The following is a 144,179-nucleotide window of genomic DNA, read 5'->3' on the forward strand; positions in this document are numbered from 1 at the left end:
GCAGAGTAATCCCACTGAAATTAATGGACCTAAGTTGCTCATGAATTTCAATGTGTCTGCTCTGAGTAGGGCTAGCATTGGATACACCTAGCATTTTTTGAAATTGATAAAATTCTTGTAAACCAAACCACTGCTTTTAAATGACAATTCCCTGCAGCACACTTTCCCATGTTCACTTTCCTAGAAATTTTATGCTTTATGTTCAAACACAGTATATTTACAATGGCATCAAGCTCTCCCACTGACACTTCGAGAGCCAGCCATGTTTTACTGAGGATCGGCTGTAACCAAAAGCCTATGAAGAACTCTTTTTAATATTGTGGCTCCAAGATACATTGTTAATCGCAGCTCAGCGCAATAAATCATTTCTTGTAAAACCATCAGGCATCAGGTGGAAAACCAAGCACTGTTCTGCTGCTTAATAAAATAATATTTTTAAAAAAATACTTCTAGGTTTTCTGTTAATACCTCCTTGTTTCCACACATTTTAATTACCTGCAGCGAGACCTAAACCAGCCTTTTCTCAATCAGTCAATTCTTCTCACTGTGCAATGAATCTGTCTCACACAGCACCAAAAAAAAAAGGGAGTCTGGTTGTAATTCCTGTCTGCAGTGGCCAATATGAAACAGATGAGGGTATTGCATTTCTTTCCTTTGATTAATTTAGCTGTGCCAGTTAGTTTAATTCCCTGCCCCCCCAGCATAATTTGCCCCAGAGTGCTCCACACTACTGAATAAATCTGTTGTTTGGTTTAGAGTTTTCATTTAGTATGTCCTCCTAACAATTTAGACAAACCAAAATAACCCAGCTACGTGATAGGAGTATGCTTTAACCTTATGTGTACTGAAATACACATAATCTAGGGCATGACCTCAATTTTAAGCCTTGGCAAATATCTAAACTGGTCATAGAGATCTCTATACGCTGACATGAAAGGTCTCTAAAACAGAGGTAGCTAACAGGTTTTGGCTGCATTCATTCCTGGGCCAAAGCTCTACGGACCACCTGCCATGGCTGGTTTGGCCAAAAGTGGGTGAGACCATCCTTTACTCTCACAAGCAGCTCTCCTCATGTGATCCATGGAGGGAGATTATTGATTTATCCCTGATGGCTGAGGAAGGAGCAGTTTACATCCAGGCAGTTTACATTCTCGGTTCTGGCGCCCACCCTGTGGAATGTCCTCCCATCAGATGTCAAGGAGATAAACAACTACCTGACTTTTAGAAGACACCTGAAGGCAGCCCTGTTTAGGGAAGTTTTTAATGACGGATGTTTTGATGTATTTTTAATCTTTTGTTGGAAGCCGCCCAGAGTGGGTGGGATAGATAGATAGATAGATGATAGATAGATAAAGGTAAAGGGACCCCTGATCATTAGGTCCAGTCGTGGCTGACTCTGGGGTTGCGGCACTCATCTTGCTTTATTGGCCAAGGGAGCCGGCGTACAGCTTCCGGGTCATGTGGCCAACATGGCTAAGCTGCTTCTGGCGAACCAGAGCAGCACACAGAAACAGTTTACCTTCCCGCCGGAGTGGTACCTATTTATCTACTTGCACTTTGACGTGCTTTCGAACTGCTAGGTTGGCAGGAGCAGGGATCAAGCAACGAGAGCTCACCCCGTTGCGGGGATTCGAACCGCTGACCTTCTGATTGGCAAGTCCTAGGCTCTGTGGTTTAATAAATAATTATCCCCGTCAGCATGTTGAGCCAGGCAGAGGTGTCTGCCATTCCTGCTGGGGGGGGGGCAGCGGCAAGAGTACCAAAATCAGTGAGTTTTGGGGGTTCGCCAGAAAAAAAGCTTGGGGGAATGGGGTTCAGATCAAACATAAGTATATAAGGAAAGCTCTCCTGGATAAATCCATAGGCCTGTCTACTAAAGGACTCCGTTTTCCACAGTGACTAACCAGATACCTTTGGGAAGCCTAGTTCACAAGCTAGACTAGAGGCAATCCTCTCCTGTTGTCTCCAGCAGCCATTATTCAGAAACATGCTGTCTCTCATTCTGGAGGTGGCAGAGAGCCATTAAGACTAGCAGCCATCAATACTTAAGCAGAAAGCAAGGACATGCTAGCAGACAGGTAAGTGAAATACAAAATACAGAGATTATGGCTATGGCAAAATCTGTCCTTCAGTTTTCTTGCCCTGCAAACAAATCTTCTGTTTTTCTCCCTCATTTGCAGGTTACTTTAGAATTCCTTTAGCCTTTTCCTGGATGCAGCGTGGAGTTTTCCTTATTACTGTGAGGTGGCAGGTTTTGTGTCTGTTTTAACTTCAACGTTTTCCCAGCATTCTGCAGTCCCTTGGCCTTTAATTGAAGTTCAGAAGGCAGTGAAGTTGGCTACCAAGTGTCTGGGATTGATGTACTTGCTAATTTGATTTAAGGGAAGTCCCTCCTCTTGATTTTCACTTGAAAACATTTCTTTATAAGTAAAAAAAGACTTAAGAAAGTTATGGGGAAATGCACTGGAAAGTGTGGTATAACAACTGTTTGACACAACATTGCTTAAGAGGAATCTAATTTCCAGTAAGGTTAGTCATATTGGTCCCTTTTTTAGTAGCCCGAGGACCATAAAAAATGGAGAAAATTAAAAGCCCCCCTTCACAGGGATAAGTAGCCTTCTTGTGCAGATCTTGCTGCTTACTCTCTTCTTAAAAAAAAAAAAAGTCTAGAGGCTCACCTTCTGAGTAATTTAGAATTCTCATCATCATATAACTAATAATCAACAAGAGTTGCTGACAACTGGCCATTAATTTTAATTTTCCATTGTCACAGAAGGAAAAAAAAAAAGTAGAATTTCAAACCCAATGGGATAATCAGGTTGAGAGGATTGAAAACAATTTGCAGGGCCTTTTTCTGTCTTCACTATAAAGACCATTTGTTCTGCCTGGCTCTTGGAATATAGCTGGCAACATACCAAATATGTCTGCTTTACAGAAAAGGAGACTTTATTCACTAAGTTGAAGCAGCGTCCAACACAGGTCTGCTAGAATTTTTGCACCTCTCACTCATTCATACACAGCCTGGGTTTTATGTCACAGCTCTTAGAGTGGTTCTGTGGTAGAATTTAAAGTGAAACGGCTTATCTTTGAATCTAGGTATAACTACACAGAGAGAACCAGCTGTGAGATGTTATTAAAAACAGGGTTTGTCCCAGAACTGATCTGTATACACCACGAACCCTCAGCAACTGTCTGATGGAGGTGAGGGAAGGGAGTCTCCTATCTGAGCAGTGTATCTCTTTCCATGTATTCTCTCCATCGTTTCACATCTTCCATGGGATGGGGATATGTCCCCATTGGTGTTTCAGTTTCTCATTAGTCCAGCTTTATGTTCAGCTATCCACATTTCCACAGCAGCCTTGAGGGTGGTTTTTTTTTTGGGGGGGGGGTTCTTTTATAGCCCTTGTGAAAATGCACCAACATTTCAATGCAATTTCTACCTAATATACATATTTTTGGAAAACAATTTCCCCCAAATAATGCATTTTTGAACATTATTTTCACTAATGAATTCGTTTTTATTCACACTTTACCTCATGTCTATTTATTTTTTTGTACACATTCCTTGCTTGGAGAGCTGCAAAAATTCAGAGAAGTGCAAGTTTCGAAGTATGGCAGTGTTCTGAAAAGAGCAAAGCAGGTAAGTTCACATTTAAAGGTGACTCTAAATGAATTCCACATTCTAATGTGACCAAAAGACAGAGTTTCAAGCACATGCCGCTCATCTATTATTGCTTTCTCTTCTCTCTCAACTATGAGGTGACAAGATGAGAGCCGAGACCTGAACTCCAGCCTTCCAAATCTGAGAGTGAAAGCATTGCCAGCATTATCCTTCTCCCCTTTCTGACTCTGCCCCTTCTGCATAGTATATTCCTTTCAGGAAAAACTTTTTTAAAAACATCTGAGTTGCTTAAAGGCCAAGATAAAAAAGTGACGAAGACACGTCTCAAAAGGCTTCCATTTCTTTACATTTTATTTTTTCGAATACTTTATATTTAAGCATTTAGAAACATTTTTTCCATGTCTTGTCAGTTAATGTTAGGGGAAGTATTAGATATTTTAAGCTCCACAACTTAAAAGAACATGACTATTTCTTTATTATTCACACTATACACATATAAACTACCTGCGCTGAGGTGATGGGCATAATTCCCCATGTGCTATTTCACCTGCAGTCCCCATTAAAAGAAAAAGGGGGATGGATTGTATGGGGGGGGGTCAGGGTTTGGTAAATTCTGTCCCCATCAAACCGACTGCCCAGACTGTCCAATCAGAACTATGTGATTCGCCTGAAGACATCCTGCCAAACTTATGCAATGGATTACTTCTTTTAGCACTGTGGTCAATGGTGGAGCAACATGCTGCAGCCCCCGGAGCGAAGAACAGGCGAGGGTGTGGCCGGCGTGCGTCCCAGGGACATGACGCATCACCCGCGGGGGCGGGGCGAGCAACGTGGGGCGAGCAACGGGGGCGGGGCGAGCGACGCATCTGGGGTTGCACAGTGTGTGGTGCGTGTCCCGGGAGGCTGCAGCGTGCATCTGGGGGGGGGGGCAGCCGTGATGGCAACCTTTTCCCAAATGGTGCCCGGGGTGGTGTGCTCCCCTGCCCCCCTTCATATGCCAGTGACTGTGGTAGCATCCTTTGCAACACATGTGCAATGGGATTACATGCAAATCTGATCATACTTGATGCAGCTGACTTCACAGACTGCTATGTGGCAGAATGCTACAAAACCATGGACGCCATCTTTACAATCCATTCTGAGGCATTATAGGAAGTCCAGCCTGCTTTTGATGAGGCTATTGCTCCTTTGACCCATGTACCGCATGGTCCATCTCTCTGCAGCAGAGATGGGGAATCTGCAGCCTTCCAAATACTGTTTGACTACAATTCCCATCAGCCCAAACCAACCCTGTCAATGGTCAAAAATGATGATGGGACTAAGAATCAAACAACAACTGGAAGGTCACAGGTTTTCGGTGCATATATATGTGTGTTGAAGAGAAGAAGAGTAGAAGAAGAGTTTGGATTTGATATCCCGCTTTATCACTACCCGAAGAAGTCTCAAAGCGGCTAACATTCTCCTTTTCCCTTCCTCCCCCACAACAAACACTCTGTGAGGTGAGTGGGGCTGAGAGACTTCAGAGAAGTGTGACTGGCCCAAAGTCACCCAGCAGCTGCATGTGGATGAGTGGAGACGCGAACCCGGTTCACCAGATTACGAGTCTACCCCTCTTAACCACCACACCACACTGGCTCTACTGGCTGAATACCCAAATACCATCCCTATAGATGTCTGCATTGGAGCTGTATTGACACTTCAATAGGCTTCTTAAAAATAATAATAATTTTTTTTTTAAGTGTTAAGAGTCCTGCATTGATTTTAAAGTAATTATTTTTATACCAGGTGAAATCATATATAAAATTGTGGGGATTTTTCCTTCTTTTACCAGTTACCATTGGCCAAACAAGCTGTGCATTTTATTTTTGCTTCAGATTTTAAGTACTCACATTGGAGGGGCAGGGTAAATAAATGAATATATTCACTGGTGCATTTACATTTACAGCCACAGGTAGGTGTCAGAGGTAAGCACTACTGAAATCAGTGCACCCCAAGCAAGTTCAGAGGCACACACAGCAATGGCTCTTGAGCAGGTATTTGTGTTCCACAAGCCATTGTGTCTTATTTACACATTACTTGGAGTGTCAACTGGAGATACTACAATGGAACACATTTCTCAGTCATAACTGGTGGTGATTTGCCAGCATAGTTGCATCAACGGATTGCAGTTTTTATTTTCAACCTAGAAACTCACTTTGCATATATAACAGGCCGAATGGAGTTCTCCTGTGCTGTCAAAAAACGTCCAAAACTAAATTTACTGAAGAAGCTTATGCTTTGTACATACCTAGTTTCCATAAATTCTTTAACCAGCCACACTGATTATATGTCTGAAAGCAAAATACAAGCATCTAATATGTGCTATGTCTCAAATCAGAAGAATTAATTGAAATTATTTTCCAGTTCTTCACCTCAAGTAACTTCTGCTCCCACTGTATCCTGACAGGTGATCACAGTACATCGGCGATTGTTGCTGGACTAGTCAACCAAACCAAATATTTACAGAACTAGTAACGACAAAATTGTTTCTATAGCTTCTGAGGGCTCCCTTGGTTATCTGTTATAAATGGGCTTAATCTGAGTTAAAGTTTCAGCTTCATAAAGACATGCAACTAATATTGGCCTTGCTGCTAAGCCCAAGCAAATGAATGATTAGGAACTAGATAGACTTTACATATTCCAATGTACTCTTATCACAAGAGTCAATGCACATCTTGTTGGATGTGCCTTGGATAATGTTCATGATCACATGCTGTTTTCTTAACATCATACAGTTTAAGCTGATGAGAGTCTCATCATAAACATTAGGCAGAATAAGATTCAGAAGGACCTGAAGGTCTCCATATCTATAATAGGATCCAGTAGCTGAGACCAAATAGTAAGTGAGTTGACATAATGCCCAGGTTCATTATTATTTCTAAGTCACCAAAGCATATGAGCAAGTGTGTTTATGCCAACATTTGAGCTCATCCTCCAGTTTCAATGAAAATAAATAGAGGGAGTGGAGTTAAAAGAGAGTCAAGAAACTGTTGAGCACAAACCAGTTACTCATCACTCCTTCCTGTCTCTTGGCTGTCGCAATAGAACTGCTCCACGTGGCAGATTTTTATAGGTATGAAACTGGGTAAAAAACTAATTGGGATGAGAAAAAGAATATACGGGACAGACTAACAACCAACACAAACTATTTATCCTTCCCCATAAAGCCCACTGAAAGCTAAGCATAAGACAAACACATTTTGTTTTAAGAACAGCTATAGCTAGAATTATTTGAATGCAAGTAGCAATATACATCTGTTCCAATCACCCTGTACAAGCCATTATTACACCAATATCTTGACGAACATGAAGACAAACAGTTTACTATAGTAATCTTAACAGTACTTGACTTGTAAACACAAGTTAATAAGCAGATCCCTTGCATCTGAGAAGTCGGTCATTACAACAAAGAGGAGAAAGTTATTGTGAACGTCAGGGTTATATACGTTTTGCCACATAGTTCCATTCTTTAAAGCCACTAATTTGGCTGGAGTTAGTGTGGTGGTTTCGATCTATAAATATAACACTTTCATAACAAGAAAGGTAGTGAGCCCCGACAGCAAAATTAAGAATTCTGCATGTTTCTAGAGACCCTTGATTAGTTATTGTAACATGCAGGCAATCAGTAATTGAACATTATGGGCATTGGTTTCCAGAACGTTAGTTTTATCTCTCTAGAAAGAACTAGAACATTCCATTCTCTAGATTTCACCCCGATGTGTTTGCAACCCTGTCATCATTTCCCAGGATAACATGATTGTAAATAGCCATAGTAGTCCAAAGCCACTATGAAGTGGCTTTCTTCACTTGTCCCCCCCTTCCCTGTGTTTTTATCCCATTAATTCAAATCTGGATGGCATCAGAAAATGAAAACTTTGGTTTGAGAAACTTCATGCCGACTAAGGATGCTTGTTTTTGCTACAAGTTGTACATAGCAGGTTGGCTGCATCCAGGATGAATGGTTGGCCTGTCAGCAAGGTCTCGCACTCCAGGCAGGTAAAGTGTTGCTTGTGCCAGGTGAGGCCTTCGACTCGCTGGTAGTCCTCAGAAAATATTATCTGTGGAAGTAAACAACTCCATTTATCATGTCACTTTCTTCCTAGAGCCAGCCAAGTCCTAGAACTGCTTCATTATGGAAGCAACACACAAACAAAGCAGTTGACAAGCCAAAACACATATAAAACAAAGCCGTGTTTGCATCATTACTATTTAGCAACACACCAAAAGAGGATATCTCTCAACATATACTACGGAAGTAGTTTGGCTTAGCTAATTCAAAGCTGTAGGGCATATTTATATTCCACTTTTTATAGAACCTCTGCTTATTAAAATAAAACTGAAACAAAAAAAAGAGCACCTTAAAATGCTTCTGGTTTCCGTGATTTAAATATACTTCAAACAGCTCATGGTTAGCGAGGAGAGAGGTTAACTATCAGCCCAGTTTCAGATAACAAGCTAAGGCAAACACAAATCCAAAAGTCCCTGGAGCAAAAAGGATGAGGGAGGAGTAGAGTGGCTGAGAGATCATCTCCAAGAGCTTGCATGTTGACATGGTCCTGGTAAGTCATAGTTTAGTTCACCATGTTAGGCAGATCAGACCACTGAGTTGAATTTAACGTGGTGCTTAGTAGTCCTTTGTGCAAGCAGAACGACCTGCTGTGCAATGGGACTTTCCCCTTCTCCTCTTCCCTCACCTGACCCCTACATCTATTCTAGGGTTTCCTCCAACCCTCTGGGGACAGTGTGGGACAGGAAAGCTCACTTGTGCAAGCAGAAGTCATTTTACTCACACTTTTTTCAAAGCTGCACACCACTCCCTAGATTTCTGTACCTGGTACTAAGCAGGTTCCTCCTTGAGTAGTTATGGTTCCACCCCCATTCACCTGTTCCATTTTCTATTCCTCAAATCCACCAAAATCCCCACCCCCACCCAAAAAGCACTCATATACTAGAGGCAAGTATTCATTTTGCAGAGGCATTCGGCCAAACGCAATCTCTCAGAGCTGATAGTTTCTTATAGGCAGAGAAATTCAGAGCTATGCAGGAGAAGAGACTTCCATTTCCCCAGCTGTCATACCTCGTCACAGGCCGCACAGCGTGGCCTTACGCTCTCACAGTAATGACGCCCACACCAGATGGCCCCATTGTTCCAGAAGTAGATCAGGTCCACAAGCGGTTCAGAACACTTGCAGCACACAAAGCATGCGGGATGCCACTGACGATCATAGCCTCCTCTGCTGGCATATACCACAGGGGATTCTGAGGGCAGCACCTGCTTGCAGAGGTCGCAGAACTGAAGAAGAAAGTAAGGCCGTAATGAATATTCATCCACCCTTTTGCAAGGAATATAAGAAGAGTTTGGATTTAATATCCCGCTTTATCACTACCCGAAGGAGTCTCAAAGCGGCTAACATTCTCCTTTCCCTTCCTCCCCCACAACAAACACTCTGTGAGGTGAGTGGGGCTGAGAGACTTCAGAGAAGAGTGACTAGCCCAAGGTCACCCAGCAGCTGCATGTGGAGGAGCGGAGACGCGAACTCGGTTCCCTAGATTACGAGTCCACTGCTCTTAACCACTACACCACACTGGCTCTTCTAAAGCACTGCTCAACTAATTCACACTGGCTCTTCTAAAGCTCTGCTCAACTAATTCACAGCCAAAGGTACAATTTCATGCTTCGTGTCAACCAGCTCCCATTCACCTTAACCTCAGGGCCAGCTTTTAGGATCTCATGCCTTAGGCCCTCCAAGTGGAAGCATTTAGATCAGCCACAGTGTGCAAGTTTATTGCATGCTGTAACTCAACACATCAATTGGCACCACTGCATGGAGACTCTTCATGGTTCTGCCGCCAGCATTGGCAAGAGAACGGGACAACGTTGGTCTGTGGCTACAGAGGGAGGGCAAAGCGTGTCGACGTGCCCTAAGGGTATTTCAGCAAGTATTCTAATTGTAACTCAATTGCAAAACAAAAAAACCGAACTGAGCAAAATGTAGACTACAATGAAGTCTCTCTCTCTTCTGGGTCATGTTAAGGCATCATAGAAATACATTTTAAAATAATAAAATACTAATTGTTCTTTACGGCAAGAACAATCTTCAGAAATTAGATTCATATATGTAATATTTATTTGTTTTATTAATTCAATTGTGATCTCCCATGATGGATTACAACACAGATGGCAAGCTATATAGCAGACAGTCTGCTTTAAAAAATAGTAGGGATATGAATCAAAACAGTATTCTGTAGAGTTGGAAAAGGTTCTGAAAAGCGGGTGATAAACAGGATGGAGCCGCTCTGAGGGAAGTTTACAACATTTGGGGCTTCTTAGCTTAGAGAAAACATGATACAAGTGTATAAAATCAGCCAGAGAAAGGGGATAGAGGAAAGCTTTTCTTTCTCTCATAACACCAGAACTCAGGGATATCCAATGAATGTTAGAAGTTCCAGGACAAACAAAAGAAAGTATTTCTTCACGTATCATAACTTATTTACCTATTAACTTCTACTTGTTAATAGCTGCAAGAATGTTATTGGATTGAAAATGGAAAGTTACATATACCCTCCCTGGAAACAGTGGCTTAATAAAGTTTGAGATTTGGCTAAAGCAGCGAAAATAACACCTCATTTATGAGTGCAAATAGCAAATGAATATAGAAACAAATTCTAGAAAAATAGTTGCACTTTATACAACATGGCAAAGAAAATGGTTACTTCCTGCGAAACTAAAATTCAAGGGGTTTTTTTGTTTTTAAGTAACATTTTAATTTCATGTTAATATTATGCTCCCCACAGGCACGTGGCTGCCACTGTGAGAAGAGGATGCTTGACTAGATACAGTGGCGTAGCGTGGGTTGTCAGCACCAGGGGCAAGGCAAGTAATTTGCGCCCCCTAACCCGTGGATTTGCGCCCCCTAACCCGTGGATTTGCGCCCCCTAACCTGTGGATTTGCCCTAACCCCAGATGTTGCGCCCGGTGCGGCCGCCCCCCCTGCACCCCCCACGCTACGCCACTGACTAGATAGCTCTTCTCGTGTTCTTATTTTAATAAAATGTTACTGGGATTTTTAATCCTGTTTCCTAGCAAATATTGCCAAGTAATTTTTAGCAGCATTTGTGAAGTCTTGTATGGCTGTTGTTCAACAGGGCTTGTGTGATCATGGGGACCTCCCAAGATAACTGTGGCCTAAGACATCCCCCGCCCTTCTCTTTAGCTTCACATAATTATTTAATGACAGGTTGAAGGGGAAAGATTCAGCAAGCTATAACGTTGACATTCAAATATAGATCCTACTGATCACCTTAAATTATTGAATTATGACATTACAGTGGTACCTCGGGTTAAGAACTTAATTCTTTCTGGAGGTCCGTTCTTAAACTGAAACTGTTCTTAACCTGAAGCACCACTTTAGCTATTGGGGCCTCCTGCTGCCGCTGCGCCGCCAGAGCATGATTTCTGTTCTCATCCTGAAGCAAAGTTCTTAACCCAAGGTACTATTTCTGGGTTAGCGGAATCTGTAACCTGAAGCATATGTAACCTGAAGTGTATGTAACCCAAGGTACCACTGTATTTGTTTCAGCCTTTTATAGTCTTGGGCTGTAATCTTAATTCCTGGCCTGGCTAGCCATGGCAGCAAAAAACCATTTTCGGTTTTCTATTGGCTACTGAATGGGGGGAGAGGAACGGACGGACACTGGTGGTGGCAGCTTTTGCCTGCTCACTCCAGACTCATTGGGGTACCCCTCACCAATGGAGCTTCCCTGCTGGTGGAACTGGACAGCTTCTACTCCACTGAAGCCCCCTCTAGCATAGCAGATTCAGGGTCTGGTTTGCCCTGCCCATTATGAACTTCCCCCCATCCTGTCATGCAAATAAAATAATAATAATAATAATAATAATAATTTATTATTTACCCCCGCCCATCCGGCTGGGTTTTCCCAGCCACTCAAAGAACAATACAATTAAACATAATATGGTTAAGAGTTGAGGGTGCTCTAGTTTGATCTTAGAAGGCATGCAGAAGAAAAAAATTGCCTCTTTTTGATATAAGGCTAGTTTGTTTGCTTTTAAGTCTGCTATTGCAACCATAAGGAAAGGCTGCTGTTGGCCCCCTGAGTATCCACGGTGAGAACTTATTTTCAATATGTGGCTTATCACATTGCATGCCAATGAATATTTCCTTAGTTAATACTGACAGCTTTTTATTTCCATTTCCACTGAAATGAAATAAAACAAAAACAGCTTCCCCGAAGAATCCCTCCCTTAAGCACACAAACCACTCTTTTCCTGTGAAGGGAAGCTTTGGCATCGGTGGAATATTTGTGTTCCAGCCCCAAGCTGAATCTCAAGAAAAGGACTCGGAAAGCCAAGACTTGTACATGGATTTCCCTAAACTCTTTGAAGACTGCAGTCTTTAGCCTCTTCCTTCATTACGAGCTTGCTATGCAAGTTGACCACATCACTGAAGGCCTACGGAGAGATGTTTTGCACTGGTGGGGAGAGCTTTGCTGAATGTGGGAGGTTTAAAATGAGACTCCAAGAGGTAGTTACTGTGTGTCTAAAGGGAAGTCTTCTTTCTGCACATAACTGTTAGTCTCTTTCTGCACAAAACTGCCCCATTTTGGGGAAGCCTTGCTCCTCTTTTCTCTTGCTTTCTGAGAAAGTCTTGCTCGTAGGTTTTCCCTGCTTTTGCACACACTGTACGAACCTGCTCTTCACGCCTAGCTGACCACATCCACAGAACTTGATTGTTACATTGTCTTATGCTATGATCAATCATTAGTAACAGACATCCCAAGCTCATGGAAAACAAACTGTACCTGCTCTCCATGCCTAGCTGACCGCATCTATAGAACTTGATTGTTATATTGTTTGTGCCAATTAATCCCTAGTTACAATTCAATTAGGAGGCTTCATGCCTGTCTAGTTCTAGCTCCGATTCCTAGCCTTCTCTCCATCAATGATAAATGATCACATGTAATCCCCACCTTTCACATGTAATTCCCGCCTTAGTACTTATGTTAACCAATTACAAGTTTCTGTGTGTATGTATCAACCAATCAGCCACAGGCCCACCTGTGGCAATGCTTGCAATATTCAATAAAATAGGCTCTCAGGGTCCGCCCTGACAGACGCCTAGCTACACCTGCCTCTCTCGTCTCCCATGATTTTTTCACTTCTACATCTGGTGACCCCGACGTGCCAGATCCCTTGCGCAGCCGAGCAGTCAGCCAGCCTCATACTTCACTCGACTGGAGAAGTCTTAGCCGGCTACACCGTGAGTATGGGGGGGGGGGGGAGCTTACAAAGTCCCAGAAAGTGCATGCTACTGAACTGCTTCATTTAGTCAGACAGAGAGGTGCAGGTGCTCATGTTTCTTTAAAGGAAATTGAACGTTTGCTATGTGAGATTGCATTTCAATGTCCCTGGTACCCTGAGGCAGGCTCCTTGGGGGTAGAGGCTTGGCAAAAGATTGGAAAAACCTTTTTTGCAGAACCCAGGGCTCCTATCCACTGTCTGCTAACTTGGCAGAAGTGTGCAGATGCCGTGGCAAAATTTGGACCTCAGGCGACCCAGGCGTCTCCCTCGGCCCCTGCATCTCTGTCTGTTGGAGACAACCTCCCTCCTTATCCTAAGCTTCTGCCTCCCTCACAACCCTGCCTGTCCCCCCCCTTTTGCCCGTGTCTGCATCTCCAGGACCTATGCCTCAGCCCACCCCCATCCCCCCTTCCCTCCCTCCTGTGTTTCCTTTGCATGCACCTGCTTCTTCAGAAGCTGTGTCTCAGCCCACATCCACTTCCCCCCCTCTTTCTTCCCCCCCACTTTCTTCCCTCCCTCCTTCCACCCCTCCCTTGCCTGCCTCAGCTCCTGCCTGTTTCATGGGAGTTGTTCGTGTTGCACTTTCTCAAGCTAGGCAGAAAGGTCTCCTTTCCTTAGAGGAAGAATCTGAGTGGGCTGGTGAAATGCCATCAGCTTTCCCTGTCTCCAGCTCAACCCCATCAGCTTTCCCTGTCTCCAGCTCAACCCCATCAGCTTTCCCTGTCTCCAGCTCAACCCCATCAGCTTTCCCCATTTCCTACACAAACCCAGGCACAGCGCAACAACAGGTGCTGTATGAAACCCTTCCTTACTCTGTAATGCGAGAATTGAGAAGGGCCATTGTTGATTCTGGTCTCAAATCTTCTTATGTGACAGGAATGCTGGATGGAATAGCAACTGCTTCAACTGCAATCGCCCAGGTCATTTTGCAAAAGAATGCAGAGCACCTGGCGGTGGGGCGCACAGGAATGGTGATGCCAATAAGGCTAAACCTTCCAAGAAATGCCCAAAGTGCGGTAAAGGCTATCATTGGGCAAATCAGTGCAGGAGTTCAGGAAACTCCTTAGGGGCCCCACTCCCGGGCCAGGACAAATAGGGAGCCCCCCCCCCCCGCCGTTAGTCTCCACTATTAAAACCATCTCAAAGGATACACGCTCTGATTTTACCATCGACTTAATTAATCAAAAAACCAAAGACACTGTTTTACCTGATGAAATTGTGCTTATGACCACCCAATTACCTCCTAAAGTCGCAGGCTTAATCTTACCCAAATTTTCTGCGGCAAAAGAAGGAATCCAGGTTATTCCTGGCGTTCTGGATCCTGACTATGTAGGCACAATAATGGTTCAGTTTTGGAGCCATATGCCCATGCAATTAAAAAAGGGTGAGTCTTGGGCGCATTTGGTGGTGCTCCCTTCTCATCCTACTGCTTCCATTATTGATAGTAATTTGCACGAGCTCTCTCCTCTTTCTCCACAGCTATTAGCTGTTATCCAGCGGATTGGTCATCAGAAACTTCTTCGTAAGTATAAAATCAATGGAAAAGTTCTGGAAGGCTTGATTGACACGGGCGCAGACATTTCTGTAATTTCCAGTGATTGCTGGGACCCCACGTGGCCCCTTGAGTCTGCTTCTGCAGTCTGGGGCGTGGGTGGCCCCCAAAATTCTTCTAAAAGCGTACAGTGGCTGCCTGTTTCTCTGCCTGATAGTTCTGAAACCATTGCATACATCCAGCCCTGTATGCTGAAAATCCGCCTTAACCTGTGGGGAAGAGATTTATTCCAACAATTACAAGCTACCATTCAATTTAATGAGCAAGCTTGCACTTCCCCTCAACTGGAACTCTTCTGGTTGTGTCCTGGCTATACGTTTAATTACATTCCAGCAAACATCAGCCATGGCACACCTTGCTGTTTAAGCCATTTGTCCATCATTTTACCCAAGAAACATCATTTATCCCGCTCTCGAAATCGCCGCTCTGAAAAATTGACTAACAATTGTGATGCTTTTGTTTCTCTTCTCAGTAGGTCTGAATATATCTCTTCAGCTTTTTCTCTCCTAGGAGCCCCTGGATTGGCTGTACGCAACAGTAGAAACATTAATTCTTCAGCTTGTTCTGCAGCAAAAGCCCTGAATTTGACTTCTCAAGTTCTTCATCTTCTGAATAAAGAACAGAGTGGACTATATAATGGACTTTTACAAAAATCGTGCTATCGATTATTTGTTCATGTTTCATCATTATGGCTGTGAACAAGTGGCCGACGTGTTGTTTTAACATCACAGATAATTCTAAAGCCATTCAAAGCCAGATTTCTCATTTGCAAAATCTTACACACCACATTAAACAAGACGTTCGGATTTTCTGGCCTCTGGGGTTCTTTCACCCAGTGGCTTACTGCTTGGCTACCTAATCTTACTTGGCTTCGTAATCTCTTTCAATATGCCCTTGTCATTATATGCATCTTAATTTTGTTATGTTGCTTCCTTCAATGCGTTCCTGGCCTCATAAGCCTTTTCTCTCGGCTTCTCTCTCCCCCTCAACCACCTAATAAACTTCTCGCCGCCTACTTTGCGAAATGGCAACACCAACAGTAAACCTAAGGTGAGATGTGGACGGGCTTATTTTGGGCATGCGTTGGCAAACCACGTATCCCGAAGTATTCTTGTCCCATCGACCCTGGCGAACTTATTTTGGGCATTTGTTGGCACACCACTAATCCTGAAATATTTTTGCCTTATTTACCCAGAATGCCTCACAAACAAGAAAAGAAAGGGGGAGATAAAGGGAAGTCTTCTTTCTGCACATAACTGTTAGTCTCTTTCTGCACAAAACTGCCCCATTTTGGGGAAGCCTTGCTCCTCTTTTCTCTTGCTTTCTGAGAAAGTCTTGCTCGTAGGTTTTCCCTGCTTTTGCACACACTGTACGAACCTGCTCTTCACGCCTAGCTGACCACATCCACAGAACTTGATTGTTACATTGTCTTATGCTATGATCAATCATTAGTAACAGACATCCCAAGCTCATGGAAAACAAACTGTACCTGCTCTCCATGCCTAGCTGACCGCATCTATAGAACTTGATTGTTATATTGTTTGTGCCAATTAATCCCTAGTTACAATTCAATTAGGAGGCTTCATGCCTGTCTAGTTCTAGCTCCGATTCCTAGCCTTCTCTCCATCAATGATAAATGATCACATGTAATCCCCACCTTTCACATGTAATTCCCGCCTTAGTACTTATGTTAACCAATTACAAGTTTCTGTGTGTATGTATCAACCAATCAGCCACAGGCCCACCTGTGGCAATGCTTGCAATATTCAATAAAATAGGCTCTCAGGGTCCGCCCTGACAGACGCCTAGCTACACCTGCCTCTCTCGTCTCCCATGATTTTTCACTTCTACATGTGTCCAGTCTTAAGACACTTACACCGAGTTGTGAGAGGTTTGGACTGAGAAGAGGCCTCTACTTGCTTCTGGCAGCTTAGCCAGTTTCCTGCCAGTCAAGTAACACAAGCAGCACTTCGCCAGTGGAAGGCCTGCTTGCAGTATCCCTGCTAGTGGGGTTGGGTGGAAAGCCCTGACACAGGGCATTCTGAAGAAGGGGATGAGCTGAGGAAGGGGCTGAGCATCCATTGGCTGCTCAGGCTGCTGTCACAGCTGGCATTGGAAACGATCACAGTGCCAGTATGGAGTTGGTGCAGAGATCAGGACACAATCAATCTCCTCCTCCTCCTGGTGCTGCTGCTGCTGCAAGTAACTAGGTTTGCCACATTTCAAAAAGTGAAATATGCCGACATGGGCTGCTACACGCCTGGATTTCCCCGGACGTTTTGCTGATTTCTGCTGGACTCTGCTTCCGACTGCAGAATTCCAGGTACAGTGGTACCTCTGGTTGCAAACAGGATCCGTTCTGGAGCCCCGTTCACAACATGAGCAGAATGCAACCCGCGTCTGCACATGCATGGGTCGTGATTGGCTGCTTCTGTGCATGCACGTGATGTCATTTTGAGCATCAGCGCATGCGGCAAAACCCAGAAGTAACCCTTTTCGGTACTTCCAGGTCACCGCAGGATGCAACTTGAAAAGATTTAACCTGAAGCAAACGTAACAAGAGGTATGACTGTATGTCCGGGAAATTCTGTACGTATGGCAACCCTACAAGGGACCGGACTGGGGATGTTGCTCTGCAATTGCAGCGGCAGAAATTTTGGATTGCTTTGGCCCTAGATTTAATTGTATAGACAGCTGTCCTTTGTCAACAACAAATTGCCACTGTTTTTTGTGTTGAATATATGCTATATGGTAATATATGGACCTAATAGGTATCTAAAGCCATTTGCACATAACAAAATATGTATTTAATCAAAGTAATTGTTGAACTGAAATACAATTTAAAAGAAGTATATTAATAGTGAAATAATTATTAAGCTCTAACTTGAAATGATTTTTTATTCATAACAAACTTAATAATGCAAACACATTGGCACTTGGCAATAACAAAAGTTCCTTTAGAAACACAATTTACAAAGACTCATAATCTAGTCTCTAGAAACTTGTTTTAACATGAAATAATAATAGGTGTAAATATATGATTTTGTTTTTTATCATATTTGGAAATGTACATCCAGTTTTTTCCTCTTTAAATTTTTTTGGGGCCCCCAAGAGAGTGGGGGCCTAAGCCATAGCTTGTTTAGCTTATACGTAAATCTGGCACTGTGTATAGATGTCCAACAGGAATTCCCCCATGAACTGTGGCAAGTCCCCCCTCCCAAAATCAGTATCAACTGTGCTAGTTCACCATTATCTCAGATTTTAATGCTTGAAGCTTGAGTCACCAAAATTACAGCATAACAGCAAAAAGCTTCAGTGTCCCCCCCCCCCCCCAATCCAAATGGTTTCAATGTTTGGCACTAATACTGGTGTTCTCTAATGTCTTGAAAGCTGAAGTCCTTGTGGTTGAACAAATGTGGGTACGTTTCCAGCGCGTGTTTATTTGACTGCTGTTGGCTTCAAAGAATGCTCTGGAACAGAGGTGAATTCTGATTAGTAGTGGATGGAAAGCTTGGAGGTTTGTATGCGTCTGCCTCCTCTTTGCACAGTTTGTTTTCTTTTAACACAGCCAGGGTAAAATGGGCAAAGGAGAGACTTCTCCACCAGTGCACAGAATGTTCTGTAACCATTCAGGTGAATCTGACTAATTTACTAAGATAGTACAGTATTGACTCAACAGTGCAGTTAACTTGTAACTCAAGCAACATGATTTTTTTAAAAATCCAAACTGTAGTATGTACAGTGGTACCTTGGGTTACATACGCTTCAGGTTACAGACTCCACTAACCCAGAAATAGTGCTTCAGGTTAAGAACTTTGCTTCAGGATGAGAACAGATATCGGGCTCCGGCAGCGCAGCAGCAGTGGGAGGCCCCATTAGCTAAAGTGGTGCTTCACGTTAAGAACAGTTTCAGGTTAAGAACGGACCTCAGAACGAATTAAGTACTTAACCTGAGGTACCACTGTATTCTTAACGATTGCATTCTTAAAATCACAAAAATCCTTATAATTTGCAGAGATGCAAAAATTAGATGCATAGCTATGTTGTCACATTAAAGACTGATAGATATATTTGTGGACTAGAGCTCACTTTGTCAAATGCAGGATTTTGTATTTTTTACAAGCTGGCCGAGTTTGCATTAAGAAACCTGTCCTGTAGTTTTGCAAGGGATGCAAAAAGGTCCTGACCAGGGCCTGATTCAGGTTTGATGAGGCCCTAAGCTACTGAAGGTAATGGGGCCCTTTCTATGTCCAGCTGTCCTTTGTCAACAACAAATTGTCGCTGTTTTTTCATGTTGAATATATGCTATATGGTAATTTATGGACCTAATAGGTATCTAAAGCCATTTGCACATAACAAAATATGTATTTTATCAAAGTAATTGTTGAACTGAAATACAATTAAGGTGGTTCGAATCCCTGTGACAGGGTGAGCTCCCGTTGCTCAGTCCCAGCTCCTGCCAACCTAGCAGTTCGAAAGCACGGCAAAGTGCAAGTAGATAAATAGGTACAGCTCCGGTGGGAAGGTAAACGGTGTTTCCGTGCGCTGCTCTGGTTCGCCAGAAGCGGCTTAGTCATGCTGGCCACCTGCCTGTATGCCGGCTCCCTCGGCCAATAAAGTGAGATGAGCGCCGCAACCCCAGAGTCGGCCACGACTGGACCTAATGGCCAGGGGTCCCTTTACCTTTATATTTAGAGTGAAATAATTATTAAGCTCTAACTTAAAATGATTTTTTATTCATAACAAACTTAATAATGCAAACACATTGGCATTTGGCAATAACAAAGTTCCTTTAGAAACACAATTTACAAAGACTCATAATTTTTTTTGGGGGGGGGGGCAAGAGGGCGGGGCCCTAAGCTATAGCTTGTTTAGCTTATACTTAAATCCGGCCCTGGTCTTGACTCCCTTAGAGTTGGGAGATAAGAGAATTGTCATAACCAGTTGTCACTGCTAGGTTTGAGTTAGGCAGAGGGCTGAAAGTGTTTGGGCTAGGGATGGCTAAAACTGATTTAGTCTTAGGGTACTGCTTCTTTGTTTGAGAACCCAATGCAGAATTAGCAATTTTGCACCTAATTATTTACAAATATGCCAGCAAATGTTATACTGTATAGGATGCTAGAAGACCCTATCCAAACTTGTATCACCGTCCCTGGGTTTCCCCTCATCTCTCAGAGAAGTAGGGAACATGCAAGTGTGAATAGCAAAAAGTTTTTTAACAGGAGGGTCAAAACCTCTGTACGTGCAAAGGGACCACACTCAATGTGTCATAGAAAAGGGTTGTTATTGCACTGAAGGAAAGTAGTCTGTGAACAATGTTTTGTGGCTTTGCAGATTCTCACTTATTGCTTCATAATGGCAGCCTGGCACAGCAAAGTGCTGGCACATCACACACAATTCAATTTTCCCAGAGAATTATAGAGTAGACGTGTAATTGCTAATTTATTTATTTTTTTAAAAAATCAAGATAATCAGATAAAAATTATAGGGATTTCAGCAGTGTCATGGTACGCTTACTGCCAAGTATTGAGATGTATTCTAAACAATTTGAACATGGAAGAAGTTTTTAAAAGTAGATCTTTTTTTGAGAGAACACCAGGAACCTGCAGTTGTAAACCAAAGTGAGAAGCAGTCACTTTGCTTTGTACTTTGTTTTAAATTCTACAAGATTTTATCAACATCCTAACACTTGTTGATTGAATAGCCTGAGGACAATCTATCTAACCACCCACCCACAGCCCTTAGCACGGGTGCCATTTTGCTAATCCAAACAAAAGCTTAAATGTTCCATTTTTTTGGAATGTCAGAACCTTCCATGGAATTTTGCAGAGCAGCCCCATAGTTTAGCAGTCTCACGACATCTGCACAAATGGAGCTTTTGTAATTGCTTTTCAAAGAATTTAGCTTTTCCACTGGTGCCCAAAGGAAAAAAATAAAGCATTAAATTCTTCTGGAGAATAAACACCACAGGTATGTATTTACTTGGAGGGAAGAACTTGCAGTCAAAATAAACCTCCCTTGCCAAAATGGTTTTTACAAATGCCTTTAAGCGGAAGTCTTAGCCTTCAGATAGGAAGGGTGGTGTGTTTCCCCCCCCCCCCTAGAATGGGTAACAAAAATCATTCCCAGACTGAGTCGCTGCAACATGGTCTAGCAATGAACTTGCAAAGGGTTTCCCCCTTTTGATAGCTTGCCCTTTACAATCCCCCACCTACCCTTGCTCTAGCAAAAATTTGAGCAGGGACTGAGACACTATCAGATATGGGGACCTTTCAGAGCCAATATGTACGTTCCACTACTGCTACAGAGCATAGGGCAAGAAAGAAAGAAAAAGAAAGGAGCTCATACCTACAAACCCCACTCCCCAAGCCCACTTTTTGGCAGTCCTCAACCCACTTCTGCCCAACCCATTCCTCAATCTGTCTCTCTCGCCCACCTCTCTCCACTTATTCAACTTACCAGCTCACCCAATTCACACATCCATGGCATTGCCACCAATTTGGAAGAATGGATAATCAAGATGATAGAGCAGGCATAGGCAAACTCGGCCTTCCAGCTGTTTTGGGATTACAACTCCCATCATCCCTGACCACTGGTCCTGTTAGCTAGGGATGATGGGAGTCGTAGTCCCAAAACACCTGGAGGGCCGAGTTTGCCTATGCCTGTGATAGACTATGCCGAAATGGCAAAGCTTACCGTGAGGATCAGGCAACAAGACGAGAAGAAATTTTTACAAGATTGGGTAAAATTTATAGAATATGTTAAAGAACACTGTAAATATGTTAAAACATTAACAGGGTTGTTGTAACATTTACGATGTGTTAAATATGGACAACGTATTTATAATTAAGATTTGAAAATAACAAAGGAAAAATAATTATATGCAAGATGAAGAATGATTGAATTAGGAAGCTATGGCAAGTGGGAGGAAGTCAAACACGATGAATTTGGTGTGTAATTGAATGTAAAAGTGTTGTCATTTTAAAAAATCCTTGGAAAATAAAAATATTTTAAAAAAGACAATGCCACCAGTTTATTACAAAGGTTTTTCAGAAGAAGCTCCGAAATTAGTATATATGTGAGCATGACGGCCTCGTGAACTCAAGGACTAAGATTTCCAAGATTACTGGGGAGTCTATACCGAAAAATACACTTAAGTTGTTTTAAGCACTTCTGGCAGACAGATTGTTTTCTTTCATTAAACCACATTTGGCCAAACACAGAAATATGCTCCATTCCTTCCTATGCAACTCCATGCACTATGTATCCCGATTATATGCCTCCAGGGAAACCTTTGCATACTTACCAATTCCTGCCCTTTAGGCACGTCACCCAGGGTTCCATTGGTAGAAACAACTTCTTTACTTGCAGGAATGCCTTTATCAGGTTGTTTTCCATCATCTTTGGCAGTTCCTCCATGACCTGGCAGTGCAACTTCCCCAACGCCAAGAACGCCATCTTTGTATTTCTTCACAAAGTCCTCCATCAACTTTATTTCACTCTCTGAAAGGCCCCGGCAGTGGGAAGGATCCTGGTCATAAATAGGAAGCTGTCTCATCAACCTCCTGCGACGATAATAAGCACCTTCTGTACCAGCCACTGGCTGCATCTCTTTCGAAATCAGTTCCATGTACTGGGTAGCCTGATTTACGTGGAAGAAAAAGAGAGAGACAAGATAATAATAATACCTATATTGCCAATGTACAACCTGCGTACAATGAAATTAACCGAGCCTCCCTCCCCTCCATACAAACACTCAATCTCATTGCACTCTGTGTGCTTGTCACACAACACACCAAACCCCAAAGTCAGTTGCACTATATTATTTTCCATTCAGCAGCCTAACAGCCCACGGATAGAAACTGTTTTTTAGCTTGTTGGTACGACTGATTATACTTCTATATCTCCTGCCCGAGGGTAGAAGATTAAAGAGGTGCTGGCCGGGGTGTGAATCGTCCCTGAGAATTTTTCTCGCTCTCCTAAGGCAACGATCCCTTGCAATGTCATCTAGCGGGCTCAGGGGTCTGCCCATGATATCGTGTGCTGTGTTCACCACCCTCTGTAAAGACTTTCTGTCTGTGGCTGTTATGCCAATGTACCACACTGTGATACAATATGAGAGGACACTTTCTATTGTGGACCGGTAGAAGGAGGTCAACAATTGTTGTTTAACATTGTTCTTTTGCAAGGCCCTGAGAAAATGGAGCCTCTGTTGGGCCTTCCTAACCACCTGAGTTATATTGTTTTTCCAAGTGAGGTCTTCACTAAGGTAAACTCCCAGAAATTTAAAGGAAGAGACTCTCTCCACACAATGCCCCCTGATATACAACGGGGCTAGTTCCCCTCTCTTCCTCCGAAAGTCCAACACCATCTGCTTTGTCTTGCTAATATTTAGGTGCAAGTTATTCTCTAAGCGGACGTGGGTGGCGCTGTGGGTTAAACCACAGAGCCTAGGACTTGCTGATCAGAAGGTCGGCGGTTCAAATCCCCGCGACGGGGTGAGCTCCCGTTGCTCAGTCCCTGCTCCTGCCAACCTAGCAGTTCGAAAGCACCTCAAAGTGCAAGTAGATAAATAGGTACCGCTCCGGTGGGAAGGTAAACGGCGTTTCCGTGCGCTGCTCTGGTTCGCCAGAAGCGGCTTAGTCATGCTGGCCCCATGACCCGGAAGCTGTACGCCAGCTCCCTCGGCCAATAAAGCGAGATGAGCGCCACAACCCCAGAGTCGGTCACGACTGGACCTAATGGTCAGGGGTCCCTTTACCTTTACCTATTCTCTAAGCACCATGTAGATACTTTTTGAACCTCCCCCCTGTACGCTGATTCATCTCCACCTGTGATTGCATCAAGTGGCATATAGACGCCAGAAGGAAATAAAATGCCAAAGGCTCTGTGACTTTGTCCACCATTTTCCTAGGGAAGCCACTCTCTACGCAACACAGCAGATGACCCAGATCTTTGGGGTTTCTCCCTTGTTTTCAGTAGCAAAGGTGGGGTTGGGAGGCTGCAGAGTCACTGCTGCTTACTAGGAGAATGTGAGGGGCAAGGTCGTGGGGAGGGCAGGGGACGGCAGTGGTGGGCAAATGTGCTGGCAGGAGCATTGCATTGGCTCCCCCACCTTACCACTCCCAAAGCTGAGAGGTCAGGCGAACAATGCCACCAACACCACCTGTGTCATCTGCTACTGCTTGTATCCCATATGGCAGCACTGACAACCAGTAAGGGCTTTCCCAGTGGTTCCACACCACAGCCACCTTATGTGAGTCTTGTGCAGCCAAACTGTATGTCAGGTTTAGTCAAGTCAAGAGCATCCTTTCATGACGCAATACCCATGTACAGAGCATGCAGCAGAGATACTGTATCACAGGGGAGGGAAATGTGGAGCCTCCCAGGTGTTGCTGGCTCACAAGTCTTGTTTTTCCTGAGACTTTGGCAATGCTGGCTGGGGCTGATGGGAGTCTAAGCCCAACAACATCCAGAAGGCCACAGGTTCTCCATCCTTGCTGTATCATGTCAAAGGGTTTTCACATTTTCAAATATTTTTGAAGCATTTCCCCAAGTATTTATATACTGTTCTTCAGCAAAATTGCTGGTTTTATACAATTAAATTGCCAAAAAAACCACACACAAGACGACTGGTGGATAAAAAACAGGTTCTCAAAATTCTGAACACTTGCAAAATATACAACTATGCTGTACATGTCAAAATTCCAGCAGTTTTACTCTGACAAAGGTCTGAAGCTTCTAGACTAACTTCAAAAGGCAGCTCCATGTATAACATATTACAGTGGTCCAACTGAGAGGTCCCTGGGGCACAGTTATGCCTTATCAGGATTTCTAGTCACATGAGGTGACTATGAAGCAAACAGGAATATAATCAGCCTGCAGACATGGGGAAGGTCAGGAACTGAGTGGGCAGAGACATTGGGGTGTGACTCATGCGAACATTTGTATTCAGCTGAATGCCTGAACACAAGTCTTGTCTACATCCTTGGACCACAGAAACTGTAACCCACCCCATAAAATCAGACCAGATGATACTGTTAACATTCTCAGACACTGCTGCAAATGAGGCATCAAGGTATAAGAAAAAATGAGCAACTTTATCTTTTAAGGTGTCTCGTAAAGTCATCACAACAGGCCCCCTGAGGATTTTGGGATGATTACTTGTAAGGAGTATTGGGCCTAGTCTTGAACCACTCAGAATAGATATGCAATATCTATCTATCTATCTATCTATCTATCTATCTATCTATCTATCTATCTATCAGTCAGGGTTTCCTTTTCACTGCTTTTGGCCTGGTGACAACATACCTTGCTCCTGCCAGATAGGGTAGGACACAGATGCCCCATCTCTGCCCCACTCCAGCCTAAGTTTGATTGACATCCCAGAAACACAACAGATTAAGAAAGAGCCCCAGCACACATCAGGTGTCACAAAAACCAAAGGCACAAGTCCAAAACTTCAATCTCCCTTAACCTTTTTGGCATTCCTAGAGTCTAGCAAATATTAAGTATGTGCCTGGAGACATGCTTCCTATTTATGAAAGATTACATTCAAGTGGTTGCCAAAATTTAGCTGGCTAAAAGCCATGGAAAGGCAAGCTTGTTAACAGTTAACCACCAGCTGCAATGCCTTATAAACCCACATGTAGCACACAAACAGCACTTGGGCGAGATGTTAATGATTCTAATTTAGTGCTGGGGGGGCGGGGAGGGAACGACAAAAAGAAAAATTACGCAGGGTTGTATACAGTCTGGAAGGTCTTCCATTTTCCCTTCTGTAAAGCCATTAGTTAACCTAAGTAAGCGAATTTATAAATCAGTATTTCGTTGAGTTTACACCTTTGAACACCACCACCCCTTGCAATCTCTACTGCTTTTTCAAGTGCCAAAGAGGAGAGCTGGTGGCAGGGGTGGCCACCAAGTTCAGCGGTCAGTAGCCAACTCATTTTATTACTCAAGCACACAGTCCAATGCTATTCGGGGGGAAATGAGAAAAGTCTGCACTTTATTTGGAGACCCGTGTTTCAAATCTAACAAAGTAGTTTGTAAGTACTGTAATCAAGTTAGCCATTGGCTTGTAATTCATAGCTGGAGACAAAAGGCTGGTCTCATTCAAGATTAACATTTGCAAAAAGGATGCTGAGAACTTTCAGTGCAGTTAATCTCTTTATGGAGAGAGAGAGAGAGATATTCTCTGACAGGGACCTTTTCCCTCTCGTAGCGTGACTTGTTCATAGGCAGCCAAGTTGGCCATTCACTGGTTGGTTTTTTTAGAGACCAGCTTTCAGGAGAGTTCAATTAATTTCCACCTTGGTCAGCACTTGCCTAATGAACAGCACAACTGTTAGGGTGTATTAAACACCTCAGCAGGCTAAAGTATTGCTTGTTTGAAACATGCAATATAACCCACTAGTGCTTTGCAATAGAAGATCTGTTCCCCAAATGTTTAAACAATATGCCCAATGCAGTTACACAAGCAAAATCTGCCAGACCTCTTGTGACTGATTAAGTACAATGTTCGTATAGCACAGCTATCAACTGGCACACAAAAGAAAGGCAGGCCCATTTCATTGCATAAAACCAGCAGCACAACACAATCTTCTCATAACTGAGGAAAAATTGCAGAAATTTAAACGTAAGCCAAAACAACTTGCTTTTACCATATTGGGCTGGTGGGGAGAAGCTCATGAAAAGAAAATTCTTTTCACTATTTTAGGAGATAGTTCCTTCAGTTATTTTATGAACTAATTTCCTTTTCTCCCCTCAGCATGGCCAGGGATAATGGGTGCTGTAGTCCACAAAAGGGGGGGGGGGCAGAGGAAATTGAAGGTGGAGTCTGCAGCCTGTTTCACAGAGGTTATTTCCCTTTCCCAGCCCTGCAGGACCAGGAGGGCACCAAATTGGCCACCCAGAGTTTAATCCATCGCCTTACATTGAGGAAATGTCCTTATTTTTGGTGTACTCTGGTTGAATCGTATCACTTTCACTTCCAAATCCCTCTTGGCATGCAGAACAGAGTTCTGGGAAACAGCTTAGAAATCAACTTAAGTCAGTTTGAAGGTGAAGAAAAAAGTATTTTTATTTAAAGTGTAGATATCACGGCACGCAGCTAAATCAAATCTCGCTGGCTAAACCTGTTCCAGATATCTTGAATGTATTTTCATGTGTTCTCACAATTGTATCAAGTCAGCCAAGTCTAAATACTGGGCATGGAAAGGAATGCTGGACCTGATTTCGGAACTTGTTAGGCTCCAGTCAGATGCTGCAGAAGATTATGCTATCAAAGCCACCGACGGTTCAATAGTAGTATTTGTTTGCAAACAATATGGTCCCATAAGTTGCAAACAATATGGTCCCATCTGCACAATAGCTTTAAAACAGTATTATACCACTTTAAAGAGACATTCTTTAAAGGGAAGTGTAATTTGTTAAGGGTGCTGAGTGTTTGTGGGGAGACCCTATTCCCTTCACAGAGCTACCATTCTCAGTGATTTGACAATCACTCGTTTCCCCCAGGGAACTGTGGGAACTGTAGTTCTTTAAGGGGAATGGTGAGGGAAGTTTCTTTTAAGAAACAATACTATACAGGATTATTTGGGGGGATCCATGACTGCTTCAAGTGGTGCTATGGTGCTTTAAATGCAGTTGGGGCTAGATCTGGCAGATTCCTTATGAATCTACTTTGGGTTACATAACATCATTCAGAAGTGCTGGATATGAAAGGTTTCATTGCTATGCATGAGGGATAGAGTAGAGCACTTGACTGAATAAATGAGACCCATTCTCTCTGTGTGTCAAAAGTTATTCCCTCCTATGGAAACTAAAAACATCTAAACAGTCAACCAGAACCCAAAACTTTAAGGATCACAGGAAAACGCAACCAAAACACAGATAAAACTCTAAACAAAACATGTAAACTGTAAGCATTAAATAAATGTACTCGAGTTAAAGGGCACTACTTGTTTTCACAATGATAGGATATCAAATTCCTGAGCTTCACGTGCCTATATATAGGAGGAGAATAACAAAGGTATTTATTGTGGTCACAGAAACTTTATTGAGGGCTTAAATAACTTCGTCAACTCAAATAAGTAATTAAAACTTGTTCCTAGTGACATGAAGAAAACTTCAGTGCTGTATTCAACTAAATTGCTGTGCTAGTGGAAGCCTTTGGAAGAATTCCTGCTACCTTAATGGGACTTTCCCAGTCTCCTCCTCTTCCTGTACATGCCCTGCGCCAGCTCCAAATCTGCTCTGGAGGGCTGGGGGAACCCCCATTACACATTTAGGGGGTGCATGGGTGGAGGAGAGGGGGAGAAGGTTCCACTGCACAAGAAAAATCCTTGCAACTGACAGAACTTCTGCCTTAGTACTGTTGAATACAGCCCTAAGGGTGGCAGCCAACTAGGTTTTACTTAAGAGTAAAATTAACGTACCTGTCAACTATGTCCGTTAACTTCAATGGGTCTACTCTGAAGAGAACCAGCATTAGTTCCAATCCTACGTCTTGGCCACTGCCCCCCACTTGAGGAAGGATTGGAGATGCGGGTTCGAAATGACCATGTGCAAACATGCCTAATGACCACCTGAAGCAAATCTATGAAATTTTAAGGGAAGAGAAGTAGTGAAGTAGTGACTCTGTGCCTTTGATCCATCAAATTGTTGAAGAATGCAAGACTTGCTCTTGTTCATTTTTAGAAACATATATAAATCCATACCCATATCTGAGGATGCATGCCAGTGTTGCAGCAATCCATATTACGAACCTTCAAAGTAGAATTCTTATCCCAAACTCTCTCAGTCCATCCAACTGTGCTACAGAGAAATGTAAACTGTTTGTGCATTTGGAAACTGAGGGTTGTGTCAAAACTGAAGGGGTTTCAGAACATAAGAGCAGCCCTGCTAGATCAGGCGAAAGGCTCATCTAGCCAAGCACTCCGTTCTCACAGTGGCCAACCAGGTGCCCATAGGAAGCCTACAGGCAGAACCTGAACAACAGGTTCACATTTGCAGTATTTGGGGAAATAATCTTTTACTTTCCACCTCACAGAACTAGCCACCAATTACCCCAAATAAGATTCTCATAATACGCAATGAGTAAGCAGCTATCGACTACTGCCAGGTGGGGGACATTTGTGATTTATTATTCTAGATTCTTGGGCTACCTACCTCAGCTGTCATTGTCCACTGAACCATCTTACGCATTACACAGTCAGTCCCAGAGCACCGTATTGGTTACCAAGAGGACTGGGCCAATCCCAGACCACTTTGTCCGCGTGTCTTGCCCTCTTTTCAAGAGCAACAGATATATTTTGGGACTGAGGCATGCTGCAGGAGATTGACAGGTTTCCCAAGAATTCTAGTTTCATTCCTTTCCTGTGACAAAGAACTTTTACAAACAGGGAGGTTTGAGGTGAACTGTAACTTTAGAAGGTCACCCAAGGCAACTCCAGGATACTTGCTTACATAAGGCACTTCTTATTGCCCTCTGTCTGTTCTTGAGCATCTCCATCTCTTCGTGCTAGTCAAGGATAGACAACATACTGGGCCATGGTGAAAACGTCTGGCCTTGGAAGTCCAGGCCATTTATATGAATGGTTTAGCGGAGAAAGCAACTAATGTCTTATAAACTTCTAAGTGTAAAGATTGATAAACATCTACTCTGTTATGTATGCAGTGGTTAGATTGTCAGACCAGAACCTAGGAGACCAGGGTTCAAATTCCCACTTGGCCATGAAGCTCATTGGCTGACCTTGGAACTCTCAACCTAGCCTACATGATAGGATTGTTGTGGGGATTAAATGAGGAGTGGGAAGAACAATCTACACCACACTGAGCTCCTTGGAGGAAAGAGTGAGATATAAATGCAATAAATAAATAAATGTTGTGTATCTTACTATATAATAAAACTGTAAAGCTGTCATCAAGCTGCGTTTCATGTGGCCACCTACTGGACAGCAGGTGGGCAGTGCAGTCAGGCAAGTGAGTGATCAGACAGCCCGGCCTGTTCCTCTGTGAGCTGCCTCAGCCGCGGTTTGGCTGAGCTGTAAGCGGAGGAAGGTTTGCCTGAACAAGTGAGCTGCCAAACCTGTGAGAAAGAGGTAAAGTAGAGGTGGACGGAGTTGGGCAGGTGGGCAGGATCGGATCAGTGTGGTGTGGACTTTTCAACCTGTCCTGCGCTTCTCCTGTTGCTGCCTCAACTGGCATAGGGATGGGGAATGAAGGGGAGAAAATATTTCTCCTCTTTATCCACCACCCCATCTCCCACTGCTACTGGAGAAAATAGCCTACAATTTCTGGCTTCCCACAGCAGTGGCAGTGCAGTGGGGCTTAAGGAGGGCAAGAAACGTGGGGTTTGGGTGATCTGCAAGGTGAAGGGCGATCCCTCGCCTCTTCCTCCAAGGTGCTATTTTGTGGGGTCTTCTGACCTTCCAGAGCTAGTGTAGGGCATGTGCAGGAGGAGAGGGGAGAATACCCCATTGTGTCAGCAAGAGCATCGAGTTAGTATTTACTCCCAACCTCTTGAAAACTAGACCACCGAAGGGGAAAACTCCTCCTCTTGTATCATACTCCCTCAAATAGCCGGCTGAACCAAACATCACGTATTAATCACGTGGGCTTTGAAATTTATACAGCACTGAATTCCGTGTTGTTCAGCCGATTTAATTTGGGAGGGAAAATTCAAAGGCCTCACACCATATATAAAGAGGAAAAGCACACCATTCTTCAGATTTTTTTCCCAGAATGCACAACACACATAGCCAATAAAGATCTATTCATTCCTACTAGATTTTTCAGCACTAAACATTTCAAGCGAATGTGCTGCCTCAACATTATTTACTAATCAAGAAACAAGTAGCAGACATATCTTTCTGGTAAAAAAATAACTATTTGGTGCTTTCTCAAGTTTTCCCTCCTTTACAACAGCAGAAATGGTCCCAGGAGGCAAGAAAAATAAATTGCTTAGAGTGAGATATCACTGCAACTCATCCTCTATGCAGGAGATTTTGAAATACCATAGATTGATACTAGATCTGAGCTTCTAGTTCCATGTATTAACCGTGATTAAAAACAGTCCAAGACAAGGATCTTCTGATCTTGATTCAAAATTCATCTGTCTTCAAGTTTCTCAAAGCAGCTGCTTCAAAAGTCTTGGTTATGACCTACAAAACCCTACATGGTTTGGGTCCTATCTGAAGGACCATATCTCCCTATATGAACCTGCCTGGGCTTTGAGATCTTCTAGGGAGGCCTTTCTCTCAGTCCCACCACCTTCACAGGCATATTGGGTGAGAAAACGAGAGAGTACCTTCTAGGTGGCTTCTCCCAGATAAAGGAACTCCCCCAGAAGGCTAGGCTGACCTCCTCTCTTACTTTCCTTTCACTGACAGGCAAATACTTTTTTGTTCTGACAGCCTTTGGGCACTGACTGACTGTTGTGGCAGGGTCTCCTGAGGGTGGGTATTGCACTGTGTGCATGTGTGTGTGTGTTTTTAATGGTTTTAAACATTTTCAGTGCTGTTTTAATAGGGTTACCTGCATGGTGTGTTCTCAGGTGTATCTGTTTTAATGTAGGTTGCAAACCCACCTTGTGTGCTGCACTGAGAGAAAGGCAGGATATAAAATAAGTAAGTTAAGAAGATGTGAGAACATATTGGGACACATAGTGGAGATGCTAGATTCTTTAGCAGCTACTGAAACCCTGTGTGTTTTGGAAAGTTTCAAGTAGTCCTTACATACAATTAGGTGTGTGGTCTTACCAGCTTCTGAGTCAGTCCAGGTGGAGCCCATTCGTATGTAATAGTGTTAAATGTTGGATCTTTCCGAGACACGATGGGATTAGTGATAATCATACGGTTCCTTTTATAGATGCGAACACCATCACCTCCTTTCACCCGGGCAGTTAGCGAAGAGTATTTCGAATCAGAGAGCAAGCGGCCAATTTTCCGATCATCTTCTGCATCGGAGCTCAGACTGTGATCTTCCTGGCTGCATTTACATGACTTGCATATTTTCCTGTGGGAGACAAAATGAGGTCACCCTTTGATATAAGCTGAACCCCAAACAGGCATGTGCTCTTTTGGAGGCTCAGGAATGAACTTTCAAAAACACGGAAGGTTAAAGATTGAAATGGATCATGGCGTAGGACAAAAGACCTTTGTTGGCAAGAACTCAATTTGTAAGCTGCAGACTAATGGAATTTGCCATGGTGTGGAATATAAAACTGTAAAAACCCACACTGCAGAGACCCTGGAGAATAAGCCTCAGGGCACAATGACCAAGTGTTACTTCTAAGCTGCTGTGAATGCAGCTAGTCAGTTACACAATTTTGGAATGAATCACCTGAGAGATGAGGACATGAGTCTCACTGCTTTGTTTATTTAATGTATTTATATCCCTCCTTTTTTCCAAATTGGAAAAGAACACCCGAGTCTTCAATATCCATGTACAAACCCAGTGTTATCATGCAAGGTGCATTATTTTCTAATATTTTATATAAGAACACATTCACCCCCCCCCCCCGTCCTGATTCCAAAGCTAAATATATGATTTCAAGGGATTTGGATTCAAGCAGCAAAGTCGTTTTTGAGTGCATTGCCTTGGCAGCTAGGTTTAAAGGCATCTGATATATGTAAATAGTTTATTGCAGAGTTGCACAGGAAATATGGGTGTAAGATTCTTTGAAGTCAAGACTAAATAAAATAATAATAAAAAGATTGTGGAAATTTCAGTTTATAAGATCATAGAATCATAGAATCATAGAGTTGGAAGAGACCACAAGGGCCATCGAGTCCAACCCCCTGCCAAGCAGGAAACACCATCAGAGCACTCCTGACATATGGTTGTCAAGCCTCTGCTTAAAGACCTCCAAAGAAATAGGGGTGGGGGAAACAGAACATACGAGAGTCTTGGCTGCAAATTGATAAGATTAAGCTGTAAATTACTAATTGAGGAAAATATAATAGTATTGTTACCCTGCTCTTAAATATTTCTCCTCCTTTACTGGAAGACTACAATGGGAGAATGAGGGTAGTTCAGAGCTCTATGGCATGAATGGGTTTGTCATTAGTGTATCACTGCAACACATCCTAGGATGAGGTAAGATCAAAACATACAGACTTGAATGTTTAGTCAGTGTAGGTTATGTCAAACAAAGACCCCCCCCCCCATACATCCTGTTGTGATATCTATAGGCCTCTTGAGTCTCTGTGCTATTTCCCCTTGCCCCAGTTTCTTAAGAATATAAAGCATGGAAATTGTTATATTTGGGAGCAGGGTTATATTTGGGAGTATTCACATGGCAACTGGCCCTATTGGATAGAACTCTTATTTGTTCCCACAGGCCTTTGGGGCACAATAAGAACATCACAGACTTCCCTTGATCTATGTGACTGGGCCTTGTACCATTGGTCCACTGTATGCAGCTTAGACTCTTTGAAAGCATGAAGTGGCTTAGAAATACTTTTAAATAAAAAATTAACTCACTTGCTTTTGTACATGCATTTCTATAATTTAATGCCTGCTGTGCTTTGTACCATGCCTTAACTTTGCTTTAAAGGCTGTATATTTGTTCTTAGCTGCTCTGGGCTCTTGTGGGATGAAGTATTGGGACATAAGAAATAAAAACAGCAACATGTTTGCATTCACAGTACACGGCTGATTCTAAAACAGAGGCAAACCACCATCCCCACAATATAAAACAGTCATCTACAATACGTCTAAGCATACAAATACACATGTCAGGGACTTGAAGCTCTGTCGAGGGTATGCTCTGTGGCATAGTGCTGCATAATCTGGGCAACGAATCACATATTCTAAAATCATGTCACGGGTCTGCCACCAACAGACCTTCTCCATTTTAAGTTAGTTCCCGTCTCTGCGATAGCAGCATTTCTGATCCCTCACAGTGATGTGGTCACATAAATAGGTTTCTCTGCTGCTTATCATTGGCTGACACTGGAAGTGGCGGAGCAATATGCCATAGTCAGTGAGGTCACACAGTGAGGTCACACGGCTAGTAACACTACACATTGTGGAGAAAGGAGAACCTTGATACAGGAATGCAGTTTGGGGCACCAGTTCCACAAGATTCATTGTGTGTGCTTTCTTCTTTACAGTGAGGCAGTTCAGCTAGAATCTCTCAGTTGCCTTGACATAAAAATAAGACAAGAACGCCTGTAGTACAATGACACACATATCTTCTTTCTACACTTCTGGCATTGTATTCAAAGTCTTTGTTTTATTTCCTTCTCTTCTCTAAAACATTCTTATTCTTAATACCCTGGTAAAGCAGTACCAGGAAGCTGCTGTAGGGTTGGGATGTCCAACCCCAGAGACCTATGGGGTCTAAGGGATTCTGAAAGCTCTGGGGGATTTGCCAATAGCCAGTGCTGGCAATTCTGAAGCCCAAGTCTTCCTATGGAATAGAGAAGCATGGTGGGCCATTGACACAATTGCACCCAAGTGCTCCCTTTGTTTCCTGGAAGTTTAAGCAATCCCTTCATTTACTAGGGAGCTCCGGGCAATGGAAGCAGCTGGAATGCAGTAGGAAGGGTGAGTGCACACACATAAACATATATCCAATCAGATACTCGAGATCTTAAAGTAAGGGTGAAAAGAGATTTAAGGGCAACGCAACAGAAATGCTTTCAAATCTATATGTATACAAAATACACACTAACTGAGGGAAATTATTGAACTGCAGGGAGTTGCATGAGATGGGGAGGTGTAAAATCAGCAAATGTCACCTCTTATGCTACTGGACACATTTGTTGTATCAAGGACCGCTCTGCAAGTAGAAAGGCGGTGTTGAATTTTCATCCATTATCTGCAAGATACCCAATGACTTCCTCCTAGCAGGACTGCCCCACCCATGAGGCAAGGTGAGATGACTGCCTCAGACAGAAGGATCAACAGGGGCAACAGATCTTGACATCAGTCTTTATTCTGTACTTGTTCATGATGTAGTTCTTCACTCACCCCTTATTCCCTGGTGGGGGAGGCATCATTTTGGGGGGTTTCCTGAGGCACCAAAAAGTATTGGTCCAGCCCTGCCACCTAGTTTTTGTAAGCATCCATTTCTCCCTTTGGAATTATACAAACCAAGGTCATTCTAGCCTCTAGAGGAACATTTACAGTTGATGTCCACAATTATCCACTAATGAGTTAGATGCAAGTCCATTTGAAGAGATTCTTCAAAGGCTATGCTTTGTGTGGAACCACAATAAAAATATGAACCCAGCTCAGATTTCAAACAAAACAGACAGTGAACGCACAAATAGATTTTCGGCACTGATAAAAGAGTAATTTTCAGAAAACAATTTCAAGAGCCTTTCCAGAGCCAAACAACAAATGACATTGCTGTGCCCAGTAGGAGGAAAGTGAATGGAATATACTTAATAGTTTGCTAAATAGCCCCCATCTTGATAGCAAATAAGGAGAACAGGGTTTATTAAACTGTGTTGAAATAATTAGATCTGGAAGCCAGTCTCTCGCAGATGTAGGGAAAGGTATTACAGTGCATAAATCCACATGCAGCATAAAAGGATGCTGGATGGTAAGTCAAGTATAATTACTTTGGCATCTTGCCCTCTTCCCCCTGTTGTGCACATAAAAACCAGTCATGTGGTTGCTCTTCTCCAATTGGCTGATGCCACAGAAGAATGTCTGTTTTCAACCGGCCTTGCCAAAGTTCAATTCAGAAGGAGTACTAGGATTACAGAGTGAGGGGCAAATGCTTTCTTTTTAGGATCCCTGATCTCTTCTACTCCCCAAGGAGCATTAAGTCAGTGTGATTACATGTCATTTATGAAAAAAAAAGAAAGAAAGAATTTTAAATTATAAAAAGCATGCGGAGGCTTGGGTGAGGGGGAACCACTGCAGAGAACTGAGAAACTATTTCAATGTCTTTCTACAAATTCCAGTCTACAAAAGTCATTCTTTGTCCTAAATAGGTTCTTTAAAAAGGCAAAGAGTCTGAGGCAGGCTGTTTAAAAGCATAGATATCCCTGTCTGCAAGCAGCTCTCCCTGGAAATCGTTGTCTCCAGTTCTGACCTTAGCAGAGCAGTACATGAAAAGAATGAACAGGGCTGGTGGTGCTTTTGCCAAGGTAGGGATATGCAGGGTGAAAGGGTGATAAGCTTAGAGGAGCTCCAGATCTGTGGTGGCATGATGCAGGTGCCGCTGGAGCTTCCATGTCCACATTGCCATCTTACCTTGTCCTATTGTCATCCTGGCAAGGAGCAGGGGAAAGAAGTGCTGATGCTTCGCCACCACCCAACTTACTGAACCTCACTAAAATCAATCTGCTTGAGGAGTTGGGCTCTTCTCTCTCAACAATGTCTCTAGAAATGCACAGACTTAAATATTGAGATGTCATTTAATGCACAGCCTGTTATGCTGGTGGCAATCATTTTGAAGCTTGACTAACGGATTACCGGACCAGATATTACAGAATATAGTACTGCAAATATTATAAGATCTAGGCCAGTGATCTCTAACCTGACTGGCAATGGTCTCAGGCTGGGTTCTTTGCAAGCCTATTGGTTAGAGAGCGCTTTCATGTATTGGTTGTATAGATTGCTAGCTTTGTATATTGATCTGTGTATTTTAATAGATTGCCTTGGAAACGCTTGGGTCAAAGGGTGGAATGGATCACAGGAAATGCCAAGGACTGACCCCTGGGAACCTTGCGCATGTGTTCTCCCCCTCTGCCCTAGTCACAATACTATGATTATCCCCAAGTAGCTAAAGCGTTTGGGAAGAAAAGATGCAACCCAGACAGCAGCAGATTTATAGCATACTTGGCATGGGAACTTGAATCCAAGCTGTCTTAAAATTTTATATTCCTTTGCTTTGCAGATCATAAGCCAGAGACTATATTCTTTCAGATTTTATATATTTGCAGACCATTGCATTAACAGCAGGTAACACCATCATGGTTCTTAAAAAGTGTTTCCTGGCTTCACAGTAGCCTTAATGTAAGGGAAGCACAGCATGTGTTTTTTTGTGGGTAGGATGATATATTGGCACTGTTGCTTGTAGCAAATGGAACCAATATCCCAACAGCTCTAATCCAGATCACTCCTTTTAAAAGCTTTTCTAAAACCACATCTCAAAAGTAGTACACATGGGGAAAAAAAAGATTTTTGATGAAATGAGGTTCATCTTTTTTCAATGATATATCACTTGTAGGTAATGCAAATATTAGGCACTGAATCTTCTATGGTTTCTTGTGCAGAGCAGAATTTGGAGGAAGATATACTCAAGGAAGTCTGAGTAGATGCTAAAGGGAAAAGCCAGAGAAGACTAGCATCTTGAAAACCTCTCTGTACTCTATTATGATGCTCTATCGTACTAAAAGGTAACGCTGAAAGACCCCTGGGTGGTTAAGTACAGTCACAGGTGACTATGGGGTTGCATTGCTCATCTCGCTTTCAGGCCAAGGGAGCCGACGTTTGTCCACATACAGCTTTCTGGGTCATGTGGCCAGCATGACTAAACTACTTCTGGTGCAACAGAACACCGTGACGGAATCAGAGCGCATGGAAACGCCGTTTACCTTCCAGCCACAGCGGTATCTATTTATCTACTTGCACTGGCTGCAGTACAGAATAATCAGATTGCTCCCCACCCAGAAGATTGGAATGTGGTTGACAGTACTTAAATAGGACCAAAATAAATACCATATTTACTCAAGTCTAATGCGCCATCAAATCTAATGCGCACCTCAGTTTTCAGAACCTTGAAATAAAAAAAGGATTTCCTGGCGAATGTAAATGCGCCCTAGAATCTAACGTGCACTTTGATTTTTGCAACATAATTGGGCCAAAAAAGATGAGCATTAGATTTGAGTAAATATGGTAAATAAAAGTCCCTGAATATCTTTGATGTGAGGAGAAGGAATACTCTCCCAGCTCTTTGCCTTAGTGCTGAACTGGAAGTGTGAGTTCAAGACATGAATATCTATGGCACAATAATAATATAAAAAAATAGGGAAGGAGGAGAGAAATCCAGCATTTATTTATTTTTTGCATAAACAAGAGAGAAGTACAATGCACAGATGGAGGAATCATAAAGTGGGTCCAGATTTGAGCAATGCTTTCATTGCCAGCCTGCCGCAAAAAGATGTCCTAATTGTGGGAGAAAGCCCATCTGCGACTGAGTAAGATTAAAAAGCAGGCAGGAAGGACTGCTGCATTTTTATGTGTGTCTTGGATCACTGGTCTGAAAATGTTTTCCCACCAAAACCAAAACAGACCAGATTCACTACATGCCTGATAGCTTATGCGAACGCTGGCCGGGCAGATATATCAAAAAGCCTGATTATTTGCATTCAAACGGGTCACTTGAGTCTTTCCAAACTGTTCCCTTGAGAGTGGAGACTTCAAGGAATGTGGCATTTTTAAAAGATGACATCACCGCTGAAAGAATGGTGTCCTTTGACTGGAATGGAAGGGCCAAGAGAGTCAGGGACACAATTATATAGGCTGACCTTTTGATGGAGAACAAAAGCAGCAAGCTCAAGATTAACCAGTTGAGACTCTGAATCCTACACGTCTGAAAAACTGAAGGAACTTTGGTGTAACTCATTTTAACAGCTGAGCAATATTTGAACAGTCTACTCAGTTGAGTTTTAATTTGGTGCTAGCAATGGCTTACTAAAGGTCAATAAAATTTTTCTTCCCGCAAAAGATGGCTTTCTAAGCAGGCTTGCTTCAAGAAGAAGAAGAGGAGTTTGGATTTGATATCCCACTTTATCACTACCCTAAGGAGTCTCAAAGCGGCTAACAATCTCCATTCCCTTCTTCTCCCACAACAAACACTCTGTGAGGTGAGTGAGGCTGAGAGACTTCAGAGAAGTGTGACTAGCCCAAGGTCACCCAGCAGCTGCATGTGGAGGAGCGACTGCTTTCTAACATCCTAACTCCATCATCTATATAGGAAGAGAACAGTGCTGGACTACTTTTCAACGTTGTTGTAAGAATTACTGAGTGTATGCAAAACTCTCTTGAGTGCTTGTGAAATGAAAGTCAGGCTGCTTTTGAGTACTTGGGGGGAAAGGGCTTTGCATCTTTTTTTGTATCCATGGCAACCTCCATGTTAATTTAATTGTAAAATTACAATGAAAATCAGTAACAAAACCATTATTGATCTTATTGGATGCAGGTCTCTCTATCTACTGCAAAGCACAAAAGGCACAGCTGCACAAAATCAGAAGACAAGTCAGAACCTGAACAACAACCAAGGTGGAAAAGCAGAATCAAGTATTAAAGGCGCTACCTCCAAGAATGTGGCTCAAAGCCACTGCACATCCCTCTGCATCTTAAACATGGCACACCTCTTCCTGATGGTTGCTGGCTGATGGACACCTGAAAAACAAAGAAGATGCTGTTATTTTCATTGCTGATTCCAGGGTGGTGGACAAGTATAACAGTTCAAGCAGCATAAAATCAATCGATAAGAAAATGAGCATGAGGCCAGGCAGTCCCCATTTCTTTGATGGATGATGGTTCCATGAAAAGCAAAGAATGAAGCCAACGTTAAGAAGGTCATATTCTTCCATACTTTCTGAGGCTACAGCAACCAAAATTCATGCCACAAAACCAGAGCAGATGATGTTCTGGGTACATCCTCAGGCTGAACCACCATACTTGTCTTTTCTTGACCTACACCCTTGTGCAAATTAATTGAAACAAACAATGTAGTTTATTGTACAAAACTCACATATACATGTATAAATCTCACATTAGTAACAGATATGACCTCTGCTATTTTTAAGCAGCATTTGAACACGGTTTGGCATGGAGTCTCCTAGTTTTGAACAGTCATTGTTGATTTTCGGATCCCTGTACCACACTTGAATCAGCTTCTCCATATAGCACGGAGACGACTTTTGCATATAACCCACAAATTCTCAATGGGATTTACACCCACGGAATTCCCTGGCCAATCAAGTACCTGTATTTGCTGTTTTGCCATGAATTTCTTCACCACTTTTGATGTGTGACAGGAGATAAAACTTTGTTCCGTTAGGGCCATACATTAACTGCATTGAAATATTTGTTAGAATGCCACTGACTACAAGGCAGATGTTTACATGTCACAAATGGAAAGAGATGGACTATACTCCAGCATAGCATGCCATAGCTCAGCTCTGCATTTGCAAGGTCCCAGGTTCAATCCCTGGCATTTCCAGATAGGAGTGAGAGAAACCCCTGCCTGAAATCACAGAGAAGTGACGTCAGTCAATAATTCTGTGTTAGGTGGACCAATTGTTCTGATTCAGTATAAGGCAGCTTCCTATGCTACTGTTCTATAGACTTTGCCAGACTGAATGTGCAGAAAAGGAAACACAGATATACAGAATGCAGAGGCTTAAAGTGAGTAGCTTGTGTTAAGGTTTTAATTCTGCAGTGCTCATGCCATATGTCTTCACATAGTTATGGGCGCAGAGGCCCAGATTTTCTTGGAAGTCATGCTTTGCGATTTGAACATCTCTTCCAAAATATGTGGGCAAGGGCTAGGAAAGGGAAGGTGCTCTTCATTTGCTATTAATAAAAACAACACAGCTTGTTTCAAGAATTGAAAATAGATCCCAGAGACTAAGCCCTGTATCATATTAAGCTCTGTAACCACATGAATGTGTTAACCTTGGCAAACCAGTGATCACAGCTCCGTAGAACGAGAAGCAGCTAGGATGGGTCAACCAACAAGGAACAACTCAGTTATGATAATAGCAAACAACAGGGATTATTCCAGAAGAGGAATGGCATTAAGAATGCTGATTGGTGCTCTCTAAACAATGGCCAGCACTTTTCCTAGATGTTCTCATACCCATGTTCTCATTTCTGGTTCTAAAATGTAAAGATTAATTGGATAGATCAAGACCGTAAGCTAGCCAAGTGTCCAAAGCGCATTTATACTTAGAAGGGAACTGAGCAGCCATCTTTCACTGTGATAAGATACTTGCTTAAAGTATGCGATGATAAATGACACATTTAAAGCTATATTATTTTGGTAAGAGGTTAAGATAAAGAAACACAGTGCTGTCTTAGTTCTAGTTGTTGAAGAATTTGTTTTGCTGCAAGATAAACAAGGAAACATAAACTGAGCATTCATGAGATTGCAATACACTGGTGACTTGATATCTAAGCTCATTTTTATAGGCGCTCTGTACCCAGAAAGACCTAAGAGTTATTTTGAGAATGTGGTCCTAGTTTCCACATCTTTGCTGCTATACTTTGTAGATGGTTTCCATGGTGAAAAATAAAAAGTGTCCTAGGAGGAAGGAAAGGGGGGGGGGGAGATCGCTGCAATCTTGTTCTGCTGTTCATTCATGAGACGGCAGGCCCATTGAGAAAAGGGCCTATAAAATTAATTCAAATGTAATGTTGGTCTTTTGAAAAGGTGAAGAACAGAGAACACTTCCAAGTTGACATGGCACAAATACTCCGATAATTGTGCTCAAAAACGTAACAAATTCCTGCCTTTAATCTTCAGAAAATGATCCAGTGTGACTCTGTATTTAAAGAAGGGGAAAAATGTACTGGTGGCGCCAAAAATGAAGTTGTCCTAAAAGGAAATATTCTAGAGAAATGGATACCATGGAATGCCGACTTCATAATCGGCCTTGTCATTGTCCCTCTCCCCCACCCCCAAGGAATTTTTCCAGGCTCCAAAATCCATTTCCTCAGACCTGGCAGAAATTCTTCTGCATGTCAAAGATTATACACAGAGGTGCCAGTCTGCCCTTGAAAGCAGTGCAGCCTTTTCTCTCTCCTCCCCCCACCCCTTTAACAGGAAATATATTTGTGTTTGTCTATGGACGTGTAGAGGGAGCAAGCTGGCAGAAGTACAGTGCATTTTGGTACAGACATCGCACAGCCCTTCCGTATTCAAGCAGCTTATTCGCTCGTGTGCTTTACCCTCACATGAAGGAGAGAGCAAGCCTGTATTCACTGCTCTCATTCCTGCTGACCCTCGCACCTTGCTATCAATACAAAACCTGAAAGTGTGGGGGAATGGGACAGGCGATGGGGAGGACCTTCTGTATCAACTCCCCAAGCATTTTTGAACCCTGGTCCTGCAGGGTCCTACATACACATACACAACATGTCCCTTGCTTCAGATCTTTCCAGCACGTGGGTGGTGGGGCCGGGGGGGCGGGCGCTACCCTACTCTGTCCCTCATACGATATCAATTACGCAAAGCTAATCCTCACCAGCGAATGCCAGGCCACCCATTGCATCAGTTTTGCTTTGATGCCACAGCAACAAGTTGCATTTAATGTTCCCTTTTCCTTTGCGAAAGCTCTGAATCTCATCTGCTCCTTTGCAATGCCACTCTCTTTGATGTAGCTCCCTGCTTATGGAAGGCTCTCACCTGGTGCCATCATTACATACCTTTAGGCGCCAGGCAAAAACATCCCTTTGGCTTTTAATTATCTATGGCCTTTTTATGTGGGTGGGGTGTTTTCCTCGAGTTTTTAAAATTAGATTTTTTAAAATGCTGGTTTTAATGCATGTTTGTGCTTTATTTAGTTAAAATAATTGCAGATAGAATAAACAAACAAACAACAAACATAAGAATAGGACAATAAAAGCAGAACAAATATAAACCAGAACGTTTGTGGTATAAAATCCTCAAGAGAACCGGAGGGTGGCAACATGAGAACGGGCCTTCTCTGCAGTGGCTCCCTGTCTGTGGAATGCTCTCCCCAGGAAAGTTCACCTGGCGCCTTCATTATACACCTTTGGCCGCAAGGTAAAATGTTCCTTTTTTACCAGGCCTTGAGTTGATTTGATTGACATCCTACGCCCTTTTAAAATACTGTACAATGGTACCTTGGGTTGCAAACACCTTGGGCTACAGACTCTGCTAACCAGAAAGTAGTACTTCGGGTTAAGAACTTTACCTCAGGATGAAAACAGAAATTGTGCGCCAGTGGTGCAGCGGCAGCAAGAGGCCCCATTAGCCAAAGTGGTACCTCAGGTTAAGAATGGTTTCAGGTTAAGAACGGACCTCCGGAATGAATTAAGATTGTAACCAGGTACCACTTTATGGGATTTTTGGGGGTGGGGTGGGTTTATTTGGTTGTTTTTATTTTGATTATATATTTTGTGGTTTTATATTTTGATTTTGTTCTGTGAACCGTCCTGAGACCTCCAGGTATAGGGCGTTATATAAATTCAACAAACAAACAAACAAGTTAGTTATGGGATTTCAGCAGGTCATTATGGGATATGCACTGATTGGAAAAACAAGCAATATGACTACCCCAAAACTTTTGCAGGAGCCAACAGTACTGAAAGCTGGATTGAGTGTGACTGCCCCAATAGCACCATGAGCACAAATCATCATGAATGCACACAAAAAAGATCTCTGGAGGGGCCTCAATCTTCCTATAAAATAATCACGGCATTTTATGGTTCTCTAGAGCTTAGGGTTGCCAACTAACCAAGAACAACTTTGTCTATGTGCCTTTTCACTGATCAACCATTATCACTTATCTCCTTCAAATGCCTGCACAAAAAAAGGAATAGCTAGAGAGGCTGGCTAAAAAGCTGGCAACAATTGCAAGCCGTAGATTATAGAACATCACTCGTAATGCCCCTGCCAAAAATGATTCTCTGTACGACAAGACTTTCACTGTACTTAGGGTGTGTGTTTTTTAAAGAGCCTTCTATCCAGAAATATGGGTCTCTTTAGTTCGTGTTCCAAAGTCTCATAATAGTTGCTGGCAAGCTTTGGGAAAATGAGGGAGTAACTGAAAAAGACAAATTAGGCACAGGGGAAAGCACATTGCGGGAGATAAATAAGGAAGAAGCCTGGATTGTTATCCTGGTTTGAGTTTCTCCAGCTCCACCCATGTGCAAATGTTTCTTGAAAGAATGATGCAGTGAAATATGAGGTGAAGTTTCATAGGCTGAAAATGAGAGATGACTGTAAAAAGGCATAATCCTGCTAGATAAATTTAGATGTCTGGGTGTCTGGTGGATAAAACAGAAGAAAAATAAGCTCTACTTATCCGGATGAGAGATAACATTTATTTTTAAGATCTTTTCTTAGAAATTCATATTTGAAATGGTGCTTGACAACGTAGCGGTGACTGGCTTCACAAGAGGAGAAGAGGGCCAAGACAATTTGTTCCAAGGAAGACTGGTCTGGGGGTGGCAACCTTAGCTGGCAATCATCACCACAATCCTACAGCAGGACACAGATGGGAGCGGAAAACTGCCTTCTCTCATGGTGTATGTATTCATTCCTTTTGTCCATTTTTGGCTCCGAGCCAAATGGGTTCTGCAGGTTTTTGAAATAATAACAATAATAAAAAGGCAGTCTTCCTTCCTTCGTCTTTGACACTCTAGGCACAAGCTGCTTCCGTAGCACAAAGTAATTTTCACCAGCTGGTATGTTAGGACAGAGATAGCTTGGCCTCATTTGCTCTGGGAACTTCCAAGTTAGACTACTGCAATGTATTATACATAGGAGTGCCTTTGAAGGCTGTTACTAAGGGTTACTGAAGGATACAGAAACTATTAAGATCATAGCCTTTGCCATGCCGATTGCATTGGACCTGCACTGCAGAGGGTTGGACTAGATGGCCCTTGGGGGCCCTTTCCACCTCTACAATTCAGAAGTGCTGCATTTAACCTTTTCAGGTCCTTCACAGCTAAGATTGTAGTACTTGAAAGACCACCTATACCTCCATATGTACAGTCTAGCGGCAGCTAGACTGGTGACTGGGAGCGGCTGCCGAGACCACGTAACACCGGTCCTGAAAGACCTGCATTGGCTCCCAGTACGTTTCCAAGCATAATTCAAAGTGTTGGCACTGATCTTGAAAGCCCTAAATGGCTTCAACCCAGTATACCTGAAGGAGAGTCTCCACCCCCATTGTTCAGCCCAAGTACTGAGGTCCAGCTCTGAGGGTCTTCTGGCAGTTCCCTCACTGTGAGAAGTGAAGCTGCAGAGAACCAGGCAGAGGGCCTTCTTGGTAGTGGCGCCCGCCCTGTGGAACGCCCTCCCATCAGATGTCAAGAAATAAACAACTATCTGACTATTAGAAGACATCTGAAGGCAGCCCTGTTTAGGGAAATTGTTAATGTTTGATGCTTTATCGTGTATTTAATATTTTGTTGGGAGCTGCCCAGAGTAGCTGGGGAAACCCAGCCAGATGGGCGGGGTATAAATAAATCATCATCATCATCATGAAGAACTTCAATGGAGAACATCCTGCAGGTATTCCTGCCATCTGAAGTGGGGCAGTCATCCCAGGGGCCTTCTCAATACTCAATACTCAGTTAGCATGGCTAATGGTCAGGGATGATGGGAGTTTCAATTTGAAACATCTGGAGCACACCAGGTTGGGCAAGACTAGTCTCATCGACGTAGGTTTTCATTTAAGAGACAAATGGATGTCGCTCAGGAGGAGAGAATCGGCTTTGCATGGAGATTCCATGTTCCGTCTTGCTATCTGCAGCTGGGGCTGGGAGAGACCCCTGCCTGAAACCCTGGAGAGAGTCACTGCCAGTCAGTATTGCCAATACTGAGCTAGGTGCACCTGCTTGGTAGAACGTCACTTCCTAGTTACACGTGGGGGATGCGAAAAGAATCAGCTGACTTGGTAAGTCTTGCTTGTCAAAACAGCCTTCGAGTGACTGCATCTAGCCTCAACATGCCTTTTGGCAATGCAGCAACGCTTTTTTATCCCTAGGTACAAGCATCTTGGTCTGCGATGCTGTGTTGTGGTGCAGCTGTTATTACTTTGAATCCATCGTGCTTAGTTGCTAGCACAGCAAATCCAGAATTGGCTGGCACTTTTAGAAGTGGTGTTAAGAACAATTGAGTTAACTTTTGGAGGGGGAGAGGGAAATGGCCAAGCGGATAGAGTTACAGGCAGATCAACCGAGTATTCTGAACTCTGGCACCTCCCACAGCTGAACACATGTACTAACCGGAGCCAAGAAGGACCCCTCCGAGAAAGTTATTCCACCCTTACGGGGAATCAGAATGAACTGAGACATTCTTCCCAATATTAAGCAATTGGCTTGCAATGGATTTGAGGCTAGTTACTAGTCAGGATCTTGTGGTGTGGTATGCATGCATCCAGCAGAGTATTCTGTTGATGAATGGCTCCAAGGCACTGCCAGATACAATCACTGACCCTGTCGACTGCAGAGATCCCAAAGGCGTAAGCCTCATGCAAATGGTGGCTAACAAACACTACAGACTGTGCTCCTTAGCCAATGGTTTATTTCAGTGGTCATGATACAAATGGATGCACTGCCCTTCCCAAACATCCTGAAGACATACTAAGAGGGCCTAGGCATAAAATACAAAGAAGGGCATAGGGAATAATTGAAAGTCAATTCTCCATAGCAGTGGTGGCCCGTGTGGCGAAGTGGAACTGCAAAGCTGTCCTCTTGACCCCAGGGTCACTGCAGCATACCTGGATGGGGCTGGTCAGGGCAGCAGTGAGATCAGGACTGCACAAGTGCCTCTGCAGAGCCAACCTGGAAGCATGCTGAAGCACTTGAAAAAGCCCCAAGTGGGAAGAAGACAGATCTGGATCTACTGGTGTCTGGCAAGGATTCCCAGCCCCTAGATGTTTAACCATGGCAACGACAAAAAAAAACCCCTCTCCTCAATTATCTTGTGAATGAAGAAATGGAAATGAAGAAAGATTGGGAGGAAACAATAATGATTTGGGGGCTCATAATGTCTGGGCTTACATCTTTTGCACCAGCCTCTGGATGGCTGGCCTTCAAGTTATCACTAAAAACAAAACCAAACCAAAAGCAGATCCCGCAAGCCAATCTGTCCACTCAAGTCCCGCCTTCGCCTACGAGGGAAGAGAAACACAGCTTTTGGGAAACGTGCAAGAAATGGACAGTCATATATTGGCAGCAATTTAGAATCCAGGCAGATCTATACTACTGCCCTCTGTTTAATTCTGAGTTTATTCAAGGTGTCCCTTTGGCTTATCAGCTGTACTTTGTTCATTATATCATGAGTTCATTATGTTAATGAGTTTTTATCCTCATGTACACCAGTTTCCAACTAACTGTACTAGGCAGTAGACACATTTATAAAGAATTTTGAGTTGCTTTTTGAAGCAATTCTACGGCATTAGAAAATGAATCCCGTTAGTCACACAGTGACATCCTTCACTTTAATCTTTCTCTTGTCCCTTTAAGTATCATGCTCCTAGCTGCTGGTGCCACTATTACACACACACACACACACACACACACACACACACACACACTTGCTTCTTTCAGGAAGTTATTTAGAAGTGCTCAGTTCATAGAAAGCTGAATGGGTCTCGTCCCTTAGTATAAAAATCTCAACCACATCACAGCAGTCCCATACAAACCAAAAATATTCTGTCTGGCAATCATTAGTGCAATGCAGCTGGAGCTCAGGGTTTCCAAGTGGAGTTAAAGGCAGCCTACACATGAGTCGGTCAAGACGCCAACAGCTGCCAAACTTCCTAGGGAGTGATACTAGTCCCTTGAGAACAAGTGATGTCCAGAAGACATAGTCATTATCGTCGTGCACTCCCCACTCATCCTTAATGGTTTGCAAAGCAAGTTGCTTCCATTGTTTAATACATATACCAATTTGTACTAGAGGTCTAGTGTTGCTTTGCTTCTCACCTAGGACGATGAAGAACTCCAGAGAATTCAAAAGCTTTTGTGCTATTTTGCCACAGTTTGGTTGGCGGAATAAAATAAAAGATACTGTCCTGATGTGGGTTGGGGCATTTCCAAGTTTCAGGTCTATAGGGCTGGGGATTCTAAGAAACATATTATGTTTGTAAGATGTTTTGATAAGACACTGTCCTAAAAAAAAGAAAAAGCTTTAAGTCAGTGACTACAGTTACCAGCAAGCAAAACAAACAGACAAACATGAAAGAAAGGTTGACAACAAAGAAGCTGAGAATAAAGAGGCTTTAGAAGCACAATAATGGCATAGAACAAATAGAACTGCTGGCTATAATCCACCCAAGCCATGTTTATTTCCAATAATCTGGAAAGTCAGGTAAAGCACGTTTTTAAAAGCACGTATATATTTGCAGATATACAACACAGAGAATCTTTTGGCCGTTGAGATGAGCTAAGAAATACAGTGGTACCCCGCAAGACGAATGCCTCGCAAGACGGAAAACCCGCAAGACGAAAGGGTTTTCTGTTTTGGAGGCGCTTCGCAAGACGAATTTCCCTATGGGCTTGCATCGCAAGACGAAAGCCCATAGGGAAATGCTGGCGGTCGGGAGCAAAGACTTTCGCCCACAGCCGGCCTTCAGAAGAGGACCTCTTCTGAAGGCCGGCGGGGGGCAAAAGTCTTTGCTCCCCCCCGCCTGCCTTCCCCCCGCCTGCCGGGGGCGATCTTAAAATGCTGGCGGGCGGGAGCGAAGCGTTCGCTGCCGACCCCCAGCATTTTAAAATCTCCAAGGGACAGCAGAGAAGTCTCTGTCCCGGGGAGGTTTTAAAATGCTGGGGGTCGGGAGCGAAGCGCTGCCGACCCCCAGCATTTTAAAATCTCCCCGTGTCCCGGGAAGGTTTTAAAATGCTGGGGGTCGGGAGCGAAGCGCTGCCGACCCCCAGCATTTTAAAATCTCCCCGTGTCCCGGGGAGGTTTTAAAATGCTGGGGGTCGGGAGCGAAGCGCTGCCGACCCCCTGCATTTTAAAATCTCCCCGTGTCCCGGGAAGGTTTTAAAATGCTGGGGGTCGGGAGCGAAGCGCTGCCGACCCCCAGCATTTTAAAATCTCCCCGTGTCCCGGGGAGGTTTTAAAATGCTGGGGGTCGGCAGCCCGACCCCCAGCATTTTAAAATCTTCCCGGGACACGGGGAGATTTTAAAATGCTGGGGGTCGGCAGCGCTTCGCTCCCGACCCCCAGCATTTTAAAACGCTGTTCCGAAGGGGGGGGGGGTGGGGACACCTGCCCCAGCCGCCCCACTTCGGAAAGCTGTTCCGAAGCGGGGAGGGGGGGCGGGGACACCTGCCCCAGCCGCCCCACTTCGGAAAGCTGTTCCGAAGCGGGGAGGGGGGGCGGGGACACCTGCCCCAGCCGCCCCACTTCGGAAAGCTGTTCCGAAGCGGGGAGGGGGGGCGGGGACACCTGCCCCAGCCGCCCCACTTCGGAAAGCTGTTCCGAAGCGGGGAGGGGGGGCGGGGACACCTGCCCCAGCCGCCCCACTTCGGAAAGCTGTTCCGAAGCGGGGAGGGGGGGCGGGGACACCTGCCCCAGCCGCCCCACTTCGGAAAGCTGTTCCGAAGCGGGGAGGGGGGGCGGGGACACCTGCCCCAGCCGCCCCACTTCGGAAAGCTGTTCCGAAGCGGGGAGGGGGGGCGGGGACACCTGCCCCAGCCGCCCCACTTCGGAAAGCTGTTCCGAAGCGGGGAGGGGGGGCGGGGACACCTGCCCCAGCCGCCCCACTTCGGAAAGCTGTTCCGAAGCGGGGAGGGGGGACGGGGACATCTGCCCCAGCCGCCCCACTTCGGAAAGCTGTTCCGAAGCGGGGAGGGGGGGCGGGGACACCTGCCCCAGCCGCCCCACTTCGGAAAGCTGTTCCGAAGCGGGGAGGGGGGGCGGGGACATCTGCCCCAGCCGCCCCACTTCGGAAAGCTGTTCCGAAGCGGGGAGGGGGGGCGGGGACATCTGCCCCAGCCGCCCCACTTCGGAAAGCTGTTCCGAAGCGGGGAGGGGGGACGGGGACATCTGCCCCAGCCGCCCCACTTCGGAAAGCTGTTCCGAAGCGGGGAGGGGGGACGGGGACATCTGCCCCAGCCGCCCCACTTCGGAAAGCTGTTCCGAAGTGGGGAGGGGGGGCGGGGACATCTGCCCCAGCCGCCCCACTTTGGAAAGCTGTTCCGAAGTGGGGAGGGGGGGCGGGGACACCTGCCCCAGCCGCCCCACTTCGGAAAGCTGTTCCGAAGCGGGGCGGGGGCGGGAACACCTTCTGAAGGCGGGCGGGGGGCGAAAGTCTTTGTCCCCCCTGCCTGCCTTCCCAGGGGCTTTTAAATCGCCTCGGAGAGCGGAGAAGTCCTCCGCTGTCCCGGGGTTTTTTAAAATGCTGGGGGTGGGAAGAAAAGCCCTTGTTCCCCCCCCCCAGCCTTCAGAAGAGGTCCGGGGACAGACTGTCCCCGGACCTGGTCTGAAGGCGGTTTCCCTAGGAACGCATTAATTGATTTTCAATGCATTCCTATGGGAAACCGTGCATCGCAAGACGAAAAAACCGCAAGACGAAGAGACTTGCGGAACGAATTAATTTCGTCTTGCGAGGCACCACTGTATCACTCAGCCAGGAGTCAGGAGCAGTAGCCCAAGAGAAAAGTGACTTCACATTTTTACAGAATTATGTTTTGGGCAAGAGACTACTGCACAGGCAGTGCATGGACTGTATCACCAGCACCCAGTTATTGCTGTTCTTGGAGCTATTTTTCTAGAAAAAGAGGTGCCAGAACTCAACTTGTTTTCTTAGAATGGCAATGACACCTACCAGAGACGTGCCAGAACTGAGTTCCGGCGAGTTCCGGCTGAAAACCACCCCCTTTGTTCCACTTTAAGCTGCAAGTGGAATAGCAGCTCTGATGCCAGATTTCGGGAATCTAAATAACGTTCTGTAGCAGGTGGGCAGTCCACCTAGCCACAAATGGTTTGTCGTGGGAGATAAAGGTAATTTTCATTGGGACTGTGGTGTTTTGAGACCAGGGAGGGGGTTCAATACTTCCTCCCGCCACCTTGCTGTACTCCCAATAATTGTAATTTAAGGGGAAGAAAATAGATGTACAAAGACACAATTGCGATAGAATGTTCATAGAAAGGAACGATGGACCATAAAGAATAAAATGGCTGCCACAGTCTATATAGGCAATGGCCAGCCAGAAAAGCTGTGTGACAAATCATCTACTGCTGGAGAAATTGTGCAGCTGTTCCACTGCATTCAGAAAAAGAAGAAATGATTGTAGAAACCTGGGCTCCCCTGGGAGGAAGGGTGGGACATACATTTAATAAATACAATAAGCAGGTTATTAAGAGGCTTATCCATCATTATATACCAGTTGTAATATCTTAACAAAAGTAGTTTCCAGGATTCTTTCAACATTCACCTTCAGAGTTGCTACATTATGTGGACAAAAGAGTCTTTTGCAGACATCTAAGATAATGAACTCTCTCTCTTTACTACAGAATCACTCTGAGGCATCAAAGATAAACAAAGCCTTGCTTTTTGGCTCAGTTCCACACTGTTGGATAGGGTTGTTACAACTTGGGGAGATGGAGGAAGGAGGGAGAAAAAGGATCTTTCAAGCAGAGAGCTATCAAGTGTTTGTGCATAAATGTAAACAAGGCGGCATCCCTGTGGTAAAAGCCGCTGTGGATTCCATTTGGCAACCATTAGTAGCCTTAATGAATCAGTTTGTTTTCTCTATAGTGGATCAGTTACATTCATACAGAACACTGATGAGTTGGCAGGACTAGGAGGCTTGCCAAGCCCAAATCTATTGGGCGGGGGGCGGGACGCAGGCAAATGAAGTTGCTAGACTTGCCCTTAATCCAATACAAATCAGGACATTCCTGTCAGGGCTGTGTCCGCTGCCTTCTATAAGCAACAGGAGAGCCTTGTCTACAGAGGTTTTTATCCTTGTTTGAACTTCTGCACGTATTCATGAATGCAAAGAGTGTGCTGTACCGAAGTTTACTTTGAGTCTAAGGTGACAAGTATGGCAAAAACAGTCTGGGTAAAATAACCAAGGACTAGGTTCAAGGCTTCACCGACTCCTAGGAACAAAACCAAGGCAAATATTTGAGGTTCAAATTGTTTCAATGCATAATAATCCCATTCACTCCTGCATTTCCTCAGCTGGGCCAAGACTGGGGATAGTGTGAGAAGAGCTAAAAACACTGCAAGGATTCATTTAAGCCACAACCAAAGGATTCGTCTTCAGCATGCAAGCCAACAGGCTCCTGCCCCGAGAACTTTTAGATTGTAAAGTCATAAACACTTCTCTCTCTCCATGCTTCTGGGGTTGTGTGACAGAAGCAGGACTGGTTCTATCATGTGTCAATATGTGGCGTGACTCAAAACACCCTTTTGGAGCTCCCAGGACCTATGGGAAAGCTATCCATGCAGTCCAATCCTACCCATGCTTGCTCAGGTGCAGAGGCACCAAGTTGCCCCCAAGTTTGAGGGGGCCCACAGTGTGTGTGTGTGTGTGGGGACATCACACACATGCAAATCACGTCATCTGAAGGAGGCTAAGTACTCTGGAGCTGATGTCTGCTCAGGTGTAGAGATGGGTAAATTTGTCAATTTCTGTCTCTAATTTTTCCAGTCAGTCCTTCACATCAGTTTGCAATGTTTTCTAAAAAGTCCTCATGAAAATTATTCAGCATTATAGTGTGAATTTTTGGAAAGCTATTTCCCCATACGTATATACTGCATTCCTGTATGTCATTTTCACCAATGCTTGCATTTTCAGCCACACTTTCGCCTCGTACAGTACCTCGGGTTACATATGCTTCAGGTTACATACGCTTCATGTTACAGACTCTGCTAACCCAGAAATAGTACCTTGGGTTAAGAACTTTGATTCAGGATGAAAACAGAAATCAGGTGGCGGCGGCATGGCAGCAGCGGGAGGCCCCTTTGGCTAAAGTGGTGCTTCAGGTTAAGAACAGTTTCAGGTTAAGAACGGACCTCCGGAACGAATTAAGTACGTAACCTGAGGTACCACTGTATATGCATTGCACACAGTATTTGACCACAGAACAGGGCTGCAAAATTTGAAGAAGTGCAAATTTCAAAGGATGTCTGTGTCTCGGTTCACATATTATTTTGGAAAGTGCGAATAAGAGAGATTCACCTTTAAATGTGAACCAAATCAAATGTATTGCCCATTCCTACTCAGAAGTAAACTTAGAAACATCAGCTGCCTGTGAAAAACATCCTAATGGCACAGTAGCTTTATTTCCACATGTCAGCATTGTTTACAATAGAGTTCAACATTTTGCAGCATGTGACAGGAGTGGACGACATCGGCTAGGATCCAACAGATAAGTAAATTCTGTTGCACGTTCATGTTCTACTAACAGCATTCTAGCAAATCCACAGATACAGATTTCAGGACTAGTCACAAAATTCTGTCAAAAGTTTTGAGGTTAAATTTCAGGACATTAATATTCAAAATTTTGAAACTGAAAATTTACTGGGTTGTTGTTTTCTTTTTAAAAAAATAATAATTGTGAAATAGCATTCAAGCACCACAACATTTGTTGCAAGCAGTGTAAAGCATATCTTAGGCAGGCCAAAATTTAGCATGCTATTACTATGTCCAGACACAACCAGGGTCTTGGTGGGCCTTTGCAAATCTCCAAGGTTTTTTGACCTTTGTGGACAGGCCAGTGAATTGCAATGGATTAAAAACTCAGGGTTACTGTTATTACTATTATGGAATGCATTGGCTGCTGTGCAGTTTTATTCTAAGTTACAGCGCATTTACATTCTCTCTCTTTGCAGTTCACTGCTGTAGATAGTCTTCTTGGAAAAAAAACGAGTTGCTAAATGCTCTGCAGTGGGTAGAATTCAAAGCCTGAAGGAATTAGAGCTTGCTTCGTATATATTCCACTAGGCAAACCCCAGAAGAGCCCAACAGTTATGAGTATACAAAATAAACACAGAATGGGCTTTCAGGTTCTCTCCTCATTGCTTCAAAGAGAATATAAATATTCCCACGGTTTCTTGTATATAATATTTCTTTAAAGGGGGGAACAAGGGTGTATCAGTTCTGCATTGTTTATCAGGGCTCTCCTTGTTATGACTAGTGAGCAATTGTCAGGTCATTCAGCATTTCCACACCCAACCATGTGTCCCTACTAGTAACTGATGCTCCTCTTCTTCTAAAACCAGAGATAGGAGCTGCTGGTGAACTATGTAGGGATCAACACCCTCAGACACATGACATCCAGTCTCTTTTCCCCCTCCAAACAAGTCATAAGGTTTGCAGTCATAAGGTTAACAGGCATCAGCTAGAATTAGTGGCCAATCCAGATTAACACTATACCACTCTTAACGTTGCACTGCTCCAATATGGAGCCAGGGGCAGTATTCCACTAAAGGATTAGTGCTAGCACAATGCAGCTTTCACTGCCCTGTCCCCCACAAAAAACAACACCCCCAAATCTGGTCTAAAGGATTGGGGAAACCCCTGGAAGAGATTTAGGAGGTGCATGGGAAGAATGAGAGAGGGAGAATGTTAAGTTGTGGGTGAACATATCAGACGACACAGCGATTCTTCAAACAGCTCTTGTTTATTCAGAGGCCAGAACAGAACTGAACTGAAGGGCTTAGTCAGCCTGCTTATATAGAGCTCCAGTACAACGCTACTGTAGCAACTTTCTAAAACTATCCAATCACTGAACGTCACTTTCGATCCTTCATTTTCATAACTATCTACAGTATCCCCCTGCTGGCCCAGGGTGAGAACTTCAGTACATAACAGAGAACATTCTGTTGCGCAAGAAAATCCTTGTGCCGACGCAAAGTTCTCCCACTTCCAGCCAACATACTATCTTGTTCATGCACCGTTTCTTATTCTTCTCTTATGCAGTAGAGATTTCGATTCCAATTCCCCATGAATTAAAAAAAATGGAAAAATGGAAATATCATTGGGGGGGGGGGGACTGGAAAAGGCATGCAAAGACAGCAAGTTCACAAAATGGTAAGACATTCTTGCTGATTTCTTGTTCAGCCAGAAATAATTGACTGATCATTTATCAGTATCCCCCAGCAAGCACTCTCTCTAAGAGAAACTCAAGAATTAGAGATAGCAGATTTGATTGTGAATTTTAAAAAATACCAAACCTAGAGCAAGGTTCAGTGCCATCAGAATTATTTGGAAGCCCCCAGTTTGACAGTGGTACTAGAAGGTGAAGACAGTTTTGCCAAAGAAACACTTATTTTGGCTATAGGCACACCCACACCAATGTCCAAGAAAACTAATCCAAGTGTATCTGCCAGATTTCAGCATCCCTTCAGTGTGACCAAGATATAACAGTGCAAAAGTCTCTGCAAATATCATGCCCTTCCAAGCACAAACACTTGGCAGGATTCTTTTCACAGGCAACAATGTGTGAATTCATGATAAGCAGGGAGGGAAGAGCAGGCTTTTAAAAATAGAGTAGAAAGATCTCCCACCCAACCCTGTATTAATTGGATTTAAAACTGGTATTTCGAAAAAGAAAAAGAAATGGACCTGGACTCCAAAATGAGAACAAGAGAGGGATAGGTGGCAATTTGCTTGTGGCAAAATTCAAGGATATTCTAAATACAGAAACACACAGAGCCAATGGGTACCTGGAGTCTCTAAACTTAATCTCAAAAGAGGAAAGAGGACACTTAAGGATACTGTTGGACTAGGGAAACCCCCTCTGTGATTTGCTTACTGGGAACTTTAAGAACAAAGATTGTACCAAACTAAATTCTACTCAAGAGTAGACCCACTGAAATAGTTAACCATGTCCACCAGTTTCAACGGGTCTACTTTGAGCAGGTTCAACCTCAAGTCATTTGCCTTTGAAGTGAGCTCGGCGCCTTCACTGAGGCAGGTTTCCAAATGCTCCATGAAGACTTGCTTTGCGAGATCAAGCTTGAGTTCTTGCCTTGAAAACCTTTCCAATGTCTGGAGCCCTCAACTGATTAGAACAAATATTCCCAACTTTCCTCCTCCCCACCCTATGGACCACTGGAAAATTGCCGGTGGTCTTGATGGACCACTTAATGGTTTTTCTGCCTGTTGTAGGAATTGCACCATGCCAAATGCTGGATATTTTTAGCTATAATTTTATTGCTTCTCCCCTCCAGACATACTATATTTTATTGTACTACAGTTTGAAATCCATAAAATTGTAATATCGTATAACTTAACATTAATATGACTATTTAATCTCCCAACCTAACCACAAATCCACAGACACACCGCCGAACTACCTGAATGAAGCTCACAGGCTACTGATTAGAAGGCTAAAGGAAAAATTATGATCTACTGTTGTATTAGCTTCTGGGTGGCCAATTGGGTCAGGAGCAGATCAGGGGTAAGGAAGAGCAGTGCTGTGGCACAAAATCAGTAGACTAAATCAAGAGGATGCACAGGCTGCCAGTTTTCAAGCCCCACTTAGAACTGGCACATGGCAGGTTTCCAACAACAGAATCCATGGCACAGAATCCAGCAGTTTAAATAGCAGGGTGGCGCAGTGGGTTAAACCACAGAGCCTAGGACTTGCCGATCAGAAGGTCGGCGGTTCGAATCCCCGCGACAGGGTGAGCTCCCGTTGCTCGGTCCCTGCTCCTGCCAACCTAGCAGTTCAAAAGCACGTCAAATTGCAAGTAGATAAATAGGTACCACTCCAGCGGGAAGGTAAACGGTGTTTCCGTGTGCTGCTCTGGTTCGCCAGAAGTGGCTTAGTCATGCTGACCACATGACCCAGAAGCTGTACGCCGACTTCCTCGGCCAATAAAGCAAGATGAGTGCCGCAACCCCAGAGTTGGTCACGACTGGACCTAATGGTCAGGGGTCCCTTTACCTTTATTTTTAGCTAGTGGTAAAGCCATGCTTTGTTCTCAAACTAATGGAAATCTGCATTTCTCAGAAATCCTCTGTGTGTACATGCAAATATTTCAGTCAGAATCAAGATGCATAAATAGCATTACAGACGTACCTTGGAAGTCCAACGGAATCTGTTCTGGAAGTCCGTTTGACTTCCAAAACGCTTGACTTCCAAGGCAAAGCTTCCAATTGGCTGCAGGAGTATCCTGCAGCCAATCGGAAGTAGCAGGAGCCATGCCGGACATTGGGTTTCCAAAAATCATTCGAAAACTGGTACAATCACTTCTGGTTTCCAATCGTTCGGGAGCTAAAACGTTCAAGCTTACAGGCGTTCGGCTTCTGGGGTTCCACTGTATATCCTGCAGGTTGTTAAGAGTAAAGTAAATCTATTTTAAGGGTTCTGTATAGGAAGCCCTCAGACAGACACATCCACGAATGCTAGCACCAAGGAGCACGTCTAGCTCTAAGCCAAATAGTGCCCCAGGCAAGTCACACCATTGACACCCCATTTGTTCAATTTTTTTATTTTTCATTGCATTTAGAACCCACTTGTACATGACTAACCTCCCATCATCCAATTTTCCTCTGTGAATCAGATCGCATCCATTCACAATCTCTTCAAATGCACACCATTGAAAAATGGAGTCTAGAGTCTTAACTTTTCCCATGCATCAAAACAAAATGTGAAGAAGGAACTGTTTGTACTATTTGTTTCAGCTGCTGAGTAGAAACCTTGCGACAGGCAGGCCCAAGCTTACCCCCACCCCTGCTTCCCAGGTATTCACCTATGGCTTAATCTAGCCCTGCCTACTTGAAGGTGCAGCCCAGAAACAGGTTTACCATCCTAGTGTGAAATAGGCGTAAGGTTTTTAGGAAGATCTTTCAGCTGGTTTCTTCAAGGTTTCAACATTTAAATTCAGCAACTAGTTTACAATGGTACCTCGGGTTACATACGCTTCAGGTTACATACACTTCAGGTTACAGACTCCGCTAACCCAGAAATAGTACCTTGGGTTAAGAACTTTGCTTCCGGATGAGAACAGAAATCGTGCTCCAGTGGCACGGCAGCAGCAGGAGGCCCCATTAGCTAAAGTGGTACCTCAGGTTAAGAACAGTTTCAGGTTAAGAACGGACCTGCGGAACGAATTAAGTACTTAACCCGAGGTACCACTATACTTGAAGTGTCAGGTGGAGAATGGGGTGAGGAATGCTGTTATCATATTCCATCGCCACAACTGCTGGTTGTCTCCACACCTCCCTTTCAGCCCAGGTTGGCAGCTAGAAAACCAGACAGGACTTCTCCCCGGGGCCAAATTTGGCCCAGGAATCTCCATTGGCTGAACTGTGCTGCAGAAGGCAGCTGTGGAACCAATAGAAGAAGAAGAAGAAGAGTTTGGATTTGATATCCCGCCTTTCACTCCCTTTAAGGAGTCTCAAAGTGGCTAACATTCTCCTTTCCCTTCCTCCCCCACAACAAACACTCTGTGAGGTGAGTGGGGCTGAGAGACTTCAGAGAATTGTGACTAGCCCAAGGTCACCCAGCAGCTGCATGTGGAGGAGCGGAGACGCGAACCCGGTTCCCCAGATTACGAGTCTATCGCTCTTAACCACTACACCATACTGGCTCTCACAGAGCATATCACAGAGCAACCCTAGCCATAGCTACTCAGAGGTTAAGCCCACTTGAATTCAATGGCTCTGACTCCCAAGTAAGTGTGGTTAGGATTGTAGCAGTAGCATTAGCAGAGGTTTTCATATTAGGGAGATCATGGTAAGGGATAAACTCATGCTATATGGGTCAGGAGCCAAGCACACAATTCTCTGTTGTTGTTTTTTTAAAGTCTATGATGTCACTGCAAGCACATTCCATGTTATAGGGGCACAGGAGTGGCTCTATAGTTAAGATGAATAGTAAAGAGAAGCCTCATTATTCTAAGCTTCAAAAATTGATGGCTTATAAAAGTGGAACCTGCTGAGTTTAATACCTTGAAACTTGGCATACATGCTACACCTAATGAGCCAACCATCAAACTAATCTGATACATAATACCACAGGTAGAGCATTAAAAGCACTGAAATTGACACTTCTGACCCTTTTCCCCCCTCCAGCTTGTATGCAGACATACTGCATTGCTCCTTTTTCTTTTGCAGAAACTACCAATGCATTTTATTTAGGCTTGTCAAGGAGCATGCTTGCACTGGATTGGTGAAATTCTATGCAGCCTTTCACACATTACGTTTTCCATGCCCCATTCAAGTCTATGGAATGGCAGGTACTGGCAGACAGTGCTAGGGCTGTTCATCATGGTCCCACCTGTGGCACTGATCTGTGCCCCTCCTCCCAGGGGCCACCCACCCACCCCAATTTGGGAGAAGAGCTATGGGCTTTTTAAACACTCTTTTAACATACAGTTCAATAAGGCTCAAAAATGTGGACAGGAGGAGATCTTGTGCAGTGCTGCTCCTTCACGAATGGCTTCACTGGTCTCAAGGCCTTTGCTTGTGCATCCACTATCCATTCTACTGTAGCCAATAGAACAGGCTGCAGTGTGTGTGTGATGCCCATTGCAGCTTCTCCTCAGGTATACAAATGTTTGCTGGCAGCCCCTGGCCTACACAGAACTAGAGCAGCACTAAAGGAAGAAAAACAGTCAGCTCTCCCCTTTTTGAGAATGACACTAGGAACACATTTCATTCGTGCTAGTTTTCTGTTGAAGGAGTTGTTGTTTCAATTCAGTGGGAGGGGGTTGTATTAGATTACATCTCCATCTTGGCGCCAACTGTTTCCAATAATGTTCAAAAGGTGGAAGCCATCAAGCTCCATTCCAGTTTTGACTTAAGATTCTTCATTTCAGATTTCTCAAGTTAAGCTCTTCCAGCTTTGAAATGGCTGCCCTACCCACTGCCTCTCTTTTTACTAACAGGATGCCGCTTAAGGCATCAACAATAATTAAGCCCCAAAGTGAGTGAACAATCAACATTGAAGGACCCTGAAATGAGCCATAATGGATGCCAGATTCTGTAGTCACAGACTTGTACACACTGGCATTGCTAAGCCAAGCTCCAAACTGACAGCGGTTTGCCTAGTGCCCAGAAAAGGGAGACTTTCCCCCAATTGGAGGGGGGGGGGAGAGAGAGAGAGAGAGAGGGAGAGAGAGAGGGAGAGAGTCATACCGCCATAATGATGCCAGGCCTAGGCACGCCTTGGGCATCATAGTGTTATTCAAGGTCTTTTCTTCATTTTGACTAGGCAACAACATTTCTGTTCCGAAGTGTGGTCTAGCTGCACGACTGTTTTCTTTCTGGTCAGCCAGTGTTGTACTTGGTTCCAGTTCAGGTGTCAGGCAGCTTGGAATGTTACTCCACAGCAGTACAGGCCTCACACGCCATCTATGGTGCTGATATTTCTTGCTCAAGATGGCACCATTTCAAAAGGAAGGGGAGTGCAGATTCCGTACCTGAAGAAAGCTAATACTCAGAAGCTCTAGCCGGACCTCTCATGTTGATGGCTGGGCACCTGATGAGGGTCAAGGAGATCAAAAGGGCCCATTGCTGATCCATCTGAACCACTCTTCGGTGTTTCTGCCCACACCCCGAGCTACGACACAGAACAGTGGCTGTTGCCAGTCACTCACAACTCCTTCCACTCCCCTGGTGGGTGAGCGATGGAAGCAACACTTTTATATGGGGGTTGTCAGTAGGATCCATGGCAACCCCCAGCCACGATGGGTTACCCCAAATGCAATGCTTGACCCAGTGTCAACATCAGGGGAAGCATTTCATTCTGGCAAAACTTGGGCTAGTGCTGAGGAGAGGGCTTAAGCAGGAGTCCTGGTTCGGACAAAATGCTAAGCCAAACCTTGGTGTATAGCTTAGTGCGGTGCAGCCATAAAAAGGACCAAGAAAGAGCAAAATGGTCTCCAACTCCTCTCCCGCAGCCTGTATGTCCATACCAACATTTGGGCAGGGCTGTCTTACTCATAGGCACTAGGGGTGCAGGCACCTGGGCGCTGGGTTCTCAGGGGCACCAGGCTGAGAGTCCGGGGCCCGAGAGCTGAGTCCGGGGGAAAGCCCGCCCATTGGTCAGAGCGCAGCAGCGGGCTCTTCTGCTGCAAGCGGCTCTGCGCCGTGAGTTCAGGGCTGACTGAACCAGCAAGATGCTGAGGCGGCTGGCCAGCTCTGCCCTCCTGCACGCCTGGGACTGGGCAACCTGGGGGGGGGGCGGGGGCGCTGGGTGGATCTTTGCACCCCGGCGCCACATATGCTTAAGACAGCCCTGCATTTGGGTTACTGTGTTGCATGAACCAAACATCCTATTTGCACAGTATTGGGTTTTCCATCACTGAAAAGCCTTTTAATACTTCAAGCTAGCATGAAGCATTTTTGTCCTAGCATTTTTACATTCATTTTACGTGGCATTTTTACACTGTGATTAGAGGTCCTAATACATGCCTAAGCAAGTCATTGGGTGTAGAAAGGGCTCTAGATGCCTCTTGGAAGCCTAAATCCCTTTCGTCCTTTTACCAAAGGCACACAAGCTCCATCTTTTAACTGGACACCATTCTCAAGTTCACCAGCAGCTACGTGTTGTGAGAAGATGCCCCACGATGTTCTGGTTTACTGACGAGGAGCTATGTGCTAGCCATTTAAATGCTTTACCACATGGAAGTTGTAATAAAGGTAGGCTTCTGTTGCATCCAGCAACACAGATAAAGCCAGCTTTAGCATTTTAGCACCTCACTTATCCTTTACCCAACAGCATCACTAGAAGCTAGAGTCATCACCAATGACAGCATTCCCGTATTATTGATGCCGTCAACATTTAAGATGCCACCACATAATTTCTAGTCACCCACAGGTGCAACTTAGGGGAAATTAAATATGAAAGCCGTATTATGTTCTTAGACAAGATGGACAGCAAGAGAAAATGTGAAGGAGGGTTTCTGACACACTTTGCTATTGTAGCAGCATACAGCACTCTTTGTGCTAGATGCACCCATGAAGTTATACTGGCATGGGGACTAGCCACATATTTGGTCCATTCTACATGGTTCCCTGAAAGCAGACCCTGGGTTGAATCCACACTTGTTTCTGTGAGAATGGAGGGGCTCCTTCAGTTGTGCAGGGAACTAGGATTCAGTGGAGGCTCACCACTGAAGGAAAGGAGGAAGGCAACAATTTCACAAGTGCCAGCTTCCATGCTTTCCTCCCATACACTTCCAAAACTGTTTGGGTGTGTGTTCCCAAGGGAGACACAGGAGGCTGAGGACAATCAGCAAAAATTACTACCTGAACCCCTTTCCTCTAGTACGGCAGAGCACGACTGCGTACAAGTCAGGACCCAGCCTATTACCAAAGCAGTGTGGAATGGCAGTCCCACCACCCCTGAAATGAAAGATCAAGTCCTAAGTTAAAGCTGACATGACGAAGACATGAATGTTGCCATGTTCTCAGGAGTGGAGCATAAAGGATTGAAAACCATAAGTAAAGGCAAGAGTGAGTAGTCAGTTATGATAAAGAGATGAATATTTATTTATTGAAATACTTATAATCCAGACTTTTATAAAAGTTTATCAAAGGTGGCATACAACATACAAGATTTTAATAAAATCAGTAAAAGCATCAGTAAAAACCATCAATACATACTGGTTGGTTAGAATGGTGGAAACAAATCACATTGCAAAGGCTGAACCACAGGGGCATGAGGAACCACCAGAAGTGTCCCCTCAGAAGATCTCAATGAGTGACATGGAAAATAAGGGATCCCAGATTTTTGGGCCCAGAATAAAGTGATAGAGGAAGCTAAGGACCAAACTCTGGGGTACACTAACATAAAGGGGGGAGTATTGAAAAGAACTACAGTGGTACCTCGGGTTACATACGCTTCAGGTTACATACGCTCAGGTTACAGACTCCGCTAAGACTCCCCAGAAATAGTGCTTCAGGTTAAGAACTTTGCTTCAGGATGAGAATAGAAATCATGTGGCGCAGCAGCATCAGGAGGCCCCATTAGCTAAAGTGGTGCTTCAGGTTAAGAACAGTTTCAGGTTAAGAACAGACCTCCAGAATGAATTAAGTTCTTAACCCGAGGTACCACTGTAATGAATACAGTATGCATAGATTCAGTCATAGATACACAGAGAGTTTAATCAACTGTGCCAAAGTTACTGAAGAGAAGCAGAATAGAGGTTGCTTGACAGAGCAGCTGGAAGTCAGAAGTGTTTTTCCCCAGAAAGTTCAGAAAAAGCAAACTTTTTAAAAAAAATCAGTTGAAAACTTCATATTCAAGGAAACTGAGAACAGAGGGCAGGAGAGATATTAAATTATCATAAGAGAGACAAGAAGGGTTAAGCAATACTGTAAGCTAGAAAGGGACCCTTTGTTTTGAACAAGTCCGTTCCTGGATTTGTTGGTATGCACACAACAACCACCCCATGCCAATTGTGGAAAAGGTTTTGCAACATAAGCATGTTGAGGCTGAATGGTACAGTGCTGGCTTTTAAAGTCCCTGCACCTAGTTTATTGGGATGACTATTTCCATGCTGCACGGTGCTGTGTTCCAGGTTATTTTAACCCTTTGCAAATACTGTAACACTGCCACTACTCAATTTTCTGACTATTAAACAGTTTTGTATGTAAGCAAGCTTGCACACCTATTATATTACACGCTAGACAAAGTGTCTTACAACATAATCACCGTCTGTTAGGAAATAGATCAAGTCCAGTACCTTGAGTCTCATTTTCTGCACCAACGGCATCTAACTGCCCCCCTCCTGAATATCAAGATATATAAAGCTTTCACCCTCCCAGTCCCAAAGTTATGGCTTCAAAATGCATAAAGCCCATCTGAACAAGGAAGGGATGGGGAAGGAAATCAATATTCTTATAGTTAAGAACAAAGGGCATGCAGTCCTGTTATATGCTATGCCAAGTGAAAGGTCTTCTTTCAGGGCACAGGTTCCCAGAAAGTCTTCTAAACTGCATCCGGGAATTGAAGACATTCTTATTTGTGACCCACCCTTTGATCATTCCACTGAACCAGCACCTACTTCAACATAACCTTCCAATTCCACACAGGTCCAGACACTCAGTGCAAACAAGTCCAGTGATCGACCCACAAATTATTCAATACTTCTTTAGCATTTCCCAATACACAACATGCTGCAGAGATCTTCTCACGAGCCTGACCTTAACCACTCTTACTTGGAAATAAATTCCATTGATTTCAGTAGGATTTACTTCTCAAACAGTATGCTTAGGAATGATATCCTGGTCATTTAACCAGGGAATAACCCCCAGCAAGAATTATGCCTACAAGCAGAAGGTATGATTGGATATTGACCCACAGTTCACAGGTCCATTTGCAGGGAATTCAATTACACCCATGAAATCCTGCCCCCAATGGCATAGTCTTAAACTTTTTTACATGAAGAAAACTGCACAAGGAGTAGCAATAGCTTCATGGCTACTTTTCCATATGCTTTGTGAAAGAAAGTGATCTGTATTCAAGCTGCTGGAGCAACAGAAACGCCTCTCCTTTTTGTTTTGTGTGACCTGTAACATCCAGCACATTATATGCACACACATACAGAGCCCGGGCATCAGGCCAACAGACCAGGTTTGCAGCGGGAGAAGCAAAGGCTACGAACCTTATACTTAGCCTGTGGCTACTGCTTTTCAGCACATGAAGAAGTTTATAGACCAGCTGAATTTCTTTCCTTTCCTACAGTTAGTGAAATTGACTGTGAAAGTGAAAAAGAACGCACACAGTTTCCAGCCACAAATTTCTTAGAATAAAATCCAGAACAGTAGTAGAACAGTCTGTGCAAAACTGGATTCTCCTTATCACATTAGTATTGAGCACACTTTTTAGACTCTTCAAGTCTGGAGTTTGTTCCCCATAAAACACCGACTGGAATCTATCAGCGATAAGATTAAGGCAGCAGCAGCGCGTCCCTTCAACACGCTGAATGCTTCAGTCAAACAATAATTCCCACTTCATGCGATTTAATCCCAGGCTAGGTGTGTACAAAGGTCTATTTAAAGGGAAGCCCCAGTGATTTCAGTGAAGCTTACTCGCAGGTCAAGTCTTTGTTTGCTGCGGTCCGCTGGAAAGCCACAGCTGTTGAGAGAGAAACAAAAACTAACCTCGAATATTCCTCAGCAATAACTACGGAAGCAAGAGGAAGTAAAGCGGAAGAAATATTGCAATTTACCTTTTGGATTCCTGAACTCAGATCCATTCTTCAGCTTGCCTTCCCCGCTTCGCGCTTCCTCCTATTTGAATCTGCCTGAGGCGTGCAGATATTTATTGCTGTAATTCTTTAGCTGGGACAAGAGCTTTGGAGTGAGTAAAAATCGCAAACTGCTGTAGGTACCGAGGAGCCCCGGGAGCTATTAGCAAACCCCACGTTCCAATGCCCAGCGTTTATTCACAAGCTGCCTGCATGGAACCCCGTTAATTGGAGCTCACAACTCCTCTAAACACCCTGCCAGCCAATCAGATGAGGGCTTTAAACTTTTCCAGCCAATGCGAAGTGAGGCTTTAATCCTCAAGGTTCTTCGGCTTGCTTTTTAACCCCCAGAGGGAAAGGATGGAGCGAGCAGAGGCACGCCGTTTTCCAGCTGTGGAGGCAGCGCTCGCCCAGCTGCTTCGTGCGAGGAGACTGCAACGATCCCGCCCCGGGATCTCTCCTCTCCTGCTCTCCCTTTTAAAGGATGAAGGGGAAACCTTGCGCTTAAGCAAGCCAGTTCATTCACAGAAAGAGGAAGTGAGTGTGTGGGTGGGATATTATTAGCCCATTAAATCCAAAAATAATTTCTGATCTAAACTGTGGCCCTCATCGCCGTTGCGCTAATCAGACATTTTATTTAAGCCAAATGCATATTTTTAAGCCATGGCAACGTTTGTTTGTTACTGGTGTCTGCAGCTGAAAAAAAAAAGAGGGCAGTGCCTGCAAAAAGGGTGGTGTAACTCAAATGCCATTTTAAATACTTGCTTTTCCTCTGCCAATGGCCCTTAGGATGGCCCATGTAGTGATGTTGGGAAATTTAGCTCAGTTGGTTAGACCATGGTGCTGATAACACCAAGGTTGCAGGTTCAATGCCTGTATGGACCAGCTGCATATTCCTGCATTGCAGGGGGTTGGACTAGATGATCCCCAGGGTCCCTTCCAACTCTACAGTTCTGTGATTCTGTGATTCTGTGAAAACTTTGGCTCATGTTAAAGAAGAGCCAAATGCTGTAGAATCCTGGGAAAGTGTATCTGTTTCTTTAATTGCAGACTTTCTGTCCTTAAGAGTGTGAATAAGTTATTTTCTCCATCTGTAGGAAAGGGAGTTTCTAGTTGATTTGTGGTTCTTGACACCTGGCTGTCCCGTGGATTCAGTGTGAATGGGTTATCTTGTTAATTTACAACTCAAAGAATCTGGTTGTCTGTGGGAATGCTTTAATCTTCAAGGTCTTGGGATAAACAGGATTCAGCTGCCAATTCTTCTAAAAAGTTTTGAGTTATTGTTCTTCTATCTAACCATTGGCAAATTGCTAATTAATCTAAAGAACTGATTGGCTTTTGAGTTTTGAACTCAGGTGAAATTCGCAGACCATCTTTGCCAAGCAGCGGCCTGCCCTGATGCGGGGGGGGGGGGGGGGATGTATGCACGCATGCACAAAACACTAAAATGAGAGATCCAATCCAAATTGTAAAGAACAAAGCTCTCTGCTTGTTCTGGAGACTCAAAACATACTTTTCCAAAAGTTTTAAAGGAGGGTTTTCAAACTTATTTTCCTATTTTCTAGCCTGGTTGTTAACTACGTCTCTATGAAGTGGCCCTAAACCAAACCTGCCATTTCCCATTTTTAACACACTGTTATGTCTTACTCAAATTTCTTCCACATGTTCATGAGGAAGAAATAGGAAAACAACTTTCCTTTCTTTGTTCAATAATGTAAATGGAAATAGGTTCTTAAGTGAACCAGCCGTCTTGTAACTTGGGCTGCAATTCTGAGCATATTCAAACCAGTAAGGCTGCAATCCTAAATCCACTTCCTATGGAGTAAGCCCAGTTGAACACAGTTGGACACACTTCCAAGTATGCATGCGGAAATTTGTGTTATATGTCACACTGAAGCGAGTGGGATTTACCTTTGATACATGATCTAAGATCTCTAGTCCATGAAAGCTAATGTCACAATAAAATGGGATCATCTTTTAAGATGCCACAAAACTTTTTATTGTTTATACTTGGGCTGCATACACATTACTGTTTCCTCTGACTCCAGCATGCTGACACCACTGGTGTCAGAAGGCGCGTACACATGTATCCTGCAGCTTCATAAGTAATACACCTGCTTGATTCATTTCCCCACAAACCAGCTTCCAACTGATTAGAAAACAGAAGCCGCAATTAAGCAGAAGTGTGTACATTGGAGGCATCCATTGTGCGTAGGCAGATGACAACTTAAGTGAATTGGAGTTTGGCACAGAGGAACAAGTCAGTTAATGTGCATTGGCGTGTACAGCAAGACAAGAAAGTGACTTGAAATGCAGTGGTGAGAGGAAAACACAACCTTGCTGTGTTTCAAGCAAGGTGTTTATGCTGCAGTCCTATACCCACTTACCTACTTTTATGATTTTGCGGTTTTAAGACCTATGCCACCTGAAAGCTAAGTGATACAGGGAAACAGAATTTTGAATTGTAAACAAAATTGCATGTGGGCTGTAAGGGTGACACCTTGTGTCAGAGTAACCATCTAAGTCCATCTGCCATGAATTAACATTATTATTTTTATTATTTTTAAATTACATTGCATTTCTCCCTTCATTCATAGATCCCAGAGTGCTTCACAGCCGATGTGTTGACAACTTCAAAGACTCAAACATGTTGCATCCAGAGCTTCTGTGGCAGGTGTGGAGAACTTTGGGGCCTTCACATGTTGCTGAACTACAACTCCCATCAGCCCCAGCAAGCATGGCCTATGGAGTATGGGAGTTGTAGTTAGAGCAACATAAGGCGGGCCAGGGACGCGGGTGGCGCTGTGGTCTAAACCACTGAGCCTCTTGGGCTCGCCAATCAGAAGGTCAGTGGTTCAAATCCCTGCTACGGGGTGAGCTCTCGTTGTTCGGTCCCTGCTCCTGCCAACCTAGCAGTTCAAAAGCACCCCAAAAAGTATAAGTAGATAAATAGCTCCAGCAGGAAGGTAAATGGTGTTTCTGTGCACTGCTCTGGTTTCACCAGAAGCGGCTTAGTCATGCTGGCCACATGACCCAGAAAAACTGTCTGCGGACAAACACCGGCTTCCTCGGCCTGGACTTAACTGTCAAGGGTCGTGACTGGACTTAACTGTCAAGGGTCCTTTGCCTTTACTATTTTAAGGCGGGCCAAAGGTTCTCCACACAACATGATCTTCAGTTATGCTCATTTATATTACTAATAGATTGAGTTTCAGATCCTTCTTAAATTCTTTTTATCTAATTTTGCATAAGCAGATAGCAGCCACACCTGTACTGAGCTTTGACGAGAACCAAATAGCATACAGAGAGGATTGTTGGAGTCATCTCACACATTGTATCTGCCGCTGAGTGTACACTCAACAGAAAAGAACAACAACACAGTCAGAACCTGTTCTATGATGGTCCGCCTTCATGAAAGAAGTTTGCAATCATCTTTGCTACATTCACACACATTATTAGGTGTTTGCGTAAAACATCTTACATAATAAGATGCACACAATAAAAAAATCTAATATGAAAAGCAGCCCATAGCATCCAGCTCCACATGAATCAATAAAATACTGACCAAGTGATCTTTACAAATACATTTTGAGTTTTGGGTGTGCTTCGAGATAGTTCCTCAAGAGTTATCTGCAGCTGCTTTGTGTTTATCATGGAACACAAATTTAAGTGTCCCAAAGCTTACAAATAAATAAACAAGAATACAGTGGTACCTTGGGTTAAGTACTTAATTCATTCCGGAGGTCCGTTCTTAACCTGAAACTGTTCTTAACCTGAAGACCACTTTAGCTAATGGGGCCTCCTGCTGCTGCCATGCCACTGGAGCATGATTTCTGTTCTCACCCGGAATCAAAGTACTTAACCCAAGGTACTATTTCTGGGTTAGCGGAGTCTGTAACCTGAAGCGTATGTAACCTGAAGCGTATGTAACCAGAGGTACCACTGTACATGAAATGGTCTGGAAGCAGCTGTAAGCAGGTTAGATTAACAGGTAGAATTCTAGTCCCTTAGGGTTTTTCTAGACTTTCCCAGTCCCCATTATTGGCTTGAGAAGATAAATCATTTGATTCATTGAAATTTATCATTGTCTCTGGCCACATTTTAAAACCCCATCAAAAAGAAAAAGAAAAAAAGGTGCTCTGAATGTTAATGAAACATAGGAGACAGCAGTAGCCAGACATGACTACTCAACTTTGAAATGGCATTTGAGCACCAAACAAGCTGAGTAATGAAAGCATTTGGGTTAGAAACATGGGGAAAATAAACAGAAAGTTCTGAAGGACATTGTCATGGAAGATGCTGAGATGCTCAGGCAGTGTGTTGTCTGGGCAGGGTTCCAAAAAATATTTTCTCCGGCTGCCTCTGACTAATACATCTGTCTTATGCCTGTCTGCTTGTTATGAAGAAACTAAATCATTTTCTGACTAAATGTAGATTAAATCTCTGTAACGGTCATACTCTGGGAACTGACGTGACAGGCTGATGAAGGAGGAAATGGTCTTCATTATTGGAAAGTGCGCAGCATGGGAGATCACCTTCTTCCTGTGTATTTCGCAAGTCTGATGCACCCTGAAGCCTATTCATGGGTGAGTAGTCCTTTAAGGCAGCCTACAGTGACAAAAGGAAAAGAATGGTTGCAATTTGGTAAATCAGTAGTAACTTGGAATTAGTGTGATGTCTTAACTAAACAGAATTCCTTTCTTATTCTGACAAGACGTTTAGGAAAGAAAAGCCTAGACTTCATGTCTCCTTTTACCTCCTTTTATAGTTGTTTAAATTAGATTGCTGAAGTAAAAAGATGTGATAGGGTACCTAGCCTCTCACTTTTATATATCCACAATGTTTTTGATCGAGGTGTAAAGGTCATCGATGGATCAATCTCATGTGTTACCTCACACATTACAGATTAAGAAGACATAGACACGTAAAACTGATGTTTGTGTTAGAATGTAACTTGTTATGGTACTTGTAGAGGAAGGAAGGAAGATAAAAAAGGGAATTAAACCAGAGGTGGAGCAACCTGCTCCAGTACCCAGGGGGCGTGGTGTGAGTCCCAGGGGTGTGACGCATGTCCTGGGGGCATGGCATGGCGCCTGCGGGGAGCATGGTCCATGTCCCGGGGGGATGCGCAGCACATGGCGCGAGCCCCGGGAGGTGTCGCCGATCGGGGGTCAGCATTTTGCCCCCCCCCCTTTGGAATAGCACACGGGGCATGCTGCCCCCGCCCCCGCCTTGGAACGCCCCTGAATTAAACAATACCTACATAAATGTGGCATGTGTACCAGTGTTTAATGCTCAGAACCATACTTAAAAGTGCTGGTTTTGACCTTTGAATGGCTGGCCCTCAGTCAGGACAGGGGACTGGTGCTGGTGTTGAAGTATGCCACACAGTTTGCCCTTTGCCCCCTAGATACAGAGGACAGCTTTTTGCCACCAATGTTGAAATAAGATGCAACTGCCAGTCTAGTCAGTTTCAGTATATGGAAGGAAATCGCCATGTTTTCTACCTCAGATAGCATAATGTCTTAAGGTAGACCTGACTTTTAAAGCCCTTGGGACCAGGCCAGGATACCTGAATCATTGCCCACTTCTGCATGTACCTACCTGGACCGTAAGAACTACTTTGGAGACCCTTCAGCAGGTGCCGTCACCACCAGGCAAAGTGCTGAGAAGGCCCACGGACTTGTCATTTTGGTGTGATGCAAAGGCATTTACATTTTTCCAGTCTTTATCCCTTCCATATGAGCTTGGGTACTCATGTCATTGACAGATACTGTCCCTGTAAGCCAATTTTCTGTAGTGTAGCAACCCCGCCTACATCTCTGTGTCTACCTCACATGAGAATGGAATGGGAGTAGAAAGGAAGTCTATTTGCCACTCTGAAGAAGGGTAGGGTTCTTTTAAAGTTATGAAATAAATTAATAATATGGACATGAACCTTGTTTGTGTCTTGGATCCATACAGAGAAATCCACACATGGTATCAATTGTGCATATATTTATTGTTCTAAAATAAAAGAAATTTGCAAAAATGACTACTGCTAAATATATATTTTCACGCTGCTTTTGACTCATCAGGTTTTTGTATTGCTCTTTTCTTGCGCAAAATTCAGGGATTTCTTTTGATAAGACCATGAACCAATCACTAGCGGAGAGGAGTGGGGCCTGGGGGAGATGAACACTTCTACAGAGTTGGCTTTTCCCTTTTTCTTTTTTGGCGATATATTTTTTAATCTCTTCTTTTGAAATGAGGAATAACAATACCAAGAATCATTGACAGAGAGGTCAATATTCTTCACAGATAATCTAATCCTGCAGACTCTAAAATAAATGAAAATGAACTTGAGAAATGACTGGAAGAAGAGAGTGAAATGAAAAAAAGGGGGGAGGCACACAATTAAATCCAGGCATCACCTTTCATATTGATTGCCAGTAAAGCAAAGGAAGACGTTTCTGTATGTCAATTTTAGCTGTGATTATTTGTCCATAATTATATACTTTGGTGGAAAGGCAATATTGCTCTCGTTCTGGTCTGAGAGATATTTTGTGGCAATGAATTTTGGGCTCCTCCCCTCCCCCCACATTGGATGCTACTAAGTAACTCAGCAAATTTGATCTCATACTTTCAGCATAAAGGGGCATGCCATGATTGTGAAGATAAGTCATCTTGCCCATTTCCAAATTTTGTTATGTTACAAATAAGAGAATTGGAATGCTAACCCTACTCGCATGGACAATACAGTGGTACCTTGGGTTACATACGCTTCAGGTTACAGACTCCGCTAACCCAGAAATAGTACCTTGGGTTAAGAACTTTGCTTCAGGATGGGAACAGAAATCGTGCAGCGGTGGTGCTTCAGGTTAAGAACAGTTTCAGGTTAAGAACGGACCTCCGGAACAAATTAAGTACTTAACCCAAGGTACCACTGTACTTGCTCAACAGGATTAATTCAGCAAAGTTACATTGAAGAGACATGCATCTTCTCTGAAGTCATGTACTTTTCACTTGTTCAAATAACAGTATACCAGTGTGCTGTTCTGTAGGCTATTTGATCCTTATGGCCAGACCAACATGATATCTGTGGGTATAAACAGGGCTACCAGTGGATTCACAACATACAAGCAGCATGTGAGAACAAATCCCTTCAAGCATATAGTGTATCATCAGCCACATGTTTTAAGCCTCTTTATTGATGCCACCATCACCAGAGGAATTGGGGTATCTGTATCTATGCAACCCACATGGGAGCACAACATATAAATAGTCACACTGCTGGTCCCAGTCAGGCTGTGAGGTCAGTATTAATCCCATGCATTCCAGAAGCATTTATGTGTTGGCCGTCAAAGTCTGTTTAGGGAAAACAAAAGTACGTCTGCATTTGACCTAGGCAAATTTCCCCCCACCACTCATATCCTTTCTTGAAACAAGCTAGAGTGAATCACCAAAAAAAGTCTCCTTTAGAAGGCCTCAGAAATCCAGACCTCTGACCAGAGAACAAGTCAGAACCCATAAAGTAGGCCAAATCTCTGCCTTACTATCAGTTATAAATGGCAAGAATCATACTTATAACAAGGTGTTGTAAGCTATTTTGCAAGGAGCTGATCATTGCCTTGCCCAGCAAATAATCTTTTTACCGATATTTACCGTACTTATTTTGCCTGAGAAGCTTTTCAGCTTTGGATTTAAAATGCGTCCTATAGCATCCAAACCATTGCTTTTGTAAAAACTTTGCTGTATTGCCTCAGTTATTCATATGTCCCAGTTTCTTCTTGGCTGACAGTAGGTATTCTTTTTTAAATTAACGGTGTATTGCTTAAGTGCCCCCACTTAAACTGCCATTTGCATCAGCAATAAATATTAATCAGCATCTATGAAAAAGAAAAGTGCCATTGTTGGAAATGTAAGCAATTTTGGTGCTTACCTAGAGCTCCCTTACTTCTTCACAGACATGAGAACAAATGGTGTTTACATGCTGTGGTATTTCAGCAGACAAATACTCCAGGGTCTCAGTAAATCTCTCTCGCTTAAGTGCTTGCTTGTAAGATCAAGAAAACAATTATAGGTTTAGAAGAAAGTGGCTTAATCTTCAGAGTTTTGCATCAGTTTACAAAATCATCTTGGTTAAGATGAAAACATGCCTTGCTTCAAATTGAACATGATAGGATGCTGCTCTTTTTCCTCTCGCTTTCAAGTTGGATAAAATGACAAATCTATTTATTTTCTCATTTTCTCAATACAAGATTGAGAGGGGGGGGTGCAATCCAGTTTAAAAGGACATTGGATCAAGACCATCATTTCTAAGTGTCTAATCCGAGCTCCGATTAAAATCACAAATGGCAAGAAAAACAATGTTTGTAACAGGAGCACTGACAGGGCCAGTCAAGTAGGAATAGCACCACTATAATCATGTTTAAACTGATTCATGCTTTCACACAGTTAATTACAATGATCAGCTCAGAACTGTAAAGCTACATTAACTAGCAGAGGTTTGGAGTGTGTGGGAGGGCAGAGCTCTGTACTTGCAGAACATCTTACAATTTATTCCTTTATGGTTCCTTATACGCTATGAGAAAATCATACATTGGGACACCCCACACCCCCACGATGGCTATGAAAAATCATCACAGGTTGACCCCGTAGCTCCCATAGTTGTACAAACAGGAAAGAATTGCTAGTGCTAGTTGGCCCATGGCCAACCAGGAGCACGGCTTAGGTCAATCAGGAGTTGTGTCTTCAGTTTTGTCAACTCAGTGGAACTCACTCCCATTAGAAATTGGGCAGGCAGTTTCACATGCCGAGTTAAAATGGTTTTCTTTCAGGATGCCAATTGAACAGTGAATTTTGCTCTGAAGTTTTATTCTCCAATGCTTTAAAATGCAATGAATTTGGTGTGATGTCTTATTCTCAAAAGCTTTCATTTGTGTTTTAGGTAAAGGTAAAGGGACCCCTGACCATTAGGTCCAGTCGTGACCAACTCTGGGGTTGCGGCACTCATCTCGCTTTATTGGCTGAGGGAGCCGGCGTACAGCTTCTGGGTCATGTGGCCAGCATGACTAAGCCGCTTCTGGTGAACCAGAGCAGCACACGGAAACGCCGTTTACCTTCCCGCTGGAGCGGTACCAATTTATCTACTTGCACTTTGACGTGCTTTCAAACTGCTAGGTTGGCAGGAGCAGGGACTGAGCAACGGGAGCTCACCCCGTCGCGGGTATTCGAACCGCTGACCTTCTGATCGGCAAGTCCTAGGCTCTGTGGTTTAACCCACAGCGCCACCCGCGTCCCTAATTTGTGTTTTAAATGTTGTCTATTGTATGTTTTCTTGTTTGTGAACAGGTTTGAGACCCAGAAAACGTGCAGAAAAGCAAGGTAAATAAATAAAACCCTTTAAGTATGTTTTACTGGTTTGAGTGATTGGGAGAAGAGTATTTGAGACAGCAAGTATTTGTAGTGGTTAGAGCAGGAGTAGGGGAGCCCAAGTTCAAATTTCCACTTAGTCCTGAAGCTCTTACCTTCAGTTGTTACTATGGAACTCAGCTTAGCTGTTGTTCTACCTCCTAGCACCTTGACTCTGAAATCTGTAGGAAAGTATGCAAAGCTCATGCATAAAGAGCAAGAATGTTGCAGTGTGTGCATGATGATCTCTACTTAAACTAAACCAGGGGTCAGCAACCTTTTCCAGCCATGGGCTGGTCCACCGTCCCTCAGACCATATGGTAGGCCGGACTATATTTTGGAAGAAAAATATGAATGAATTCCAATGCCCCACAAATAACCCAGAGATGCATTTTAAATAAAAGGACACATTCTACTCATGTAAAAACACTCTGATTCCCGGACCATCCATGGGCCAGATTGAGAGGGCGATTGGGCCGCGTCCGGCCCCCGGGCCTTAGGTTGCCTACCCCTGAACTAACACAGTAGAAGGGATATTCATCAGTGTTGCAAAATAATGAGAGGAGGGCAGAAAATGCCAATGCCTTCCTTTATGCCTGGCCCCCAACTTAATCAATTCATACAACCTGTATCTTGACAGCTCACTGAGAGGCCTGTGCGAGGATATTCTGTTTCAGAGGTACTACACAATAAACACATCAACACCCATTAAAATCCATCAAGTGGCCACTGAGACCCCTTCTCACACACCTTTGCATGCATTACCTGTAGCCTGAAAACCTAGGTAAGTTCCCCCAATTCCAGTGTGAATTCACGGATCCCTTGAGTAGTTGAGTTGTCCTCTTCTAAACCTCACTGTTCAGTCCCAGTCTATTTAATTCTGATTTGTCTTGGTTGCTAGCTTGAGCCCGCATATCTAGCTAGCTGTTTAGGGAAGTTTTTAGTTTGATGTTTTATTGTGTTTTTAATATTCTGTTGGGAGCCGCCCAGAGTGGCTGGGGAAACCCAGCCAGATGGGTGAAAAATCAATCAATCAATCAATCAATCAATCAATCAATCAATCAATATCACAGATGGGCACTATCCAACATCACACCAATGGACACAAAGGAACTTGCCCTTCCTATCCTTTCCACTGCATCTCACCGTGACCCCCTCATCTGTATCAGACATTTTCCAGACCCTCCACAGCAGGCTTTTTGGCCACATAGGGGTGCTGCAGGGGTGAGGAGAGGAAGGGGAACTTTCATTTCATAGAGTCATAGAATTGCAGAGTTGGAAGGGATCCCGAGTGTCATCTGTAATGCAGTTCTGCCGACAGCCATCCCTGGATGGGCTTGAACCACCAACCTGGTTAACAGCCAGATACACTGACCCAATGCGCCACCTCAGGGATTTGCCTGAGTGGAAGCCCTTTGCACAATCAGGCCGACACCATTGAATGTTTTACAATTGTATTTCATTGTTGTTTAATTTTTGTAAGTTTCTTAAAAAGCTGGTGCTTGAAAACAGGTCAGACTCCCAAGAAAGAAACTATGCCACTGTTGTAATGTGCTAGATTGGCCTCAGATTAATTTACTCTGATGTGAATGTTTTTAAATAACATATTGCACTTAGCTTGTATATCTTTACAGCCTATTATCATTGGTTTACATGTTAGCACCCAGGTAAAAGGTACCTAATATCCATTGGTCTGTATTCCAAAGCATGGAACAAATTAGTTCATACTTTTCTACACAAGCAACCATAATATGAATGCATTGAATTTGGTCTTTGAAAACAAGAGCTTTCTTATTAATTTTAATGCAGGGCAGGATCCGTTGTTAATGATGCGATCATAGAAATGATCATAGATATGTCATATTGTGCAATGACAAACCTAAACAGCATCTTAAAAAGCAGAGTCATCACCTTGCGAACAAAGGTCCCTATAGTTAAAGCTATAGTTTTCCCAGTAGTGATATATGGAAGTGAGAGCTGGACCATAAAGAAGGCTGATCGCCGAAGAATTGATGCTTTTGAATTATGGTGCTGGAGGAGACTCTTGAGAGTCCCATGGACTGCAAAAATATCAAACCTCTCCATTCTTAAGGAAATCAGCCCTGAGTGCTCACTGGAAGGACAGATCCTGAAGCTGAGGCTCCAGTACTTTGGCCACCTCATGAGAAGAGAAGACTCCCTGGAAAAGACCCTGATGTTCGGAAAGATGGAGGGCACAAGGAGAAGGGGACGACAGAGGACGAGATGGTTGGACAGTGTTCTCGAAGGTACTAACTTGAGTTTGACCAAACTGCGGGAGGCAGTGGAAGACAGGAGTGCCTGGCGTGCTCTGGTCCATGGGGTCATGAAGAGTCGGACACGACTAAACGACTAAACAACAACATGTATCTTGTGCCAAGATTTCCTCCTGACGTCTGCTTGAAAAATCCCTGTGGAAATTTTGCAGGAGAAATCCTAGCTCCAGTGGTATTAGTGACAGACTTTAACAGGCCCTGTATACAGACTTTAACAGGCCCTGTATTTCACCTTGTGGATTTATCTCTGTTCATCCATTTAGCTTAATGCTGAACTTGTTCATTACCTTGTTGTTGCTCTTTTTTCCCTTAAAAAAAAAAATCCCAGCAGCCTATTAATCTTACCGAGGCTCCCACTCAGAGCCTGTCTGCTAATTTGATTTAGGACACCATAACTCTTTAGTCCTGTCACTAGAAAATATATCCTCTCTTTGTTCAACCATGCTTAGAGAAGCACTCAGTCTGAACTGGCATCAGGATGGAGGGATTATTACGACACATCCTTTTGGCTGGAAGACATCTGAGGATAACACTACACTTGCCGGCCTAAAAGTTGAGCTTCTACAAATACAATCAGATAGGGATATCAGACTGAAGAGTCAACCAGTTGAAAGGGACATCTACTAATCAATAGGACCCACTTATTATGGTGTGTTAATCTTAGGCATGTTCTGGGGAGAGGGAAGTCCCTGGGATGAGTGTGTTATAAACTGCTGTGCTCCCAGACGGTAGCTACGGGCAGGAATTCTGTGAAGTTTTTTAACAGCAGAAAAACAGTTTTACTGGGCCAAAGCAGCAGCCAATGTATCCTATTATCCTTTCTGCAAACGAATCCTAGATGCTATAATGAGCTTCTCTGATTTCCTAAGAAGGGTTTCCTAAGAAGGGTTTCCTAAGAAGGGTTTCAGAGAGAGCCAGAACACGTTATAGTTGCCATGAAAATGTCAACAAAACGAGTGATTCCTGCCTCAGCTGTGTGACATCATTCCTTATATTATTGAACTCTGGAGGCCTGCTATGTATCACTCTGGCGACAAAACGAACTACGGTGGGTGGCGTAGGGTGGCTGTGTTTCCCCCCTGCAGCATACCAAGAGGGGGAGGGGCACCACAGTGGCAAGGTTGGCATGGTGCAAATGCACAAGTGGAACCAATCCAGGGCTCCTGCTGGCCCGTTTGCACCATGCCAACTCTGCCACTGTGCCTCTCCCCTTCTCCATCCCGGTATGCAGTAGTGACTCAGCACAACCCCACCATGCCATCCACTGCTGAAAACGGGGCAACCAAAAAACAAGAGGGCACTTTATTTGTAAAATGTATAATTCACTTAATATACAAAAGAAACCTCTGTGCTGTGCTGAGCTGAGACTTGGGCCTGTTCAGATGTGACCTCCTTGCCCTCTGCCCTTAGTTCCGTCAGGATGGCTCTCCTCACCTGCAATTTACTTTTAATTCACACAATTGCCAGGAGCAGTCAGCATGACAAGGTGCTGCTTAGGAACAGACCTCCTGGTAGCAGCTTCACTACCACTTACTGGGACTGCTGATTGCAAGAGTGACGTCACTTCTAGTCTTGCCTGTAGGATATACTGGCTGCAGGCATTAGGATTGGGCAAATCATGAGTCTTTCCCTCCCTGCAAATATAGGTAGGTACATAAGGTAAACAAAAGGGGGAGGCACGTTTTCCCCTTTCCCCTTCTTTTATAATTCTCCTAACCCTCCAGAACAAATTTTAGGGAGGGGGCACTGCAGACTGCAAAGGAGAGGTAGAAGTGAGAGAAATTTCCTCCTTTCCTCTTCTGTTAGCAGATGCCTCCACTGCAGGAATAGCGCAAGGAGGTATTATCCACCATTTATATTTATTTGTTTAAGGGATTCACACCCCGCACTTTAACAATTTAACAGGGCAGCTGCGTGTGGGAATGTTCAGGGTGGCAGAAGAGGATATATTGTTTATTAATATCCTTCCTAACTTGCACTAGCAAGTTCCTTTACATTCCCCTTCTCACACACAGCAGGGTCGTTAGGACCTCTTACTATTACGCAATTCAGTCTCCCTCAGATTGATTTGTATGTTCCTGGTAAGATCCCCTTTTAAATTCCTCCTAAAAAAATAAAGACACCACAGTCTTATTCATAAGCAATAAAAAGAAAGTTTGCTCGTGATCAGGCAGAACACAGTGTGATTCCTGAAGGCAGGCTTTAGGCTTAAAGTTACAAACTTATACTAACAGGTTTATCCCATAATGGAGATGACCTGGGGGACTGCCTAGCTGGCAGCCAGCAGTTCATTCCAGGAAGTTTGCAGGACGAAAAGAAGATGGAAAAGAGAGAGAGTGGCAGCATGCCTTGTCCTTTTACCAGGTCTGGAAAGGTCACACCTACCCACTTGTCACATGCAAGGAAGGATGCTCCAGGCCAGGAGGAACAGGAAGTTTCAACTGGCTGGACCAAACATTCCCTTGCATGTCCACCCTAGCAAAACAAGGAATGTTGTACTTGACTGCTCCCAGTGGATTACATCCCACACTGCTTACTGTGGTTGGATCGACACTGACCTGTTCAACATTATTAGAATGATATTAGATATATAATGCAGAATATAAAAACAGCAACTAAGCTATCACAAAGGCAAGCAGTACATTGCACATAAAAGCACAGGTATGAAATGCAGGGTATAAATCAGCAGGTAAAACTTAACAAAACGGAAATAAACATCAAGCAATAATAATAAAAAAAAGCTTAGTAACTGGCATATTAAGTCAAACTCTGTTGTACCATCAGGAGTTGCCATACAGGGCTGTTATTGGTAATTGCAATGTAACAGATACAGTATACAGTGGCGGAGCTTCATGCTCTGGCACCGGGCGGTGGAGAGCAGGTGGGGGTGGAGCTGGCGTGCGTCCCGGGGGCGTGGCGTGCATTCTTGGGACGTGGTGTGTTGCCCGTAGGGGCGAGGAGCCCTGCACGGGCAGGGGACAGCTGTGATGGCACGGCGCTCCCCCGCATGCCTCTTCCTCCGCCAGTGACAGTATATGAAGGGTTATCCTCAAATCAAAGTTGGTACCAAAGAGAATTAACCAACAGGATAGATGCTGCTGGATGGGATGGATTTAATTGAACACAGTGAGGACTTAAGCAACCTGTGCACAGGATTGCAGCCAATATTAGTGGTTCCTGTTTTATGGGTAGACAACTGTTTGAGTGAAACAAAAGTATACTCTGCACTAAGTTAGAGCTGCCTGGGGATTGTAGTCTGCAGTTTTATGTGCCCATTTCCTTCAAGCAGTCCATAAAAATAGCAATTTCTATAGAAACTGCCTCTTCGTCACTTACACAGCGAGACATAATGCATTGTTTACAGATACTATTGCCAATTAGACACCATATTTACCAGGAATCCCTTGGTGAGGATCTATTAAATCATAGAATCAGAACTGTAGAGTTGGAAGGAATCCTGAGGGTCATCAAATCCAACCACCTGCAATGCAAGAATCTCAGCTAAAGCATCCATGACAGATGGCCATCCGACCTTTGCTTAAAAGTCTCCAAAGAGGGAATCTGTTCTACTGTCAAACAGCTCTTACTGTCAGAAAGTTCTTCCTCATGTTAATTGGAATCTTATTTCTTGTAATTCAAAGTCATTGGTTTGGTAACTCAAAGTCTCCTACCCTCTAGAGTAGGAGAAAACAAGCTTGCTCCATCTTCAATGTGACAGCCCTTGAGATATTTGAAGATGACTATCATGTCTCCTCTTTTTCCAGGCTAAACATCCTCAACTCCCTCAACTGTTCCTCACAAGGCTTTGTTTCCAAATCCTTGATCATCTTGGTCACCCTCCTCTGCACATTCCCAGCTTGTCAATATCCTTCTTAAATGTTGGGTGCAGAATTGGACACAGTATTCCAAGGGTGGTCTCACCAAGGCAGAATAGAGTGGTACTATTACTTCCCTTGATCTGGACCCTATACTTCTGTTGATGCAGCCTAGAATAAAGGTAAAGGTACCCCTGCCCATACGGGCCAGTCTTGCCAGACTCTAGGGTTGTGCGCTCATCTCACTCTATAGGCCGGGAGCCAGCGCTGTCCGCAGACACTTCCGGGTCACGTGGCCAGCATGAGAAGCTGCATCTGGTGAGCCAGCGCAGCACACGGAAACGCCGTTTACCTTCCCGCTAGTAAGCGGTACCTATTTATCTACTTGCACTTAAGGGTGCTTTTGAACTGCTAGGTTGACAGGCGCTGGGACCGAATGACGGGAGCTCACCCCGCCGCGGGGATTCGAACCACCGACCAAGCGATCGGCAAGTCCTAGGCTCTGTGGTTTAACCCACAGCGCCACCCGCGTCCCTGCAGCCTAGAGTAGAATTAGCTTTTTTGCTGCTGCATCACACTGTGGACTCATGTTAAGCTCATGGTCTGCTAGGACTGCCTAGGTCCTTTTCACATCTAGGGCTGAAGCTTGGGATTTATTCAAATGAGATAACTTGATGCTGAAGAGCAACGTCTCTCTCTCTCTCTCTCCCCCTCCTTCCCCCCTCAATTTAACAAATCAATACTCCCTGATCCTGATCCAACAAAGAATGCTGCTTACCCTTCAGATGGAGTATTGGATAGCCTGTGTCAACTGAACATTTTTCTGTATGTCTGCATAACTCATTATAGTAAAAGCAAGTAATCAGAATAATATATTAAAATGCCACCATCTCTATTATATGGTGCATTATGAATGTTTGGAAAAGCTATTTTTAGAATTAATAGTACTGTGTAAACCTACATCAGGCCACTTTTCAACTGAATAATATTCATTTTAAAAATACGATGTGAAGTTTAGGAACATACCAGTTTAGTGATTCAGTGCTTTAGTGCATACCCTGGATAAGCTGTCATGCTGAGAATCTAGTACTCTCACCCGCTAAATCACTGTGGTACGTTGCATTATGACGTTCACTCTCTTGCAAGTGTGTGTGTGTGTGTGTGTGTGTGTGTGTGTGTGTGTAACTCTTTGTTTTCTCTTTTGCTGGAATAGGTGGTTCAGTATTAAAAATGTACCTTCTAAATTAAGCACTTACCCCCATGCCCAGGCAACTCCTGAATGCACAAAATATCCAGCCAACCAGAAGCATGGCTATATGGAGGTGTTATTTCCATACAGGTATCAAGCGCTGGTCAGAACTACAGTGGTACCTCAGGTTAAGAACTTAATTCATTCTGGAGGTCCGTTCTTAACCTGAAATTGTTCTTAACCTGAAGCACCACTTTAGCTAACGGGGCCTCCTGCTGACGCTGTGCCACCGCCGCGCGATTTCTGTTCTCATCCTGAAGCAGAGTTCTTAACCCGAGGTACTATTTCTGAGTTAGCGGAGTCTGTAACCTGAAGCATCTGTAACCTCAAGTATCTGTAACCCGAGGTACCACAGTATAGGTTGTATTCTTTTTCTCCCATATTACTGGATGCCTTGCATGGACTTCTGAATCGGTTGCAGTTGAGATGGGGGAGTAATTACTACTGCTTCTAAGGTAGTATTTCTGCACAGTTTAAATCAGGCTCTCTCAAACTCGGCCCTCCAGATGTTTTTGGTCTACAACTCCCATGATCCCTAGCTAGAAGGACCAGTGGTCAGGGAATGATGGGAATTGTAGTCTCGAAACATCTGGAGGGCCGAGGTTGAGGAAGCCTGGTTTAAATGTTTGATCAAGCAAGGGTTGATAGTGGAATTATATTGCTTTCCCCCTCCTTTTCCATGTCTACTTAAACAGCTTAAGACACCTTATCTCTCTCCGCCCCTCCCCCCAGCATGTTTATTAAGATTCTTGTCTTTTTTGGTAGTGACACTCTGATATTGGAATACCAGACTCCTTAGGTCCTTTTGATAGCTCATCAATGCCATCTTATTGCATGCCAAGGCCCCGTGAACCCGTTGCTCCCATAGCAAGGACAACAATTGGGATCAAATACGTCACAACTTTATTGATTATAGATGTGCATGGTTTGGCTTAGGCATTGGGTATAACCATTTTTCACTCTGGCCCACCTGCTGGGAGTGTATCTAAGGGTGGAGCAAATATGATGGGGGGCCCCTATGACCTACATCAAATAGGGGTACCATGAGGGGCCCCTGCTTGAGGAGTGCTATGGCCCCCCAGGGACGTTCTGTGCCTGAGCCTGCCTGCAATTGGTCAATCTGCAGGCAGGCTGCCATCCCCACCAGTCAACAACCTCAGATCGCAGACACAACCATGGCCAGGCTGCAATGCTGCCTGACTCCTAAGGTAAGCAGACTTCTCCAAAACCTTTTAGCTGCAGCTGACTCCTTCATTCTTACCACAGTCTTATTATTATTATATGTTGACTGCATCCTTAGACTGAGCCAACTGACATCATGTACTTAGATTTTCAGAAAGCTTTTTGACAAAGCTACATCAGCGCTTGATGTTTTTCATGAGCTGTCAACATTGAAAAGGCTTTTGTGTTTGAGGTGTGCTTGCCATTCTGCACATTTATTTATTTCATCAAATATATATATATATATATATATATATAGCGTTTGCTTGTTAAATAAACCTCAAAGCCGTTTACCAAAAGAATAAAAGAATAAAATTATTGGTAAAAACCATTTAAACAACTATTTAAAACATTCAAAAAAATAAATAATACCAGCAGTAAACTAAAAAAACACACATTAGCATTCTAGGTAACTAGGTAGGATTGTTTAAGCAAGTTTTAGCAGGCACTGAAAAGAGTAGAGTGAAGGAGCCCATTCGATATCATATTGATTTCCAACATATTGATTTCTTACAAATGTGGAATGGGCATTATGTGGCACCCAGAACAATGCCATTCTTCAGATTGAAGCGGCTGAGTGGGCAAATGAACATTTAGTGTAGCGGTCATCAAGTGACAAACATGCATGTGTGAACTCACCAAGAGGACCAGTAGCAGACATCACAAATGCTGCCTGACACCAACATCCTTCCACTCAAGATCCCCGAGCTGACATAAGACGGATGCTCACATTGCTGTCCCAACTGCATTCTGCCACCTCAGTTTTGTGTGGGGAAGAATGTCAGGATGTCTTCCCATGGTGTCATTTCTCACAACAGCAAAACGGTGTGCCTTGCCACCACAAATCGAAGCCTTTCAGTTATCGAGAGAAACAGAATGGTCTTCATTCAGGAACACTGCTAATTTAAGTGTTGAAAATAAACTTTTGAGTACTTCATTGCTCCTAAGTTAGTTTACACAGTGTGATGGTTACACTCAAATTGATTTCTTGTGCTGCCAGAAGGAAGGAATAAAAAATACTCAGTGCTGCTTAACAAAGCCTGTAACATAAATATGCCTGAGAGAAACTATCAAAATTATTAATGGTGTTTTTCTAACCTGTGTAATGAGGAGATACTCACTTCAGACAAAACTGGTATCCCTGGGTATGTGAGATTTTGGTCTGTTTCCTCCTCTAGGTGATTTAATTGAGCTAGTTATAAATAGTGTATCAGTAAACAAGACCTATTGGGCCTGTGAATCATGCCTAAAATATTTGGGAGCCCTCCACAATTTGTCTGCTGGTAAAGACTGTGCTCATTAGGCCAGTCCAGATGTATTCAGTGATCCAGTGAGAGTCTAATTCCACCATCCAATAAATCACTGGAGCAGTAATGCTCTTGTTTGCTGACAGCTAGTGCAACAAGACTGAAAGAGCAGCTTGCTGAACTGTGGAATCCGGGATGTCTCTGTTAGAGCTGGGCTGATGCTGGCACTTTCATCAAGCTAGACTTTTCTCAAGGCGTAATTATTATTATTTTCCCGGTGCTTCAAGTTGTGCTTCAATTAGTACTGAGAATTTCAAAGGGCAAGGTGGTCGAGGCAGTCTAATTCTGTGACCCCTCTCCCATCCATTTGGATGCATACAGATATAATATGACTTGGTCAGGAATCAAAGAAGAAAACCCTTTGTCCTCCACAGCCCAGTTGGTACAAAATGGCTGCCATTGCTTCCTGTCAGACATTTTAGACTGTGGCAACAGTTCAGTCTTTTGCAGTCAGGGCGATGTTAACAATGTTTTGCTCCAGAAGGACAGGGTTCAAAATAGCATTGATCTTGTGGTCTTTTGGCTTCTGGTGAAAATGTCAAACTTGGATGCAGATTCCCCAGCCAGCAGTCCTTATCTGACAATACTTCTTTTCTGGGAAGGCTCTTGAGCAAGTGGTTTCCCAAAAGACAATTCAAAGCGTGAGAAATTTCTCTGGAAGCTTCTGAACATTTATTTAGCATTGACGTGCCTTTGTGAACAGACTCGGATGATGACCATTGAGCTGGCTGTCAATCAGGGCAAGATGTAACAGGCCAGTAATGAGATTACAGGAAATGGAGGATGTTCTACTCATGAAACAGCTTCAATGATCAGAATTCTGTGATCTGTGACTGCTGCTTCTCCCTTTTCTGCAGCCTTCCTAAAAAAACCTCCTTGCAGCACCAACTGTAATGTCCTGCCATTCTTTCAGGTAGTTCTGCCACATCCTGATTCTGACACCATGTAATGTTCTGTTGTGGATGTTGTGGAGGTAGGAGCATACACACCCACCGTGATTGCTGAGGATGGTTATCAACTAAGTTTTACATAGAACAGACCCACTGAAGTTAATGAATGTGACTAAGTTAAGTGTTTTTGTATTTTTATCTGTAGTGTCATTGATTCCCTGTCTGGGAAAAGGCAGGATATAAATTAATAATATGAACAGAAATCATGTGCCAGCAGCACGGGGGCAGCGGGAGGCCCCATTAGCTAAAGTGGTACCTCAGGTTAAGAACGGTTTCAGGTTAAGAATGGACCTCCGGAATGAATTAAGTTCGTAACCAGAGGTACCATTGTACTGTATGGGGGAAAGGGTGTTTATAGTGGCACTTTGTAGGTAGAGTTCTCTTTCCAATGAGACTTGCCAGGCACTATTGTTATTAAGTTTTAGACACAGTTCAGTGTTGTGTTGAGGGTTCAGGGAGGAAACAATTCATAAGCCTTCAAACACAACCTAGCTTTATTGCAGCATAATTATACTAAAAGGAAGGTTCCACCAAGCAGCTAGAACTGGAAGAGAACTACAGGAGCCCAATGAGGCAAAACACCCCACTAACTTAAATCATTAGCAACACCCCTCCTGTTAGGTTATGTAGTTCAAAGCTTCAGTTGTTGCAGAAGATGTTTAAGGTGGAACCAAGGTTGTCCTTTCACAGTGCTGTCTGCTGACTTCACTGCCAGTTAGCCATCTGTGGTGCCTGTAGTTCACAGCAGCTGTTGGTAAGGAAGAATCATTGCTCTCGTCACTGTGCTCTTCTGATATGTCCACAGGTAGTGTGGCAGGAAGAGCTTCTACTGGTTGCTCTAAAGGGGATAGTTCTAATGGTTCTGCTGATGTCACTTCACTTTGAGAGGAGCACCTTCTCAACTGATCAATGTTGCAATGCCGTTCTTGACTACCAGCACGCTGGGCCTTGTGAGATGCCTGTCCAGTGACCACGATAATGGAAGGAAGCACCTGGATCTAGACCCCTATTTCCTTGCAAAAATGCTGTTCACAAGAATGAACAAAGAATACATGCTGACAGAGCAGCATCCAAGACTCATTTGTCTTTACGTTGCTATTCTTCAGCTAAGTCAGGATGAAGATGGACAAGGTACGTTTTAAGCAGATGTCCCATGAGTAGCTTGGTGGGACTGACTCCTGTTGCTGGAAGTGGAGTGACCTGTTGAGTAATGAGAAACCTGCCATGTCTGGTTGTCCAGATTCTACCAACAATCTGCTTTAGGGCATCCTTTGGTTTTTTTGCACCTTCTGTTCACTCTGTCAGTTTGCTTAGGGATGACGAGGTGCAACGGTGACAGCTCAGATAAGGTTTCTATTTGTAAATTCCTTAAACTCCACTGATGGTAAATGCTTAGCCATTGTCAGAAACTATTGTATCAGGCAATCCATGTGTCACATATAATTTGTGCAGAGCTGCAATTGCTGCAGTAGAAGTTCATGATGGGACCAAGACCACCTCAAGCCATTTTGAGGAGGAGTCTGCCACAATCAAAAAGTTATTTCCCTGGAAGGGACTTGCAAAGTCAGTATGGATTCTTGACCAAGGAGTGGCGACCTTGTAGTTTGCAAATCAGGCTGTGAAGTTACAGGGGCTTTTAGCTCGGTCCTACTCTAAGATAATTATTATGGCGTGGACTAGAGAATCAGGCCTGATGTTCCCTAGCTACAAGCTTTGTGAGACAGCCAGGATAGACCCTGATTCAGCACTGTACAAAGCACAGACATAATTTCCAGAAATTCTAAGCATTGCAGTACCACAAAGCAAAGTATGCACCTGTTAATGTGTGTCCTGAGTAGATGTGAAGATACATAGCACTGAGTACAAAAGGCCAGAACAATGCCCTGAAGTTGAATACATTATAATAACATCAAAGATCTGGAGCTGGGAGCTGATGGGTCATGTATCATTTAAATCTCCCTGGTGTTCTAGGACACGTGAAGAACAGACAGATAAAAATCAAAGACAGTGCAGTCAAAAGATTTTGCACATCAAATCCTACCAAAGCAGATAATAATCTCAAAGATGACCTGCCTTTGAAGGCAAATTTTACTGTTTAAATGCAAACCAGTAGACTCTGAAAACTGTGCGTGGCTAGGTGGCAATGGATATTTCATACTAATAACCCCAGCAATGAGTGAAACAAATCAATGCAGTGAATGCTTCAAAGTGTTCTTGATCCAGAGGAGCTGCATGTCATGCACAAGAAATCTGAATGTGCATTTTGGATCATCTTTTGGACTGTTTCTTCGCAGGTACCATTCTTTGCTTTTAAACATCTAAGAGTGTAATCCTACTGATGTCTACTCAAAAGTGAGTCCTACTGAATGCAGTGGGCTGTCTTCCTAAACATAGCTAAATGCAGATATTGACTGCGATCCAGCAAAATGAAATCTGATCACGTGATCACACATGCATGGACCACACATGCCTTCCCCATCCCATAATTGTTTCTGCAGGCACCCATCTATCAGGCTTTTCACTTGGACTTTTGAAAAGTCACCTCTGCATTGGAAAGGAATGCAAAACATTTTGAATGGATAGATTACTAGCTGATTTTATTTTATTCTTACAAACATTGAGTAAAAACGTTATGAGTGATTCATCCATTTCTAATCAAAACGTAGCCCTTAACCATCCGTCAAATATTTGAAACTGAGAAAAACACTTCAAACTAATATTTCTGATACTACAAATGCCATATACTATAAAACTGTATTACATCTGGTGTGCTTGAAATTGAAGACGGTAATTTCAGTTTGGGAGGCTTGATCAAGATAAGGATAATGCAGACTTAGGTAATTAGGAGGAATGGTTTTGGAGGTTACCAGCAGTGACAAGTAGGTGTGATCCTGTCATGGAAAGACCCATAGCTCACAGACTTAGCACCGTCCTTGCATGTAAAAGTTGTCAGGTTAAATCTTGACACCTTTAGTTATTTATTATTGATTGTTATTAAAAAGGATTTCAAGCACTGGGCTAGGAATGGCCTCTGCATGACTTAATGGGTTTATGGGTAAATTTGAATCTACTTTGAAGTTCATGCGTGATAGTGGCACCCAGGACTGTCAGTCATTCTTGGTTGAAGATTGCTGGGTACAAGCTGTAATCTTGAGCATGTTGCTTTAGGACCTCAAGAGTGCTCTCCAGACTACAACTTCCACCAGGCTTATCTAGCGTAGCCAATACTTAGGGATTATGGAAGTTGGAGTCCAACAACATCTGGAGAGCCCCATGTTGGATACCTAGAGCTTAGGTACCATAGATTGTCAGTAGGTACAATCCAGTACTATTATTGTAATTCATGTCATGTTCATTTTCTTCAGCTTGCTTCTGGTGTCTAGAGCATGTTAATTAATAGAGGCCACAAGATCATCTTGTTTTGGTTTCATGCCAGTTAGCTGGATCTTATTTTATAGGTTTCAGCAAAAGTGTAACCAGAAACTACTTTTGGGAATAAATGCATCCTATGGAATAATGAATGATATCCAAAAGGCAAAGCCCTTCCCTGACACTCTGATGGGAAGCGTGACTCTTTCAGGGTATCAAAATATTTATGCAATGTGATATTAAGCTGCAGTCCTCCTTTCACGGCTTGCTTCAGTCTGAGTAAAACTGCCAATAATTAAATTGTCACTGCTTTACAAATTGCACCAATTATCCTTCCATTTCATTCCATTGCTGCTGTTAAGACCACCCCATTATTAATGATATCCCAAATGTTCCATTTCTAAATGGAGTAAAGAATATCTTTACAACTGAGGTCATTCCAATCTGTCAGATTTCATTAATTTTAATTAAATGTGCTTTGCTGGCAGGCTATGGTATTCCGAGTTTGGGGAATATGTGTTGTGGCTGGAGATGCAACAGCAGGATAATGAAGTCTAAGAAATTCTGAGATTGTACAGGAGATATCTCCTTTGAGACAATCCTAGTTAAGCAGTGAGTATGCCCATTACTGACGATCCCTCATGCGAATATTTGATTATTTGATTAGATTATTTAATTTCTGTACTGCTTAATATATTAAAAATATCTCTAAGTGTACAAAAAACTGAAGCAACAACAGATAGCTTAAACAAAACTATTACAAAAATACAGTTACATATAAAAATGTTACATTCATACCAAGATAGATAGTTGATAGATAGTTACAGTAGATAGAGATAGATATTCAGTTTCCATCTGACACGTTCATTTCCATTTCCTTCCTCTTAGCCTCCAGGTTCTGTCTTACCACATAATACAAAATTCAAAAATTAAGCTCATTATCCTGTATTTTTCTTTTATCATTTTTACAGCACGGTTTCACTACAAAAACAAACCAGCTAGGATTGGCGATCACAAATGAACATGGAGCAGACAGTGGATGTGGAGCAATTAAGAGACCATCCACCAGTAATCCTCACAAGCTAAGATTACGCTATGCATTTGATCATAAGGAAACACTCAGAAGGTCTGACTTCTTTGTAGTATCAAAGGTGCATAGAGAGCCCTCTGCTTGCCATATGTGAACTACACACTTTGTTTCTAGGTCCTGGAAACCTGTTTGTAAAGAGAGCATAAGAAGAAGAAGAAGAGTTTGGATTTGATATCCCGCTTTATCACTACCCGAAGGAGTTTCAAAGCGGCTAACATTCTCCTTTCCCTTCCTCCCCCACAACAAACACTCTGCGAGGTGAGTGGGGCTGAGAGACTTCAGAGAAGTGTGACTAGCCCAAGGTCACCCAGCAGATGCATGTGGAGGAGCGGAGACGTGAACCCGGTTCCCCAGATTACGAGTCCACTGCTCTTAACCACTACACCAGAACAAAACGTGGACCCCATCCAGTGTTGCCCTGGACCTTTCCCACTTTAAATCTGGTTTTGTTCAGATTTTGATGTCCCAAGGGTGAAAATTCCCCACATTTAAAGGCTGAAAGTTTCCCAACAATGCTGGGATGGGGAGGACGTCATGTGGACACTCCAGCTTTCATGGGGTGACACACCATTGTGAATCCACGTTTTCCTCCAGTGTGGACAAGTCCCAAGAAACCTTGAATGATCAATGTGGTATACATGGCTAGTATACCACATTGATATCAGGCTACAGAACCATAGTTGGAACTGGTTCTGTAGCCAGGAAATTCTTCCTTAACTTCTAGCTAACCCACTGTTAACTCCTTAATGGACAGATTTTTTTAAACCTATAATCTTAATGTATAGATATATGTATAGTGTTATAGTATCTGCTAGGTATGTGCGTTGGCTCTGTGTGGGAGCTGAATAACGAGGTAAATCAGGGTGATAGGGGGAGGCGTCTCCCCACTCCTGAGTCAAAGCATGATGTCAGTAACTTCCCTAAGTCAGATCTGTCCCACCACAAAACTTGGGTTGCCTTGTCATTATGTTTCTTTACTTTTATGAGCATTGTTCTTTGGGTGATAACATATTTTATTTTATTAAAAAGATTTGCAAAATAAACAATGACCCTTTTGTAACATAAAAGCCCCATCTGGAAGCACCCTAAGGGACATTGGCATGAACTGGAACAGAGGCCTTCTGTTGACTCTGAACACATTGGTTTAATGAACTCCTGTAATTGATTCTAATTTAATTCAAATTGTGCTATTGTTTAGACTATGATCTTTATGGGACAGATGAAAACGCATTGTAAGGCCCCTTTTATCTAGGTCCACAAAAATCTAAATGTGGCTCCATGAACGTATGGTAATTGGCCATAACATACTGATGTGAAATTGAGCATTCCGTAATTGATTTTGGATTTGTGAACCAGCACCATCTGTATCATTGGGATTTTGTATCTCAGCCTTACAAACGCACTGCTGTAGGAAGAGTGGGTGAGGAAATGCAGTGTTCGCTTCCTGAAGTTCAGCCAGTAGCCAGGTAGTTCAAGAGCAGGGAAGCAATCTCTTGCATTCCATCCATAATCATCTTATTCTTTCAAATGGAAACCTCTCAAGGGGAAGTGCAGAATGTTTCTTTGGTTGAAATATTGGAATTAAAACATTCTGGCAATGGGTAGCTATATGCTTATGTATATTACAGTGGTACCTCAGGTTAAGAACTTAATTCGTTCTGGAGGTCCGTTCTTAACCTGAAACTGTTCTTATCCTGAGGTACCACTTTAGCTAATGGGGCCTCCCACTGCCGCCGTGCTGCCGGATCACAATTTCTGTTCTCATCTTGAAGCAAAGTTCTTAACCCGAGGTACAATTTCTGGGTTAGCGGAGTCTGTAACCTGAAGCATCTGTAACCTGAGGTACCACTGTACAGAGGAATATACACAGCCATTTGCCTTGGCTGCATACCTATCCTTTAACACAACAGAATTCCTTCTGGATGAGGCCAAAAGTCTGTCAAGTCTTGCCTCTCACAGTGGACAACCAAACGTCTGTGGGAAGTGCTTTTTTCTGGGGGGAATGTGGTCAGAATTGTTCACTCATGAATTCTGGGCTAACACAAGCTATACTGAATAACAAGCAGGTGAAGAACATATGACAAGCCCTGCTGGACCTATCTAGTCGAGTATCGTACAGATACCTCTGGGAAGTTCACAAGCAGGACATGAGGACTGCAGCACTCTCACTCTGTCATTCCTCAGCAAGCCGCATTCAGAAGCATTGTTCCTCTGAGCCCGGAGGTAAGATACTAATAATATGCTATGTGCCTGGAGGTAATATACTAGTAGCATAATATACTACTGGTTTCATGACTAGTAGCCATTCATAGCCTTATCGTCCATGAAGCTGTGTGTCTGAATGGTGGCCCTTACCCATATCCCCCATGATAGCATTGTTATTTTCCAGGTCACAATGGTTCTCTATGAAAGCACTCTTGGGGGATTCAGATTTTAGCTATGACAACCCAGTCTTTCCCCCACGGAACGAAGGGAAAACCCCACCTTATTTTGTGTGTTAGTGGCACAATCATTTCAGAAGATGAATAAAAAGGTTTTGTGATCCAGGCAGAGCTTTATATAAAGAGACCACAGTTTCCTGGCCCCCCTAGAGTTCTGCTTACATCTTTTCCAGTGTAGTAACACGGGCATGCCATGACATTTTGAAGCTCCTCACAGCTATCAGCCAACTGTGATTTTTTAAAAAATAACAATAAACAAACAAACCCTAAGTTGTCACACAGGATTCCCTTAGGAGATGAATGCAATGGCATCTGAAAGCAGCGAAGGAGTTTCAGTGAATACAAGGAGTCTGATTCATTAGGTAGCTGGCTTGCCAGGCAGTGCTGTTAAGTGCAGCTGAAATCTTTTTGTTGTCTGCTGCTCTGAAAAGTGACCTGTGGGACCGATAAAACCTTGCTGAGATTGCAGTTTTGGCTTAGCAGCACCATAGAATCGACACAGCAGTGTCGGGATACAACAAACAGATAAATAAAGAAGCTCCACATAGAAATAATGCAGGACCTGGTGTGTGCAACCTTGTCAGAGTGCTGGAGAAGAGCTTACCAGATCAGGCGTAGGAAGAATCAAAGACTAGCAGTGCACAGCTGCAGTGATGGGATATTTAAATGGCTGCAATGCTTTGAAGCAGGCAGGGCTGGCCCTACTATTAGGCAGAGTGGGACAATGGCCTCAGGAAGCAGATATTGGGTGAGGATGGAGTGGCAGCAGCCTACATTGGTTCTTTGTCTAGAAACCACACCCTCAGTTGTGTGTGTGCCAAACAACCTGCCTGTGTCACCTAAACTAACCACCTGCCCTCAGGTGTGCTAGAAGATGCCATCTGGTTGTCAGCATTGAAGTAAGATTCAATGCCAGTCAGTTGCCAATCAGTTGCCTTCTGTGTGTGGAAGGGGAGGTACCATCTTCCCAAGTGCCTCAGGCTTCAAAATGTCTTGGGCCATCCCCAAGAGCAGAGTGGAGGGTCTTTTTCTGTTGAGGGCCACATGCTGCAGATATTCTATGGGGAGAGTCATGCTGGTGGTTGGTGAGGCCATAGCCCAAAGAACCCCCCTCTTCGTCTCCCCTGTTTTGACACTTGAATGGAATTAGGCTGAGGACTCCGTGTAAAGGTGGTTGATTTTGTACAATGAACATAAGAATTGCTTTGCTAAACCACAGCAAGGTCTAGCTCGTCCCAGAATTTTTGTCTCCAAGAATGCATATTTTAATTTAATGTTACTTATAAGATTTCTTACCTTCTCATCACCCTAAGACTCCAGGGTGGGTTGCTACAAAATAATATGCAATGATAAAACCAAGGGAAAGGGTTTAATGTCACATGAAACCCTGCTGGTTTTTATCACTTCAAGGAATGGACAAAAGAAATTGAGCTGTAACATTATTACAGGATTTTATGATGAGATTTAAGAATGTTTTTGTTTTATGTACCCAATACAAATGAAATTCACATCTCATTTAACCAAACCTGGAGATATCAAAAATGAATCAGAGTTGGAAGCCTTCATATCTAGTAAATGGAGATTACAATAGAATGGTGATTGTTTTTATATCTGAATCAAAAATTTTAAAAGTGACACACTTATCTCTGGATTGGAGGTTGGTGGTGGTAGTATTTGTTGGTATTATTATTATTATTCCCTTAATTATTCTGGGGATTAATATTTGAGGCAGGAAAATGAAATCCTCTCAGGAACCTGAAAGGACTTGCATTGTTTCTGACAAGACCAGCCCTAGAAGTAGGGAAGTAAGAAGACATCATTTTCCATTCTGTTCCTTATTTGTTGCATGCAGCACTGTTTCCGTTCTGCTATAGTTTATCTTCTGCCAAAAACTACATTATTCATCTCACTGTCTGCTGTGGAGAAATTACATAACTTAACAGAACAAGGCACCTGTTTTTGTGTGGCATCTCCCAGTCTCCTCTTCCATTTCAGTCAGGAAACTGCTATTCATATGTGTAACTTTATTTCTTTCCCCCAGTAAACAAAGTGCTCATGTTTCATTCATTCCCAGAGCAACCCTGTGAAGTCAGCCTCTTATATTTTCATTTGGCAGCCAAAGAGCAGAGGCTGAGAGACCATTACTTGCTCAAAGTCTTGGGTTGAGTAAGGTTACTCTCCAGCTCTCTGTTGACTGCACCACAGCCACTCACAATAAATAATTCACTTTTTAAAAAATAAATCTTTTTCTGCTGCATTGCTCAGCTTTTCTTCCATGTTGATTTACATTCCTAGTAGAATGGAACCAGACCATTAGAGCTTACTACTTTGTAGCCTATGGCAAGGTATGTTCCCTCCTCTCAAAACCAGTCAACAGCTTTGCAAACGGTATTCTGAGCCTTAGGTCCTCCAGATGTTGCTGAACTACAACTCCCACCAGCCTCAGCAAGCATGATCAGTGGCTGTGGATTAAGGGAGTTGTAGTGCAGCGACATCTGGAGGGCCACACCTGAACTAAAGTTTCCAAACTGTGTTCGCAGGCAGCTTCATTTTTTAGCACATTACAGTACAGTAATCCAGCTTTGATGTTACCTGAGCATAGATAACTGTATCTAGATGATGGTCACATTTTACCATCATGCAGGCTACCATCTGACTGCCTGAGGCAGCAGGTTCTGGGTTACAATGGAAGAGCAGCAAATTGACAATTGTTTCATTTTTATACTTTTATTGAAACCACCTTGGGGAAGGCTGCATGGATTTTCTGTGCAAGGCACCAAAATGTCTTGGGCTGTTCCTTACACTATGAGACTATGAAAACCATGTCTGTTGCACTCGGGTCTTGTTTATGGGCTTCGCCCAAGCATCTGGTTGGCCACTGTGAGAACAGGATGCTACACTAAATGGGCCTTTCAACCAATCCAGTGGAGTTTTTCTTATGCTCTTATATATCTGTTCTCTTTTTGCCGGCGTACAGCTTCCGGGTCATGTGGCCAGCATGACTAAGCCACTTCTGGCGAACCAGAGCAGTGCACAGAAATACCATTTACCTTCCCGCTGGAGCGGTACCTATTTATCTACTTGCACTTTGACGTGCTTTCAAACTGCTAGGTTGGCAGGAGCAGGGACCAAGCAACGGGAGCTCACCCCGTCACGGGGATTCGAATTGCCGACCTTTTGATCGGCAAGTCCTAGGCTCTGTGGTTTAACCCACAGCGCCACCCGCTTGTATGACCTAGAAGAGCTGGGTTCAAATCACAAGTAAGCCATGAATCCCATTGGTGTCTTTCTCTCAGCTTAATATACCTCACAGGATTGTTGTGAAGACTAACTGGGAATGGGAGGGAGAGCTCTATATGTCACCTTGAGCTGCTTTGAGGAGAGGCAGGACATAAATGTGATAAATAACCCAATGTAATTTATGTAATAAACAACACAAGCCCCATAGGAGAAGAGTACACCAGGTAAATAAATAAATAAATAAATAAATAAATAAATAAATAAATAAATAGAGCAGTCTGCTCAAATTCACTTAGAGGAAGTTTATGGAATATATAACGGATGTAAAGGGCAACATAAACACTAGCAAAATGCTAAATAAAATGGTTCCTGCGCTCCCAGGAGAGCTTGTGTCTGTTTGCAGCATCTTGAGAGGAACAAAGATACCTAAACTATAATGATCTCATAAAATGGGTCACATTGTGAGTGACAGAATAGGGTCAGAACAGGCTCTAATGAGAAGGAAATTGGAATCCCTCAAGCGTAAGTGAGCTATCCCATGTTCTGTAATCAAGGTGATTGTGATTCCTTATCTGGGAGCATGATAAGTGCTTTGTCCGTTATGCCAGAGCTGACATTTTAGATCGGCTGCACAGTGAAAGATACTTCCCTCCTCCTGTGCTCATCCACCCTTTCAATCTGTGTGTCATGCAGTCGCTGGCCACCTTGTAGGCAAACTCAGTCACTGGTCAGTATTTTGTGTGTGTGCTTACAAGATTTAGGACTGATTGCCACTGTTTGGCTGCTTGTGGTGGCGCAGCAGCATTGCCGCTTGACCAGCTTTGAAGCCAGTTTGAGGATTTCCAGTTGGGTTAACCATCTGAGCAGCAGTTGTACGGTCTAGGCAAATGTATAGTCCTCTGATTCATTTGCCGGGAGCAGAGCTTGACATTTTGCCTCCCTCGGTCAACCTAGGCCAACGCGGTGTGAGCGGTGTGTGGCCTTGCCAAAACAGCAGGGTAGATTTGTGGGGGCTGAGTGTAACAATCCATTTGCCAAGGCAGGGGCTTGGTACAGGCTATGAAGAAAGCAGAGACCACAAGCAGCATGTATACACGAGCTGGCCTTAAATTGCCAGAATTTCTCACCACTGAGTATACATGGACAAGACTGAACCTTATGAGTTGTTCTGAACATTCTTCTTTCTGAAGTATTGCTGTCAGCGCACAGGACTGTGCCATGCTGGGAAAGGGCTGTGACTCAGTGGCTTTGCATGCAAAAGGTCCCACATAGAATTGGGAATGTCGACATCCCTGTCCAGCAATCTTGAGAGTCACTGCCAATCAGACCAATGGTTTGATTCAAGACAAGGCAGCTTCCTATTTTTGTGGGATGAAAACTTCCACAATACTAAGCGAAGGGTTAATGCTCTCAAGGATAAAGAACTCTGTAATGTCATACATCTGAGGCAGTTATTTTCAGTTGGTACAGTTATGGCAGTTATTAACAGTCTTAACAGTTAGAGCAGCAGATATGTTCTGTTGCACTACTGTCTGCCTCAGAGTTAGTCTGTAACTGTTAATATCTCAGATATGTAAAAATGTAAATGTAATGTAAAGGACCCCTGGACGGTTAAGTCCAGTCGAAAGCAACTATGGGGTGTGGTGCTCATCTCACTTTTCTTGCTGAGGGAGCCGGCATTTCTCCACAGACAGCTTTCCTGGTCATGTGGCCAGCATGACTAAACTGCTACTGGCACACGGAGGATTGTGACAGAAGCCAGAGGGTACAGAAACGCTGTTTACCTTCCTGCTGCAGTGATACCTATTTATCTACTTGCACTGGTGTGCTTTTGAACTGCTAGGTTGGCAGGAGCTGGGGCAGAGCAAAGGGAGTTCACCCCGTCGCGCAGACTCAAACTGCTGACCTTCCGATTCGCAAGCCCAAGAGGCTCAATATTTCCAAATGCAAGTACACTAAGTAAAAGCTATTTGTTATTTAAACTTTAAAAGAGAGAGCCTTGCGTAGTTTTTATAGGAGGGAAAAGGGAACTAATTAAAGGATCAAACAACCCGGGCTCTCTTCCGCATAACTCTGTAAAGTCTAACTCCCGCAATTTTGAGGTCATTTGCTTGCAAAAACACATCAGCATGTGGAAAGTTCACATCTCAGGAGAAACATACCACATTGCCACAAGCTTATGTTCAAAAGCTGAGGAAGGAGAATGTACCCACCTAAGAACACAAGAAGAGCCTTCTGGATCAAGCCAATGACGCATTTGGTCCAGTATTCTCTTCTCACAGTGGCCAACCAGATACCTGTGGGTCCTTCAAGCGGGACTTGAAAGCAACAGATATGCTTTTTCCACTTGCAGTTCCCAGCAACTGGTATCCAGAGGCATAATGCCTCTGACACGGGATGTAGAACATAGCCATTGTGGCTAGTTGTCATTGATAGCCTTGCCTTCCTTGGATTTCCCTAATTCTCTTTTAAAGCAATACAAAATTGGGCTTTCCAGTGTTCATACAGCTAGGAAAACACACACATATGTGATCAGAAGCACACATAATGCTTCGTCTTGGTCTTCTTTTACCGCTTAAACTTGCAAATGCTCAATTAGGTTGTGTGACTCTACAATAAAGGTGGGGAATTTATGGCCCCCTATATGCTGCTGGACTCTAGTTCCCATCAGCCCCAGCTAACAGGACCAGCATTCAAGGATTATGGAAGTTGTAGTCCAACAACATCTGGAGGACACCAGGTTCCTCACCCCTACTCTACAAGATACAGAAAGCAAACCCTGCCCAGTATGTTACAAATCAGGGGTTCTTCCTAGCAAAGCCGCCTGCAGTTTGAGAAGGAAGAAGAATCGCTGCAATTATTCAGCTCTCTGTTTTACCTGAAAAAAGAGGAGCTTGCAGACACAGTAACTTCCGAAACAGTCCCTCTTTTTAAATATTCCAGAGTGATGTAACCTAGTCTGACAAACTCACTGACAGGTGAAGCACGAAAGGACAAACTGTCAGCTGGGAAATGTTAAAGGGACTCACGGTTGCAGCCGCTGAGCATCTGAAAATGTTAAGTGCTCTTCCAGTGTACAGTAGAACATCTGTTATCAGGTACCCGGTCTGCAAAAAGGGAGAGTATAGGAAAAAAGACAGCATAAGACTGTGTGCACTCTTGCTTACATGGGTGTGTGTACTGTATGTGTGCATATACACCCATCCACACATATAGTACACACATCCCCTTGAGCAAAGTGCACACATCATTTGGTTGTGTGTGTGCATAAATATATTCATTTATTTAGTGACTACATTTATGCCACATCCTTCCTCTGGAGGTGAGGGTGGTAGTTTTCTCCCCCATCTTTATTTTATCCTCACCCCAGCGCTCTGAGGCAGGCCCAAAGTAACCCAGTTAGCTTGATCTGAATGCGGGTCTTACCTGTCTTTCTTCAATACTATAGGTATGATCATCTGTATATTACTGGATGTTATTAGACAACACAGGGGTTGTGTTTCGTATTGATAAGCCGGAGCAACGAGTTTTGCTCCATTTCTCTAGAGAAGCAGCTAAAATAAAAACAAACCCCTCAGCTCTGCAGAAACTCATGCCATGCAGAGACTGCCAATGATAGTTGTCAAAACCTAGCAAGCAATATCTTTCTGCTTGCCACTCTTCCCATCTATATGAGTCATTTTTTTAAAGAACTCTTTTTAATTGGCTACTTCGGGACTTTCCAGATAGTGAACTTCTTAGTGAAATAAATGACGTTGTTATCCATTTTGCTCTTTCCCTCAAGGCTTTGCTTCTCTTCCTGGGGGGTTAACGCTGGGATCCATGTATATTTTGCACCACTGAAATGCAATAAACACCCAGGATGTTGGTGTGAGCAATATATCTGCTCCCCCAATTCCATTTTGATTTTCTTAAAAATCTTGTTTGCAGCTGAATATTATATGAAGGAAAAAAACACTAGAGCTTGTGCGGAGAGGGACCTTCCACACAGATCAATTTCCATGGCCCCGGACAGCATTCTCTGTGGCAGCCCCTAAATTGTAAAGTTCCTGCCTCACAGAGGTGCCCTTGGCGTCGTCACTTTACAGCTTTCAGTGAATGCTGAGGAAGACACAGTTTTAGTTTATCCTGACATTTGACACATGAGATATATGTTTTCCGGGCCCACGTATAATCTGCTTTACCTGTTAAAATTGCTTTAAATTGCTGTACAGTCATACCTCGGGTTGAATATGCTTCTGTTGAGTGCGTTCGAGTTGCGCTCTGTGGCAACCCGGAGGTAACAGAACGCGTTACTTCCGGGTTTTGCCGCTCACGCATGCGCTCAAAATGACGTCACGCGCATGCGCAGATGTGCCATCGCTAGTTATGTTTGCTTCTGTATGTGAACGGGGCTCTGGAACGGATCCCGTTTGTATCCAGAGGTACCACTGTAATTCACTTTGGGACCTGCTGGTGAAGGGTGGGTAATAAAGCTGCCGACAAAGCATAGTGTTTCATGAAGTGGGGTGTGGGGTGGGGTATGATTACCCTAACACTGTCTTTCTCAAGCCTGAAACACTGGAAATGTCAGTGCTGGGACAATTGTATTGGAGATGTCTGAAATGCAAACACCAAGGAAACGTTTTGCGCTCACAAAAGCGTGCAACTGTAACCAGTTGCCAACCCACTCCAGGCTTCTTAATATTTTCAGTCTTGTCTCTGCAAAGTAATTATGATAATTGCTTGCCTCTTATCCACATTTCTTGAGACTGTTTGCTTGGTAATGATTATTTGCTTGCTTTTCTCAGGTCACGAACAAAAGCAGCTAATTAAGCACTTGGGAAACAAAAGCAAACAAGTTTGAGTCCCCACTTTTCTTGCTTTGTGACAAAGCATTAAAAAAAAATAATTCTAGCAAAACAAAGGATTTGAAAATAGCAAGAAATGCTGTCCCTTTTGTGGATATATCCTTGGCACTGTGAACTCTGCGGACTTGCCTGAACATTGCAGCAGGGGAAAGCCCTGGAAAGGGATGAGATGTTTAGGAACCACCAATATGGTGGGACTAAAGGCCATTGGATGAGTTTGGTATATTTGAATGCTTAGTAGTCATATTTCATATAACTCAAACCTTTGTCTCAACTCTGTGATTAATAACACACCAGTCAATGCTGGATCCAAGAGCAAGCTCCCTTTATGTTAATCGGTTTCTATGTGGAGGAAAATCACATCTTAATGTGGTTTCAACAGAAGCCAGCTTACAGGTAACCTCGAAAACATTTTGCCCATTATCTTCAACTTGGCAGATAATTTTCTGCTGAGTCTTGGACATATTTCCTCACTTTTTTCTTTCCCTAGTATTTCACCGATTCCTTCTGGCACTTTTCCCTGTGCCATTTGCATATCATATTTTCCCTCCTGCTGCTCTTAGACATTAGCTGTACTGATAAAAGCAGCACTGTCTCCTCAGACTTCCCAGACATCAAGCCACAAATGTCCCGAGGGACCGTGTTTCTGTTTTCTTCCGAACACCATTAACTCCCCACTCGTCTTTACCCATCTAGAATCACCATGTGTTCTTTGTTAAGCTCTCCACAAGGTGGCAATGTGGTAATATGTTTAATTTTAATCAATCCTTCCTCAGACAAGCCTCTAAGTGGCAGCACTGCATGTACAAATGCCAAACGTAAGCCATCCCGATAGTCCTTAAAAAATGCTTTGCATTTATGGGAAGGATATTGATCTTTAAGGTGATGCTGTCTAATGTAAAAATGATATTTCCATTTAGCATCTTTGCCCAATATGGCAGCATGGAAAAAGCATGTTTTTCTAATTAAGGGATCATCCATGGGACCAGTCCAGGAAACACTGTCATCTCTTATTTTCCATCAGCATGCAATCACACCTGATTGGTTAGGTAGCACTGTGATGTCATCCTATTGGTGTTCCCTGATTAGCTGGGAGCCATGTACATAGGTTGAAGCAGCACTAACTAAGGAGGAAAAATGGCACTGAAGCAACAGCAGACTTATGGAACAGAAGCCGTGAAGCTGCAAACTAGATTGAATGTTCTTAGCAGTAGACTTGTTTTTCAGGAAATATTTTGCATGCCCCCAGAAAATATTACTTTCACCCTGACCACCAGCAACTGACAGCAATTCAACACAGCCCTAGTTTAGGGCAAAATTTTGCTGCAATTTCTTCTGAATAAAATCAGAACATTTTAGTAAATGCCCTTCTTTCAACTAAATAGCAATAATTTGTGCAGCTATAGCAAAGGCTGAGCTGCATAGACACTAATAGTGCAGTGTATGTTATTAGTGCTTTTAATGACATTCAGTCAAACTGATCCTGGTTCAGAAAGCAACCTCTTGAAGTGAACCCCTTAGTAAAAGATCAAATCCAACAGTGGCTCCCTTGTGTATTATCAAAGATACGTCAACAGCAATATATTATACCACTGATGGGAATGTCTTCTTTATGGCTCTACTTAAGATTACTGAGATGCATTCTACTGCCTTTGGAGAAGGTCCAGAAACTTCAGTTAGCACAGAAATCTGACGTCATCTTGTATTCCTTTCTGGAGTGTTTTGACTATCAGAATGCGGTCCTAAGAACAGCATGTTGGGACCTGATGATCTGACTGCTTGTTTATTTATACAAACATTTTGGTATGGAGGGAGGACCAAGAAATTGGGGGCGGGGACAGAGGAGAACATGATTCTTGTCAAATAAATTATATACTCTGTTTTTTAAATTTCCTACACCCTTGTCACCTAACCTGAACCTAGAAGGACAGGACAGGTTAAGAGTTTTTATTATGTTTTTATCACTGATGTTCTGTAATGTGTTTTTCATGTTGTACACATGTTGTATACAAGGGAAGTATGTAAATTGAAATAATAATAATAATAATAATAATAAGAAGAAGAAGAAGAAGAAGAAGAAGAAGAAGAAGAAGAAGTGATGTTAACACATGAATAAGGAGTGCACTGTCTCATCTTGCAACTAACAAACACATCAGGTTGTAAATCAAGTGGACCAATTGTAGAACTAGAAAGACCCCAAAACCCCTAATCACACATGAAGTTTGCTGAGCAGCCTTTGGAAATTCTGCTGCCTTTTCAGCCCAACCTCACTACACTCTTATGAAAATAGTTTTGGAAAGCATCTTATCTTCCTCTTCTTTGGTGATCACTTGTGGCCGAGTAAGATTGTCTTCCAAAACAGGGTTTTAGCAGTGAGTCTGTGACTGTGGAGATCCCTGGACCCCTATGTCCTTCCACAGTGGGGACATAGGTTTCCGGGCAGGAGTTGATCATGGTGTGGATTTGCCAAGCGTGCCTTCCTCTTAGTGCATTTCTCCCTTTTGTCCTGAGTTTGAGCGCCTTCAAAGCCCATGACATCTATAGTAAAGGCTGTTCTCCAATTGGTGCGCTTGCAGGCAAGTGTTTCCCAGTTGTCAATGTTTATACTACATTTTTTAAGATTTGCCTTGAGAGAGTCTTTAAACTTCTTTTGTTGACTACCAGCATTACGTTTTCCATTTTTAAGTTTGGAATAGAGTAGTTGCTTTGGAAGACCAGTCCAATGAAGCTATAGAATACTCTGGAAAGAGCGGACTGCCATGAAGCCTTACAATGAATTGTTTTCAGTAAGTTCTTAGAAGGATTATAGCTCAGATGCACCAAGGATCAGTGCTGCCTGGATGTCACATCTATTCTTCTAAAAGTGCCATATCCTAATCTGAGAAAATGGTTTGATGCTTATGGTTACTCATAAATTGTTCTTTGTACATGCTCAGAGGAGCTCTGCTATTTGGATGTTCCAGGACAAAACCCCAAAAGAATTGCTGCACTTACTGAAATCCCTGGATTCTTAACTGAAATTGGCACATTGCAGGCAACACTGACAGCTGCCTCTTCTGCTGGAGTGAATTTATTTTCTGATGAACGGATCCCTGCCGAAGCTTGAAGAGCAGAGCTGGAATAAGGCAGCGCATCTGACCGCTGCCTGTCTACTTCATGATTTCACCCCTTATTCATTTTTGTTTCAGCTTGACAAGGCTCTGAGAACACTTTGTTCCAGACTAGTGGCCTATATCAGGCTGGGCTGGGGGCAGTGTGGGGCGGGAAGAGACAAGACTTCATCCAAATACGAAATGCACACAGAGAAGTGTGGAAAATTGAAACAGAAAGGTTGGGCTTCTAACTTAGGTGTGGTCATTCCAAGACAGGAGCACTGAAGAAGATCTGCCGACAGAATTTGCAGCTCTGCATTTTCAGATGATGAAGTCTAATTTTCTGAAAGGGAGATTCAAGAAAATCCCAGGAGATCAGTACTTTTGCATCTGCGGTAGTACCTTTTACTCTTTAGTCCCTTGGTAGAGAACACAATGCACTATATCAGGGGTAGGCAACCTAAGGTCCGGGGCCTGGATGTGGCCCAATTGCCTTCTCAATCCAGCCCGTGGATGGTCCGGGAATCAGCGTGTTTTTACATGAGTAGAATGTGTCCTTTTATTTAAAATGCATCTCTGGGTTATTTGTGGGGCATAGGAATTTGTTCATTTATTCCACCCCCCAAATATAGTCCGGCCCACCCCATGGTGTGAGGGACGGTGGACCGGCCCATGGCTGAAAAAGGTTGCTGACCCTGCACTATATGCTATACTGTAAACTGTATGAAACACTGAAGCAAAAATATTTAGAGAAATCTTCAGCAGTGGTTCCTACCCTCCATGGTATGGCTAAAATGAAGGATCTGTTGTCTGGTTCAGACAGGTCTGTAAAGCAGCTAAATTTGCCCTTGAGATCTAAGATCCCGTTTTTCATATATGTTGTATGTATTCTGTAGGTCAAGGTGTTTCTATCTGACCTATGTCCACACCTTTCTGTTTGGCTACAATCTGCATTTGGTTGCCTTATTTTTTTAAAATAAGCATTCGACTTAATAGCGCCCCCTCCAATCCTTACGCTGTTTCCTTGCCCCCCCCTTCTCTCTCTGATTTCTTGTCCCGTCCTTGGAATCAAACTTAGGAAGGTCTGAGATGCAGAGAAGGAAGGAAACAGAGAGGGAGAGAGGCAACCAGGCACTGAGTTTCTGTTTGGTATGTTGGCGCAGGCTCTGCAAGTCAATTCTTCACCTTCAGGCTTCTTGTTCTCTTGGATGACTGTCTGGCAGTAAATCAGATGGTGCCCTGAAACAGAGATTATCTTTGTAAACCAATTCCCATTTATCGCCACATGACGCTTGGGGCTTATTTCGGTGCACTTTGTTTAACAGCAGTTAAGTAGTTTATTACAAAGTGGAGGCAGACTCTTTGCAAAAGATCCTGCATCCTCTAGAATCAGAGGGATGGACTCTGCTTTTTGTGTAGAGCGCAGCAGATCGATACCAAAGAGTCCCTGCTACCCCCAGGCTACTGCTCAGGTCCCTTTCATCCTAGATAAGTTTTCACTTCGAGTCCTGAGTCACTCCGACTTCCAGGAAAGAGCAGAAGTGTGTGGTCAGCAAATAGCCAGAACCAAGACTATCACAAAGAATTAGGTTTCATTCACTCGTGTTTATTCATTGCAGAAGCCCTGGGAGAAAACTGCTGGTTACTATGTGGTTCATGTGGGGTGGCAAATTGCCCACCTGACACCAATGTTGCTGTGGATGACCTCAACAGAGCTGGAACAGGCTGGTAGGGTTGGGAATGCCACCAACAATCCAGTGCTCCCATTGGTGCAATGAAGTGGCCTCTACCTTGACATCACCCTGCTCTGGCCTCATCCTTACCCTAGTACAGGCAACCCCCTATTTACATGTATGTATCACACACATTGCACCTAATGTGGACGTGGCCTGAAAACGTCACAAAAAGGGGTAGATTTGGACAGGGCAGAGACAGAATAGGGTGTTTGCAGGCTTCTTCAATGGTGTTTCAAATATATGTGATTTCACGTGAATACATGGTGCCTTGGAACATAACCCCTATGTAAATTGGCGGTTGCCTGCATACGCATTTTGTACACTTGGCTGGAGAACTGGACTGCAAAATTCAGAGAGGGCTGAATTTCAAAGGATGGCTGTGTTTTGGTTTGTCTGTTGTTTCAGAAACTGCAAATTAGGTACCTTAAAATGTGATCCGAATCACATTTCTCCCTGATCCCTACTCCCTGTGTATGGGCATTAGACAGGCACCCTCACAATATTGCTTTAAGTAAAGGTAAAGGGACCCCTGACTATTAGGTCCAGTCATGACCGACTCTGGGGTTGCAGTGCTCATCTCGCTTTATTGGCCAAGGGAGCCGGCATACAGCTTCCGGGTCATGTGGCCAGCATGACTAAGCTACTTCTGGCGAACCAGAGCAGCGCACGGAAACACTGTTTACCTTCCTGCTGGAGCGGTACCTATTTATCTACTTGCCTTCGTGCTTTTGAACTGCTAGGTTGGCAGGAGCAGAGACCGAGCAACGGGAGCTCACCCCATCACGGGGATTCTAACCACCAACCTTCTGATCGGCAAGTCCTAGGCTCTGTGGTTTAACCCGTGTCCCAATATTGCTTTAGGCACCTGCTAAAACTTATTTAGCAACCTGTGCGGGTTGAACACAGTATATCCTGAATCATGTAGGGCCATGCATGCTACTGCAGTGCCTGATATCCCATCCAAGCTCTTCTGCTCCACCCTCACTTTCCCACATTGGTCAAGAAGGTCTGAAGAGGGATTGTAAGTATATGCATGCACACAAAAGCTCATACCAAGAACTAACTTAGTTGGTCTTTAAGGTGCTACTGGAAGGAATTTTTTTGTTCTGCTTAATTGTTCTTGTGATTTGTATCCCTACATCACTGGGGTTCCTGGGCACAGGGCTTGGAAGTGCAGCTGGCCAAATGTCTTTGCAACCCTCCATCTGACTTTCCTTCCTGCTCTCAGTGCAGGAAGGGCTCTGGCAGTGATGGGGATAGTAGAGTCAGGGATTGCATGCATGATCTTATGATTGTCTTCACACATTCTCAGCAAACACTTTAAGAAGGTTCATAATCCTAGTCAATATGCAAATGCCTATCAGCTCATTAACACCATGGAAAATACTGCTCATATCAGATTGTGGATTGCCAGGTAAGAATATTCATGGAAGCACTCTTGTGAGTGGAGATCTTTAAATTCCCATCATGCTCTGCTCACAGAACCAGAGCTCCTCCATGTTCCATCAACATTCTTGTCTGATGTTATGGTTCATGCAAGTAGATGATGCAAGCCGGGGTTATTTGCAGGGGTTAACTGGCTATCAAAAGATGTGAACCAGTTCTAACTACTGACCATATATAATCAAAAAAGTTTTTGACTTCTTAAAAAAAAAGTCGTTTTCCCCACTGAGACAGAAAGCATTTGAAATGTGCAAGTGTTAAAAGTGAACATGACAAATGTGGCTTTTAGACAGAATGTTTTCTGCATTTCTTGTTTGAAAGTGTTAGAGACCACTGGGGAATTATCTGACAGCAAATGGCACTTTAGGTGGTTTGCCTGTGCTAGCACCATGGCTAAGATAACTCTGAATTCATCTTCCCTCTGCCCTTTTACATACCTGAGATTGTGGCTCTCCAAAGCCCATTAATTCAATATGAGCTTTTTATAGTCTCTCTCCTGTCAATGGTGAAGTTCACCTTTACCTTAGACAATTCCTCGCGTTGTGACAAAGGGAGAATAAAGAAGATGTAGCCACTTAACGCTAGGCTGGAAGACGGAAGATAACGAACAAAATTCTGGGACAGTTCAAGAACCGCAGAGAGGCTGGTAATCGTTACATTTGCACCAAGCAAATTCTGCTTCCTTTCTAGGACGCCGTCGAAACACATATTCCTTTTGTTGTTGTTTAGTCATTTAGTTGTGTCCGACTCTTCGTGACCCCATGGACCAGAGCACGCCAGGCACTCCTGTCTTCCACTGCCTCCCGCAGTTTGGTCAAACTCATGCTGGTAGCTTCAAGAACACTGTCCAACCATCTCGTCCTCTGTCGTCCCCTTCTCCTTGTGCCCTCCATCTTTCCCAACATCAGGGTCTTTTCCAGGGAGTCTTCTCTTCTCGTGAGGTGGCCAAAGTATTAGAGCTTCAGCTTCAGGATCTGTCCTTCCAGTGAGCACTCAGGGCTGATTTCCTTCAGAATGGAGAGGTTTGATCTTCTTGCAGTCCATGGGACTCTCAAGAGTCTCCTCCAACACCATAACTCAAAAGCATCAATTCTTCGCCGATCAGCCTTCTTTATGGTCCAGCTCTCACTTCCATACATCACTACTGGGAAAACCATAGCTTTAACTATACGGACTTTTGTTGGCAAGGTGATGTCTCTGCTTTTTAAGATGCTATCTAGGTTTGTCATTGCTTTTCTCCCAAGAAGCAGGCATCTTTTAATTTCGTAACTGCTGTCAGCATCTGCAGTGATCATGGAGCCCAAGAAAGTAAAATCTTTCACTGCCTCCATTTCTTCCCCTTCTATTTGCCAGGAGGTGATGGGCCCAGTAGCCATGATCTTCCCCCTTCATGGATCACTGCCTTGCTGTGGTGAAGGGGCTTGAGTAACTCAGAGAAGCCATGAGCTATGCCGTGCAGGGCCACCCAAGATGGACAGGTCATAGTGGAGAGTTTTGACCAAACATGATCCACCTGGAGCAGGAACCGGCAAGCCACTCCAGTATCCCTGCCAAGAAAACTCCATGGACAAGGACAACAGGCATATTCCTTACAGAAGGAATATGCATGTCTTCCAAACCGATTGAAAAGTGTGTGTGTTGGGGGGAGTACAGGGATGTGCCGCTTTGTACTGTCCATTCTGTTAAGTTCAATGGGACCTATTTGAAGGAAATGTACATAGTATTGCCTAATGAAGAATAGCAGAGGAGCTAAATGAGAAGTCAGTGTTCTGCTGCAGTGTAATTCTGAATACTGGATGCTGGGGACAAATAATGAAGGAAGGCTGTTGCTGTTGTGCTTTGCTTACTTGAGAATTTTCCAGAATCTTGTGGCTGGCACTGTCTGAGGAAGGACACAGGATACATCAGATCTTGGTCCTGTTCAGTATTGGCTTATGTTCTTATCCATTTAAATGACTTTACAATGGATCAGACAAATTGAGAACATGTAGACACACGAAGAGATCTTGCCAGAAATATACTGGATGCTCTAATCAGTTCCTTGCCACTCTGTTGCTCCTTGATAACAATCCTGTTATAACCTACAAGGTGGCCAAATTTTGTGCAGCAGCAATCAAAATATAATGATTAGCACCCAGGATTAGAATAATATAATATATCAACCGATGGACATTTCTTGATCAGAAGGGTTTCCTTTCTGACAGATAAATGACCACCCAGAACTGCTTTTTTTAAAGTATATGTGATTTTATATCATTTTATCTTGTTTTGAGCTTTTACATTTTGTAATTGGTGTTTTTTTGTCTTGGTACTGGTCATTGACCGTAATAAAACCACTTGAACTTGTACATGAAGAGATATTTTGCATCAGACAAAGACCCACTTAGGCTGACCAGAGGCCCCTGGGAAATCCGCAAGCAGGGTAGGACAGCAATAGCTTTTCTCTACTGTTGTTCCCAAGAAATTGGTGTTCAAGGGCATATTGCCTTTGGCAGTGGAGGCAGAACATAGTCATCATAACAAGTAACCATTGATAGCTTTATCCTCTATGAATAAGCAGGTGATTGGATTGGCAATGTTGACCTGGTTTGTCTACTCTTTGCAAGTAACTAAAATGTATTTCAGCCAATGCATGATCAAGGGGAAAATGTCCTTATCACTGCTTGTAAATTTCTGCTTGGCACTTTCTTTATCCAGGAACAATGGCTTGATGAGGAAGCCATTGCTACGTTTGACAGCCTGTGAATGGAATCTTGACAATGTTACTGCAGGTGGGAGAGACAAACCATTCAGTGTCTACGAAGCCACAAGCCAGTCATGGCACAAAGCTCTTTTCCCAGGGAATCTGTCATCTCAAGGATGAGAGTATAGCACTTTCAAATTCAAAAAAGAGGGAGCACCATAGAGAGTTGCCCTCAAGGGTGTTTCTGCACTTGCTTGTTGGCACTGGCTTTGCTTTATGCTGTCACTTCAGACATCAAGGGGCTGGACTGCAGCGTCTATTTATTTTAGAGTTAGTTTTACTGGACATGTAACTGCAGTGGTCGGGAGTGCATTTGCACAGTTAAAGAAACTTCAACTGGCTCAGAGAGGTACAGCCAGATTGTTGACTAGGGCTGGTTATAGGGAGCACGCAACCCCCTTGCTACAACAGTTCTACTGGCTTCCAGTAGATGCAGAAGAGGGCCTTCTCAGTGGCTACTCCCAGCCTTTGGCAATCCCTCCCTGAAGAAGCTAGTCTGTCTCCCTCCTTGTTGTCCTTCCACTGGCAGATGAAGAGCATCTTGTTCCAACTGGCTTTTGGGAATTGACTGCTTTTAATGAAAGGGCCAGTGCAGTGCTGTTTTATTGGCATGCTTTAAGCATATTTTATATGTATATAGTTTTAATTCTATTAAAGTTTAATTTTTTATTAATGGTTTTTTCTTTTCTTTTTTTAGCCATTCTTGTTTCTATCTGTTAGCTGCATAAGGAGAAAAGGTGAGGTATAAAGTAACAACAATAATTTTACTAGACATTGATCCAAAGGAGCATTAAGACAGGGGGGACAGGGTTCAATTGCATCTGAGAATGGTAATAATAATAATAATAATAATAATAATAATAATAATAATATATTATTTATACCCCGCCCATCTGGCTGAGTTTCCCCAGCCACTCTGGGCGGCTTTACAGCATATCCAGTGCTGAAGAGGCAAACTATGTGTCATGAACACACAGTAGTGTCTGCCCAAAGTAGAGAAGTCCAGCATGAGTTAGAAAGCAGCCAGGAACAGAGAGGCTTGCATTTCTCTCAGACAGCTGCAAGCAGTTGGCTGTCAACTCCCCCCATTCTGAAAGGATGTAGATAAGCCGTTAGCAGAGGGTGGGCTGCAGAGAAGCTAACTCTCTCAAGAAGCACAGGCAGGATCGGAAGGCAGGAGGGAGAGCATTTCCTCACCGGAAGAGGAGGACGTTAACCCCATGAGCCCCAGGAGTAGATGAATGGGAAAGGTATAAGACAGAAAACAGAACCAGAAATGTAAGGGTCATAGGTTCAGGATATTCTCCAGAAGCCAGAAACATTCCTTAGAAGGGTCAACTGAATCATAAGACATGGACACTCGGCTAGAGTGTCAAAGGCTAATTGTTTGGCAATAAATCTTCAAGCTAATTATGCCTTGCGTGCTGTGATATCAAGACGGCGGCCTGGGCTCCTGACACTGTGCTTGTGGTTCACTCCGGCTCATGGGGAGATATCCAATGAAGCAATTATAACACAAAGCCTTTGGGCTGTGCAATGGAACTTCCCCTCCTTCTTCTCTCACCATGTGGCTTGAGTGTCTCTCCCTCCCCAAATCTGTTCTGGGTTTCCCTCCAAGCCCCTGGAGCAGATCTGGGGAAAGAACCTGGGGTCCATGAGGGGAAGTTACGTTGTGCAAGTGGAAATCCTTGCTCTAGCTAAAGTATGTTCCTCTTCCTCCCTGGTCTTGGAGTTAAATAGGAGAGGAAAAGTCAAAGAACCTGAAAAGCATTTGCTTGATTTAAATGTTTTGCTACATCTGCAGAAAAAAATCCCCCTTTCCCTCACTATAATCCACCTAAAACACACAGAGAGACTTTTTGCAGATAGAAGTGTGATGGGGAAATGTATGAAAAAGTGTGGGGTAATTTATTGACTGATTGGCACCATGCAGGCAAATCAGTATGAATGTTCATTGCTGCATAAACACCCCACAAACCAGAATGAATGTACACTTAAGGGTGGGCATAATAGAATCTCTGTGAAAGCTTCCTGCAAATAAATCAGGATGGATACTCAATGAACAGGTCATCTGGGAGGGGCCTAAAAAAGAAATTCAGATCAGGGCCCCATTCTAGTAACTAACTGGGCACATAAGAGCACAGATATATAACACCGAGTCCATTAGTTGTCCTGTGTCTGAAAAGGCTAATGACTAACTGATCTAGTCAGGCCTTTAAGGGTGAGCAATTAGGCTTTATAACTGCAGTTTTGAAGCTCACTGTGCCTTTCCTTGTTATAAATCTGGTTACTGTGCTTGATGCAATGCATCCAGAAACTCTATTGGGCCCATGGAAGCTGGTGGCAAACAGCCCCCTCCATAATTTCGTCAAGTCATACAAACTCTTCATGTGCAGAAACGTATTTCAGCTCCATCCCAACACAGACTTCTTACCGTCATCCCCCAGGGAGCCTTTTCGTTCAGATCCTTTGCTCAATCTGGACTCTGCACTGCTATTATTGGGGAAACCTGAATTGTCAGCACATTGGGAGTTTTCATATGCACATGTCAAAGACACACAGCTCTACTTTGCTTTCAAACCTTCTCTCCCTGAGGTGCTGTCTGACTGCCTGTCTGATATTTGTGGCTGAGCGAATGGAATTTTCTATTGCTCAGTGCAGCGAAGAAAAGTTGTGGGAGATATTTTATTGGCTGGATGGAAGCAACTGTCCAAACCAGGTCTAGGGCTAATATTTGAGTTTGAACACAAAAGGGAGTCTGGTAGTTTTCTTCTGTCATCTCACCCTCAACTTCATCATCATCATCATCATTTTATTTATATGCCACCTTTCCAGAGTTGAAACCATGCTCAAGGTGGCTTACAACATGACAAGATTTACACAATTACAAACATAACGAAAGTCATAAACAATAGATAAAACACATCCAAAAGTACACAACCAAATGGAAACAATTTCCACATGAATTATAAGATCCAAAACCAAAGCTACAACAATAACAGCAACAACCTCTCCCAACCTCCCATAAACAATACTCTAGCCCAAGAATCTGTTCAACAACCTCGTTCATTGCACATTTCAGAAATGAACCTGTATTCAAATTTAGAACGAGAGTCAAAGGAGTCAGCTACAATGGTAAAGAAAAAACACTTTCATGTGAGGAAGTCCAAAAGTGAGGAAAGTATCAACATTAAGAATTTGGATATGATGTTATAATTTTGTTTTTTCTTTCTTTTTCTCTTTTTTGTATGTATCTTTACTGTTATATCTTTTTTGTTTGCTTACTGTATTGTTGGGGATGGGATTATATGTGTTGGGTGATAAATGTAAAAAATCTTGAATAAATATTTCTTTAAAAAAAACAACACTTTATATGTGTAAAACACTGTGACACCAGATGGCGCTGTGGAGTCCTGTCTTTCACCAATGGGATTTCCCTTTATGAAGTTTACGAACTGAATTGCTTTTTTGATATGTATAGATCCAGCCATAGTTAGGGGAAAGGCTGATAGAGCATCTGCATTGTGCCCAGAAAGTACCAGGTTCAATTTCCAGCATCTCCAGGCAAGGCTGAGAATATCCGCTGCCTGGAACCCTGTTAAGCCACTAATGGTCAGTATTAGTATTGAGCTAAATGGACCAGTGACCTGATTCAGAACAAAGCAACTTCCGAAATTCCTTTGAGAATGGATCTTTCACTACCAATTTAAAATTCCCAAGCTGAATCTCAGACTCGAATGTTTATTTTTACACTGATAGCCGACAGAGTTCAATGGAGAAGATCAATTAGAGTTGGGAGGTAATAATTCAGATCCCTGTTTAGCCATGTTTTTATTGTATATGCCTGAGCCTTTGGCTCTATCTTCAAAACTGGCAGAAAAAAAATAGAAAGGAAAAAAGAAAAAGAAATAGGAAAGAAAAGAAAAGAAAAAGGGCTACTTCAAAACATTCCTCTCCTATGACAATGGGATGTAGTTGATGTAGTGCTTATCAAAATGTTATGGCAATGCAAGGTTTTCTCCTTGCATGACAGAACATTTCCTCCATTTCCTCCACACCTGTAAATCTGTTCTGGGGGTTCTCTGAACCCTCCAGAACAGATTGGGGGGAGGTGCACTCCATGCACAGGGAAAGAGGGGGAGAAATGCCATTGGGCTAATCCTTGAGTTATTGCAACTGTGTAGTTGAATACTACCCAGTGAATAATTATTTTTTAAAATCCATGCAGTTAAAGTATTTTTACGGTTCAGTGTCTTATTTGTGTTCAGATTGTTTTATTGTTTACTGCAGGCCACCCAGAGAACTTTGCATTTTGGGGCAGCACACAAAGGTCATAAATTAAATAAATATCCATCTAAATGAAGACTACGGAAGGTTATGGAATTGCCAGCAGATAGGCACAAAAGCAATGACAAACCTAGACAGCATCTTAAAAAGCAGAGACATCACCTTGCCAACAAAGGTCTGTATAGTTAAAGCCATGGTTTTCCCAGTAATGATGTATGGAAGTGAGAGCTGGACCATAAAGAAGGCTGCTCACCGAAGAATTGATGCTTTTGAATTATGGTGCTGGAGGAGACTCTTGAGAGTCCCATGGACTGCAAGAAGAACAAACTTATCCATTCTGAAGGAAATCAGCCCTGAGTGCTCACTGGAAGGACAGATCCTGAAGCTGAGGCTCCAATACTTTGGCCACCTCATGAGAAGAGAAGACTCCCTGGAAAAGACCCTGATGCTGGGAAAGATGGGGGGCACAAGGAGAAGGGGACGACAGAGGACGAGATGGTTGGATAGTGTTCTTGAAGCTACCAGCATGAGTTTGACCAAACTGCGGGAGGCAGTGGAAGACAGAAGTGCCTGGCGAGCTCTGGTCGGACATGACTAAACGACTAAACAACAACAACAAGGCACAGAAGTATTGGGGGGGGCAGCAAAACTGTGTGTATGTAGGAAATCGGCCATCACATAACTGACATCTTGCACACACACCCCATTATGTGTATCCTACCAGTCCCTGAATTTTTTAGATCTTTTGCCCCTATGGATAAGCTTCCATGCATTTCACACACTAGCAAGCCATTGGGAATTGCTTCCAAGTTCCATTAGAGATGCTTGAAGAATTCAGTCTTCGTGAATTCCAATGAGAACTCAGCTGATCAGCACCTCTCAGACTAATGTGTGGATTAGGAGTTAATTATCCACTTCTCAAATGTTCTGACACAGTGCCGAGCTCTAAAAAGTATCAAAGGTACGTTTAAAATGCATATTTTGGGAGAAACTATATTTAAAACTAGACATTTATGCATGTGTAATTAAATGTGTTATATGTGTGAATGCACTTCTTTTCAAAACCACAGATTTCTGCAGAAATGGAACAAAACCACTCAAGGGTGAATGCATGTAAAAATGAAACAGACAAACTCACCCATACCTGTGAATATACAAAGAAACCAAACTTTGTGGTGAACATTTTTATACATTCACAGAAGCAAAGTAGAAGCCAGCAGATCACCTTTGTTCAAGTACACTGGACTCACCCATCATGAAACTATCAAATCCATTTGTGCATAGAGCAGACTACTGTTTTGCAGATACTTAATACTGTCCATGTGCAGAACATAGGCATGACATAGTCCTAGCTTGAAACATTTTAATAGCAGATGACAATCACTACAAGAAATCTGCTACCAGGGGAGGGAGTCAGTAATCTGTATAAAATGCATCAGGTTTCTTAGCTATATTTTGTCTTGGCTTACATATTCTTGGGTTTGTCCCAGAAACAATCATTCCTGAAAAAACATTAGTTTCATTTTTCTTGAAATAAACATAAACCATCACAGCCATTGTGTATGTTGGATCTGATGGATTGCTCTGCTTTAATGACACTCCATCAATTTCTAGCGGTATATTAAGCTACTGGATGTTTCTAAGATTTTTCTGTTGACAAAATGTATTTTAGATTGTAATACAATCACTCAGATATATTCCGAACATCTACTCAAACCACCTCCTCTAAAACTGAAGAACATTCCAGTGGATCATTCCATGGCTTACAAAAATTTTCAGGGCTTTTTGTATATAAAGTAAAGGGCATATTCACACCATATGTTGGAAGCTCACCCAGTTCTCACAAATAGCGCATTACTTCTCCCAAAGAATCCTGGGAGCAGTGGAATTATGGCTCCACAAGGCGATACCCAGGATTCTTGGCGGGGAGGGGGGGGGAGAGATTCATGTGATTTAAATCTGTGATACATGTGCCTTAAATGTGTGCAAGTGCCCGAAAACTCAAAATTCCAGAAGTTGGGATCACTCCTGATATATGTCTCTCTCAACACTTTGCCCAAGGGGAAAAAAACTACCAGTGTAAGTTGCTATTCTGTCTGCTCAGACACAAACAACAGAGGTTGTTCCATTTATTTGTAGTTGTTTTATGTTTATATACTCTGAGGTAGATTTGTGGTTATTCAGGATGGCTGAGCGATGTGCACATTATTCCAATACATTTTATCAAATGTCCCTGAGGTGATCAGATGCTCTGGGAAACCACAGTCAAAAAGGGCTGGAAGAAATCCAAAAGATTTCATTTATTTTCTTCTGATTAAGGGGAACACTACAAATTTACTTGGATATGTAGTGGCCACACACTGACTGGGTCCCATTGACTTTGAGCTGTAAGTATTTTAGTAGAATAATTGGTTGTCGTTGTGATTGGCTTGTAAACGGCGCTTTCCCTTAATTGTTTCAGGTGAGGTGAGGAAATATTTTTTCCCTACCTGGAAGTTGCAGTTGGCAGAAAAGGCAGGAAACCATAACAAATTGATGGCTTCTAGGACAATTCCAACGGCAGGCATGTTTGATGAAAGACAACCCCCTGGTTATTTTTCTCAGGAATGATCTTCCAATTTGCAAGGGGACAGGTGAAAATTTATCAACTGATTGATAGGTAACACACTTGGGAATTAATTTCCCAACAGTGTCACTGAGATTACTACAGCTGGGTTTTCCTACATGTGCTCAATGGACTGCAGCACACCGTAAATGGCAGCGACACCTGGAATGCTATTTGTTGCCATTGCTGATGGGTGAGCTTGGAACTTTTCTTGCCTGGAGGAAATGGAACACACAGAGGGAATGAAGTGCAAAGTCTCACCTTCTCTGCTCTTGCATCTCTATGCCCTCAAATCTGCCCTTCTTTTTTGTGGAGGTCTTTGTGCACCCTTCCCTGTTGCCTTTAAAGGTAAAGGTAAAGGGACCCCTGACCATTAGGTCCAGTGGTGGCCGACTCTGGGATTGCGGCGCTCATCTCGCTTTATTGGCCGAAGGAGCCGGCGTACAGCTTTTGGGTCATGTGGCCAGCATGACTAAGCCGCTTCTGGCGAACCAGAGCAGTGCACGGAAACGCCATTTACCTTCCCGCCGGAGTGGCATCTATTTATCTACTTGCACTTTGACATGCTTTCGAACTGCTAGGTTGGCAGGAGCAGGGACCAAGCAATGGGAGCTCACTCTGTCATGGGGATTCGAACTGCCGACCTTCTGATCGGCAAGTCCTAGGCTCTGTGGTTTAACCCACAGCGCCACGAAAGCTCATACCAAGAACTAACTTAGTTGGTCTTTAAGGTGCTCCTGGAAGGATTTTTTGTTTGTTTGTTTTGACTATGGCACACCAACACGGCTACCTATCTGTAACTGTTTTTGAATGTGTTAGTGAATTAATTAAGGCAATGTATTCTGGGGGAAAAATGGGTTGTGGTATTTTGGTGGAAGATGCCCAGGATGAAGGCTTACTATTGTTCAAGAAAGCTAGCCTACCAGGTCTTTGGGCGCATGGATGGCAGCATCTACATTTTGCATGGATAAATGACTTCATTATCAACCCAGACAATGCTGGGATAACATCGTCCCTTGATCTATGAAATGTCATTCTGGGAGAAAAATAGGACAGAATTATAGAAAATGAGTTTGGCTCTGTCCAATTATTTTTGCTGTATTGATTCTACTCATTTCTTATCTAGGTATTGAACAGACCAGTTGAACAAACCCAAATCCATGTTATAGATGAGGGATCGGCAAACTAAGGTCCGCGGGCCGGATCAGGCCCAATTGCCTTCATTCAGGATCCGGCCAGCGGACTGTCCGTGGATCAGCATGGGGATTCTGTTTGTTCGGGCTGTGCCATCCCCCCCCACACCATCCCATTTCCCCCCCTCTCCCTCTCACACACCTCCTCCTCCCTCCCTCCTCCTGACTTCTCTCTGCCCTGCCTAGAGGAGGAAGGGGGCTGGCTGAGCGCCATTTTAAGCAGCCCCTCTCCGGAGCCAGCCCTTTCGTGCCGCTCATCTTCCCTCTGCCCCCGCTGTCCTGGTGCTCCTGTGGGCCAGAGAGTGAAGCGGACGAGCTCGCTCTGCCTACCCATGAGAAGCAGCAGCAGCGGTGGTGGTGCTGGTGGTGGCGGCAGCCACTGGGAAGATAAGCGCAGTGGTTGGGGCTGGGGGCTGGGGGCTGGGGAGGAGGACTACTTGCCCTCCTCACCTCTTCTTCCAGCTCCCCCTCTGGTGCCGCTTCTGAGGGACAGTGGACTGGCCCGTGGCTAAAAAAATTTGCTGACCCCTGTCATAGATAGATGGATAGATGGACAGATAGATAGAGTGTGTACTAGTCACCAGCATCAGGGCACATCTACATAAGTTTGAGACCACTTGGTTAATTTGTTTCCATGACATTCATATAGGTAAAATACCCAGCACACAACCTGCTATGTGGACTATTCTGAGTGCCTATATTTTAAAATATATTCATGCCTCTGTAGATTTGGATCTCTCATTAGGAAAGAAAAAGAAATGGAAAATGCTATCTTGTTATGTAACCCTGCCAAGGGCTAAGCTATTGGTTATTAACTATTCATAAGTGACATAAAAAATAAAGAAACTAATGAGGTATATCGCAAATGCAGAAGAAATTGACCAACCTGTTGTTTTGGCTCTTATTATCTCTAGTATTACCTGTCTTGGTAAATAGGTAGGTCAGCAAAGAAGATTCCTGGGGCGAATCTCTATGTACTGTATGATTGAATCGAACACTCCCTCCTTTTGCTATTATAGAATGCAGGTCATGTGTTTTTTTGTCTTCCCAATCAAGTTCTTACCTAGAGGGCAGGAACAACTATGCATTTCTTCCTTCTCTAGTGAATTCTTAAAGGAACAGAAAGTTCCAGAAATTTAGGGACCTGTGGTGGAGACAGCTCAGGAGTCATTTCAGGTCCTTTCAGTAGGATGGGCAACTCTTTAACCTAGCTTGGTGCCAGACCTTCTTGGGTAATTTAGCTGGCAAAACTAAAATAAAGACAAATCACTAGGACCAATGTATGGTTCATTCTCTAGAAATTAATAATAATAATAATAATAATAATAATAATAATAATAATAATAATAATACATGTCTGTTAAAAACTAATGTTAATTTATCTCTCCCTTCACCCAGTGGCGTAGCGTGGGTTGTCAGCACCCGGGGCAAGGCAAGTAATTTGCGCCCCCTAACCCGTGGATTTGCGCCCCCTAACCTGTGGATTTGCCCTAACCCCAGATGTTGCGCCCGGTGCGGCTGGCCCCCCCTGCACCCCCCACGCTACGCCACTGCCTTCACCAAAGAGAGAGACAGAGATACAGATGTATGTATTTTCCCAATATTTTCCAGAGAATTGGCAGTTTTATGGGTAGAATAATGCATATTCTACTGCAATGCCTGTCAATCCTGTTAACCAAGAGCCAGCGGGAACCACTTATTTCTGGCCAAAAGGAAATCTAATTTGCAGCATACCTAATTAGTTTAGCCTGAATGCTAAAATAGGCTCAGTTTGCCTAATGAAGAGCTCTGTGTTACTTTCAGCTTCCTCGTAAATGTGGCAAGTTGGATCAACCTTGAATATAAGATGGGTGGTGCTTTTAAGTGCTGATCAGAAAACCTTCTATATAACACCATCTTAATGGAGACAACTCCAGCCCAAGTGAGATAAAAAATGTGGCCTTAGCTGATGAATTTTGATTCTGGAGAAGCAGAAAGGATCTCAGTACAGTGGTACCTCGGGTTAAGTACTTAATTCGTTCTGGAGGTCCGTTCTTAACCTGAAGCACCACTTTAGCTAATGGGGCCTCCTGCTGCCGCTGCACCGCTGGAGCACGATTTCTGTTCTCATCCTGAAGCAAAGTTCTTAACCTGAGGTACTATTTCTGGGTTAGCAGAGTCTGTAACCTGAAGCGTATGTAACCTGAAGCGTATGTAACCCGAGGTACCACTGTACTGTATAAAATATTCTCATTAGAATTAGAAGGGAGATGGCCACAAGATTCCGACAGCATTGGAGTACAGATGTTTGGGCTTAAAGTTCAGTGTACTTGACTAGTACAGTGTATTTCTCATATATATATTTTTCAAAAGCCACCTGAGTTTCCATAATCAGATGGATTTCCCTTTTGGTGACAGAACAAGGATAGTCAACATGGTGTCCCCAGATGTGGTTAGACCCCAATTCCAGTCAGCTGTAGCCTGCGTGACTGATGGTCAGGGATGCCGTGAGTCCAAAAACATATGGAGGGCATAATTGTGGCTGAAAAAGTGAATTATCAGAAAATTATAATGATAATTTTTGGCTTATCAGTGAATGGAACTATCGTGTTAGTTCATCTCCTGGTTGAAGGAAGCAATGATTTTAGAGAGGAGGGACAGAAGGAGCAGGGAACAAGCCCATTGCTTTCTTGAACAATATTAAAACATTTAAGCAATCACTAAAACTGGATCCACAGCTGCATCACCTTCGTCACAAGCAGAGAAGCTTAGTGGTCATTTCACAGAACATTCTCCTCAAGGGCCTGGCAGTAGAACCTGCAATTGACTAGTCCTCCACTCTCCCAGGTGTGTCTCTGGTGGGGTCTGATAGTGGAAGGGTCTCAGAGACGTAAAAGGAAAGCAATGGCACTGTACACAATTTAAAACATAACTTTATTATTGTACAGCTGGCAACTTGTTCCTTTTCATTTGTGCTAGTTATTAAAAGCCACCCAGAGTGACTGGGCAAACCCAGCCAGATGGGCGGGGTATAAATAATACATTATTATAATTATATTATAAAATGACATTTTCAAAAATATATCAGAAAATTGTTTTCTGAGAAATTTCAGCCCAGCCCTGATATTTAGGCTTTGTCAGACAAAACAGAAGGGACCATTTATTTTCCTTCTGCCAGATGTTGCTTCTAGGAAACTCTGGACACTTTATACTTTTCATTCATTTGGAAGATTTATAAACAGCTTGCTTGAAGAGCTCTCTAAGCAGTGTGAATAAATAAATCAAATTGTGGATAATTATCTACAAACAGGATTGCACATGCAATTGCAGATTCATGTACTGTCAATGCACAGAAGGGCTAGTCTTTTGAAGCTGCTATGTGCAACCCATTTTCTTTTGAGACAAGGCTCAGTGCAGTCATTAATTCAGGCCTGCACAACTTATGACTCACCAAGCTCAGGGTAGCCCACTGCTTATGATAATGAATTTTCTGACGTAACTCTCATCTTTGCTACTTGCTGATGGCTGCAAAAATGCAAGGGGGGTGTGTGTGTGTGTGTAGCATCCAGCAACAGCGGGAGGCCCCATTAGCTAAAGTGGTGCTTCAGGTTAAGAACAGTTTCAGGTTAAGAACGGACCTCCAGAACAAATTACGTACTTAACCCGAGGTACCACTGTACAGCGATGGGGAAAGTTTTAGCTGGTTAATTTGTGTTTGTCAGGCTGCTTTTAGGAGGAAGACTGATAAATCTGTCTATGCTGGAGAATGATTGTTTTGTTTCAGGACCGAACCTTCCACTGAAACAAGGTCCTTGGGCTTACACACAGAGTGATCACATGGGAATGCTTGAAGAAGTATTTTTTTATTTTTTAAATCACTCCAGGAAGATTTGAGAAGTCCTGTCCCGTGTTGTACTCGGCAACTAGGATGACACAGGGCCCTCATCCCCACAGGACTTTAATCTTTAATCTGAGGGAAGTTAACAGTTTGAGAGACAGCAGTGCTATTTGGTTTCTAGACCCCAGCTCACATCCACTGCCTGCTGCCAGGGCATTGCTGCTCCTGAAGCTCATTAGAGGATTAGTTAGGCCCTGCAGTTGATCAACTGACTTCAGCAACTGATCTAATTAAGAAGTTTAGATAAAGGATGAGAGAGAGCAGCAGAAAACCGGAAAATAGAAAAAGTATACTTTAGCTTGAGAGAGAGAGAGAGAGAGAGAGACGGAGGGAGGGAGAGGGCAGAATGTGTAAACACATTACAAACGCATCAAGTATTTTACTTTCTAATTGGTCCCCTTGAGAAAGTGTTTTGCCACTGGGGTCCTTGTCCTAGATCTGCATTCAAATCCGACCTTGTCGAAAGCACCCTGTCTGGCTTCCTCTCTTCATGTGCTAATTGTGAAGTTGGACAGTTCCCTCTGAGCAGTTGGAAGTTCGGGAAGGTTTCTTAATTGGTACATCTTTTTACGTACAAATTGAAAAGAGAGGCTTCCAAGTGGTTAAGAAGAAGCAGGGAAATTGGCAGTGGTCTTAAAAATACAAACGGTTCTCGTTTTATTTTTTAAACCCCTCCAGGGCCATCTTACCATAGGCGCTAGGGGTGCGGGGCACCTGGGTGCCGGGCTCTCAGGGGCGCCAGGGTGAGAGTCTGGGGCCCGAGAGTTGAGTCAGGGGAAGAGCTCTTCTGCTGCGGGCGGCTCTGCATCACGAGTTTGGGCTGACCGAGCCAGTGAGACGCTGAAGTGGCTGGCTGGCTCCACCCTCCTGCACACCTGGGACTGGGCAACCGGGGGGGGGGGAAAGAGTCCTGGGTGGATCTTTGTACCCCGGCGCCGCATATGCTTAAGGCAGCCCCAAACCCTTCCTCCCTGATGTGACAATCCTTAGCAGTCCCATTTCTTAAACTCCCCCTGCTGCAACCAAGCTTAATGAATCATTGAAGCTGCATCAATATTTTTCTTATTATTAGTAAGTTGCATTATCTTTCTCCTTCTCATGCCTAGCCTGTGAGGCAGGGTGATAACTATTCTGATTCTACAGATGGGAAGAAACTCAAGCTGAATCACTCACCCTGAGGGCCATGATTGGGCTAGACTGCATCTCCAGCCTCCCAGGTGTGATGACACCCTAGACCAGTGTTTCCCAACCTTGGGCCTCCAGCTGTTTTTGGACTACAACTCCCATCATCCCTAGCTAGCAAGACCAGTAGTCAGGGATGATGGGAATTGTAGTTCAAAAACAGCTGGAGGCCCAAGGTTGGGAAACACTGCCCTAGACCACATATCACTCCTGTAATGTTATACACTGATCTGTGTTCATTTGTGATCTGAAAGAATCAATGTGTCAGGATGCTGTCAGTGGCTCCCAGCTGGTTGCCCAGGAAAGTATGAAGACAAGGAAAGGTTTCTTACCGTCCTTTTTTATTTCGATATTTACACAGAGAGGCTATAGAACCCAGCCTCTTGGATAACGGCATTGTCCCGAGTGAATCTCCACCCCCCCGTCTCTCCCACTTCCTCATTTGTCACTTCTATGGGTGCTGCTACGTGCCCTCTGTCTTTGAGCTCTCTACTCTCCTACTTTCAAGGCTCGCCAGGTTCTGGGAGATGGAGGGTCTGGGATGCTTTCTAATGACACCATGTCAGTCAGCAGCCGCTCTGCTTCTGCCTTCTCCTCTCCCATGATTTCCCAACTTTCCACCTCATCTGCCTCTGAGCTGTGACCTCCCACAAACCCCTGTTGTAAATCTATACTGTCTTCCTCCTCCTCCTCAGGATGGGGAGGCAGTCTCCACCATTCTTTCTCTGCCCAGTCCTTGACACAATGCATATTAGATGGTATGCACTGCATTCTCCCCTTTATTTATTTCTCTTTCACACTTGAAGGCACTGTAGTGTGACTCTTACCCGCCATCAGTAGGAGCTGGTGGGGCTGTATGGCTCTCCTCTTTTCCTGATGCCGCACATTGCTGTACTCACTAAGAGGGAGAGGGGCAAGGCAGCGGGAACACTGCATAATGTTAGCGCAGTGTCAGGAAGGTTGGCTTATGTGTTTATTGCATTTCTATCCCACCTTTCTCTACAAATTGCTCAAGGTGGTGTCCATGGTTCTTCCCCTCCTCACTTAATCCCCACAACAGCCCAGGGAGGTAGGTTGGGCACAGACACAGGGAGTAGCCCAAGGTTCCATCCTGGTCTCCCAGGTCCTAGTTTGACACTCTAACCACTGCCCCACACTGGCTCTGCCACTGCACCCATGCCACGCTCACTCTGCTTTGCCTCCCTCCCTCCGAGGAAGCGGTAGCAACACACAGCAATGGGAAGATTGGCGAGCAATGTGGTCCCACCCACAAACCATAAGTGAAACGAAATTTTGTTAAAATCTTAAATTTAGACAAAAAAATAGTATATTTCTGTAGTTTTGTGAAATGCATGTTTAAAGAACAACCCTATGAGCAATACCTTTGTCCGTTGTACTCATTAGCTTAGTCATAACAATAAAGGCAGTAAATAATCCAATAATAACTACTCAGTCATACAGATGAAGTGAGGAATGAGAACAATGCTAATATGATTAGGTAATTCAATCCAGAAATTGAAAAGGAGGCTGAACGGTTGTGTGGTTGTCAAACTAGTCATAAATGCACCATTTTTGTCGATAAAAGAGAATATACTGTACACACTTGCTGTTGAATTGGTTCCATTGAACTGAATAGGTGACATGAAGCCAAGTCGTGCACAGAGTGGACCCACTTAAATCAGTGGCTGCTATCCAACTCACTTGTACCATCAGTGCAAAGATTTCCACTCCTACAATGGAATGTCTCCTCTCCTCTTCCCACAGGGCTGGAGGAAACTCTAGAACAGATTTAGGAGGCAGGCAGGGCATAGCTGTCAAGTGTCCCTTATTTGAAGGGACAGTTCCTTATTCCAACGCCATGTCCCGCTGCTGTCCCTTATTGATGGATGTCCCTTAAATGTCCCTTAAATGATGTCCCTTAAATTTCAAAGGAAGCAGCTCCTCTCCCTCCCTCCCTGCCGGCCAGGGAGGAGGGAGGCTCCAACTGTGTTGCTTGGCTGTGTTGTTCACCCAATAAGAAGTCTAAGAACGACTGGGGGGGTGGAGCTTGCATGCCTTGTGTGTGGCTAGTTAATGCAAGCTGAGGGGGGTTTTGAATGCTGGATGCCATTTTGTTGCACGTGCTGCTGCAAACTTTGCAGTGCAAAGCCAGGCGGGGGAGCCATCTTAAGTTGAGGCTGCATAGTCCTTGTGGTGCATGTGATTCAGATTCTATTCGGTTGAACCTCTGGTTACAAAGTTGGTTGGACACTGTTCTCGAAGCTACCAGCATGAGTTTGACCAGACTGCAGGAGGACAGGAAGACTGGAGTGCCTGGAACAGGTGAGGCTGCAGGTCCCTTATTTTGGCTGCTGGTCCCTTATTTTCAAATCTGCAAGTTGACAGCTATGAGGCAGGGGAAGAGAAGGCGGGGGAAAGCAAGAGGAAATCCTTGCACTGGGAGCTGGATACTTCCCAATGACTTCAACTGGTCTCCTTTGAGCATCACTGACATTGGATATCACCCATCAGACAATGTAGACTAGCTATGTTTTTCATGTCGTTTCCCCCCTTCAGTGATAGCTTCTTCAAAAAATAAATACCTCTTAAGGTATTCCCCCCACCCCTACTCCTTTACTTGAAAACCTTTTAGAAGATATATCTGTTTCCCATGTCCTTATCATTCACAGAGTTTTTATCTCAATGCCTCTCTTCTTGTTCAGTGGCTACTAGCCACAATGGCTATGTTTTACCTCCACTGTTGAAGGTAGTCTACCTCTGTTGCTGGGAATCACAAGTGTATTATGTTGTACCCAAGTTCTGTTTGAGGGCTTTTGAAAACAGAGTGCTAGACTAGATAGGACTTTGGCCTGATCCAGCAGAGCTCTTTTTATGTTCTTATGATTGACTAGTTGTCTTTCCTTGCACCCTCTCTCTTCCTTTTCCTCATGTGTCTGTTTTTTTATTTAAACTGTAAGCCTTAACAACAACAAAAAAGTAAATCTAAAGAACGAGCCTAGAACACACACAGCTGTTCTGCAACAAAAAATAACGATTAGCTTTACATGATCAAAGGAGAGTAGCTTTTCTCCTTGTCTAATGAACCAAGAATCAAGGTGTAGTGTAGCATGGGAATGCATAGCAGTAAAAAGGCCTCCATTCTATAGATTATGGATGGGGAACATGTGGCTCCCCAGATGTTGCTGGACCTCAGTGCCCACCAAATTCATCCACCACAGCCAGTCATATGGAATGATAGAGGTCGTGGTCCAACAACATCTGAAGGGCCACAGGTTCCCCATATGCGCTCATCTTGTCCACAAATCTCAGCTGATTCTGCCACTTGTGACATCCATGCTGTAGCTTAACCAGTCTTCGCATAAATGTCTAAGCCTGAGCTGTCTGAAGAGTGATAGCCAATGAGTCAGCTCGCCTTATGGAAGCATCAAGAAGCTCACTGCTAATAGTAACTGCCTTGATAGATGTCGTTAAGAGTCAAACTCCAGGGGTATTATCTGGCCCATAGAGTTCCACAGTGAAACATCTGGCAGGCCTAACAAGATGCCAGCCCCCCTGTTTCCACATGTGAATGGCAGCTGGCTGTAAATTCAGCACAATGCATGTATTTGTAGTCATTAAACACACTTCCAAGTCTGTGCTCTATTTTTATTGGAGTGAGCAAGTGTGCTGTACCAATTCTCATCCCATTTGTCTCATTCAGCAATACTTGTCTTGATTTATTTCAGTGTAGTATGCCCAGATGGCCTATACATATCTCAGTAACAAAGGCTTACTTGAATATCTCTTTTGCCGTGAAGACGCATAAATAAATAAGTGCCACTCTGTATTAGAGCCATCTGGAAAAATCCTGAACCCAGCACAACCTAATTACTCACAATCATTAGGACGATGGCTTGGAAACAGGCAATCTGGTCTGCAAGCCAGTTAAATCACAACCCAGTTGAATCACAACATTTGCATTTAAACTAGCTAAGATGCATCTCTCACCTTAGCGTTTGTGTGTGCTTGTCTTGCTCTCTGAAGCACAGCTGTAACAAAAAAGTCTGGAATATAACGCCGCCACGGCAGTCCTGCTTGCCTAACAGTTTTCATTGGCCTGTGCTGCAGCATCTTAGAATCAGGCAGGCAATGAGTTCAGATCCACCTTAAGCAGCTTGTAGGTGGTGGTGGGGGCACATTTAATATTTTCTTACTACTACACAATTATTAATCATCATCATCATCATCATTATATACAGGTACAGAAGCTGTATTCATTGCCACTGGTCAGCCCTGGAGTGTGATGATAAAAAATAAGACTAGGAGTATTCCTGAGCCTGTGAAGAGTGTCTTCTTCACTGAGTCCTACATCCTTCCCTATTATCTTAAGCTCATATTTAGGACTAATGATGAAGGGTATTCAGACAGGCGTGAGCACCACAGATGCATGGAAAAAGGAGAGATTGAATTAATACATGTATAACAATATTTTCTACATAAAATTAAATAAATGTTTCCTGAACTATTGAGGCTCGATTAAAACTGGAAGCACAGTTTCACTCTCACATATTTCTTTATCCATTCCCAGGGACCAATGGGCAGGCATCCTCTTTGATGGGCCTTTAATATGGTTCCTGCTCCTGTCCTTCCCTTTGCCTAGTCAGTCAGGATTGATGGATGGAGGTCCGTGTGTGTGTGTGTGTGTGTGTGATTTATTAACTTATTCACAAATCCTCTGAGTTTACAGTCAAACATAACATCAGTAAAAATAATATAATCCTTCAAGACGGGTGGGGAACAGCATAGGTGGCTCAAAAAGAGCCCTAAAGATTTTTCTGCCACTGTGCACTATGGTCCTATGCACCAGAGATGAGGGACCTGTGACACCCCCCCATCCAATGCTATTAATCAGTAACTCCCATCATCCCCAACCATTGGCCATGCTGACTGAGGCTGATGGGAGTTGTAGTCCTACAACATCTGGAAGGTCGCAGACTCTCCATCCCTCCATTAAGACAACATAAAGCAGAATAGTTTAAATCCAGTGCTAAAACCAGAAATCAATAGGCTTGAGCAAATCCATTTCCCCCCACGTAGTGTTGGGGGGGGGGAAGCCTCAGTGCCAGGAGACCATCTCTGAAAATAGTGTTCCAAATTTGCATTGCCATCGAGAGAAGGTCCTATCTAGTTATCTGCAGGCCTTGCTTCTGGTAGTTGAGGAACCCAGAGAAGGGCCTCTGGGAATGGTCAATACCTGGGCAGGTGGATGCTTCTGTCTAGCCTGATGCAGGCTGCATTAGTGAATCTCAGCGCAGTCTTACTTTTCCCCAAGGATGATGCCACTGCCCATATATCAGAAGATAAGGATGGTGGCCATGTGTCCTTCTTAACAGAGGACAAAACTGTATTAAGAAGGGCTGTCAGAAGATAGTCTTTTGTTTGACGATATCTTCACATTGAGGGCTGAACCATCTGAGTTTTGTTGAAAGATAAGGAACTATAAAAAAAATTGCTTATCATCTGATCAAAGCACCTGGTCAGCAGAATGAGTAACCTGGTGCCAACCTCACTACGGTGAGATGAATTGCATTTCTATTTAAATTGTAGTATCGTTTCCCCTTAATTTGCATCTATAAATATAGATTAGCATGCTTCTTTTATGAAAATTGGTAACCTCTGTTTGACCATGTGTCACTGGGCAACTTAAAGATCAAAATAAATGTTTTGTCCTCATTGCTTTGCACAGAGTAGTCAACAGATGCATCCAACATTATGACTTCATTTTTCAGGGCAGACCTCTCCAGAGCACCAGGGCACTCCAGCATAATGTTTAGGAATTTGGGTATTTCTCTTGCCACAATATCAATTTTAATTGCATGCATATACAGTATGGCTGGGTTTACCTAGATCCTTTTCATTTCATTAGGTGGCTGCAATAAAGGAATTATTAACAATACATTTGTTAGTTTGGTGAGGACTGTTTGCCCTTTCTTGTTTCAAAATCTGGTGGCTAGTCATTTTTCACAGTGCCTGAGCATGTTTCCTGGATTTGAAATAGTGCATTGTAGAGTTGTAAACACAGTTGAAGCAGATAGCCTGAAACATCTTCTCTGAAAAAGCTACAGGAATCCCTCGAAACAGCTGATGCTGTTCTGAATTTGCAGCCAGGCTCAGTGACCCTTTAGTTATAATGTTGGAGAGTATTAGAAGTGAATCTGCAAGATTGTTTTATTTCAGAAGGGCATGAGCTGCCACTATAGGATAAAATATGATACATGGTTCGAAAGAAGTCGTGTGTATCACCCTGAATTTGATGCCAGGAGCCATTCCCTCTCCCCACCCCCTGCCCCCATTTTAAGCATCATTTTTCTCAATTCCCTGCTACCCTAAGGGTGGCTATTTTGGAAGTTTTTGGAAAAAATGAAGATTTAGAATCCCACAGGAAATGGTTTAGCCATAAAATGATCACAGACCTAATAAAGGCAATTTACTGGATGTAGCTGTGTGTTGGGGAAATGGTAGTTAATGCCATATTTGGAATTCTAGAGAAAGCAAGTCATGATCACAACTTGTCATATAATGGGAAATAAAATTCATGTTAAAGAGGGAAAGGTAGAGGCACAACACATTGGGAAATGCCATTTCCTAGCCTGCTGTTCAGCATAAGGATTAGACAAAGGAAAAATGTTTTGTGAGATATTTGCATTTTGGATTCTTCTTCTTTGGCGATCACTTGTAGCTGAGTAAGACTGTCTCCCATGAACACGGTTTTAACAATGAGTCTGTAAGTGACTGTGGAGGCCAATTCTGGATCCACATGTCCTTCCACAGTGGGGACATAGGTTTCCGGGCAGGAGTTGATCATGGTGAGGGTTTGCCAAACATGCCTTCATCTTAGCACGGTTCTTTCTTTTGTCCTGAGTTTGAGCATCTTCAAAGCCTATGTCACTTTTGGTAAAGGCTGTTCTCCAATTGGAGTGCTTGCAGGCCAGTGTTTCCCAGTTGTCAGTGTTTAGACTACATTTTTTAAAGATTTGCCTTGAGAGAGTCTTTAAACCTCTTTTGTTGACCACGAGCATTACAATTTCCATTTTAAAGTTCGGAATACAGTAGTTGCTTTGGAAGACAATAATCAGGCATCCGAATAATCATTGCTTCAACACTGGTGATCTTTGCTTCTTCCAGCATTAGTTCGCCTGTCTTCCCAAATGACGTGTAAACATTTTTGGAGACTATTGCAATCCTATATACATGATTCTTCAGAAGTAAGTCTTGTTGAGTTCAGTGCAATTTGCTCCAGTTAAGTGTCCATATGTCTGTAGTCTTATACTTGCAGGACCACAACTGTCTTTTATTTCGAGAGATACGAAAAATACAAAGCAATGAAAAAAGATTTGTAGAAAAGAAAAGTGATAAGGGAGATCAAGTCATTAAGTGGTCTGCAAAAACCACCAGCAATTTTCAAGTGGTCCATGAAGGAGGGGGGTGAGTTTGGGAACCACTTTGTGATCACTGCCTTACTGAAGTTACCAGATCTGTTTGGTCAATAACTGGATAGATCACTTGGGATAGAAATGATCTCTGTGCCCACAGCATCACCACCACCCAAGGTCTTGTTGTTTTGTGTGAGTAAGTCATATAAAACCCAAGTGTCCTAGTGACAATAATAGTTCTAGTAGCACTTGCAAAATATGTACCTTCTCCTTTGGGAGAAGCAGAGCACAGTGTTATCAACAAAGCCAAGCTCAGTGAAAGAGATGTAGACAGTTCACTGCATTGCAAAATAATGCCCGAGATATTTTCCCCCCTCTGTGAAGCAGCTGTATGAAAAATTGTTTTACATTTTTAAAAATTGTGTTTCGTTCCCCCCTCCCCCAATCTCTTCACAGTTTCATTTGAGCTTCAAGTATTCCACAAAAGAGCCTTTGAATCTGTTGAAAGACATTCATGGATAAAAGAAAAATAAGCTTTGAAATAGCAGAAAAGAGGAAACAAAAAGAGAGAGAAAGGGATAGAGTAGGTTAAATATCACTTATCAGACTTAATATTCCAATACTCTCTGGAGGGGGGGAAAGATAAACAGGCCATTTTGGGATGTTGATCATTTCTAACAAAGCTATTGGAAGGTGGTGATTTTTTTGCAATCATTTATTTGAAGTAGCTTCAATATTTGATCATCAGTGATCCTTGCTACATACAAATCAATACCATGCAGGCATAATCAGGGTCAGCAGTAAGGACCGAAGGCGCTTCAGTGTTAGCAATCTCTGTACTAACTCTGGTGGGTTCCAGTAATCATGCTGACACACAGCTAACAAATAATAGTTGATTAAATGGAGTAGGCAAACAAGGAGCCTGCTGGGCACCTAGAGTGTGGTATCACCCTTCTGTTTGTGTCTTCCCACATCTCTGCTGCTTGCCACCTCACTCAGCCTTTTGTGTCCTTTAGCCAATCTTTCTCTGTGTGTTTCACAGCTAAGTCCCATGGAAATCAATGGGCCCCAAATGCACAACGCAATGGCTTTTGGCCCCCTGATTTCAGCAAGTCTTGGCTGTGATCCTATGCACACAGTGGCCAACACTCTCATTACTATGGGAACTTGCTTCCGAATGAAAGTGCATAGAATCGGGCAGTTAGTCATAAGTTCAACCAACTGTTGCCTTTGGACTGCAGCATTGTCTTGCACCATTCTTAAGCTGCTAGTAGTATGAAAATTCAATTGAAAATGAAAATGATAATAACACTGGCGGATGAAGAGGAGTGCGGGGGGAGTGCACCACCCCCAGCAGCACGATCCTGGTGGGGTGCACCATGCCCTGAGCATGCGCGCTGCGCCCCTGCAGGCGACGCACCACGCCCCTGCAGGCAGTGTGCCCCGCCCCCGGGACGCTTGCCAGTCTGCCCCCACCTGCTCTCTGCCCCACAGTGCTGGAGCCTGAAGCTCCACCACTGGATAATAACGATAATGATTATGAGGATAATAGTAATAGGATTTACACAACTTTGCAAATCACCTCTCTTGAAATTTTTTTTTTGCATAAGCTAAGTGTCCAAGGGCCAAAGTGCTTGAGATCACTTCTCTGTCATTTAGTCTATTTCATATATATATATATTGTTGTTGTTGTTGTTGTTGTTGTTGTTGTTGTTTAGTCGTTTAGTCGTGTCCAACTCTTCGTGACCCCATGGACCAGAGCATGCCAGACACTCCTGTCTTTCACTGCCTCCTGCAGTTTGGTCAGACTCAAGTTGGTAGCTTCGAGAACACTGTCCAACCATCTCATCCTCTGTCGTCCCCTTCTCCTTGTGCCATCCATCTTTCCCAACATCAGGGTCTTTTCCAGGGAGTCTTCTCTTCTCATGAGGTGGCCAAAGTATTGGAGCCTCAGCTTCAGGATCTGTCCTTCCAGGCAGCACTCAGGGCTGATTTCCTTCAGAATGGATACGTTTGATCTTCTTGCAGTCCATATATGTAAAGGTAATGGGACTCCTGACCATTAGGTCCAGTCGTGACCGACTCTGGGGTTGCAGCGCTCATCTCGCTTTATTATCTCGCCGATGTACAGCTTCCGGGTCATGTGGCCAGCATGACTAAGCTGCTTCTGGTGAACCAGAGCATCACACGGAAATGCTGTTTACCTTCCTGCCGGAGCGGTACCTATTTATCTACTTGCACTTTGACATGCTTTTGAACTGCAAGGTGGGCAGGAGTAGGGACCGAGCAATGGGAGCTCATCCCGTTGCGGGGATTCGAAACACCAACCTTCTGATCTGCAAGTCCTAGGCTCTGTGGTTTAACCCACAGCGCCACCCGCGTCCCATACATACATACATACATACACACACACACACACAGAAATACAGCAGCTCAGGAGCATTGGGGACCACAGGTCTATGCAAGTGTCTGGATTTAGTATATTTCAATGTTATTTTTTATCTTCTTGTTGGAAATAAAAAAGTGTACTTGTTTTAAGTGAGATCATGGAACCCCTTGTCAATATAGATCAATATTTCCCTCTCAGCATGTCTTATGATTGACTTGGTAAATCACGTAGTTGTATCCAGGGCTTTTTTTCAGCCAGAGATCACCAGAACTCAGTTCTGGCTCCTCTCAAGTGGATGCCATTGCCATTCTAAGAGACTGATGGCACCTCTTTCCCCCCAGAAAAATAGCACTGGTTGTATCCTAGGCTTCTTTATTTGCAATTGTGGCAACATTTCTATTTATTATTTTTTTAAAAAAATACCCCCCCCCAAACCCCTAATTTTTATTTCATTTCTTTTTGTTATTAAAATTCAATTTAATTTTTTGTAAAAACAAACAAATATGCTCTAAAAAATAAATTTGCTCCTATGTGCTCACAATTCTATGGCAACTTCTTGCCCCCCCCCCTTTTAGGCATTCCATTCCAATGACTCCTCTGGTTAAGTCATTAGTAAAGTGAGTCCCCAGGGGAAAATATCAGATGACAGTGGAGGTGATATCTGACATTAACCAAATGCCATGCTTTTGATAGAGGCATTCAAATTAATCTTATATTGCAACATGAGCAGAGTCAATTTTCTGCAAGGTAGAAAGTACAAGAGGCAGTCTGATGACATTTTGATTATGGTCTCAAGTCACACAGGCCTTACACAACCTCCCTGCTTTCTGCATATAATTAAAGTCCACCGTCGCCTTTAAATTGATTATCTTTTTACACATTAGGGTTGGTCCAAAACAGGGGTGCAAGATGATTAATTGAAACTGGGAGATTCAGTCAGATTATGTCAATGCATAATCAGCTTCATTGGTTCCTAGTCCATTCAATGGTGGACTTAACCTTTACAGTCTGTAATGTCTTCGCACCAGGATACTTGAGAGATCATCTTCTTGCACATATACCTGCTCATGGCTTGAGTTCTTCTTCAGAGATCCTGCTCTGGATGTTCCCACCAAGTGAAGGAAGGTGGCTGACTGCCTGCTCAATATAAAAAGGTAAGAGTGGGGAAATGGAATGAGATAAATTCATGGAAGTGTTGCATTCATTTATTCCGTTTATCAACTCAAGTGATGAAGAGGTGGGACCGCCTGCATTTCAGATCACAATCTAGCACGGTGACATCATGCTAGATGGGTGGGTCTCTGGGTGGGGATGTGCATGCTATACTATGAAATCTGAGATTTTTAACATGTTGCATAAGACACTTCTGTTTCTGCTGTTACTAGTGTTAATTGTAACATGGCAACTCACTCTTAGTTTCAGCACTGGAGTGGGAAATGGAGACACCAGGAAAGCATGCTGGGAATCACCCCGTTACATATCGACATGGATCATAGAGCCAGGAGGCCTTGCTATCCACTTTGGTATGTCACAATGGTGCAGGAATTGACAGAATTGGAGAAACAAAAGGTTTACCCAGTCCCCCATGGAAGGTGTATCCATTCAACCCCAAGAAGTAGAATTTCCTATTGCCAAAGACAGGATAAACCTATAATGCAGTCAAGGTGGACGTAGTTGGGCTAATAAGACAAATCATCCCCCCCCCCCCAAAAAAAACCCCACAACATCTCCTGGGAAATCAGGGACCAGCATATAAACACTCTGCCTGAAACATTATGTTGTTGTTGTTGTTTAGTCATTTAGTTGTGTCCGACTCTTTGTGACCCTATGGACCAGAGCACGCTAGGCACTCCTGTCTTCCACTCTCTCTCACAGTTTCGTCAAACTCATGCTGGTAGCTTCAAGAACACTGTCCAACCATCTCGTCCTCTGTCTTCCCCTTCTCCTTGTGGCCTCCATCTTTCCCAGCATCAGGGTCTTTTCCAGGAAGTCTTCTCTTCTCATGAGGTGGCCAAAGGCAGTGATCCATGAAGGGGCTGAAACATTATAGCAATCTCAAATCTGGAGCTTCAGGGGAATTTTTAACTGATCATAGTGGGGAAATGTTCACCCCACTCATCTCTTTCATACATTCCTACAAAACCAAACTCCTAGAAGCCAGATTATGGGAAGCCAGATTCTCCCACCCCCTCCACTTATTTGCAAGGAATATTTCAACACTGGCCCAGGAAGCTACAAGGTAGGGATATGCTATTGCTTTGCTCCCCCTCTTGCCACATCCTTACTCAGAGTAACTGAATGTCAGGGCTGATGAGTCCTGGGAGCTGAAATAACACGAGAACCTGAGGCTTAGAATCCCTTTAACCCTTTTCCAGTCTTCAGTTCAGTTCTCTACATTTCCACATCTGTTTGCAATTATTTTTAAAAGGTCTTCATGAAAATTCATCAGCCTTCTGGTGCAAATTTCTACTACTCTACACATTTTTATACAGATTTTTCTGAAGCGATTTCCCCTAGCAGAATGCATTTTGTATGTTATTTTCACTAACATCCATTCATGTGCAGACTTTACCGTCGTGCACATTTTTGTACACATTACTAGCCTGCAAAAGTGCATTGCAAAATTTGGGCCAGTGTAAATTTTTATTCATAGCTGTTTTTCAGTTTGCATATTGTTTCAGAAATTGTGATTTTGTTAAGTTTGCCTTTGAACGTGCCCTGGATCCAATTTCTTCCCCATCTCTATGAACGATCATAGCAAGACAAGAAGAAATTTATAGCCAACTAATTTCCTTGTTGGTTGGTTGTTGCCACTTGTTGGAACATGGCTCAGGTTTTCTTTGGCAGCATTTGCTCAGGCTCCAGCAGTCAGTAGCTCAGGCACCCATCTGATGTTCTGTCATGTGAAACAGATTAGCACATGTAGATTTTGTTTGAATCAATTGCTTTCATTTTGCCGCTTGCATCTTGTAAATAGAAAACTCAGTTTGTCCATTCCCATCTTCCGTAAACTCATTACTGCTTCAAGAGCAGTGCTATCTTTGATGCAGAATTCCAGCACTGAGAAGTCATCATCATCATCATCATCTAGGGTTCAGCATTATCTTATATCTTTTGTTAACCTCAGAATTATTGGGATGCTTACATGGTTCCTTGGACCTACGAGGCAGCTTTGAAATGTGAAAATGAGTTACCTTGATTGTTCATAAAGTAAAATATATTCAAATGAGCTTGGGCTGTTGGGGAAATATGAAATTCAGGAAGAAGAAGAAGAAGAAGAAGAGGAGGAGGAGGAGTTTGGATTTGCTATCCCGCTTTATCACTACCCTAAGGAGTCTCAAAGAGGCTAACATTCTCATTTCCCTTCCTCCCCCACAACAAAGACTCTGTGAGGGGAGTGGGGCTGAGAGACTTCAGAGAAGTGTGACTAGCCCAAGGTCACTCAGCAGCTGCATGTGGAGGAGCGGAGACGCGAACCCGGTTCACCAGATTACGAGTCTACTGCTCTTAACCACTACACCACACTGGCTCTATACGTACGGAGGATGCCCATGCAACTGGGAACCCCAGAAGTGCAGGTTTTGGGTACAGCCTACAAACACAAGATGTAGGTTCCCATTTTCAGATGTACACCAAATACATGGACCTTGAGGTGGGTGGGGTGGACAATGTTGGAGGAAAGGCAAGTAGCCCCAGTCCTACTCTCCCTTTAAGAACTACATAACGTTGTCCTCACTCTTCAACATGATTTAAATTACACGACTTCCCCAAAGAACCCTGAGAGTGGCAGTTTGTTAAGGTTGCTGGAAATGGCCACTATGAAGTGGAAACTACAGTTCTCAGGATGCTTTGTGGGAAGTCAAATGCTTTAAATGTGTGTTGAATATGCTTTTCATGTATAGCATAGATCTGCCCTTGGCCTGTGCATGAATGGAGGCAGTTTGTGAATAGAATATTGCCATGGAATGATGAGCGAGGGCAATACTTTGTAATCTTCGCCTGCAGCCTTGTGCAAATATAGAGATCCCAACCTTGGAGAATAATTGCTGTCACCAGTGTTACCTGGACTATGAAACAAGAGTGTCAACAGCAGTTAAAGGGGGTTGGTGTGGGTGAAACTAGTGTTGGGAAAAATCCCCCCCCCCCTTTGCTGCAACTCCACATTCGCGGCAGACTTCTGCAATGTATTTTATTTTATTGGTGGCTCTGCTCAACACAGACTGGAGCTTGAAGAATTAATCACAGCCCCCTCAAAAACCCCCTCAAAGAGAACTGTGTTAAAATATTATCAAAGGCATCCAAAATTAAAAGGAGAGGGAGGGAGTCAACGTGTCTCTCCAAAAGCAATTTCTAAAAGAGGAGTCAAACATTTTGGCCTCCCATCATAATAAGACGCTGCAGGAAACCAAATTGATTCTCTTCTCTGTCTATTTTGCACCTTTGTAGCATGAAAGAATCAAGGAGTAGAAAGGTGTGTGTGTGTATGGGGTGTGTGTGCTAATGTGAGTGAACAAAAGCATCATGTTAAAATATGATATTCCTTCACTATTACCCTAAGTATGCGGCAAGTAAGAAGGAAACAGGCTTAAGAAACACTGTGAAATTAAACTTTATAGGATTATGCCTTTGTGGAATATGCAGTAGCTGCCACATTGAATAAATGTATGTTTTTCATTATATTTTTATTGCACATTAAGGAGCAAGAGTGAAAAAAGAAAAGGAAACTTATTAGATTTAGCAAGTAATCACATCAGTTTTTTATGTACAGGGATATTTTGTGAAAAGAGAGAACGATGTACCTCAGCTGTCCTTGTGGGCTCTTCAGTAAGTCATTTTTCCTTGGGAAAAATATTAATAGATGTTTGGCAAGGTTTGTTTTCCTAATGTATGCACATTTTGTCTTTTTTATTATACACTCTTATATGCAGGCCCGTTTCCCCTTGCAGCCATCTAGCAGTGACTAGGAAATGATATTGCGTCATTTTTCTCCCTAATAGATGGACACAGCTTTGCCATATTTGTGCATGAGTGTGTAGGTGTGCATTGGCCAACACCTATGACAGATGTATTCAGTGGCCTGGCATCTAATAGCTCAGGATTTCAAATGGGGCCAGAGCATGCCCTAAGAATAAAGGGGCAATATCAGGAGTTAGTACAACACGATTAAATGCAGTTCAGGGAAGGGTTTCATTTGCAAGCAAATTGCAACATCATTTATTTAATCCCTTATGCACCCCCCCCCTAATATGGGTGCATTCTCATAGGTCTTGTGAAAAAGGTCTCAGAAAGCTGAACTTTCCCCTTTCCCTCCCCCCACCTTGTCTACATGCCTTTTGTAACTTACTCTCCACATATCTGCCCACTCCTGAACTCCAGGATAAATGGAAGAGTTTATATCATTGTCCAAATGTCATTGTCAAGCATCCTTTTGAGCACTATCCATGAGAATCTAACGGTCCTGCTCACTGTGACCTTTACTGCAGATGTTTGGAATGAGTGAGTAATCTTATTTTCTTTATTTCAGCAATTTATGTACTGCTTACCACCATAGCCCATAAGAGGTGTGCAATAAGGTTACAAAAAATAAAGATAAAATCAGTTAGAACTAACCTAACGTACCATGACTTGGCTGATGTACTGTGTACGAGGTTATCTTAGACTTCTGGGTTCTCTGTCCATCATTGCTTCTTTCTTGGCAATATCTGCTTTACCTTACTCTGTGTACAGCTGTGATGGTTGCAGTTTGCAACTGTCTGAATTGCACAATGTGTTAATCAAGTCACCCTTTCTTTACCCGTTTCATTTGGTCTCTGTAATAACTGTTTGGATCAAGTCTTGATCCTTCTTGATCATTCCTTTTGCCATATGAGTCTGTTGCAGAAAACCAAGTGGCACATCAGAGATTGACAAATGTATCGTGGCATAAGCTTTCATGGACTACAGTCCATACAGTTATCTGATAAAATTAAAAATTAAAAAGACACCCAGACTTAACTGTCTGGATGCCCTTTGGTAATCTAGAACCTTTTTTCAGAATGATGAATAAGTGTTTCTTGCTTTTAAAATGAAAATCAAGTGATATTTCTTGCCTTTGTAAAGAGCCAAGAGTAGTCTAACACAGAGGTAAATGCAGTTGAGATGATATATCTGGACAGAAAGGTTTTTGACCTAATCCCATATGACCTCATTTAAGAAAGCTTCAGAAATATGAGATAGAAGGGTCTACTGTGTGAAGAATAATAGTAATGAATAGATCAACATCAGACGGGGAAGAGATACCAATTCCAAGTCTGTTGCTTTTCAACAGCCTCGTAGGCACTACATTTATCAGATTTTTCAGAGGCTATAAAACACAACTTGCTGGATTAGAGAAGGAAGGGGTCTGATAGATCATATAATATCACCTTCATAGGCAGCTTATTCAGCTGGTGAACTGTTCTTGTAGTTAGGAAGCTTTAGGAACAACAAGATAGCTAAATGGATTTTCTTTCTCCCATCAATATTGCAGCTGAGCCCTGACACCTCCCACGTCAGAGAGAAAACAGACCTTTTTGTGTGCGTGTGTGAGCTCTTGCTCTGTTTTTGGCCTGGCTGTTAACTGATATGATGCCAGAGGACAGTGGAGGTGCCTGGCCCTGGCCTCATCTTCTGATAAAAAGAAAATGACAGCATCAAGTACACAAATCTTCCTCTACAAAAACGAAAAAGCCCTCCTTCATGCTGCACTGTTGCAGACACCAAACTGGGCTGGTTTCCAGGAAGGGTGGTTTTTTTTTTTTTAGAAGCTTGCAGATTCTCAGAGAGTACTAGGTAAAATAAAGTACCGTAGATGTCCACTAGCTATGTAGCATGAAGCTATAGGTCTTGCTTTTCCTTCCTGAATTACAGGCATATTGGGAGTGGGGACACATAGGGAATCCTGCATGTAGGGAGGGGAGGTTTGTCTTTTCCAAGGAATCACCCTACCCCCATGCAGCTAGGAGCCTTAAGGAGAAAATCCCCCAAATGCAAAGGAAAGAATAAGATACGTAGTGATGATCCGTTTGAGGTTACCCAATGCTCCCAATTGGTTTCTCTGCTGGTTTTGAGGGGAGGTAGGGCTAGGAACACACAGGCTTCTGAGAATCAAGGGGATGTAAGTCTTTGCAAGTCTCTTGGAGTCATTTTTAATGAGTAAAGTGACTCATAAATAATAATTGTAATGATAAATAATAATCTGTGGGTACTGTTGATCAGATGTCATCCAACAGGACAGTATCTTTTGTGATAGTCTTAGAGCAGCTTCCCCTTCAGGCATTGGATTACAACTCCCATGATCCCTGACCAGTGGCTGAGGCAACCCAGTCAGATGGGAGGCATATAAACAATACAATTATGATGATGCTGGTGATGATGCTGGCTGGGATTGATGGGAGTCCAATGAAGGGCTGTAGGTTCCCTATTTGTGGGGCAATGACTGGTGAGTAAGGACTAGACTTGCTGCAATTTCGGTAGTTTTCGGAATTACCTTGTGCAAAAGCAGCTCGTTTAGTCATTCAGTTCTCCACGTGCCTTATAACAAGACTTGAAATCATTTATTGTGAAGTTGATGTAAGTGACTTTGACTGTCTCCTCCCTCCCTCCCCAGTCAAAAAATCGCTTTGCGATTGATTGCACAACTTAAGTTCTGCTAATGTTAATCATTCTTGGCTGCCATCTCCACAGGTGCTACTGCATTTCCAGGGCTTGACGGTATCTTTATTCTTGGCAAACCAAAGTTATTTTCTTTACCTTACACTTCCCTCAATAATCATGACTTCCTGCAGTCTTTTTTCCTTGTCCACTAAAGACTGATTGCCTCACTCAACTTGAAAGGACAACTCATTCCTGTTGTCTTTTGATAAATTACATTTATTGAGCATTTTTAAAAAATCTTTTTTTAAAAATAAAATTTGAGGGTGGTGTGGTGGTGTTAGAATTGATAAGGGATTTTTAATTATTATTTTCATGTCATGTCTATCATCCTCCATAGGCATTTTGCCTATTTTTGTATTCCTCTCATGTCTCCATTTACTCCCCAACCATGCCATCTGACTCCATCCTCCAGCCCACCTGCTGCACCTGTTTCCCCCCTCCCGAGACTACTTGATACAGGAGACTTTCCTTGCGTTCTTATGCTCTCCCTTCTCTAGCTCAGGGAAACAAGCCTGCCGCCCATGTCGCTAGCTTTCAGGTGCCAGGCCAAGGCATTCCTGTTTGCCCAGGCTTTTGGTTCCCAAATTAGAATGTAAGGCAGTATGATTTATTGCTTGTTTCTGTTGCTCATCTTTAAGTGGGGTGGGGTAGGAGTCTGTTTGGAGCTGACTTCTCACACTCCTCTGCTATTATGACTAACCTATCTGCTAATTTAGGCACCATCGTGCTATGGTGAACCCTCCTTCCCTGAGTAACAGAGCAGGGTAGGTGGTGGTGAGGAAACCCTGCTTCTTGTGTGCCAATCTCATCCACAGGCCAAATTGGGGGGGATGTACTCTGCATTTACCTCCTCTTCAGTACAGCCATACCTTGGAAGTTGAACAGAATCTGTTCCAGAAGTCCGTTCGACTTCCAAAACGTTTGAAAACCAAAGTGTGGCTTCCAATTGGCTGCCACACTTATCCTGGACCCAAGTTGCTAAGTGCCTTGTAAATCAATAGAAGAAACTTGGACCTCTCCTGGGCAACCAGCACAAACTTTTAAATGTTATGTGCTGCTGGTAATTAACTGATGTTAATTACCCCGCGCGCATGACCATTATGCTTAGATCATAACTTCAAGAATTTGCTGCTACAGCCAAATTAAAATATGGAATATGGTAAAACTGTGCTAACATTTGTCAAACAAGTAGGTACATAAATATCTTGACATTTAGAGGAAGGACAACTTTGACGCACTTGGAAGACTCTGAGATAACTGTTCTTGGTCCTATAGATGGGGAATCAAGAAATCCGAGGTCTGGTCGTTGTTGTTTTTTGAATGAACAAACAGAAAAATTGAGTTTTCTGCATGGAGGCTATTGGATTAAATAAAAGAATTAATCTGTGAGGATTTAGAGGAAAGTGGAGGGATTATTAGAAGTCAACAAACTGTTATAGAGAATAGCCATACCATATAAAACTTTTTTTTGGGGGGGGGGGGGGTTGGCATCCATCTGCCTCAGGAGACAATGAAGGACTGCGTCTTTGGGGTGAGGTCAAACTGTTGGAAGGTTGCAGCTGTGACTGTAGAGACCAATACAGAAGAGAGATGTTTTGTTGCAGCTGGGGCAGAAGAAGGCGTCCAGTTGTTCTGCTGCAGATGCGCCATGGCATTTCTTCTCTCTACGCTCCTCCCAGCGGTCATTCATCCTGCTATGAATACGCAACTCGACTGCCTGTCTCCAGGCTTTGCAGTCATCTGCAAGGATTCCCACATTGCAGGGTTGATACTGCCAGCCTCCATGTCACGCTTGCAGACATCTTTGTAACACAGAGTTGGTCTGCCAATTGACCTGGTGCAGGAAGCCAGCTCCCCAAAGAACACATCCTTGGGGATCCTGCCATCTTCCATTCTGTGTACATAACCAAGCCAGCATAGATATCACTGAGACAGGAGTGTGAGCTTGGGGAGAGCACATCTTTGTTTGAGACTCTGTCCTGCCATGTGATCAGTGCCAGATTTACGTATAAGCTAAACAAGCTATAGCTTAGGTGCCCCCCCAAAAAAAAAATTAAAGAAAAAAGAAACTGGATGTACATTTCCAAAATATAAGATAAACAAATAAAATAAAACCTACATACAGCAACGGTGTCTTGTGTTGTGTAGGCTCCTATGATGTAAGTAATGGGCCTCGCCTGCTAGCCTGCTCCCTAAAATATCACTGGTTTGCTCACTTCTATATATAGGGTGCCGACATTCTGTGTGTGAAAACGGCTTTAGATACCTATTAGGTCTATACATTACCATATAGCATATATTCAATACAAAAAACAGTGGCAAGTTGTTGTTGACAAAGGACAGCTGGACATATAAAGGGCCCCGTTACCTTCAGTAGCTTAGGCCCCATCAAACCTAAATCCGACCCTGCATGTGATGCCCAAATTCTTCCTGACGCAGCACATGTGGAAGGCATAGAGGCATTGCTCTTGGTCATTGTACCATATAAAACAAACTCTGCTTATATGATGAAAAGAAAATTCCGTACAATGGTATTGAAATGTAGTAAGTGGTCACATATATAATTTTTTAAAGACATTCACTTTGAATATCACACACCCTCAGTGGTGTAGCGTGGGTTGCCAGCACCCGGGGCAAGGCAAGTAATTTGTGCCCCCTAAACCGTGGATTTGCGCCCCCTAACCCTAACCCCCAGATGTTGCGCCCGGTGCAGCCGGCCCCCCCTGCACCCCCCACGCCATGCCACTGCATACCCTTAAGGCACTTTACTAAAATCTCTGGGTGCAAAATCTCTGATGTAAAGCAACATAAGAAGCTGCCTTATTTCAAGCCAGCCCATTGGTCCATCTAGTTCAGTATTGCTTACACTGATTGGCAGCAGTTTTCCAGGGTTTCAGACAGGAGCCTGGAGATGGATATGATTGAGCCTGGGACCTGTTGAATAAAAAGCACGTTGTAACACTCACAGCACTGCTGCAGGTGCCTAATGGCACTGGATCCATCCCTTGCCAGTTTGTAGTCAAATCAAACATGTTTCAGAAAGATTAGATATGCTGCCTTTTCCTTGACTTGACTAGCAACAGTCACTGTTCTGGGGAAAAGATTACATTGACAAAATGGCTGTTTCACTTGGGTAATTTCATAAAATGCCTGGAGCAAAAACAATTGTTTCGTTGACCTTTAGGAATAAAAAGAAGTGCTAAGTGAATACCCTACATCTAATCCTACTGAGATCTGCCACTGGGAGTACTATCTATTGTACATCATGGAAAGCATGTTATTTTTCATGTTGAATGAATGCATAAGGGGAACAAAATTCTTTGGGATTGTCTTCAAACAACAGGGAAGAACTGTGTTCTTTTTTCCTGGTCAATAAAGAGATTTTATAGTCAATACTTCATTTGAGCAAAATATGACACGGTGTACTATTTTCATCCTGCATCTTTCTATCTGATGAAGAACCTGAGCTCACATCTCTGGTCCTGGCAATGGGTTTAACTTCCAGATTAGATTGTAAAATATGTAAGACACGTTACAAGAATCAGCAGGTATCCTAAAGACATGGCTAGGTGTGAGCTAGGAGATTGGGTTTACAAGCAATATGCCCTCTGTACCTTCCTTTGGAATAGCTTTAGTGTGGCAAGTGGCTGAAGTCCCAAGACTGGACATGTTAGTGAGCACTCCTTTGGGTGGGATGCTCTGCACCTGTGGTGATAGAAGCTGAGACCCAGCCAACTTGGCATTGGGCTTACTGCTAGCCCCTGAGTGACAGGAGAAGGCAAAGTAGGTAGAAGTGTGGAAGACTTGGACCCTCTCTGAAGTCTGGATCTCTATCCTCCAAGCCTCTGCAACCTGGCCCCCAATGATCTGACATACATAGGGTGATGTGCTTGATCCAATGTGTTGCAGTAGCTACATTACAATGTTCTTTTTGTGCCAAGACACATGCCAGACTTGCTGTGGTAATGTAGACATGTTCAGAAAAATCATTCCTTGGTCAAGTAAAAGAATGTGGCCTTGTGGGTATTTTGCCAGCTACAAGGACCCTGGGAAAGGGAGCTGTGTATCTTTAACCCCAGACTTTTTGGCTCCTTGCCATGAGAGGTTTATGGGAGGAAAGGGGTCCTTGATTAATGGAAGGTTTGGCACCTGGGCTGGTGTTAGGAATCTCTTCCTCCTTCCCGGAGGTTGTTTGTTTTCAAATTGCTGAGAATTGGGGATCTGGTTAATTTCCACAGGTGGGAGGAAGATTCTCTGATTAAGGGTTCAAGCCTAAAACTGACCCAGCTGCAAAAGAATGGGCTAATCCAATTAAGGCTTTGATTGGCCAAAAGTTACGACGCAGAGTCAGAATTTTAGATAAAGGATCAAGGGAATTGCTGACTCTTTGCTCTTTGCCAAGGCTTCCTGCCTTTGCTCTCTGCCATTGCGTTGCAACTTGCAAAGATGCCCGGCTGTAACTTTCATCAATAGCCGTCGTTACGTCCTTTTGAAATGGAAATCCTCCAACAGCTCCATTACGCAACAGCTTGAAAGGACTCTTACTATCTTATCTGTGTTCCTTTGTAGGTATGTAACAGTTAGTCATAATGTACACTGTTATTATTTTCATGTATGTAAGACATTTAAGATGTGCCTGTGGTTTTCCCACATGTTTTCAGTTATTCTTTTAAAATAAACTTTTATGTTAGAACCTGTTGGTATTTGTGCCTTTTCCGAGGGAATAGCTAAATCCAAGCCTTCCGCTTAGTTACGCTCTACCAAGTGAATTTCTGCCTGCAAGCCTGTGGATGCAGCTTGTAAGGAAGGGGGGATTGCCAGGCTAATTGGACACACTCTTCTCCCTGGGTGGTGTCCTTGGGTTCCCCTGAGCTAAAGGGAGTGGTGGCAGCCCTACCGGTGTGATTTCGGCCTGTGTTTGAAAAAAGTAAACCCCCTCGCC

The 144,179-nt window shown here is 43.5% G+C and overlaps 1 protein-coding gene and 1 long non-coding RNA gene across 2 annotated transcripts; both read right to left on the reverse strand.

The window, feature by feature from the left end:
• Positions 1–3,955: 3,955 nt before the first annotated feature.
• Positions 3,956–64,703, reverse strand: LMCD1 (LIM and cysteine rich domains 1). The gene is made up of 6 exons (XM_028719332.2): positions 64,368–64,703; positions 38,819–38,907; positions 31,296–31,551; positions 21,839–22,174; positions 8,739–8,954; positions 3,956–7,719 (listed from the first exon to the last, which is right to left on the reverse strand). Exons 1-6 carry the CDS (start codon positions 64,392–64,394, stop codon positions 7,561–7,563), a joined length of 1,083 nt encoding a protein of 360 aa, XP_028575165.2. The 5' UTR covers positions 64,395–64,703; the 3' UTR covers positions 3,956–7,560.
• Positions 64,704–68,856: 4,153 nt separating this feature from the next.
• LOC114591804 (uncharacterized) lies at positions 68,857–98,265 on the reverse strand. Its single transcript, XR_013391996.1, has 3 exons — positions 98,181–98,265; positions 97,784–97,861; positions 68,857–68,993 (listed from the first exon to the last, which is right to left on the reverse strand). It is a non-coding gene; the product is annotated as an uncharacterized LOC114591804 (long non-coding RNA).
• Between the last annotated feature and the right edge of the window lie 45,914 nt (positions 98,266–144,179).

Source organism: Podarcis muralis, chromosome 2 (assembly GCF_964188315.1).
Source record: "Podarcis muralis chromosome 2, rPodMur119.hap1.1, whole genome shotgun sequence".
NCBI lineage: Eukaryota > Metazoa > Chordata > Lepidosauria > Squamata > Lacertidae > Podarcis > Podarcis muralis.

Coding starts and splice junctions, on each gene's coding strand:
- LMCD1 (XM_028719332.2), bottom strand. CDS start 64,394: ATGGATCTGAGTTCAGGAATCCAAAAG. Junction 31,552..38,818: donor TTTGAGCCACATTCTTGGAG/GTAGCGCCTTTA, acceptor TGTCTCCCACAG/GAAAATATGCAAGTCATGTA. Junction 22,175..31,295: donor CTGGACTGACTCAGAAGCTG/GTAAGACCACAC, acceptor CACGTAAATCAG/GCTACCCAGTACATGGAACT.